Source organism: Macaca nemestrina, chromosome 15 (assembly GCF_043159975.1).
Source record: "Macaca nemestrina isolate mMacNem1 chromosome 15, mMacNem.hap1, whole genome shotgun sequence".
Taxonomy (NCBI): Eukaryota; Metazoa; Chordata; class Mammalia; order Primates; family Cercopithecidae; genus Macaca; species Macaca nemestrina.
In genome coordinates, this window is record NC_092139.1 from 102,068,282 (window position 1) to 102,212,460 (window position 144,179).

The 144,179-nt window shown below is 40.6% G+C and overlaps 1 long non-coding RNA gene and 1 pseudogene across 1 annotated transcript; both read right to left on the reverse strand.

The window, feature by feature from the left end:
- Positions 1-10,572: 10,572 nt before the first annotated feature.
- LOC105493987 (uncharacterized) lies at positions 10,573-64,953 on the reverse strand. Its single transcript, XR_011614447.1, has 3 exons — positions 64,697-64,953; positions 35,070-35,181; positions 10,573-10,766 (listed from the first exon to the last, which is right to left on the reverse strand). It is a non-coding gene; the product is annotated as an uncharacterized lncRNA (long non-coding RNA).
- Positions 64,954-66,877: 1,924 nt separating this feature from the next.
- On the reverse strand, positions 66,878-67,470 carry LOC112428493 (lysosomal enzyme trafficking factor-like; annotated as a pseudogene).
- Between the last annotated feature and the right edge of the window lie 76,709 nt (positions 67,471-144,179).

A 144,179-nucleotide genomic window follows, 5' to 3' on the forward strand; every position in this document is an offset into this window, starting at 1 on the left:
AAAACAGCGTATGTCTTGGCAGTCAGACTGGCCATTCTTTTGTCCTTTCAAATGATGCCTCCCAAAAGCTTACTGGTTCCAGGAGGGACACCCCATTTCTACAATCTGGTCCCTGCTCCATCTTGCTGTACTCAAGAACTCTCCTGTGGCTCCATTTTCCATCTTTAGAAAAACAGACAGTGAGGAGTCCCTGCTGTTCTGCTGCTGTGACGATAAATGAGTATGTATTTTTCCAGTGCTACTGCCTTCTATGGAAGGAGCTGAAAAAAAATGCAAAACGATTTCCTCCCTTAACACACATACTTTTTTTTTTTAAATCAAAAATGCTGTTTTGTCCTTTTCTGGTGTCTTCTTCCCGGGAAGAATAATTTATTATTAGATTAGCAACTCCCTCAAACACTGAATAAAAGAATAAAGGAGAAGTGCCTTTGCTGTATCATGTATCAGAGGCCTCTCAGCATAATGTGTGAGCTCTGGCATGTCACCATGTTTTACAGTAACTCTGATGTTTTCACCCAGCGCTTTTGAGTCAGGCAAACAGAACTCATATTTCAGCCCAAATGCAATTTGCATAACATAGATGATAACATCGCACTTTGAAAGCCACCCGCCCTCTTGGGATCACTCACATTGAGTTCACATCCTCGTTTCCCATACAAAAGGATGTTCTGTAATTAGTGTAAATGAGTCCTAAGGACCATTGAGATTGTGACTGTTGTGGGCTCAGCAGACAGAGTGATGTCACATCCAAATCCTAACAAAGCAGATTGGTCATGAATTGTCACCTCCCCACCACTTGGGCAGCAAAGACATTCCTCAAGTAAGGAGAGGACAGATGGTTCAACAATTTGGCTTGGAAATAGTATTTCCTGCTGCTAAGAAATGATGTTAGAAAAGTGAAGCTGTAGTTCCAGGGTAAGAAGCAAAGAAGAAAAATTTATATGCTAAAAGATCACTAAAGAGAAATCATGCATTTATTCATGAAACCACCATTTATTAAGCATTTACTGTGTACTAGGCACTGGGTCTGAAGCATCCTTTTGTATGGGAAATGAGGATTTGAACTAAATGATACAGACAGACACTGAGATTATTTTCGTATCTTGGCTATTGTGAAAAATGCTGCAATGAACATACCTGTATCTCATGAATGAACTCCATATCCCATGGAGTTATAGCTGTTAGGAAACAGACATTTAATTCAGTGATTTTAGCAGAAAATGTGATAGTGCTACAGTAGAACACACATGGTGCTACAGGGCAAATAGCCGAGGGCATCACACTTTGTCTTAGTCAATCCACTCGAGCTGATATGGCAAATATATTATACTGGGTAACTAATAAGAAACACAAACTTATTTCTCATGGCTCTGGAGGTTGGGAAGTCCAAGATCAAGATGCCCATTGATTTTTTGTCCATTGAGGGTCCGTTTCTTGGTTCATAGACCATATATTTTCACTGAGTCCTCACATGGTGGAAGGAGTGAGGGAGCTCTCTGGGTCCTGTATTATAACGGCACCAATCCAATCCACAGGAGCTCTGCTGTCATGAGACAATCACCTCCTCATAGGTCTCACCTCCTAACACCATCACATCTTGGGCGTTAAGTTTCCACCTCTGAATTTTGAGGGAACACAAATATTTAGATGGTAGCACACCTCCTTTGTAAGCCTCAGAAAAGACTTCCTGAAGTTAATGATACTTAAGACACAAGGATGAGGCCAGGCATGGTGGCTCATGCCTGTAATCCTAGCGCTTTGGGAGGCTGAGGCGGGTGGATCACCTGAGGTCAGGAGTTCATGACCAGCTTGGCCAACATGGTGAAACCCCATCTCTACTAAAAATACAAAAATTAGCCGGGCATGGTGACAGGCGATTGTAACCTCAGCTACTTGGGAGGCTGAGGCAGGAGAATTGCTGGAACCCAGGAGGCGGAGGTTGCATTGAGCCAAGATCATGTCATTGCACTCCAGCCGAGGTGACAACAGCAAGACTCCATCTCAAAAAAAAAAAGACACATGAATGAGTGTGAGTAGCAGGGTTCTAATCTTGACTCACTTCCTTATTTCAATTATTTCAGCCCTTTAAAAATGCGACAATGTTCCAAATCCTGTGCTAAACACCCAGAATATAGAGCCGAACAAGCCCTGACCACTGGCCTTCAGAAACATACAACTTAGCATATGGGATGGACTTGATGAAAGATGGTGTGAGTGAAGTGAGATGGTGAGAAGTCCAGAGAGGTGAGGAGTTGCTCTTCCTGGAGAAGCCTTCATTGAAAGGATTGTCTTGAAAGAAAAGTAGGAATTTTCCCAGTGAAGGAGTTTTTTAAAAGTTGATTTTAGGCCTTGCATATACAGAGGTATAAAGCTGTGAAAAGGCTAGGAGTGTCCAAAGAGTGTGAGAAGTGCGGTATGAGTGGGAGGGAAGTTCAGTAGGATGGAGAGGAGGAGGAAGCGGTAGGTAGGGGCTAGATTAAATAGGCCTGGTGAAAGAGCAGAGATGGACTCTTTCAGGCAAAGTGGAACTTACAAAGGATTTTATGCAAAAGAGTGCCACAATCAGATATGCAGTTTGAAAATACCACCAGAGGTCATTTCAAGGGGGAAGCACTGGACACAAACCAAGCAGTTCAGAGTTTGTGATGTCAGTTCATGTGATGGGTGACGAAGGCCTGAGTTAAGGCACTGGTAGTCTTGATAGATAGGAGGGAAAGGTTTAAATTTTTTCTATGGGCATATTTCTAGGTTTTGGTATCTGATTAAATGTGAAATAAGGAGAAAAGAGAAAACAAAAGTGGCATTTTATATTCAAAGGATCAATGGCTCTCCAACTTGATTAGAATTCCCTGAGGAATTCTGAACAAATATACATGCCTGGGTTTCAGCCCAAATGAATTAAAGGCAAAGTCTCTGGGGTAGACCCCAGACCTTCCCTCCACTCCCCTCCCCTCCACTCCCCTCCCCTCCACTCCCCTCCCCTTTTTTCAGATGGAGTCTCGCTCTGTCACCAGGTTGGAATGCAGTGGCATGATCCCTGCTCACTGCAACGTCCGCCTCCTGGGTTCAAGCGATTCTCCTGCCTCAGCCTCCCGAGTAGTTGGGACTACAGGTGCGCACAACCACACCCAATTTTTTTTTTTTTTTTGTATTTTTTAGTAGAGATGAGTTTTCACTATGTTGGTCAGGATGGTCTTGATCTCCTGACTTCGTGATCTGCCCACATCGGCCTCCCAAAGTGCTGGGATTACAGGCGTGAGTCACCGCGCCTGCCTGACATTTCTGTCTGTAAAATCTCCCCAGGTGATTTTTTTTTTTTTTTTTTTGCAGGGGGAGACAGGGTCTTGCTCTGTTGTCCAGGCTGGAGTGCAGTGGCATGATCCTGGCTTACTGTTACCTCCATTTCCCAGGTTTAAGTGATTCTCCTGCCTCCGCCTCTTGAGTAGCTGGGATTACAGGCACACACCACTACGCCTGGCTAATTTTGGTATTTTTGGTAGAGATGGGGTTTCACAATATTGGCCAGGCTGGTCTCGAACTCCTGACCTCAGGTGATCTACCTGCCTCAGCCTTCCAAAGTGCTGGGATTACAGGTGTGAGCCACCACACCTGGCCCGGGTGATTTTAATGTGCTTCCCTGGTTGGGAAATCATGTTCTAGATCAGGGCTGAAAACCATGGTGCACAGGGCAAATACAGCCTGCCATGCATTTTATTTTTAATTTTTTTGAAAAAAGTTGAAACTGATTGACATAATTATAGATTCACATGCAGTTGTAAGACATAATACAGAGAGATCCCTTGCACAGTATACCATTTTTCTCAGTGATGATATTTTGTGAAACTATAGTATAATGTTGCAACTAGGAAATTGACATCAATACAATACACTGATCATATTCAGATTTTTCCTGTTTTACTTTTGCCCATCTTCATGTGTTTACTGAGTGCTATGCAGTTTTATCATGTGACAACTTGTGTACTGACAACCACATTTGTCAAGATAACAAACAGCTCCAACCCCAGAAGTATCTCTCATGTTGCCCTTTTATCACCACGTTCACCTGTGTTCCCCCCGCATCCTGTGCCCCTAACCACTGAGAAACACTAATCTGGTCTCCATTTCTAAAATATTGTCATTTCAAAAATGTGACATAAATGGAATCATACTGTAGGTAACTTTTTGGAATTGGCTTTTTTCTATTAAGCATAATTGCTTGGAAATTCACCCAAGTTATCTCATGTATCAATAGTTTTATATTTATAGCTGAGTAGCATTCCATAGTAGGTATACACAACAGTTTAATGATTCATCTGTTGAAACACATCTGGAATGATTCCAATTTTTCACTATTACAAATAAAGTTGCTATAAACATTTGTGTGCAGGTTTTTGTGTGAACATGTTTTCTTTTTCTTAGGATAAATGCACAGGAGTGTAATTGCTGGGTGGTATAGTAATTGTATCTTCAATATTACAAGAAACAGAAAATGTTTCCAGAGTGGCTGTACCATTTAATGTTTCCACCAGCAACGTAGAGTGATTAGTTTCTCATCCTTATCAGCATTTGGTGGTGTCACTATTTTTAATTTAGCTATTCTGATAGGTGTACAGTGATATTTCACTGTGGCTCTAATTTGCATTTCTTGATGACTAATGATGAAGCTCATGTATTTTGCCCGTTTTCTAATTTGATTGTTTGGTTTGAGAGCTCTCTCTATATATTCTAAATACCAGTACTTTGTCAGGTATATAGTTTGCAAATATTTTCTCCCACTTTGTACCTTGTCTTTTTATCTTCTTCACAGGAGATTTCACAGAGTAAAAGTTTTAAATTTTGATGAGATTCAGTTTATCAATTTTTCCACTTATGGGTTCTGCTTTTGGTATTAAGTCTAATAACTCTTTGCCTAGTCCTAAATCCTGAAGATTTTTTCTACATCTTGTCTAAATGTTTTATCCATTTTACATTTAAGTGCATGATCCATTTTCAGTATTTTTTTACATAAGGTGACTTAGGTCAAGGTTCATTTTGTCTATGGAAGTCCAATTGCTTCGTACCATTTATTGAAAAGACCATGTTTCCTTCCTTGATACCAAAAGTCTGTTGGAAATATTTCCATGGGATATTTCTGGGGATTCTCTATTCTGTTCCATTGGTCTATATGTCTATACCTCTACCAAAACCACATTGTCTTGATTGCTGTAACTATAAAGTAAGCTTTTGTAACAGATTGATTCCTCTCACTTTATTCTTCTTTCTTAAGATTGCTTTAGTTATTCTAGGGCTTGTGGCATTTTTGATAAATTTTAGAATGAGCTTGTCTACATTTAGAAATAAAAACATTACTGGGACTTTGTGAGAATTAAAACGCTAGACCAGTTTGAGAAGAACCGACATCTTTCTTATGTTGAGTCTTCTGATCCATGTACACAGTATGTCTCTTCATTTATTTTAGTCTTTGATTTCTTTTGTCAGCATTTTGTTGTTTTCAGCATATTACATTCATGTTTTGTTTTATATTACAAACATGTATTTTATACATATTAAGTATATACCTAAGTATTTCATTGTCATTGGAAAATGGTATTGTGTTTTTAATTGTGATTCTACATGTTCATTGTGAGTGCATAGAAATGTGATTGACTTGTGTGTGTTGATCTTGTGTCCTGGAATCTTGTTGAAGTCACTTACTAGGCTTAGTCATTGGAGGAAGAAGGTTTGTTGTTGTTGTTATGTTTTGTTTTTGGTAGATTTTTTCTACACAGGCGATTATCAATCATGTCAACTGCAAACAGAGTAAATTTTCTTTCTTTCTGTGCCTCCTACTTATTTATTTCTTCTTGCCTTACTGTAGTGGCCAGAATTTTTCAGTGCTATGTTGAATAGTAACGGCGAGTGTACCACTTGCCTTGGTCATGATCTTAGGAGAAAAATATTAAGTCTTTCACCATTAAATATGATGTTGGCTGTAGGACTTTAGTAGGTACTACTTATTGAGTTTAAATAATTTCTCCCTATTCCTAATTACTGAGATTAGAAAAAAACCAAATGGCTGTTGAATTTTGTCAAATGTTTTATCTGCATCAATTGATACAAACGTGATTTTTCGTTTTTAGTTTGTTAATAGAGTACGTTATGTTGCCTGATTTTAAAAGCAGCCCTGCATCCCTGGAATACATTCCCCCTTTTGTATGATGTATAATTCTTTTTATAATTGCTGCATTTAGTTTACTAATATTATGTTGAAGATTTTGGTGTTTATGTTCATGAGACATACTGTGCAGTTTTCTTGGTGCTGTTTTTACGTGGTTTTCGTGTCATGGTAAAACTGGCGTTATTTAAAATGAGTTGGGAAGTGTTCTCTGTTCTTCTATATTTTTGAAGAAATTGTGTAAAACTGGTGTTAATTCTTATTTAACTCTTTGGTAAGACTCAGTAATGAGACTATCTGGTCCTGGATAATTTGCTTTTCCAGAGATTTTAAATTACCAATTTAGTTTCCTTAATGGATGTAGGGTTATTCAGATTGTTCATTTTAGGTGTACTTTGATAGTTTGTGGTGTCTGAGGAATTGATCTTTATTCTAAATTGTTAAATTTGTGAGCATAAGGTTGTCTGTATTTTTCTCCTTATCAGACTTTCAGTGGCTCAGGACCTGAAGTTATATTCCATTTCATTCCTGATCCTGGTGATTTGCGTCTTCTCTCTTTTCATCTTTGTCAGTCTTGCTAGAGGTTTATAAATTTTATTAATGGTTTTCAAAGAAACATATTTTTATTTTGTTGAATTTCTATTATTTCCCTATTTTAAATCTCATTGAATTCTGCTTTTATCACCATTTTCTTTGTTTTGCTTCCTTTGGGTTTATTTTGCCTTTTTCCCCTAATGTTTTGAAATAGAAACTGAAATCATTGATGTATCTCCTCCTTTTTAGTGTAAGCATTTAATGCTATTGATTTCCCTCTCAGTATGTTTAAGAAGCATCGTACACATATTGCTGTGTTATGCTCTTATTTCCATTCAGTTCTATGCATTTAAAAAAAATTTACTTGGAGACTTTCTCTTTGGCCTATTGATTATGCAGATGTATGTTATTTAATCAACCCCCCTTCCCCTCCTCCCCCTCCCCCTCCCCCTCCCCTCTCCCCTCCCCCTTTCCCCTTCCCCTCTCCCCTCCCCCTTTCCCCTTTCCCCTCTCACTCCCCCTCTTCCCCTCTCCCCTCCCCCTCCCCCTCCCCCTCCCCTGTCCCCCTCCCCCTGTCCCCCTCCCCCTATCCCCCTCCCCCTCTCCACCTCCTCTCCTCCCCCTCTCCCCCTGTCCCCCTACCCCTCTCCCCCTCCCCCTCTCCCATCCCCCTCTCCCCCTCTCCCCTATCCCCCTCCCCCTCTCCCCCTCTCCCCCTGTCCCCCTCCCCCTCTCCCCCTCCCCCTCTCCCCCTCCCCCTCTCCCATCCCCCTCTCCCCCTCTCCCCCTCCCATCCCCCTCTCCCCCTCCCATCCCCCTCTCCCCCTCTCCCCCTGTCCCCCTCCCCCTCTCCCCTTGTCCCCCTCCCCCATCCCTCTCCCTCTCCCTCTTCCCCTCCCCCTCTCCCTCATCCCCCCTCCCTCTCCCCCTCCCTCTCCCCCTCCCCCTCCCCCTCTCCCCCTCTCCCTCTCCCCCTCTCCCCCTCTCCCCCTCCCCCTCTCCCCCTCCCCTCTCCTTCCCTTCTTTTCAACAAGATTCACACTCTGTCACCTGGGCTGGAGTGCAGTGGCATGATCTCCGCTCACTGCAACCACTGCCTCCCAGATTCAAGTGATTCTCCTGCTTCAGCCTCCTGAGTAGCTGAGATTATAGGCACCTGTCATCACACCCAGCTAATTTTTGTATTTTCAGTAGAGACAGGGTTTCACCATGTTGGCCAGGCTGGTCTTGAACTCCTGACCTCAAGTGATCCTCCTTGGCCTCCCAAAGTGCTGGGATTACAGGCGTGAGCCACTGTTCCTGGTCTGTTATTTAATTTTCACATGTTTAGAGATTGTTCTGTTGCTCTTCTACTGATTTCTGGTTAGATACTGTAATGGTCAGAGAACACACTTCAATTCTTTTTTTTTTTTTTTTTTTTTTTTAGATTTGTTTTATGCTCCAGGTATGACATCTTCGTGAATATGCACTAGCTACTTGAAAAAAATGTGTTATCTTGCTGTTGTTGGGTGAAGTGCTCTATATATGTCAATTTTATCTTTGTGGTTGTGTTGTTCAGATGTTCTATGTCCTTACTGATTTTCTATCTAGTAATTCTGTTAGTTGCTGAGAAAGGCAGATTGGAGCCCCCAAGTATAATTGTGGACTTCACTATTACCACTTTCAATTCCATCAGTTTTTTTGGGTTCTGATGTTTGATGTGTACACATTTCAAATCATTATGTCTTTCTCATAGACTGATGCTGTTATAATTATCTGATATCCTTCTTTGTCTCTGGTAATTTCTTTTTCTGAAATCTACTTTATCAGATATTTAGCCATTCTGGCTTTTTATTTGAAAAATTAATTTTTGATGGTTTATCTCATTTCATTCATTTACTTTTAACCTTCCTCTGTTATTGAATTTTAAGTGAGATTATTATGAGAAGCATAAATTTGGGCATGATTTTTCTATCCACTCTATCAATCCACCTTTTGACCTGTGTATTTAGATTATTTACATACAAGATAATCATTAATATGTTAGTGCTTAAGTCTGCCATTGTTTTGTTTTCTGTTTCTCTTTTCTTCTTGAAAGTTACTTGACATGTTTTAGAATTTCATCTTGATTTATTTGTGGTGACTTTTTCTTTTTTTGGAGGGGTGGGACAGTGGAGTTTTGCTCTTATTGCCAAGGCTGGGGTGCAATACGCAATCTCAGCTCACTGCGTCCTCCATCTTCTGGGTTCAAGTGATTCTCCTGTCTCAGCCTCCTGAGTAGCTGGGATTACAGCTACTGTAATTTTACCTGCCACAACGCCTGGGTAATTTTTTTCTTTTTTTTTTTTTTAAGTAGAGACATGTTAGCCAGGCTGGTCTCGAACTCCTGACCTGAGGTGATCCACCCACCTTAGCCTCCCAGAGTGCTGGGATTACAGGTGTGAGCCACCGCACCTTGGCCAAGTACCTACTTCAGCAATATCTACTGATCCAGAAAGGGACCTGATTAAGGACTGAATACTTCTTGAAGTGCTTTCGCATTGGTTGCCCCTTTTGAGCCTCACAACAGCTCTATGAAATGAGACATTAATAGATTACTAGCACTCACATCATATAAATCTGAAAAATGAGATCCTGGGGTTCTTAATGACTCCCTTGGATTCCTTGGTATATAGGTGGAAAACCAGAGCTGTATCTCTGACCTCATGATCCCTAGTTTAGCATATTGCACTAACTTTCAAGACAAAGCGTAGTCTTTAATACCTGATGCCCTCAGAGAACTTATAATATATATGTGGATGTAAGATGAGACCCATCCAAAAGAAGTCACAATAATACTATGTGTGTGATATTAGCTCCACACCAAAACCCTAATCTTGCTGCCATGAAGACAAGGAAGGAGTTAACATAATACTTTTACTTTCTCTGCCACACTCGGCACTTCGCATGTATTTATTCACCACACTTCAACTTTTACAAACGTGGGAAATGAGTCACTGAGAGACACTTCTTCAAGTCAGCCAGCAACTAATACATTAAGATTGATTAGGTTTTGCAGGGCACTGCGGTCATTATTTCATTGAATTCTCCAGTAATCCTACAACTTGGGTGTTAATTCTCCATTTTACAGAAGAGACGTCTGAGGTTTACTGAAATTAACTGTTTTACTTAAGGTTGCCAGATGCTGGTGAGGTTGCAAAGAAAAGGAAGCACTTATACACTGTTGGTGGGAGTGTACATTTGTTCAACCATTGTGGAAAGCAGTGTGCTGATTCCTCAAAGAGCTAAAACCAAAACTACCATTTGAATCAGCAATCCCATTACTGGGTATATACCCAAAGGAATATAAATCATTCTACCGTAAAGACACATGCATGTGCATGTTCACTGAAGCACCATTTACAACAGTAGTCACAGAACCAACCTAAATGCTCATCAATGACAGATTGGATTTAAAAAAAAAAAAGTGGCACATATATATGATGGAATACTATGCAGCCATAAAAAAGAAACAGATCATATATTTTGAGGGAACATGGATAGAGTTGGAGGCCATTATCTTTGGCCAACTGTCACAGGAACAGAAAACCAAATTCCACATGTTCTTGCTTATAAGTGGGAGCTAAATGATGAGAACTCATGGACACAAAGAAGGGAACAACAGACACTGGGGCCTACTAAATGGTGGAAGGTGGGAGGAGGGAGAGGAACAGAAAAAAATAACTATTGGATACTAGGCTTAGTACCTGAGTGGAGAAATAATCTGTACAACAAACCCCTGTAACATGAGTTTACCTATGTTAACAAACTTGAGTAGGTACCCTTTACCTAAAATAAAGTTTAAAAAAAATAAAGTTTCCCTGTAAGCAGCATAGCTAGAATTTGAATCCAGGCCGTATGACGTTTAATGTGAAATGAAACTAGCTCACAAAGGACATTAGACATGGAATAGAGCCAAGAGATGTCTAGTATGTCCATTTCATTCCATTGATGGGGAACCTGAGACTTAGGGGGAAGAGGTGAGGAACGTCTCAAAGCTGAAATATCTGTGGCTACAACTTTGTCTTTCTCCTTCCATCACCAATTCCATTGGCACTTTCTGTGGAATAAAAAAAGTAAAAAAAAAAAAAGACATTATTCTTATGAAAGAAAATAGATTAGTAGACTTTCATTTGCTTCCTATCTCCTGCTTTTCTGCAAAAGGGGATTTAAAGAGAGGGTTTATTTTGTTCAAAGCAAAGAGCGAAGCCCTTTCATACCTTTCCCGCTGGACAGGATCACCTGATTTCCAATTCAGGAGATGTAATTGTTTATCTAGTGATTACTAACCCATGCTCCTAACTAATCCCTTGCCCTAGGGGACCAGGAAATGTGATGTTACATTTATTTATAGACGAGGTTGTGAGAAGGCAGACAGCACGTGATTCCTCTGATATGCGCAAGACGTTTTCCCATCTGCTCCCATGTGCAAGAATAGGGGAGGTAAGACAAGACTTTTGCTAACTCTGAATTGGGAGAAAAATCAGGCAGCCTGGGAATAATTTTCCAGTGGTGATGGTCAGTAGCAGGTGTGTTTACACTTAGAAGTATACCTATACCATGTGTGTGCATGCACATGTATGTATTGTGTGCATGTGTATTGAATACTTGTGATTGTGCAAGAGGTGGAGGTTTTTAGGTATGTAGCAAGGTATGTATGTGTATGGAGTGGGTGTGTCATGTGCGGTGATTTTCTGTATATATTTGCTCCTGTGTGGACTGTAGGTTGTATGGATATATTTGCTAATTTAGCACGTACTGTGACTCATGAGCCAGAGTAATGTAGTTTACCTGCATGAAGTATGGTCATGCTTATGGCAACCTATGTGTAGGGATTTTCCTCTTAATTTTAAATGAGTAGGTCTTCAAGAAGAGAGGAAAATTCCACTCTTGACCTTTGCCCTTCTGTGGAACTTAAGTCTAAAGTGAGATCAGTCTTGCCCCTGGGCCAGATGGATCTGTGAAATGGGTTTGGGTCTGGTCTGAAGAAGGGAGCATATGGTATATCTGGGCCATCATCTTGAGACCAGATTCTATCCAAGAGAGGAGCAGGACCAGGAGTCAAATCAGAGCTTATAGACTTGTTCCACTTGGCTTTCAATGATCTTGGGCAGAGCTATGGATGATGAGGCAATGGGAGGCTCATCTCCTTGAGCTGGTCAGGAAGAAAGGTGGTGAGTCCTATTATTTAGTCTCCTTTAATACCCTTTTTCAAAACCAATTGGCCATAGATACATAGGTTTATCTCTGGATCCTCAAGTTCATTTCATTGCTCTATATACCTCCCATAGTATTTTCAACATAGTAGTTATGCATACAAGGAAACCGTTCTAGAGACACAGCCAAATAATCTTGTCAATGCTGAAAGAGCCTTCAGAGCCCAAGTCCATCCTCCCTGCAACATGTGGGATCCCACTACAGTTTTTTCACAAAAGTTTGGCTTCAGGTCAAATACCTCCCGGGATGAGGCTGCACAACTCCGTTGTTATACAGCACACACGTTCCCAGAAAGTGCCTTCCATGGAGAACAGTTCTGGGTAATTTGTACCTCTCTTTGTCCTTTGGGCTCATAATGAGTAAGCAACTTTCTTTCACTTGAGGGTCGTGTGATGTAAGGGGAAGACCACCAGCTTAGTCCTGAGTTCTAATCCCACCTTGTCACTAATTAGTGATAAAATCTCAGATAAAGGCTTTTCCTGAGTGACAGTTCCTTTACGTGAAAGATGAAAATGGGGCAAACACTCCCTGCTTCACAGGGGTTATGGGACATATTCAACGAGATGCCCACTTTAAAGCACAATGTCTTTCTGGGCCTTCCTAAGTTCTCAAGTGATGTTGTTTTCTGCTACACGACAGCGCTTCAGACCCACAAAGGCAACACTCATACCCCCAAAGCCTGCTTTTCTTCAGTCCAGGGGGCCACGTTTTCCTCATTGGTTCTACACGTTATGTTTTTATGGACGCTTTGGGATTCTGTTTTCCATCTAGATGTGTTTGAGTTTGTGGATGCCATTTGAAAAATGTGCTGCTGTTGTCTGATTGCAGAGCCACAGGTGTCTCTGAGTATCACAAGAGGGACAGGATGCTCTCTTTATAGTGAATGAGGTCGCTCTATTGATACAGTGGCAGCCTACCTAGCTCTCCACAACCACATCCTGCCGCGGCCAGGCTGACTTATGGCTTACTCGAATCATTAAGTCATTACCAAAGTTCATGGGCTCTCTCAGTGCTCCCTCGCCAGTATTTGAGCAGGTAGTTTTTGAGCCCGAGGGGATTAGCACACATTTAGTCACAAGGAATAAAACGCCTTTTCTTTTTCTTGCCGAGGCCCTGTGCAATCTGGTTCCTGCTTACTTCTCATCTCCAGTCACTGTCCTCCTCACCTCTTCCACCCTTGTCCCTTGAGTCTCTAATTCCTGCAGCTCACCAAGGTCATTCTCAGCTCAGGAACCTGGCACAAGGCACGGCCTCAGCCAGAAAAGGTTTTCCCACTCTTATGGTTTCTCAAGTCTGTCTCCTTCCCATGATGCAAGTCCTTCCCGGACCACAAACCATAAACTTCTAAACAGTCTCTCCCCACCTGCCTATGCTGCACGTCATCCCACTTCATAGCACTTATCACAATTGGTAGTTATCTCATTGAGTAACTTGTGTAAGGTTGGTCTCCTAAACCAAACTGAGCTCTACAGAACAAGAACAGATACCTCGTTCATCTTTGAATCCCCAGCACCTAGCAGAATACATGATGTGTGATAGAAACCAAATAACTATTTCTGAGTGAAAGAATGCATGTATGCATGAATGACTTTCTTTCTGATGCATATAATCTAATTGGATTTGGTTACTTTGATGGAAGCTCTACATTTTATTTTTCTTTTTACTTTTTTGTTTGAGATGGAGTTTCACTCTGTCACCCAGGCTGGAGTGCAGTGGTGTGATCTCAGCTCACTGCAACCTCTGCCTCCTGGGTTCAAGCGATTCTCATACCTCAGCATCCAGAGTAGCTGAGATTATAGGTGTGCGCCACCACACCTGGCTAATTTTTGTAGTTTTAGTAGAGACAGGGTTTTGCCATGTTGGCCAGGCTGGTCTCAAACTCCTGCACTTAGGTGATTTGCTAGCCTGAGCCTCCCAAAGTGCTGGGATTACGAGTGTGGCCCATTTTATTTTTTGAATCATTCTTGCTCATCAAACTCTCAGCACTATGTCATCTACACATTTGCTCAGTATGCTAAATCTTCATCCAAGTTAGTGATAAAAAATATTGCTAAGGTGGGACCCAGGATGACCATAAACCAGCCACTAAAGGCTTTTCAGCTGGGCACAGTGGGTGGCTCAGTCTGTAATCCCAGCACTTTGGTAGGCCGAGGTGGGTGAATCACCTGGGATCAGGAGTTTGAGAGTAGCCTGATCAACATGGCGAAACCGTCTCTACTAAAAATACAAAAGTTAGCCAGGCATGATGGTGCAGGCCTGTAATCCCAGCTACTCAGGAGGCTGAGGTGGGAGGATCACTTGAGCCTGGGAGGCAGAGGTTGCAGTGAACCGTGATTGTGCCACTGCAGTCCAGCCTGGGTGACAGAGTGAGACCTTGTCTCAAAAACAAACAAGCAAAAAGAGCTTTTCAGCCTTTTGGAATATGCTCCAGGAGGACCGCTGTAGTATGGGGAAAAATGACCAGATACAAATTCAGCCTCATGAAAAGAAGAAGAAACAAGGACAGTATATCTGTCTTACCTTGCATTGTGGATTGGATGGGCTTCTTTAAGTTTAAAAATGGACAGTGATCATTGATGGAAAGAAGAGTAATAAAAATAATAATAACCAAAATTATTTTCCTATCTGTCAATTAGGGATCATATTAGCTTAAATAGTAAAATACTGGTGATTTTATGTGGCTCAATATAATAATGAAACCTTCCTTCCAGGATCATTGCGAAGACAAAATGAGAATCTACCCAGAAAGTGCCTAGTATCCTGTCTGGCACATATTGTACACTCGTTAATAATGGCAATTGCTGCTGTTATTTTTGGTATTATTATTATTATTGAGTGTCCACTATGGGCCAGACACTCTGCTGAGTGTTTTACATGGGTCATCTTAATATTTATAAGGACAGAGCATCTTCCTGTTGCTGCTGCTTCCTTCCATGGGGTCAGATATAAATTAGTGTAACACTTCTGGTCTCTCTCCTCTCACCCCCATTTTTGCCTCTGGGGAGGATTCATTTTTTTCTTTGATTGGTGAGTAGGGAAGAGGAACTACACATGAGTAGCTCAGTCCTTTCTCTTCCTCTCCTTCTTGAAGGAGATGTCCATTGGGTACATATGTGGTCTCTGCTCCCCCAAGCTTTGTCTTCAGTGTAACCCCCTTTCTATCTCCCCTGGCCACCCAATTAATAGAGCAGGCCCCCCTCTCTGCCACTTTCCCTATATTTTCTCCAAAGTGCTCATCACATAACATTGTATGTATTAATTTTTTTTGTTTTGTTTTGTTTTGTTTTGAGATGGAGTCTCGCTCTGTCACCCAGGCTGGAGTGCAGTGGTGTGATCTCGGCTCACTGCAACCTCCACCTCCCTGGTTCAAGCAATTCCCCTGACTCAGCCTCCCAAGTAGCTGGGATTACAGGCACGTACCACTAAACCTGGCTACTTTTTAAATATTTTTAATAGAGACGGGGTTTCATCATGTTGACCAGACTAGTCTCAAACTTCTGACCTCAGGCAATCCGCCCGCCTCGGCTGCCCAAAGTGCTGGAATTACAGGCATGAGCCACTGCACTCGGCCTTAATTTGTTATTTTTAAAAATTTTTTGGTGTGCCTCCATGTCAGTATATACACTTTTTTTGTTGTTTTTTTGTAATGTCATTCTATATTCTCAGAGACTAGAACAAAGCTTGGCAAATAGTAGGAACTTTATCAATGCTTTTTGAATAAAGGTGGCTTACATCATTTGTAATTTACCTCAATATAAGAGCAGCAACAAACAAAAATGAAAATAACCATTTTGAACTCCAAGATGCACAGCCTTGCTCACTCACTCGGTGGCCATCCTTCACGGAGCTGAGAAGCCCGTCCAGCTCTTATGCAACTTCTGAACTTCAAGCAGGGAAGCTGTTCCTGCTACGGTCACAGCACAGGCTCTGACATTGGCGGGGAACTGGCATTCAGAAGTGCAGACACATGGTAAATGACATGGTCCCAGATGGGTGTCAGACAGAGACACAGGGAGCCAGGAAGAAGAGTCGGAAGCCTTGTTTCTCCTTCTTTTGATGAAATGTTGCAAGAATGTGTCCTCCTAGGAATTTATAGATTAGGTCTAGAGAAATAAAGCAGTCATTCAAAGTGTATTTTTAAATTTAAATTCCACATTAGTTGGGATGCCACCTGATTTATGGCCTGTTCCTGCATGTACTTTTTATTCATTTGTTCAGAAAATAGTTATTGAGGATACATTAAGTGCCAGCACTTTGCAAGGCCCTCAGAAAATAATGATAAAAAAGAAAAAAGTGGCCGGGCGCGGTGGCTCACGCCTGTAATCCCAGCACTTTCGGAGGCCGAGACGGGCGGATCACGAGGTCAGGAGATCGAGACCATCCTGGCTAACACGGTGAAACCCCATCTCTACTAAAAAATACAAAAAAACTAGCCGGGCGTGGTGTCGGGCGCCTGTAGTCCCAGCTACTCGGGAGGCTGAGGCAGGAGAATGGCATAAACCCGGGAGGCGGAGTTGCAGTGAGCTGAGATCCGGCCATTGCACTCCAGCCTGGGTGACAGAGCGGCAAGACTCCGTCTCAAAAAAAAAAAAAAGAAAAAAGAAAAAAGAAAAAAGTGGTGGGGTGGGAAGTCCAGCCCTTTTCTCTCTTTCACCATCTCTGAGTACAAACTATTTGGTACCACTTCACTGCCTTGCCTCCAAAATTCCTCAAATCTCTCTCTACCTAGCACCTACAAGCTTCATTGCACAAAAATTTTGCTCAAGGATGCATGTGTTAATAGTCAAATCTTGCATGGGTCCTCTGACTATCAGTGGATCTGGTGGGTCAGGGCTCTCACAATAGCTGAAAAAGCCAAGCATGAGCTTTTCATGAGCCAAGTTAGAAGCTGAAGCAGAAAGAAGCTCCTTACTCAGGAGTTTCTGCCTAGGGGGAGTGTGCAAGGAACTGCCAAAAGAGTGGGTGGATAGGGGAAAAGTTTCGGGGGGATCCTGGAATGAGCTTATGACTTGGCCATAGAAAACCAGTATTTGTGAGAAGTCCAGCTTGCTAATGAAATAATTATTGGCATTTTTAGTCTCTCTCGCTCTCTCACACACACACCTGACTTTGATAACAGAGAAATAGTAAACCACTCTGAAGTGCAGTCGTACTTGTTGCATTTTCTAGTTTTATATTTTTAAAAAGGTATCATTTCTTTAAAAAAAATGCGGACAATATTTATTTTTACTTTTCTTGAATCAGTTTGAATGCAAATTAAGTTTGCTTGTCTCTGGTGCATTACTGCTCCAGCCAAGGCACATTTTCCAGGGTTGCAGTGATGGGAAGGGAGCTCTGGAGACCTGGAGCCTGGGGCAGGAAGTCCAGAAGTCCCAATTCAGCCCAAGTCCAATGATGTTGCCACATGTATTGAATTAATATGCTGAAAATCGCTCTGGATAGAATTACTGATGCAGGGTAGTAATGTTTGTAGGAGAGCTCCTTCTTTCCCTGGCAATTTCTGATAGAGAATTCTCATTTATTTGAGACTATGGAATAGAAGTGAGGATTTTTATGGCTCAGGAACAAATTTTATTATCCATTCCACATCTTGCCTCTGACTCATGGAACTGAACCTTCCCCAAATAGCAAAAACTATGCCTTGTGTTTAAACTTTTCACATGATTGTACTACCAGCATATCTCATTGAGTCATTAATATTTTCCATTGAGGTAGATATTATTCTTATCCTTATTTTGCAGATACGGGTACTTAGGTTCAGAGAATAACTTGCACAAGGTCACCCAGCTTAAAAGTGGCAGAAAGGACTTCTCACAAATACAGGTTTTCTGTTGCCAAACCATGAGCTCTTTCCAGGATCCCCTCCTCAATCTTTCCTCCATCCACCCACTTCTTTTGGCAGTTCCTTGTACATTCTCCCCAGGCAGAAACTCCTGAGTAAGGAGCTGCTGTCTGCTGAAGCTTCTAACTTGACTGTTGGAAACAAATGCTTGGTTTTCTCAGATATTGTGAGAGCTCCCACCTACCAGATCCACTGATGGAGTCTGAGGAGCCATTTTGCTGGCTTAACTAGATGCTATCATCATAACACACTCGCTAATTTGCCTCTGGAGTCCCCTAACAGCCAGTTTAGTGGAACACAGGGGCTGCCTTCCTTTTATCTTTTTAATTTTTATAAAGCAAAATGCATAAACAAAAGGAGAGAACGGAACTTAGATCTGCTTTTGAAATGCCTCCCAGTCTTCCCTGACTTGTTCCTGTACCTGGCAATTCTTGGCTAAGGCAGAGTCTTGATGTCTTACTCGAGATGGACAATTAAAATAATAGCTTGATGAGACTGGGCATGGTGGCTCACACCTGTAATCCCAGCACTTTGGGAGGCTGAGGCGGGTAGATCACAAGGTGAGGAGTTCGAGACCAGCCTGACCACCATGGTGAAACCCAATCTCTACTAAAAATACAAAAACTAGCTGGGCGTGGTGGTGGGTACCTGTAATCCCAGCTACTCAAGAGGCTGAGGCTGGAGAATTGCTTGAACCTGGCAGGTGGAGGCTGCAGTGAGCTGAGATTGTGCCATTGCACTCCAGCCTGGACGACACAGTGAGACTCCCTCTCAAAATAAATTTTTTTTAAAAAATGAAATATCAAAGGTGCAGTGTTGGGACCAGGTTTCAGCAGGCTGAGACCACGATGCATGTGTCCTCCTGCCTCTACCATCCTGTGCCCCAGATGACAACACCTGCATTTGACATTATGGCCTTCAACATCCCATCAGGCCACCTGCCTTGTCACGTAAGCACACTGCCCATGATTTTATTCTTCCTGGTTCCTCTACCCTCTCGCTGCTGTCAACCCTTCATTTCCTTCTGTTTCCTCTTACTCTCTTATTTCCTATAATAGTAGTCTGCAAAAATGGCCAAGATTCCTCACTCCTCCCTGTGCTTTCCAAGCTTTTCCATGGAAAGTTAGAATCTATTTCCCCTCCCCTTGAATCTTGGCTGTCCTGTGGCTTTCTCTGGTGATAGAATATGGCAAAAGTGATCTTGTGCCAGTTCTGAGCCCAGGCCTGAAGAGGCCTTGCATGTTTCTGTTCATTGTCTTGGAAACATTCTGAGCCTCTGTGTCAACAACCCTAGGCTATCCAGTTGGATGACAAGGACTATATGGCCCCGTTACCTTTGGCACCCTAGTTGAGCCAGTCGGTTCCTAAAAGCAGAGCTAGTAATTGACTGGCAGGCAACTACAGATTCAGGAATGTGCCCAGCCAAGACCAGAAAAACCATCCAACTGGGCCAATTCTGTCAACTTGTAGAATTGTGAGTTAATTGGTATTATCTTAAGCTACTAAGTTTGAATGTTGTTTCTTATGCAGCAATGGCTAAATTCATACACCTCCCTTTCAGACTTTTCCAAGTCTTCCTCTAGAACCATTTGTCACTGACACAAACTAGCTTGGTTTTCCAGCTCCAAGGATGCCCCCAGAAACCATAACTGTCATAGCCATGGGATCTGCTTCTCTTCCTAGTCTTTCTCCAGCCACATGGTCCAAAGGGAGAGCTGCCATCCTCTTATCCACTTCATCCCCAGCCGAGGCCAGAGATGAGCATATGGCTCCATCTGGACAAAATCCGAGTGCTTTATTCCCAAACAACAATTAGTTCAGTGTGAGGGAGGGCGCATGAATCAAACCAGAGCAATCAGAGTCCTTCCTGGGACTTTACAACTGGAGAAATGAAAGAAAGTAGAAAAGAGACAGCAAAGATGTCATCCTGAGCTACCATTGCCCAATTCCCTCGACGAATGGACAACCTGGGCTAGGCGAATAAAGCTGGAAGACAGAGGTCAAATCACAAAAGGATGACTCTGCCGCTGAGCTTTGAGTTCCTGGTGTCAACCATCCCTGATCCTGCTGTGGACTGAGCCCATGAACTAATAGTATCTTCTGTTTGCCTAAGCTAGTTTGAGTTGGGCATCTGTGACTTGCAGTCAGAGCCCTGAGTAAAACCTTGTTCCACAATGAACAATCTTCCCCGAGCCTTGAGACCCGAAGGGAGGTCTTACCTATTGAGTTTCCTCTGGTTTTAGCCAAGTGTAACCTAATTTGAATGAAACTGGCAGAACCTATCATCTAGACGTTTCTTTCCATGCCTGTTTTCTTTTTATTCCTCCAAAACATATCTGCTGTGGTGGATAAGAGCTGGGCTGTGCATTTGAGTTGCAGAGACAAACCACACAGGCTCTGCCCTTAGAAAGTTTATGGCTTAGTAGGGGCATAAGTGAGTAGCTAGCCAGTTCTCTCTGGCATGGTAAGCACTATAATAGAGGGTTACATAAGATGGTGTGATCACACAGGTTGGGAGAGAAGGGCCGTTTAGGGAAGATACCCTGATAGAATTGTTTTCTGTGCTAAGTATGAAAACTAATAATAGCTACCCAGGTGAAGGCAGAAAGTAAAGGGTGGAACACTCTTTTGAAGAGGGGATGTTATATGGAGATGTGTGGACAGAGTCTGGAGAACTGCAGTAGGTTGAGGTGGCAGATCAGAGGGTTGGGGATACAAAGAGAGGAACATAGAAAGGTATGTAGGGGCCAAGGCATAAATGGACTTTGGGATCATGCTATCATGATTGTGCTTTCTTTTTTGTTGTTGTTGTTTTTCCTGAAACCAGTAGCGAGTTGTGGCAAGATTTCAATTATAGAATCAGTGGATCAGATATCTGCTTTAGGAAGATAGGTTCAGCATCTGTGTAAAGAATAGCTTAGAGGGTCAGGCATGGTGGCTCACACCTGTAACCCCAGCACTTTGGGAGGCCAAGGTGGGCAGATCGAGGTCAGGAGTTTGAGACCATCCTGGCCAACATGGGATGAAATCCCATCTCTACTAAAAATACAAAAATTAGCCGGGCATGGTGGCGTGTGCCTGTAATCCCAGCTACTTGGGAGGCTGAGGCAGGAGAATTGCTTGAACTTGGCAGGCAGAGGTTGCAGTGAGCTGAGATTGCACCACTGTACTCCAGTCTGGGTGACAGAGCAAGACTCCATCTTGAAAACAAAATAGAGGAGGAAGAGTCTGGGTAGGGAGATGGCTAGTCATCTAGGAGAGGAATAATGAAGATCTGAGCAATTCAAGGCAGCAACCTTGGGTTTTAGAGATGGACAGGAAAGGTGGATTAGAGAAACATTAAAGAGGCAGGAGCAACAGGAATTTGAGATGGATAAACTGTGGGAAGGGAGGGGGAAAAGGAAAATGTCTCCCTAAAGTTGCTTTCATGTATGACAAATTAGCCCTGAACGGGAAGCACAAGTGGGCAGTGTTGAGATATTTGGGTCCAAATTCAACAAACTCCTTGACAAAAGAAATCTTTGAACAAGACTCTTGGTCCCTCATGTCCCAGATGACTTAGTAGCCATGAACGCCAATGTTTGTCTCTCCAGACCCATAAACCTGTCAAAAGCTAAGCCTATTACTCCCCTGTGGGAAACAAATCAACAAGCTCTTTTAGGGAAAAAGCAGCCAAGATTGTTGGGCTTCTCCCACTGCATTTCTTTTCTCTCCAGGACCTTGGCGCCTCACGCCTTGGCTGGCTTGGTAGCTCTCCAGTACCCTCAAACAGCTGCTGTTGTGGTGGTTATTGTCGTTGTTGTTGATTCAGCTTTTATAGTTGTTCTTGGCAAGAGAGTTGATCTGATGCAAGCTACTCCAACTTGGATGAAATTGGGAGTTCCAACCTCAACCGCATTTAATTCAACTACATATTAATTCAACTACATATTAAAGATCTACTTCAATGCTATCAATATTTTTGTGGAGGATACGAGTGAAAATATTAAATGAGCACCTAATCTTGCCAGGCAGTTTGACAGGTGCTTTTTTAGAGTATAAGGGATATTGTTTAGTCAGTGAGTACAGTGGCTCCCAAGAGAGACTGCTTGGGTTTAAATTCAGAACCTATTACTTAAACTTGGGCAACTTATTTAACTACTGTTTGCCTCAGGGTCTTCATTTATGAAATGAAGGCAAAAGATATCTGTCTTCTGGGACTACTGTGAGAAACAGATGGCATGGTACTGCCAAGCTCATGATGCAGTGTCTCCTTCATATTAGATATCTAATAATGATGGTATATGTTGTTATTGTCTCAGTTACATGGCACCAAAACACTGAGAGTTATTATTGACCCTGTTTTGCAAATGGTGAGACTGAGGCTAGAAGAAGAAAATGTGAAGGGAAGTGAAGGTATGTGTGAGTGTAAGTGTGTGTATGTGAGGGTGTAGGGTGAGGAGTGAGTGATATGACCAGAAAAATTACCACTTTAGTGCTGAACTAAATAAATCAAGGTAAGAGAAGAGAGATAGGGTAAAGTTCCAGTTAAGTTGTCACTGTAATGATGAGGAGAAAGGGAATGAGGGCCTGAAATAGGTTAATGGTACCAGAGATAGGAAAGAACAAAAGAATGGAGAGATGCTGTAGAAGGTAAGCGCAAGTGGCTTCAATGACACTTTAACTGTTGAATTTCAGATAAGAGTCCAAGGTGACTCTTAAGATTTTACACTGACCCAATGAAAAGGAAAAGGGTGTTGATGATGACCAAGTTTATCTTTGCAGAGACAAATTAACGCAGAGATGAGGGAGGCCAGGTGCGGTGGCTCAAGCCTGTAATCCCAACACTTTGGGAGACCGAGGCAGGCTGACCACCTGAGGTCAGGTGTTCAAGACCAGGCTGGCCAACATGGCAAAACCCCATCTCTACTAAAAGTACAAAATTAGCCAGTCGTGGTGGCGGGCCCCTGTAATCCCAGTTACTCAGGAGGCTGAGGCAGGAGAATCGCTTGAACCCGGGAGGCAAAGGTTGTGGTAAGCCGAGATCATGCCACTGTACTCCAGCCTGGGTGACAAGAGTGAGACTCTGTCTAAAAAAAAAAAAAAAAAAAAAGAGAGGTGAGGGAATGGAAGAAGATGGAAGACAGGGTAGATAAGCTTTGATGAAAAACAGGTGCTCACCAAGGATCCCGCATATAAGCAACAGGTGAAGAAAACAGGTCCCAGTGATACTGCATAGTGGGAAGTTTTCGATCATCTGTAAAGGTAAGAGGATATGATATGAGTGAGTTCTGTGTGATAGACATGCTGGCCAAGGTAAAATTAAGGTGTCATAAGTAAATTCATTGAATTTTGCAATCTTCTCTAGCTCAACTCTAGGCACTGCTTAGAACCTTTGAAAGCACTAAAGAAGTCCCAAAGACAAATCTCATTTTGAGAGGGAGATAGGAGAAAGCTTCTGCTTAAATCTACTCACCCACCCATCCATCCATTTATCTATACAACCATCCACCCATTTATTGCTCACTCAGTTGCAGTTACATGCCAAGTACTAGAATATGTGGACAAAAGAGGCATCTCTGACCTCTAGAAACTCTCATCTGAACAGAAATATATAATTTAAAACGTAACCATAATTTATAATTCTACAGAGGAGATAAGTATCACAGCTTCACATATAAATACTTCCTGGTAGAACTTAAAGGAATTTACTAGGGATTTTAACCTTGGGTCTCACAGTGTCTTACTAGGTGACTTTGAGCAAATCCCTCCCACACATCTACTGAAAGGTCATAGGAAAGTCCCTTCTTGCTGAGCCTCAGCTTCCACATCTGTAAATAGAGGGGTTTGGAACAGATGACCTTGGAGGTCTCTTCCAGCCATTTGACTCTAAGGATTGTTCTATGGGAGACACTTTAGTCACATGACTTGGATCTGACCAGCCTTTCTCACACCCTTTCCCTCCTAATTCTCCCACCTTTTTCTCCCTACTCTGAGCATTCACCGAAAGGATCAAAAGGGGATGACTTTCAGGGGAGCAGGCTGTGAATAAATCTCCAAAAGTGGCTAATATGTGAGTATAGACATGTTTGTAGTAGACCCCAGGTAGAAACTTTCTGGCAGCTCAAATGGCTTAAGCTTTGTGATTTATTTGAGTGTATGGCATGCCACTTGGCTTCCTGACTCAACCTCTGTAGCTCAATAAATCTCCTGGCTCTTTTCTTAAATGACACAGAAAGGAGGAAGGAAGAAATGAAAAAGAAGAGAGAGCTTTTACCAGAGAAGATGAGGGGGAAATTATTGCCCTGTCTTCCTCTCTTGGATCTCAATTTGTTCTTTTTCTCCTTTTCTTAGCTCCCTGCATTGGCCTCAAATGTTTAATGGAAGCAGTCATGGTGTACAGTCTAGTGAGGTTTACTTTACACTTTGTGGATTGTTTCCTTTGCTATACAGAAGCTTTTTAGTTTGTTGTAGCCCTGCTTGTCTAGTTTTGCTTTTGTTGTCTATGCTTTTGGTAACATATCCAAGAAAACCAATGTCATGAAGTTTCCTCCCATGTTTTCTTCTAGGAGTTTTATAGTTACATGCCTTACATTTAAATCTTTAATCCATTTTGAGTTGGTTTTTGCATATGATATAAGGGTCCAATTTCATTCTTTTGAATGTGAGTATCTAGTTTTCCCAGTACCGCTTATTGAAGAGACTGCTCTTTCCCCATTACGTATTCTTGGCACCCTTGTCAAAGATCAGTTCACTATACATGTATAGGTTTATTTCTGGGTTCTCTATTCCATTGGTCTATATATCTGTTTTTTAAAAAATTCTGTTAGTACAGCACTATTTTAATTACTGCAGCTTTGTAATGTATTTTTAAACAGTGAAATGTGATTCTCTAGCTTTGTTCTTTTTTCTCAAGTTGGCTTTGGCTATTCATCATCTTTCATAGTTTTATATGAATTTTAAGATTGTTTTTTTCTAGTTCTGTAAGTACAAATGCCATTGGGGTTTTGTAAGAGATTGCAGTGAATCTGTGGATCACAGAATGGGAAGAAACATTTGCAAATCACGTGTTCAATAAGGGGTAAATTTCCAAAATATATCTGGAATTCTTACAACTCAGTAGCCAAGCCAAACCAAAACAAAACCTAACAGTTATTTTAAAATGGGCAAAGAACTTGAACAGACATTTCTCCAAAGAAGACATACAAATGACCAACAGGCCTATGAAAAGATCTCAACATCATTAATGATTAGGAAAATGCAAATGAAAGCCACAATGACATATCACCTCACATATAAAAGGATATATAATATAATTAATAGAATGATGACTAATATAAAACAAAAGATAAATGTTACCTAGGATATGGAGAAATTGGAACCCTTATATAACATGGGTGGGAATGTAAAATGGTACAGCCTATATGAAGAACAATATGGAGCTTCCTCAAAACATTAAAAATATAACTGCCATATGATTCAGTAATATCACTCCTGGGTATCTGTCCAAAAGAATTAAAATCAGGATATTGAGGAGATACCTCTTCTCCCCTCCCACGTTCATTGGAGCATTATTCATAATAGCCAAGATATTGAACCAACCTAACTGTCCATCAATGGACAAAAGAATAAAGGAAATGAATAAAGAAATAAAGAAAATGAACATACAATGGAATACTATTCAACCTGAATAGGGAAGTAAATCCTCTCACAAGTAGCAACATGGATGAACCTGGAGGAAACTATGCTAAGTGAAATAAGCTAGTTATAGAAAGACAGATATTGTGTGATTCCACTTATATGAGTTATCTAAAAGAGTCAAACTCAGAAACAGAGAGTAGAATGAAGTTTGCCAGGGGCTATGGGTAAAGAGTTTGCCTGCCAGGGGCTGGGGGAAAGGGGAGATGTGGAGTTGTGGTTAACAAGAGTAAAGTTTCAGTTATGCAGGATAAGCAAGTTCTAGAAATCTGCTGCATAACATGATACATATAGTTAGCAACATTGTATTTTGCAAAATACATTTGTTAAAAGGGTATATTGTATGTTAAATGTTTTTCAAACTCACAGAGAGAGAGAGAGAGAGAGAGAGAATGTGGTGACGTTTTCTAGGCCACAGTCTTCGCAACTGCCTTTTTTTTTTTTTTTTTTTTTTTTTTTGGTGATGTTAGTGGCATCTACAGCCTCTACTCCAGGTATCCTGGCCTCAAGCTTGTGGGAATATGCCAGGCCTTTTCCTCTTTATTGCACAAACCACCTTCTTCTTTCCTGGAATGTGCTCTTATACGCTCTCCTTCTACCAGAATTCCATCTGCCCTTCAGTGAGTCTTTCCGGATTCTGTTCATTAAGCTCCATCTTTGCAGTCATCTCACATAACTCTTAAGAGGGTGAAGTCCAGGGTCCAGACACTGTTGGTTTAAACTCCAGAGGTGGGCAATAATGGTATCTGCTACTTAAGGTTATTGTGAGGATGAAATTATATAATTCATGTAACCTCTCATCTCCTTCCTGGGCCCTGCCTTCTGACTGGCTCACACACTCACATTTCACCCCCAGCAGTTCTCCACACTCCAGCCTCCCGACCCTCTGCCCTGTTAAGACTTTCAATGACTTCTCGTGGTTCTGTGGATAAAGACCTTGATCCTTACAAACATTACAAGGTGAACTTTTGTGTATCTAGTCACACTTCTATGCTCTGCTCTTTGGCTACACTGGCTTCCTTTGAGTTCCTGAAATCCACCCGTCTGCCTTCCAGCACAGGTTTCTTGAGCCATCTAGTTCCTCTGCCTGGAATTCCTCCTCAGTAACTTCTTCCCATTCTTCAGATTCCTGATGGCAGGGCATTCCCTCAGGAAAGTCCTTGTATTCATTTCCTGGGACTGCTGTATCAAACTGGGTAGCTTAAAACAGCAGGAGTTTCTTCTCTCACAGTTCTAGAGACTGGAAATCTAAAATTAAGGCATCAGCAGGGTTGGATTCCTCTGGAGGCTCTGAAGTTTGGTGGCTGCTGGCAATCCTTCATACTCCTCAGCTTGAGGCCTCCTAACTCCAATCTCTCCTTCCGTGTTTATGTGGCCTTATTCCCTGTGCCTCTGGGTTTCAAATTGCTCTCTCTCTTCTCTGATAAGGACAGTAGCCAGTGGACTCAGGGCATAACCTTAATCCAGAATGATCTCTCTTGAGGACTCTCATGGAGGACCTCTACTAGGGCAGTGCAGAAGAGAAATGTGGGGTCGGAGCCCCCACACAGGGTCCCTACTGGAGCATTGCTTAGTGGAGCTGTGAGAAGAGGGCCACCATCCTCCACACACCAGAATGGTAGATCCACTAACAGTTTGCGCCTTGTGTGCCTGGAAAAGCTGCAGACACTCAACACCAGCACGTGAAAGCCGCTAGGAGGGAGGCTGCATCCTGCAAAGCCACAGTGGTGGAGCTGCCCAAGACCATGGGAATCCACCTCTTGCATCAGCGTGACCTGGATGTGAGACATGGAGTCAAAGGAGATCATTTGAGATTTTGGATTTGCATGGGGTCTGTAGCCCCTTTGTTTTGGCCCAAATCTCCCATTTGGAATGGTTGTATTTATTTAATGCCTGTACCCCCATTGTGTCTAGGAAGTAGTTAACTTGCTTTTGATTTTACAGGCTCGTAGGTGGACGAGACTTGCCTTGTCTCAGATGAGACGTTGGACTGTGGACTTTTGAGCTAATGCTGAAATGAGTTAAGACTTTGGGGGACTGTTGGGAAGACATGATTGGTTTTGAAATGTAAGGACATGAGATTTGGGAGGGACCCGGGGCAGAATGATACGGTTTGGCTGTGTCCCCACCCAAATCTCATCGTGAATTGTAACTCCCACAATTCCCATGTGTCGTGGGAGGAACCCAGTGGGAGGTGTTTGAATTATGAGGGCGGGTCTTTCCTGTGTTGTTCTCGTCAGCACTGACGGCTTTAAAAATGGGAGTTTGCTGGCACAAACTCTCTCTTTGCCTGCCGCCGTCTGTGCAAGATGTGACTTGTTCCTCCTTCCACCATAATTGTGAGGCCTCCCCAGCCACGTGGAACTGTAAGTCCAATTAAACCTCTTTCTATTGTACATTGCTCAGTCTCAGGTATGTCTTTATCAGCAGCATGAAAATGGACTAATACAATGTCCCTAACTTTACATCTGCAAAGATCCTGTTTCTAAATAAGGTCACCTTCAAAGGTACTGGGGTTATGTCTTGGACATATCTTTATAGGGGACTCACTTCAACCCACCTTTGATGCTCCTTACCCATCATGCCTCCCAACACTCATATCCCTTGCCCTCTCCATCTGTGAGCTCATGGAGCCATAAATTTTAGCATCACAGCTTTTATTGTAGTTGTCTCCTTACATTTATCCATGTGATCCTGTGGTTACTGCCCCTACTAGATGCTAAGTTTCATGAGGACAAGAACTATGTCTGTTGTTGTCTCACCTTCAGATCCCCAGAGCCAAACCTAGTGTTAGGTACATAACTGGCACATACATTTAAATACTTATTGATGTAGATGATTTTAAAATATTTAATAATAGAGGAAATTACTTAGAGTGTTAAATTAAAAATACAGGTCATAGAATATACAGACACACACACACAGAGAAAGGAAGTTACATACAGCAACATTTTAACAATACCTGTAGTAAATATTAGAATTAAGGGTAATTTTCTGTTATTCTATACTGTCTACATTGTCTGTATTTTACACAATGCATTCGTTTGACATCCTACTTTTTTTCTAACTTATTTTCTACTGAAAAAAATCTGATGTTAATAGCTTTTAAGAACTTTTGGGAAAACGACTCTAGAAATATCACCACATAGCCTTTGTGATGTAAAATATGCAAGGACATAGAATAAATTGCGTTTAGTTCTCATTCTAAAGTCTGGATTCAATGATTCTCAACAGAACCTAATTGTTAGTAAAATAATGATTGTTTTTCCCTAATAGGCCATAGTTGACCAGAATTCGATTAGTCATAATCTTCTGTTCGAGATACATCATCATCATTGCCATGCATGGTTATATACCTTTACTTTTATAATATATAACTGTCCATGAACCTCCACTGGAACACCAGTTGTTTCATCTACTCCTATCCCCCACCCCACATGTGACATCTAAAATTCAAACTCCCTGAGTACTCTCACTTGTCAATACTTGGATGTCTACACCTTGGGTGTCTACACGTAGCATTAGAGCTAGGATTACATTGTCCAGAGTGAGCAGGACTTATGCAGAGGGCTCTTGTAGATGTCTTCTCAGCAAGAACTATTATCCTTTGATGAACTGTTACCCAAAAATATCATCTGACTCATGATAGGTCCTTAATAATCAGCTGTGAGCAAGTGAATGCTAGAAAAGAAAAAGGCATTGGATTTTGTGATGGGATCATTCCACCAGGCCCTAACTTTCATCCGTGGGAGGCCTTGGTTGATAAACCAGAAATTTCTCAGGTTGCAGGATATCTTGGCAGGATTGCTAATTGGTTGGAACAGTGGTTTCCAAACTTGGCTAAACATTAGAATTACCTGAATAATAAAAATCACAAAAGTTGCCAATCCCTGGGTCCCACTTCTGACTAGGAGAATCCAACTCCCTTCAGGTGATATTAATGTCCAGCAGGCTTGGTAGCCATGGCATTAGGAAAAGGCAGAGGGAGCTCAGAATGTTGAGCCTCAGCCCACTCTGTGTCATGATGATTTTTCATGGAGAGATCTTGATACTCTGGCCACAGAAGGCTTCCTTCCCCTCAGCTGGTGTCTTGGCAACGTGGACCACTGTTCCCATGGGAACTGGTCAGGAAAGGGCTCACTAAATGGGGAGAGGAAGCCCAGAGACCCTTGTTAAAAGGAAATGCCTGGGCTTGGCTCAACCAGCAGTCTAGTAGAACAGCACGGCAGCAGTTAGAACCCCCAGAAATGCAGAGGTGAGGTGGGCAGGCTCTGGCTTGATGAAAACTACAGCTCTCCTGAAGGAAGAGAATGACCCCAAACTTTGGAGAAAAGGTTGAAATAAATTAACATTAGAAAAGTTAGATGGAACAGCTTGGATTAGCACACATATAGAAATGGGCTTGCCGTGTCCCTGAACAGATTTAAGCAACTGGCCTTTTTTTTTTTTTTTTTTTTTTTTTTTTTAATGTGACTCACATTTGAGGATAAATAATGTGAAGAAAAGAAATGTTAATACAGTGAAACACAAGGCACAGAGGAGAGGCCGACATCTTTTTAGCTATTTATTTTATATAATATGGCTTTAAGAGGAGTGTTAGGCACGGTTGTGGGAAATCACATGTGGGTATATCTATGTATAAGTGTATGTGAGGTGTCAGAAGAGGTTAGATGTAATGGGGAGCACGTGTCTGTGTGACAGTGAATCTGGTCTGTTGGTATATAAACAGTTAAGGGTGTGAGTGGGGGATGAGTTGCAGGGTATGGTAGAGAAGGAGTTAAGTGTGTAGTTATTTGTCTGCAGGAGAGAGTAGGGTTGATAACCATAGTTGTTGATAACATGCCATTGTGTAGCCAAGTATATCCGCGTATGTGTGTACAGAGCATGTATGTGAGGCTGTTTGCTGTGGAGGGGTCTGGGGTGTGATGCATATGAGTAATAGGGGTAGAGTTGGTGTATCCTGCTCAGTACTTCTCTCTTCCTCTCTTTCTTTGACATTACCCTGTTTAAATTTCTTCTTTGCACTTATAACACTCTAAATCTATCTCCCTTATGTAATTGTTTATTTGCTTGCTATCTGGTCCACTGGAATATAAGCTCCATGAGAGCAAGACCTATCTTATATGCTGGTATACTTTCAATTTTTAGAACAGTACACATGGCATATGAATCAATGAATGTGGAGGATGATGTGATGGAGAGTGTCTGTGCATGTGAGTATATGTAAAACCATGGTGGGAAATCTACCATGATGGTGCAAATGAGATTAGGTGTCTCGTGATCTGTAAGTTAATACAGGAGTGATACGCTTTGTGTGTGATTGTGTACTGTGTGTGTATGAGTGTGTGGTGAGATGTAAATATGTGCCTGAAGGGTGTGTGGTAATGAGTGGTAGAGGAAGAGGGAGGGAATGTGTCTATGAATGAGTGAATGTCATTTGCTTTTAGCAATCTCCCTTGACTCCCTGGGATGTAGGTTGTCAGGTGCCAACTCACCTGGGGACCTGAAACTGTACTATGTCGTCTTAATGAGGAATCCTGTCTTGACAGTCAGGTCTTGGAAGCCAAACTAGGCCAATAAGACACAGCTGAGGTTAAAGGAAAATAGAATTCTGTCTTGTTAAGTGGTGTCTCAAATCAGAAGCAGATCTTCTTCGGAACCTGTAAGATACTTTATGAGTATGAGAGCCTAAAATATAGGTGGCCTTGTTTATTTGTAGCAGAGCCATGTGTTATAGCAACACGTGTGTGTTTATTATTTCAGAGCTTGGACTTTATCTCTCAGATCCTGGAGACACTTTTTAAGACCTAGGCAATTACATTCTGAAGGCCGAAATGTCCCTATAATTTCAATTCCTTGTTTCTTCAACTAGGGAGGCTCATCTGATTATTCTTAAATGGTTATTCTTTTGCTTGTGTTTCTAGTTTTGCTAATAGAAGTTTTAAGTGCCTGCTAATTCTCGTGCCCAACGCTAGAATCAGAGAAGCTTTGGGTATCTTCCCTCTCATTGAAATGACCTCAATGCCCTTAATTTGAATTCACCTTGAGTTCTATCTGTTTTCGTTTTTTTGGAAAATATATTCTGGGCACTTCTAGACTTCTAGATTTAGAATCCATCTTTCTTTTACCTTTTCCTGTGTTTCTTATGTAGCTGGAGGATGTTTGATTAGTTACACGAATTCTTGCATTTCAAGAGTGGTATAATGTTGACATATGTTACCTGGATAATTTTTAAAACAGTTTTTTTTCCTGGAAATATTTGATTAGATGCTTTGCCCTAAAATTTACTTAGTCCAGACACTATAGAAAACACCTTCCCTGTCTTCATTTTTAACCTTCTATGTGAAAGGGATTGTCCTGAATGTGGAATGAGAGGTGGCAGAGAGGAATACTAAGGAGAAAGAAGACCAAAAAAATGCCTGGCTTAGGGAAAATGATTCTGGGATGAGAAGCACCCAAAAGACAAAATTGGCCCATCACTACCATCAATGTCATCATGACCATCACCCTCATCTTTATCAGTAACCAGTTAAAGATACAGAATGTGAACCATCTCTCCTCTTCTTTTGATATTAAATCCATATTAAGAGGGCATAAGTCATTGGCTCACTCTAAGTCTTGGCTGCTTTGATATGACCTTCACAGAACACAAATGTTATGGGGCCACTTCTCTACCCAAGATCATTCAGCCTCCCTGTCTATGTTCAGATCAAACCCAAACTTTTCTGATGGCCAGCCAGGCATCACCATATCCCAGTCTCATTTGGCATAAATATTGCCTCTGGTTTAAGTTCATCTAGTGCTTACTCCATTGTGCCAGGCTCTGTGACATGGGGATATAGAGATGGGAAAGAGATACAGAGTCCCTTCTCTGTCCCCAACGAACTGACAGTTCAGCAGGAGCAGCAAGGTATTACAGAGATGATGGCAGCCAAATCTGTGTTGGGTGAATAGGGATGAAATAAAGAGAAGGAGTTAAAAAAAATGAAAAGTTGAAAAATAGATGATTCTGGACCTGAACCTTCAACGATGGTAGTTTCCAAGAGAATGAATGGTTATAAGACAGGGAAAGGGTGGCCAGACATGCTCTCTGGCTTGGACACCGTATACATCCTAACCTCTAGGTCTTTGGTGATGTATATTCGTTACTAGAAATAGCTGCCTCCTCTTCCTTCCTTTATCCAAGTCTTGCCTACCCTTCAGAGACGAGTCTAATCTCAGCTTTGTCGTGAAACCTTTTGACACCACTGGAGACTTTCCTGGTCCACCCTCTCTTGCTCTTCCCTGAACTCCTAAAGTCTGTTTCAGGCCATCGTGCACAATGTTAAATTTTTGGTGATGGTCTTTTGTATATAATAAAGCAGAAGGGCCGGGTGCGATGGCTCACACCTGTAATCCCAGCACTTGGGGAGGCCTAGGCAGGTGGATCACCTGAGGTCAGGAGTTCACCATGGCCAACATGGTGAAACTCTGTCTCTACTAAAAAATACAAAAAAAAAAAAAAAAAAAAGCCAGGTGTGGTGGCGGGCGCCTGTAGTCCCAGCTACTTGGGAGGCAGAGGCAGAATGGCATGAACCCAGGAGGCGGAGCTTGCAGTGAGCCGAGATGGCGCCATTGCACACCAGCCTAGGTGACAGAGCAAGACTCCATCTCAAAAAAAATTAAGTAAAAATACGAAAAGCAGCTGGGTGTGGTGACGGGCACCTGTAATCCCAGCTACTCAGGAGGCTGAAGTAGGAGAATAGCTTGAACCTGGGATGCGGAGGTTTCAGTGAGCTGAGATCGCGCCACTGCACTCCACAGTAAGAAAATTCTGAGAATAGGAGATCCAGCTCTTCTCCTTGGAACCATAGCCTGGTCAAGTCAGGCAGTCTGGAGACCCAGAATAGTGCAGTGTTTACAAACACGTTCTTGGAAGCCAGAATGTAACAGTTGAGAATATGAGGGCTCTTGTGCTTGTTCAATGTGTACCTTCCAGAAAGTGATTAAATTTCCTATACCTCAGTTTACTCATCTGTAAAATGGGAATGATGGAATAAGCTGCTGTCAGAAGTAAGTCCATAACTGTAAGGCCTATACCCAAGTCCAGGAAAATGTGGTAAGCACTAAATAAATGTTGCCTATTATTATTATCTGATCCATTCATCCCCAAGCCTTTCTATCATTTTATAGATGAAGAGAGATGGAGAGAGGAAGTGACCATTCTAAGGCTCCACAGCTAGTAAGTGGCAGAGTTGGGACCAGAACTGAAATGTTCTAACCCCCAGCCCAGAACCCTCTGGGGAGCACCACAGTATGCCTTGGCCACCCCACCAGTCCCAGTGCAACCCTTAACTCATAGCTCTATATGTGTTTTTGTCAAATAACTGACCGCTAAACCCAGCCAGAAGGCCCCCAGAGAAGATCCTGGATGTGGAAAGAGAACAGCCAAACCATTCCAAATCCCAGTGGTCTGAGCTCTCCCCCTGTATAACTACAAACTTGCCCTTTAGAAAAGACATTGCCTGTAGGCCGAAAGGAAGAGTTAGGGTGGTTTAAAATTAACGCTCTTGGATTGGGCTTAAAAGCTTTACCTTCCTCTCTCTCTATCTTCTATTACAACCTGAAGGCAACTTGGCTTTTGCCAGCTGAAGAAGCAGCTCCATTTAAAATCCATTAGTATTTTAATTGCAGAGAGATTGCACTCCCGCTGCCTGGCTGCAGGCTCTCACTTAGTACCGGGTACCTGAGAACCAATGTGCCAGGCAGCTAGCCAGCCTTGTCCCAGAGCCCTGTAGAGCAGGGCTGGCCTGATGCTCTCTTAACCATGCCCTAGTCTCTTTCTCACCTGAAGGTTCTGCTCCTGGCTCAACTAACAGACTGGCAGCTAGGGAGGCAGAAGCAATCCTGCCTTCTATGCTCTCCATAAGCACAAACTTGCTGTGTGATTTCAAGCACGTTAGTGTGATTCTCTGGACTGCAGTCTCTTTATGATAGACGAGCAATTATTGAGTGCTTTTAATGCGGCAGGCCTATCCTAATTTTCCCAACAACCTAGCCGAGGTGGTTTTGTTATCCATTTTATATTTCAGGATGCAGGCTCAGAGAGGTGAGTGACTTGTCCAAGGCCACACAGCTGATAAGTGATGGAGTCTGGACTCAACGCCATATGGCAGAATGGGAAGAACTAGAAAATTCCATAGCATTAATCCAGATCCTGGCAATACCAATGAAAGTATCCTCGAGCAAATCCCTGGAACAAGCCAAGTGGCCAACCTTTTATATGAAGAAAAACTTCCTATTTAATACTCTGCAATATCATCGTTCCCTAATATGCTTGCACACCTGACTGGCCACTAAAGGTTTGATAAAAACACAGATTCCTAGATCTTAGCCTAGGCTAGAGAACCTCAGATCTCTGTAGGAGGGGTCTGGGAATCTGTCGTTGAGCAAACTCATGTCTGACATGCAGGAGGGTGTGCACATGATGGTTATCTTGCTAGTTCTCACATTCTGTGAGACGATGCCTGCATTAGTCAAGTGCAGCAGGTTAGAGCAGCAGCAAACAAATCTTAAATTTTGTCATATGCCTTAACACAACAAAAGAGTATTTGCCGCTTCTGTAATGTCTGTTGTCAGTTTGGGCACCTCTCCAGAGCAGCTGTCCTCCATGCGGCGGCTCCCCATCCCAGGCTGGCTTGATCTGTGGTACCTCCATGGCAACATGTGGTTCTATGATGCTGTCTGGCAGAAGTGAAGCCTGGCAATAAAATACTTCTATTATGGAGGGACCCACACCACTTCCGCTTCTGTTTCATTGTTCAAAGTAAGCCCTACTGACCAGTTCTAGCATGAAGGGAGCAGAGAACGACCATCATCCCTGTGTGACTGGGCCAAGGTAGAGATGAACTGGGTATTGATAAACAGTAGAAAGGTCTATTGTTACAATGACCTATTGGAACTGCTTGGAGAAACCTTTCATCTTCTCCTGGTTGCATGGATGAGGAATAAGAGGGAAGGCCAAAGTCCCAGGAATGATTCTTGGGAGTGATTATAGCCATGTATTCATTTATTTGTTCATTTACTCATTCCAAAAATACTCTCTGAGCTTTCATTATGTGTTTGGTAATGGGCCAGGGGGTGAAGAAACAAAGATGCGTCATACACAGGATCCTGAACTTAAGGCATTCGGTTAAGTGGGGAGGGCAGACATGTAAATGGATAATGAAAACAAACAGCCACAAATGCTAATTGCAGACAAGACTAGAAAGGATTTTCCAGATGGGGGAATAGTATGTGTAAAGCCAAGGAGACAGAAAACAGCTTGGGATGGTCACATGTCTGGGAGAAATGTTTATGGCTGGGGATTAGGACAAGAGAAAGGAAAGGCTGAAAGACAGGGCTGAGTAGGGCTGTGAGGATAAAGAACATGGGAGAATGAAAGTACTGAGGAAATTAGGGAGAGACCCCAGATGTGCGGTACCTTTTTATCTATGTTGCTTTCTTTTGTGTCCTGGTATTATGGTAGAAAACATTTTGGTTTGGGGTAGACTTGGGTTAGAATAATAAGTCTCTCCATTATTGAGTGCCTTGGAGTGAGATACATAGCTTACTCTCTTTTGTGCATCTATGAAAGAATATCTGAGACTGAGTGATTTATTTTAAAAAGAGGTTTATTCATCTTGTGGTTCCTCAGGCTGGGAAGTTCAAGGGCTTGGCCCTGGGTTCTGATGAGGGCATTTGTGCTGCCTCACAACATGGCTGAGAAGGTCAATGGGAAGCTGACACGTGTGAAGAAGGGAAAAACCTGAGGGATGTTTTGGCTTTATAACAACTCACTCTCACAGAAACTAATAAATTGCCATGAGAACAAATCCAATCACTCATTACCTCCTGGGAGAATGGCAGCAAGCCATTTCTGAGGGACCTGCTCCCATCACCCAAACACCCCCACTAGGTCCCATCTCACAGCGCTGCCACCTTGAAGATCACATTTAAGTATAAGTTTTAGTGGGGACAAACAAACCATATTTAAACCATAGCAGTACCCTGCATCCCTGGACCTGGGAAGAGAGGAGTGAAGTTGGCTGACAGCCCCCAGTTGTCACAACTTTAGGATCCAATGCAGGATTTGCGTTGTGGCCACACTCTTTCCCTGCTGTTCTCTGCCAGCCAAGGATTGAGCAGAAGGAGAACTAGGGTTGTACCATATCTGCCCATGGTGGGACTCTTTTAATAGGACATCTTTGTTTTGGGACACCCAATAGCTCTCCTGAGACTTTCCCAGAGCCGCACCACATCCCAGGCCTTTCCTACTGAGATCCCCTTTCTTCCCACTCTCCCTTCAAAGCTGTCAGACCTGCATGTGGTCTGAGACCTTCACATCTTTGCATCTGTTCCTGCTTTCACTTCCTTTTATCCTCCTTAGGCACTTATCCCAATAAGAATCCTGGGCTGCTTTTGGCAACTGCTGCCTAGAGAAGCCTAGGTAAGACAGTGTTATAATGCCAATATTGTGATTTTTGAAGGAAAGTTTGAGGACATAAAATAATGGGTATACAGGAGGTTAACCCTATGTGAGTCCATTTTCTCATGAGCTCATTTTTCCTTGTACCTTAAAGCTGTACATGACAGTTAAAAATGACATAGGACTTGGAGTCCTCCAGTCTTCATTTGAAATTCTGTCTTTTCACATTTTAGCTATACAGTATTCAGCAGTAACTCATCCTTATTGAGTCTCAGTTTTCTTATGATAGGAAATGGGTAGCATCTACTTTCCAAAGCAGTTCTGAGTGATTGAGGGAGAAGGTCTATATTAACATGGAGAGTCAAAAGTTATTGTTGGCCGAGTGCAGTGGCTCATGCCTGTAATCCCAGAACTTTGGGAGGCCACAAGCAGATCACTTGAGGTCAGGAGTTCAAGACCAGCCTGGCCAACATGGCAAAAACCTGCCTCTACTAAAAAAAAAAAACAAAAATTAGCCTGGCGTGGTGGTGTGTGCCTGTAGCCCCAGCTACTCAGGAGGCTGAGGCAGGAGAATCACTTGAACCCAGGAGGTGGAGGTTGTAGCGAGTGGAGATTGTGCCACTGCACTCCAGCCTGGGTGACAGAGTGAGACTCCCTCTCAAGAAAAAAAAGTTATTGTTGATCATGCTTCTGAGTCCCTTTATTCCTTTATGTCCCTTTGTCTTACTTCATCTCCTCTTTGTGCCACTTTCCTTTGTACTTAAAGGTCACATACTCATTCACAGCCAGAAGAACATGGGCTTTGAGTAAGGGGTTGGGCTTGCACTAATCTGCACATCTTCTTACCATCCAAATTCTGTCTAGTGTAAAAATTCCTCATGAGTTAGATTGGATTTGAAGCCTTGGCAGGGTTTCCTCAAACAGAACTAAACGAGGTTCATTCAGTATAACTGAATCGTGCACCTATGTTGTGCCAATCTGGGGACTGGGGAAACTGACGTGAAGGGGGAAATGATTCAGCCTTCCTGCAGGTCATGGTCAAAGGGAAGAGCTTGATTATTGCCATTGGTATCTATCTTCTTTCTGTCCTTCACACCTGCCTGGTGCCTTTGCTCTTACTATTCCCTCTGCCTGGGAGAATCTTTATGATTCAATTATTATTATTACTGAATAGTTGATTCCTTCTTCCTTCCCATCTCAGTTTACAGGTCACCTTCTAGACAGACCTTCCCTGATCACCACATACCAGATAATCTTTGTCAGAATGCACCACTTGTTTTCTTCATAGCATATATTACACCTTGGAATGAGCTTGTATTTGTTTATTTATAGTTTTGCTTCCCGGTGGTCTCCTACCTTCTAAATCCCCGGAAAGAATATAAAGAGAACACTTTATATTCTTCTTCACCTTAGTCTTCACTTTAGTATATATTGTTCTTCACTTCAGTATATATTCTTGGGACCTAAAACAGTGTACTGTCTCAATCAGTATTTACCAATCAATTTATTAAAGAATCACTATTGCAAAAGACATTAGCTCATGAATATAACCAGGCTTTATTTTTTTCCAACAGGAAAATATATCATACATGTTTCCCATTAAATGGAATGAACTGGACTTGACAGGGGGCAATTGTAATACAGCTTAATTTTTTTCTCCCACTGGCCTCCAAGTCTCCTCTGTGGGCTAATTCTTACTGTGACCCTGGAGGAAACTCTCATGCAGGTACCATAGCCCTTTGAGTTCTTTTTGTTCTCAAGAGTAAGTTTATTTTGCTAAGTGAACTATCCAGTCCAATCTAGTGTCTTAAGTAGAACCATAAGAAATTGCCAATATTTCTGATATTTTTGATCTGTGTAAATGATGGCTTTACATGGTTCAAACTAATAATGCAGTACAAAGCCAAACATATAAGCACATTCCCTCCCTCAGCTTGGAAGCTGTCCCTCAGTGGAGGTGAAAGGTGTGGTTGGCTCCTTGTCTCTCTTGATAACCTTCTACCCCACTGGGAACCTGCTTCTTGTTTCTCCTTTAGGGTCAGCCGAAACGAAGAGGGCATCAGAGGAGAAGGGCTTCCTTTCCTCCTCTCCCCTCCTCTCCCCTCCTCTCCCCTCCCCTCCCCTCCCCTCCCCTCTCCTCCCCTCTCCTCTCCTCTCCTCTCCTCTTCTCTCCTCTCCTCTCCTCCCCTCTCCTTTCTTTTGGAGTTTCACTCTTGTTGCCCAGGCTGGAGTGCAATGGTATCGTCTCAGATCACTGTAGCCTCTGCCCCCCAGATTCAAGTGATTCTCCTGCCTCAGCTTCCTGAGTAGCTGAGATTACAGGCGCATGCCACCACACCTGGCTAGTTTTGTATTTTTAGTAGAGACAGGGTGTCTTCATGTTGGTCAGGCTGGTCTTGAAATCCTGATCTCAGGTGATCTGTGAGAAGGGCATCTTTTTTTGTGACTGGCACTGTTGGAAGTTGGCGTTGGGGTGACTTCTATCTTGGACCATTTTTGTATGTTTTTCTTGGGAGTTTCCAACAGGCAAATTCCCTTTCTGATATTAGTGCATTCCCTGAGGGATAGCCTCTTGTTTCCGCATCAGCCACTGGACCTCTGGTGGTCTGTCCGCTGATTGTGTGCCTCCAGGCATCCGCAAGCACAGAAACTTCCAAGATGCTTCAGGCAAGCTCTCTTAGTTGTAGCTGATATCTGGGCTAAGAAAATACACACCTCTGATCCACCAACAGTGAAAGGATGGCTTCTACCCAGCGGAAGTTACAGTTCAATGATAGCCTCTCACACCAGTCCTAATGATCCCTCAACCCACCGGGTCACAGGACAAATTCTCCGTGTGGCCCCATTAACCCTCTCTTACCTAATTTAATATTAAGAGGTGAGCCCTTCTCTCTACCTTGAGAGGAGAGGAGAGACCCTACAGCACTCTCAAAAATCTCTCCAAAGGACTTTGGAGAGTCCTTTCCCAAAATACTTCCAATGCAGTATCTTTATAGGCTGGATATAAGTGATTTTGCTGGTAGAACCACTTTTATTGTGTCCTGATATTCAGTCCTGAATAGGGGCTCTGGCACTTCCTTTTGGGATGTTAGGATACCCATCATCTATTATAATATTATGGGACTTTGGGGCCCCTGTTGAAATTCTGAGATGACAGGAAGGAGCTACCTTTGACATCAGTTTCACTTATTTACAAGTGTTTATCAAGTCTTCCCTTCCCAGGCATTTCATTTAGTAACTGACAGCATCTGAGTACAAGCTACTAAGTACAACTGCTTTTGAGCCTACTAGATGGAAATTCAGGAGGCAACTTAGCTGTCTGTTAGGAGGTTTTAATCAGCTTGGCCTTTGAAAAAGATGGATTATAAGAGCATGTGATCACTGCCGTGAGGGAGACCTTCACAGTCAGTTTTCTGCTAGGAAAAGTGGCTCAAAAATATATTGACAAACTGACCAACCACTCACAGTACTGGGTCATTTAAACGTGGCAGTTGTTGACAGAGTCTGACAAAGATCAAATCTCATATCTATTTTTTTATGATGCTGCACAAAGTGTCTGACATCCAGATGCTATGAGGAACCATGAAAGGCATTGGATAGAGTTCTAGGGTCTCTGTCTTTTCCAATAGCAGATACATAAGCTATAGGTTGGTGCAAACGTAATTGCAAATTTTGCCATTACTTTCAATGTCAAAAACTGCGATTACTTTTGGACCAACCGAATAGTATGGTACCTTAAAACACAGGCTTTGGGGTCAAATAGGCCCAGGTTTGAATTCCCACTTCTTCCCTTATTAACTGGGTGTCATTCGTCAGGTTTTCCTCATCCAAAAACCCTAATTGATAGAACTTATGTAAACATTAAACAAGGTAAGTTACATAGTGCTGTGCCTTGGACATAGCAAATATTTGATAAGTGTTAACTACTATTAACAAAATAATTATTACCAGTAAAGTAATTATGAACCCAGAAATCAAATTGCCCGGGCTTGAAACCTTGGCTCTGCTACCTACCAGCAATGTAGCCTTGTCCATAAAATATGCATATTAATAAAACCTGTCCCATAGGGTTTTAGAAAGTATTAACCCAGAGTTAATAAATATAGAATAACACCTAGAACATAGAAGGCTCTTTGCAATTGTTAGCTGTTGCTATCACTAAAGCCCTCTTTTCCCCCAGGAATTCCATAGATTGGAAACTGATCTATCCAACTGTGTAAGGAATGCCTAATTTATTCCTTCACCCCAACCCAACCCTTTTATTAAGATAGATCAAAGACATTCATTGGTACAAATTTGGATGTCTGATTATTAGGGAGGAACCTAGAAGTGCTGTCAGTCAAAAAGCAAAGACTGGCCGGGCGCGGTGGCTCAGGCCTGTAATCCCAGCACTTTAGGAGGCCGAGGCAGGTGGATCACGAGGTCAGGAGATGGAGACCATCCTGGCTAACACAGTGAAACCCCATCTCTACTAAAAATACACACACACACACACACACACACACACACACACACACACAATAGCTGGGTGTGGTGGCAGGCGCCTGTAGTCCCAGCGACTTGGGAGGCTGAGGCAGGAGAATGGCGTGAACCCAGGAGGCGGAGCTTGCAGTGAGCCGAGGAGATTGCGCCACTGCACTCCACCCTGGGCAACAGAGCAAGACTCGGTCTCAGGAAAAAAAAAAAAAAAAAAAAAAAAAAAAAGCCATTTTTGTTAGCTAATGAAACATTATCCCTCCAATTTTCTTTTAACAAATTTCGAAACAATTCCAAACTTACCAAATAAATTGCAAACACAGTACAGTGTTTCTTTTCCCCCCCAAACAATTTGGGAGTAAGTTGCCAACCTGATGCCCTATCACCCCAGAATACTTAGTATTTCCTGGAAACAATGACATTCTCCTACATAACCACAACACATCCCTTGAATTGGAAAGTTGGCATTTACATATCATCACCATCCACTCCACAGATGCATTCAAGTTTCTATAATTGTCCCAATAATTTCCCTCATGGCTAAAGGATTCAGTTATAAATGATGCATTGCACCTAGTTTTATGTAATCTTTGTCTTTTTTAGTCTAGAACATCCTCAGTCTTTCTTTGACTTCATGACGTTGGCACTTTTGAAAACTGTAGGTCAGTTACTTTGCAAAATGTCTGTCAGTTTGCTTTTATCTTATATTTCCTTATGCTTAGATTTATGTTACGCATCCTTGGCAGAAATGTAGAAGTAATGCTGTGTTTTTGTTACTATATCCCACCAAGTGGTGAATGATTCCATTTCTTTACTTTTTTAAAAAAGTTCTTTTTATTTTTTTAAGACGAAGTCTCACTCTGTCACCCAGGCCCGGAGTGCGATGCACGATCTCAGCTCACTGCAACCTCTGCCTCCTGGGTTCAAGCGATTCTCCTATCTCAGCCTCCTGAGTAGCTGGGATTGCAGGCATGCACCACCATGTCGGGCTAATTTTTTATATTTTTAGTAGAGATGGGGTTTCACCATATTGTCCAGGCTGGTCTCACACTCCTGACCTCAAGTGAGCCACCTGCCTCAGCCTCCCAAAGTGCTGGGATTACAGGCGTGAGCCACTGCACCCGGCCTCATTTCTTTACCTTAGTGTCTTGATCAAGGTGGTGTCTTCCAGACTTCTCCAATGTAAAGTCACCCTTCCTCCTTGTGTAACTAAGTATTGTATGGCAAAGTACTTTGACACTTGTAAACATGTCATTGGCATCAAATTTTCAAGTTATTCTCATCCATACAGATTTGTGGTTTTCTATTTCAGTCTATAATAATAAAGTTATACAATAAAATAATAAAGTTATAATGTGTCACTGTCACTACTTATCTTGATACTCAGGTTTTCCCTGATTGGGCCAGCAGGGCTCCATTCTAACTGGTTTTCGTTCCCCTTTAACAAGCCCACATTATTTCTCTCTGTCACAAGATAACCCAGGCTCATCTTACACTTTGCCCCTGTCCCTGCCCCTGAAATCATCCATTTCCCAAGGAGCTCTGGTTTCTTCTACTGGAAAATAGTATTAGGAAACCAAGATGTGAGCTCTAGGTATGTTCACTGTTCTTGGGATGCCACTAGTCCCAGATCTTCTCTGTGTACAGAGCCAGGGAATGCATGTATTCAGAGTCATACATTTACATTTATATCTATTGTCAACTAATAAATAAAACAAACACTGCAGAGCAGGAAACAGAAGGAAAAATGTTTTGATGGGGGAGGGGGTCTTAGGAATTGCAGTTCAGGAGACACAGGTCTAGCAAGCAGCTGAACTGTGTTTTGTCCAGGCAAGATTACGAAGTTATGAAGTGCTACTGTGCGACTACACGTCCGGAAAGTTTTAGCGCAGCCCATGATTGATGATGGCTGGTTAATAACTTAGGACATCTCTGATGATCCATCTAGTTCGGCATAGCTCTCTTCAGGAGGTTGGTGATCAGGTCCGGTATAAATAGTTAAAATCAAATGCAGCTGGTTTTACAAGTTGGCCCAGTCCAATAGGTCAAAATACATCTGGGAATGTACATGACTGGGGTTCAGTCCTCACACCCTCCCAGTTCCTTTTTAGATAACTGCTGATACGATCTGTTCCATTTTGGATTTTCTTTTCACACCATTTTACTGTTTATAGGAAAAACCAGGAGTTCACTCCCATTGTAATTACAAAACTGTGGTTTTCATTCTCGCTTTCTGCCTTTCCATATTTGTTTCTCCCTCCTTTAGTGGTTCCCACTATCTCTACATTATTTACTAATTAGATCAATCCCCTTGTATGGAACCAATCTTCTGCTTCTGCTGCCATCCACTCCCCTGGACCAATGACTGCTTCATTCCATCACTCATGTGGGGACACTACACCGCGTAGATACCCTTTCACCCTGTTGGTTGGACATCCCTGCATTGGGATGCCCCCACGCATTGGTATCTTACGCACCCCCTTCCAAGCCACACCTCCTCCCTTTTCTCCTGCCCTGACTCCCCACTATAAGCTGATTCCTCTCCAGGGTGCCCTTCCCCTTCTTAGGCCTCCATACCCTCCATAGATTGTCCTTCATGGACATGTTCTTCTTCCTCCTGCTCAGGCTCCAGCTGCCCATGCTTGGCAAGCCCCCTACCACCCACATAGACATAAATCCCCCACTTGGGCTCTGAGACCTCTTTGTATGGATGACTCCACACCCACTTGGGATGACTCTCCCCTGACATAATAACTTCCCCACATGCTTCAGACCCTGACATTTCACACATTCCTCTTCATGGAAGCCCCCTCCTCCATCACCCTGGAAAGACTCAGGACCCTGCTCCAGGCAGCCTTCACCTGTGGCCCTCCGTATGCTGCATGTGTTTGACCCTGGACTCAAGGTTACTGTAGCTTCCTCCTCCATAGGTGCAGATGCCTACCCTTTCTGCACCACCTAATAGACTTAGGACTGAATTATTCAGCAAAAAAAAAAAGAAAGAAAGGAGAGTGTGGAGTAAAGAGAAGATGAGGCAGAATGGAAAAAAATATTTGGGAAAAAGATTTATCTTTATAACAAGCAAACTCAATGTTTTCACAAATATGTGCATAAATTAAAAAGCTAGCTCCTCATACCTTTTGGAAGTATCATTTGAAAGAAAATCATAGTTTTAAAAACTGAGTTATTTCAAAATAGATTCATGCAGACAATGTTTTTAAATATGCAAAGTCGACCTAAGCCTATTGCCTACATTGCCGAGGTGCTTTAAGGATCAAAGGAGATATTAAATGTGAAGTTACTCTTCAGACTTTAAAGTGTTAGGTCTAAGAGGAGAGAATAAAATGCTCAAGATGGCGCTTCCATTTTTCATGCACACAGGAGTTTCATATTCCAATAGCTGCCATTATTGATCTCTAGGAAAAGGAGTTCAAGGCTCCAATTCATCCCTTTTACTGTTCCTATCATTCATCCTCCCCCAAAATGTAGCAGAATCAAGATCAGAGATGATTCCATCAAAAAGGAGGAGGAGTTGGAAGGAGGAGGCTGACCTGGTTAGCCTGATTTCAGGCTGTTTTATAAGGACCATGATCCCAATGGATAGAGCTGTCAAGGGCATAAAAACATGGTACCCATGACCTCTTGTCTTTCTTCCTTCTACAAGTCAATAATGGTACAGCCTCACCTATCTCTTTGTTTTCTTTTTGGCTGCTCTCTTTTCCCCCAAGAGACAGCCTGGCCTATAGATGTTGCCTTAGACTAAGCCAGCCTCTAGGCAGCCTACACAAACTTGGCCCTCAGCAATGGGGCAATATTCTTCTTCATCAAAGAATGGGAAGAAATAGGCATGGCAGACCTTTAGCTTAATTGATTCAAGGCTGTTTTTAGAGATAGCAAGTATAATAAAGATGTTCTACATGTAGCTCAGGGTTTCTTGTTATTAGAAGTTGGTTATTCAAATCTAACATAAGTTCCCTGCCTTGTTCTTCTTTCTTTGTGTATATAATTCTTCTAAGATCTATAAGATGGAGGTGTGACTGGTCAAGCTAGGGTTTCAGTACTCTTGGGTTCCCTTCATTTACTCAAACTATTTGTCAAGCTCCTATGTGCTAGGCACGTACTAAAGATACTGATACATAGTGGTAAGCATGAGATACGGTTCTCCTCTGAAACATAGAGTCGAATGAATGAGATAGGCTTTCAACAGTAAAGCCATGTGTATAATTACAAATTACATCACTTGAAGATACGGCATTTGAACTAAGTAGAAATTATTCTGATAGGAGTTCAAAGAAGCATGTACCTGATACAAGCATGTACAAAGGCCCTGGGGCAAGAAATACTTTGACAAGTTCAAGGGACTGAAAGGAGATGACTGTGGTTAGAGAACAGTAGTCAAGCAGTATTAGAAGGGTGAAACAAGGCTGGAGAGAGAGGCAGCTGTCAGATTACGCTAGTCTTGTTGGCTGGAAAGATCTTTAGGCTTTATCCTGAGTGCATGAGAACCATTGAAACATGTTAAGCCAAAGCATAGCATAATTATTTTAAAATATCCTTGCTATTTTATGCAAAATGAGTTGAAAGAGGCAATATTGAAAGGCAATAGGCCATTAAGGAGCTATTGTAATCATCTAGGTGTGAAACAATGACAGCCTGTACTGAGAATGCAGAAGAAATTTTCCTATCCTTCATCTTCAGCAGTCCCATGCCAGGCTGAAGGTGGCAGGTGCTCAAGAAGTTCAAAGTCATGACTTCAAGCTCATGATTTATCTCCTAACTTTTGGTCAAACCAGCCATAGTAAAATATGATTTTTCCCCTCATCTGAGAATGAAACTCATTATTCTTTGCAAAAGTTGGGAATGTACACTGATTCATCATTCTACATATTATCGAGGGCAACTGAGATGTGTGGCCCCTGATTAGCCATACCTCTTGGTATTCATACCTTTGTGTCATCCCCTCCCACTGATTGTGAGCTGGACTTAGAAATTCTCTCCTGATGAATAAAATGCAGGAGATGGATTAGATGTCACTTCAGATATCAGATCTCATAAAGATTGTGGCTTGCTCACTTGAAGGGAAGCAAGTTACCCTGTTGTGAGCTGCTCTATGAAAATGCCATGTGGCTCAAAACTAGTATCCAGCCAGGTGCCAGGAAGGACCTGAAGCCCACCAGCAGTCACATGAGCGAAACCGGAAACAGATTCTCCCCCCAGTCAAGTCTTGCTGTGACTGCTGTCCTGACTGACACTTTGATAGTAACCTTGAGAGAGACTCTGAACAAGAGGCACCCAACAAAACCATGCCTAGAGTTTCCCAGGAACTGTGGAATAATGTGTGTTGCTTTGACCTGATGAGTTTTAGGGCAATTTGTTGCACAGCAATAAATACCATAGTGCTGCAACATTCTGGAATGCCTCGTGTATTTGTCCACTGTCTCTAAAGGCAGTCTTGGGGTTTGTCCCCTAGTCTTCCACAGCTGCATGAGAGGTTCCATTCCTATCGGGAATAGTCACCAGTCACAGAGGCAAAACGTTCCTGGAGGTTTTGGTTATATATCTATAAGGACCCTAGAGACCAATGTTCAACCCTCAGAGATGAGTGAATGGAGGTTCGGAGAGGAATCTTTGATCTTTCAGCTCACCAGTTTTAGGGTAGGGATAGTATTTTTTGTTTTCTAACTTCCAGATTGATTTATCACCTTAGTCTTATAGCTTTTAGGGCAATGAGCCAGACTCTCTGATCAGAAACTTCTAGATGACATTCAGAATTGTGGCACTGTATTCTTTTTCTATTCCTCCTGTAATAAATACCACCAACGTACTGGCTTAAACAACACATTTATTCTCTTACAGTTTTGGAGGTCAGAAGTCTGAATTGAATCTCACTGAATAAAATCTAGATTTGGCAGGGCTGAATTTCTTTCTGGAGGCTCTAGGGGAGAATCCATTTCTAGCTTGCTTGCTTTGCTTTTCTTTCCTTCTTTCTTTCTTTTTTTCTTTCCTGAGACAGAGTCTCATTCTGTCAACCAGGCTGGAGTACAGTGGCGTGATCTTGGCTCACTGCAACCTTCACCTTCTCCTGCCTCAGCCTCCCGAGTAGCTGGGATTACAGGTGCCTGCCACCACACCTGGCTAATTTTTGTATTTTTAGTAGAGACCGGGTTTCACTATGTTGGCGAGGCTGGTCTTGAACTCCTGACCTTGTGATCTACCTGCGTCGGCCTCCCCAAGTGCTGGGATTACAGGCATGAACCACCACGCTCGTCCCATTTCTAGTTTTTTAAGGCTGTCTGCATTTCTTGGCTTTTGGCCACTTCCTCATCTTCAAAGTAGCAATGGCTGTTTGAATCTTTTCTACATCACGAGACTCTGACACTGTCTTTGTCAGAGTCTCTCTTTTTTTCCTCCCTCCCTCTCTGCCCTTTAGGAGCTGTTTTGATTGCATTGTACCCACCTGAGTAATTTAGGATAACTAATCCATTTCAAAGTCAGCTGATCACAAACCTTAATTCTGTTTGCAATCTTAAGTCTGCCCTATGCATAAGGTAATGCATTAACAGGTTCATGGTATTAGGTTGTGTGTCTTTGGCAAGGGACATAGGGGAATTATTTTGCCCACACAGGAACTTGCCTCTACTTCTCATCTTGTTGCTTGCTGAAGAAATGTGGTAGTAACATCATTGTATTTACCAGGAAAACATACTCTTTCCTTTCTTTTTGCTTTGGAGTAACATCTTCAATGTGCTTCCTCAAGGCCCATTACCTTGTGAACAAACTGTTGACCAAGTGTGTAACGAAGCTTCCACCAGAGGGGTTTCCAACCTCAGGCACTGAATCAATGAGTGGTGAATGATGCAATGGGGTTTTTGTGAAGACTGAGATCCACACTTGGAAATTAAATGCATACTAGCATATGCATGCATGTAGTCTGTCTTCTGGCAGTGGATGGTGCCTGGTGGGGGATACCCACATGTTCTGCCATCCTAAGGATGCATCTTGTCTTCATTTTCTACAGGGCCTTTGTTAGTGGCTGAGGCTCATTGAGCCTGTGCGATGAAGTATGAGATGGGAAAGGTAGAAGAAAAATGTCTTCGTTCAGGTGCATAATTCATGAAGCCCGGATATTAATATTAATTATCCTGCCCACCAAAGTCAGGCAAATGAAATATGCAGAGAAAGATAAATGTGGAAGCCCAGAAACTTCAGGCCTTTTAGACTTAGTTCCCCTAAGGGTATAGTTATAAAAGTATAGCCAGAATTTGTATAGAACTATTGTATAGAGCCAAATTAGAGCTTGCTGAGAACTTTTACATTTATTAACTTCATTATGTTCATGAAGTTGGTGTGAGACAAGGGGAAGAGCTCCCACATTAAGGATGAGGAAAGTGGACTCCACCAAAGTCACAGAGCTTGACAGAAGCAGAACAGGAGCTGGAATTCAGGGGACCTGATTTCATATCCCATGTTCTCTCCATGACTTCACTCTGCTATGATAGTTTTTATATAATGTAATTAAGATAGCATGCACAAATTCCTCTTAATACTATGTGTATAGTATTATACTATATATACACTATATATACTGTATATAATGTATATATAGACACATATATATACATATAGTGTGTATATATGCACACATATATACACATATAGTGTATAGTGTGTATATGTGCGTATATACACACTATATGTGTATATGTGTATATATGTGTGTATACACATATAGTGTATATAGTGTACATATACACGTATAGTGTGTATATATAGTGTACATATACACGTATAGTGTGTTATATAGTGTACATATACCCGTATAGTGTGTTGTATAGTGTACATATACACGTATAGTGTGTATATATAGTGTACATATACATGTATAGTGTGTATATAGTGTGTATATATACGCGTATAGTGTGTATATATATAGTGTATATATACAGAGAGAGTAAAAGCCACTATGTTAATGTTTAAATTCTTTTTTTTTTTTTTTTTTTTTTTGAGACGGAGTCTGGCTCTGTCACCCCGGCTGGAGTGCAGTGGCCGGATCTCAGCTCACTGCACTCCCGGGTTTATGCCATTCTCCTGCCTCAGCCTCCCGAGTAGCTGGGACTACAGGCGCCCGCCACCTCGCCCAGCTAGTTTTTTGTATTTTTTAGTAGAGACAGGGTTTCACCATGTTAGCCAGGATGGTCTCGATCTTCTGACCTCGTGATCCGCCCGTCTCGCCCTCTAAGAGTGCTGGGATTACAGGCTTGAGCCACCGCGCCTGGCCTACTTAAATTCTTTTGTCTTGCAAAATTTCTGTGTCTGTAAAATGGGATGTAAGTGGAGCTTATCACATATGTTTCTTGATGATTAAAAGAGTTAGTGAACAAAGAAAAATCAACACAATGCCTTTTCATTAAGATGATGTTGCAGGGAAAATAGTCTTTATTTACTATTGGTTTAACAAATATTTGTTGAGCTTCCACTATATCCTACATATTTGTTCTGAACACTGGGGTTACAAAAGTGAGCAGACACAAATATCTTTCTCTTTGATCTTTCAGTGTATAAGGCTGAAAATACACAAGGAATATAGTAGTAAGATGGGGATGAGTAAGGGAGGGTGTGGAGTATATAGACAACCAAGAGGGCCAAGAAAATTCTTTTTGAGAAGGCAATATTTGATCTACTTGTAGTAAGAGAATGAGGCATAAGGGGGTCCCCATAAGTGGGAAAGAGTGATCCAGACATGAAAAAGAAGGACAGTAGCTGATAACAAGTAGTGCTTTTTAGCAACTCAGAATATTGGCTTCCATTTTGAGGATTTTCAGTTAAGACTCAAATTCATATTTTACCTCATTGATGTTCAGATGGCTCTTTTATGCTAATTATCTCATTGGGAATTAGAATACATAAAAATGTTTATTCACTTCAGCAATTGTAATTTTAGGACATTATTCCAAGTAAATAAAAATAACAGAGTCAAATATTTGAGTGTAAAGGTGTTCTTTTCAGCCATATGTATATTAATCAAAATTGGTTACACTCTTATGTCCAGCAGTAGAGCAGCAGTCATATAAATTGTTTCTTTCTGTATTCTTCATTTTAATCCTCCTCTTCTCTCTCCTGCTCCTCTCCCTCCTTCTCCACTCCTTCTTATTCTTACCCTTCTACTCTATTTTCTCCCTCCAAAGAAAGCTACATTATTTTGCACTCAGAGGACAGCCTAACATTTTGAAAGATGATAACTATAGGGAAGTGAGAGGAAACAATCCTACACAAAGCTACAAAGCTAGTGTTTTGCTTTACTGAGATATGCACTTTTTTTCCAACTTTACCTCTGGAAATAATTTGAGATGGGTTTTTCCTGAAAAGACTTACCTAAGTTTCTCCCAAATGCCTAGGGACAGGATCTATAAGAGTAGGACCCTTTTAAAAGAAATTCATAGCTAGATGGTCAACAGAGTGAATTGTGACTGCAACTTGCATGATGGCTGGTTTCTGTTTATAACCTCTTGTGGGAAACTTTTCCTCCCCATTTAAGCAGAAGTTTCTGAGATGGGAAAACTTCTTTGGAGTCCTACAGGAGATGGGTATTTATTAATAATTCAACCATATACTGAAAATGTAAGCTTTATAGGTTTTGGTTTTATTGGGAAATCCTATGCTAGGCACTCCTTACCTTGGGCAGAGTCTGGAGTTTGTTTTTTGTCTCTGAGCCCTGTAAAACTGTAAACACTGACACCTAAGTTTCACAAAGATCAGAAAATGCCCTCCAGGCACTCAGCAGCTTCAGTGCTATACTTGTGGTTCTAGGTCCTTGTTACAAGTATCACTGACCTTTCCAGGTCAAAGCAGCATTCAAAAAGATACCAAAGTTTTTCTCCAACAATTGATAGTTGTTTCAGCAGAAAGATTTTGTGTGTTGGTGGGGAGGAGCTGGGAGAAGGAACCACGTTTATAATGTTTACAGAAACAAAAGTCTCTCACTCAATAGAAAAATAATTTGGACACCGACCTAAATTTGCCTGCCCCCAAGAACGCTTAACCTATCGGAAACATATTACATTTGATACCAGGGTAGTGGTGGTTCCACTCTATTTCAGTTTAGTCAGACTAGAACATTGGTGCTACGTTTAGTACTAAGAACTTGTATGATGTTTCTGGATGACTTAGCTCCAGAGTTCGGCTTTGCTACTGCTCATTCCAAAGCAGAGGAAGCAGCTGAGCCCAGGGGCAGGTGTGCAAGCAGACAGCGGGTTAAAGGAAATGAGCAGGATTTGCATCTTGGAGTGACGTTCTGCCTCATGAGTGAAAGTGATTAACCAGTTCATCTTCCCACTCTATTCATCCCCAACTTCTTTCTTCCATCCCTAGTAAAGTAGGTAGAATCACTCTCCGAATCTCAGGATCAAGTCAAAATTAATGGACTGTCACAGATTTATATAAAATCTATTTTTTTTTCCTCTTCAGTGAGATACTTGAACACATTACAATGTGTAATATAAAAACCACAATAGGTGAACCCTTTCCTTGCATTTCTTCATACTTCATCTAAAGAAGATATAGCAACTTTCTCCTGATATCTTCTAAGAGTATCACCACGAAAAAATAGAACTAAGGAAAATTGTTCCAGTTGCGTATTTTATTTATATAAGAGGAAAGTAGATTTCTACACATACTTGAAAGAGAAAGCTGTCTGTCAAATACAGAGGTTGAATCACTCATCTCCTCATCTCTGCCCATCTATCCAATCAACCATATTTCCGCCAATTCCAAAAATCGTGCGTCAATCTATCATCTATAAAATTATGCTTCCTTTTACCCATTAATCTGCCCATCCTTCAACCCATTCATCAAACCACAGTTCCATCTATCAATATGTTTATTATCTATCTACTCACCTATCATCTGTCTATTCACCCATCTATCCATTTAGTTCTATTTTTAACTTACATCCACCTATTTAACCACGTACTTGGCAATCTATTTCTTGGTTTATCTATTAACCTATTTGAAAATATTTTTGGCACCCAATATGTTCAGGATACTGAGCTGGCCTATATGTGAATACAAAGATAGGTACCACTACAATATAAGGCAAAATGTAGCAAAATGTATGAACAAAGTATTCAGGGGAATTTGAGGATAGAACAGTCAGTATTTCATAGGAAGGAAAATGAAAAAGAGAAGGAAGAGAAATAGCATTTGATTTGGCACTTGAATTATGTGCAGATTTTAACAGATGGAAATTGGGTGGGTAGAGTTGGGGCTTCTGGAGAACATAGGGTTTTTAGAGTTCTTTCAATTTCCAGAGAGTTATATATTCTTCCACACTATATGAACCAAAAGTTCCCCTTTGGCTTAAGCTAGTTTTAAGTGCCTTTCCATCACTTGGACAAACAGCATGTTGACTCTCAACAAAAACTGAATTCCCCCACCTGATGAGTGGTGATACCATGGAGCTGCAAGAAGCTTGAATCTAAGTTGGAGCTTTGTTGAGGGTAATAATGATTGCTGCATAGGGCTATTAGATACCGTTGTAAAATATTTACATTTAGGAGGTGCTCCCTACACGGCTCTTACAATTATTGTGCTTGAATTTTCCTGTAAGATCTTCAGTAAGTGGTCATGTAGTCTTTGATTTTTCCCCCAAGACTTTCCATTTTTTTATTTTTGTGGGTACATGGTAGGTATATACATTTATGGGATACTTGAGATGTTTTGACGCAGGCATGCAATGCGTAATAATCACATCATGGAGAATGAGGTATCCATCCTTTCAAGCATTTACCCTTTGTGTTGCAAACAATCCAATTATGATCTTATAGTTGTTTTAAAAGGTACAATTAAATTATTGACTATAGTCACCCTGTTGTGCTATCAAATACTAGGTCTTACTCATTCTTTCTAATTACTTTTAGTACCTATTAACCATTCCCATCTCTTTCCAGCCTCTGACTGTCCTTCCCAGCCTCTGGTAACCATTCTTCTACTCTCTATCCCCATGATTTCAATTGTTTTGATTTTTAGATCCCCAAAATAAGTGAGGACATGCGGTGTTTGTCTTTCTGTGCCTGGCTTATTTCACTTAACATAATGACCTCCAATTCCATCCATGTTGTTGCAAGTGATAGGATCTCATTCCTTTTATGGCTGCATAGTATTCCATTGTGTACAAGTACCCCATTTTCTATATCCATTCATCTGTTTTTTGTTGTTGCTGTTTTTTACATTTTATTTTTCCGTAAGTTATTGGGGTGCAGGTGGTATTTGGTTACTTGAGTAAGTCTTTGAATACGCCAAAATTATCTCTGATTTGTTCTGTTCTGTGTCCCTAGCCCTAACCATGACTGTGTCCATTTATTAATTTAGCAACGTGTTCACTAAACTTTTAATAAATGCTGACATCTCCTGTTGGGAATTGTGCTATGCTTTTTACGTATGACGTCTTTTAATCCCAATCCTATATGAGAAGTGTTGTTATCCCTTTTCTAAGGATAAATAATCTGAGGCTCAAGAAGATAACCTAAAGTCAAATGATTAGTAAGAGGTTGAGCTGGGATTCAAACTTATGTTTATTTAGTTACAAAGATAATGATATCTGCTATTTGCTAGCTGCTTATGTGACAGACGCTGTAAAGTCTTTCCATGCCTCATCTTATTGTAGCACCCGTATTACCCATGATGGAGATATTATTACCTTAATGTTAGAGATGAAGGAGCTGAGGCTTGGATAGTTAAAATAACTTGTCTAGGGTCACAGAGCTAGCCAGTGGAAGAACCAGCATATGAACCCAATTCTCTCTGCCTCCAAAGCCCGTGTAATTACAATAATGCCTATTTCTCTGTCAAACCCTGCTAGGGGCAATAAGCAGCATGTGTTACCATTGTAACACAAGGTTGAAAGGGGCTAATTGGACAACAAGTGGCAGGTATAGAAAGAGATTGGGTCTTTCTAAGCAGGATCAGGGAAGACTTACAGCATGGGGTGACATGTAAGGTGGACCTGGGAGATGAAGTAGATGAGGATATACCAGAGGAGGTGACACTGGGTATCTCAGGCTTTGAGACAAAAGATGAAGGGTTATATCAGCAAAAATGCAACATGCATGATAAAGAGTGGCCAAGCCAGTTGTGGCTGAAGGTGGGCATTCAGGATGCAAGAGGCCAGGAAGGTGGTGGTGGCACTACTGGGGCCTTAAGTGCCTCTCTCCTTCTGGAGCCTGTTGCCTTCAGGACGGCCCTTAGACTGCTGATGGCCCTGATTCAGCACAGTGAACAGAAGCACACAGTAAACAGCATTTTAATAAGCCCTCTCTTTTGCTTATGCAGTTCACAAGTTGCTGGGCACAATAGACAAAATCCTGAATATGGAGATAGGAAATTAACTAAAAAAATGACAAGAAATATTTTTACAAAAGATAATTTAAGAGGAAAATAAAAGCTACTTCCCTCTTTGTCTTGTAGCTTCTTTTTCTATGAAGCATGAAGCCCAGGGCTTCTTGGACTAAGTGAGAGGGTGAAGAAAACGTAGGTATTAAAATTAACAGCCGGAGATGGTGTTAGCAAAATGAGAAATGGCATGGTGGAGTTAAGTGATAGAATTAGCATTGCCACTGGATTCAGACTGCCTAGAGTTTTTTGAGGTCCAGTTCTTTTGTTTTCTGGCTGTGTGACATCCAGCAGATACACATTCTGAGCCTCGGTTTCTTCATCTTCCAAATGGGGATGATGGTATCTACCTCAGGGGAATGTCGTAATGATGATAGACATGTATCCAGCAGTAACTATTTAGCAAATATTAGCTTTGTTCCTTCAGCACTAGGGGAAATAAGAAAAAGCAAAGAAAGAGAGGTGCTGGTATAAGGGGAAGGAAGGAAACCAAGGGCATCAATGTGGATGTGGAAGGCGGAAAATGCTCTCCTGGGGGATTGAAACCTTTGTATTGTCAAGTACATTTTTTTTTTTAGTTCAACCCATGCTATTTCTTGCAGCTCTGACTGTGTTTCAAGTTGGAATATCAAGCATCTCTGAGCCTTCACTACAGCAATTAAGGGCTCATAAAGCCATTCTTGGGAGTACATAATAAACTGAGATACATTTTGGGTTGCCAGAAGGTTGCCATGTGAAGAACTCAGTGCTAACTACTGGAAAGGTGACATTAAAGATAGCAGGTGTGCAGAATGCTGTGGCACAATTCTCTCCAACTGAGGGGTAGAGGGGAGGCTGCCGAGGAGCTCCACACTCTGCCAAGAGGAGCCTGATTTCTGGCGCCATCAGCAACTGCCTTGTCTCTCTGACTCATAACATCTTCTCACATAAAATGAGTAGTTGAATGAGCTGATTTTGAATGTTCATTTTGTTATAATATCGTGTGATCCAATATGAATTCAACTAAAGCCTGCAAATTCTTCCACTGCCCCTCATGGTGGCCATCTGTTGAGGTGGGAGGGAAACATGCTGGCCCTCCCCATCTCCTACCCTAAAGAAGACATTGTGCTGGATTAACTCCACTTCCAGCTTCCACTAAGGCTATTATTCTTCCCACTCACCATCCACTCCTATAGCATTATGTCTGCCAGGACACTCTGTAAGTGTTCCTTGGAAAAAAAAAAAAAGAATGGAAGGAGAGAAGAAAGAAGACAAGGAGGAAAGGAGGAACAGAGAAAAGAAATAAAAGAGAGAAGGAGGGAAGATAATGCACGGTCCTTTTCTTTAATGCATGAATACTCCTTCTCCCGTGTCCCTGTGTCTGTAAGTGCAGGATTCTAAGTTAGCAGAGCCATGTGACACAAGGAAACTGGATTTCCAAGTAAATGCTCAATGCAGAGCTGCCCACCTGAGCCATCTGACATTTCCAGGACCATGAAGGAGAGAGAAAATTCTGTGGTGTGGAACCACTGAGATTTATTTTGGGGTTGTTTTAGCAACTAGTATTAAATATCCTGATTGATTAAGGCACTGGGCTGGACACCGTGGCTCACACATGTAATCCCAGCACTTTAGGAAACTGAGGTGGGTGGATCACTTGAGGTCAGGAGTTCGAGACCAGCCTGGTCAACATGGTGAAACCCTGTCTCTACTATAAATACAAAAATTATCTGGGCGTGTTGATGGACACCTGTAATCCTGCAACTCAGGAGGTTGAGGAAGGAGAATTGCTTGGACCCAGGAGGTGGAGGTTGCAGTGAGCCAATATCATGCCACTGCACTCCAGCCTGGGCAACAGAGCGAGAGCCCATCTCGAAAAAAAAATTAAAGCACCTACAACATGCCAGTTTGCACCCAGCATATTTTGAAGAGTCAGAGAACTTATGAGGTTGTTTATATACTGCCAGTAATGAGCCGTAAAATATCCATTTTCTCTCCCTCTTTTTTCTTCCTCTCCCACCTGTTCTTCCTCCTTATTTCTGCATTTCTGAGAGTCTAGATCTGGCTATGATTCTCTTAAGTCAATAGTCCTGACAGCTGAAGTTTCTGAGAATATTTTTCCTCTATAGTGTGATTATACCTAGTGGTCATTTGGTTATAATGATACACTGTCTCCCTGTTTTCAGGGTGGACACCTTGCAAAATGGTATCACATCACAATTCGTAAATACATTACTGGGTATATTCTAAGTACTTGACAACTCCTGCATAGCTTAGAAATATAACCTTTTTCATTCTGGCCAACCCTGTCCGGGACCTTAAATTTGTCGGGAGCTTTATAACTCATATATTTCTAAACTCATGCCTCCCAACACCCTGGTGAGGCAGGCCTAGCAAATACTGACTGATACACCAGTCAAATGATAGAAGTCTATACAACTTGATGTAGCTTTTCTCCATGAAGCCCCCTTTGCTCTAATCTTCACCAAAGTCTTCTGAAGCCATAAATGCTTGGTGTGTAGATTCTTTGTGGTAGAAACTCTAGACGGTGACTTTTCTATTTGCTGTTGATAGGTGGATAGATAAGAAAATCAGGGGCCAAGGGGCACAACAGACAAAAAGAACATAACTCCTAACCTGCCGATACCACCTTCAATACTGGCAGGAACTGGGGACTCCTACGGATGATAGGATTAGAAGTCATCGAGACAAAATTAACTTAGATCTCAACCACTATGGAGGGGCCTCACTGAGGCCTGTATTTCATAAATAATTTGTTCTTAATTAAACAACGAAAACACAATGTTGAAAAATTCACTTTTCTGAAACATTAGATTAGTTTTAATGTAACGTCTATGATATGATATAGCTCTCACTCCTTTTCAGTCGAATATGCTTTCTCAAAGTGGGTGAGACAAGCGAGAGGCTGTAGTCTGTAAAATTGCTCAGAATGCCCAGCCTATTTTATCTATGCTGCAGCCTAAGGGAGGATGCTGGATTTGGGAGTCTTTACGCCAGCAGTGTCCGATAGAAATGTAATGTGAGCCATACATATAATTGTAATTTTTCTATTAGTCACAACAAAATACTGATATGGTTTAGCTGAACCCAAATCTCATCTTGAATTGTAGTTCCCGTCATCCCCACATGTCAAGGGAGGGACCCAGTAATTGAATCATGGGGGCGGTTACCCCCATGCTGTTCTTATAAGAGTGAGTGAGTTCTCATGAGATCTGACGGTTTTATAAGGGGCTTTTTCCCCTTTGCTCAGCACCTCATCCTGTCGCCCTGTGTAAAAGATCCCTTGCTTCCCCTTCACCTTCCACCATCATTGTAAGTTTCCTGAGGCCTCATCAGCCATCTTGAACTGTGAGTCAATTAAACCTCTTTTCTTTATAAATTACCCAGTCTCAGGCAGTTCTTCATAGCGGTATGAAAATGGACACATACAAATACAAACAGGTGAAGTTAATTTTAATAATAATGTTATTTAACCAGACATATTCAAAATATCACTTGAACATGGAATCAATATAAAATATTAATGAAATATCTTGTATTCTTGTATCACACTAAACCCTCAGAATCAGGTTTATGTTTCAGTTCAGCTACATTTCAGGTGCTCATTAGCTACGTGTGTCTGGTGTCTACTGAACTGGAGATCATAGCTCTGAGAGCTGCCTCTATAAGCAGCAGCCAGGACGAGATGGTATGAAGCTTTCCAGTGGGCTCTGTCGTGTCCCTGGGTAGTGAGTCTAATCTCTGACCTCTCCTACTTTTCCCTTATGAAGGCATTTTCCTTGTCCACAGAAATGGGTCAGATCTCATCCAGTGCCTGCCTGACCAGGCCTCACAGGAGACCTGCTGGTTGGAGGAGAAGTTTAGAAGATTCCAGATGTTTACTCCACCTGTCATCTGCCAAGACTGCAGGTAGCCTGAAGGCATTTTTTCAGCACTGCTTCTCTCATCTGCACACTCACCTCTGTACTTGATTGCTCATGGTCTCTGGGAAGCTTCCCCTGCTTCTTCCTCCTCCCTCCACTCATCCCTACTTTGAGCAGATGCAAGAGAAAGGAAGGCACTTGTTATTTCAAATGGGGCTTGACACAGCCTCACAAAGAGTACAAAACCAAACCATTTTCACAGGCAATCAGACCCAGGCAGTTAAAACAAACTGAGAACTCAATTACAGCCCATTACTGTCTGATCCAGGGCTCCCCCCTCTGCACATCCCTTGGCTTCTAGAAAAAGGAGTGGGAAAGGGCAAAGGGAACCCTTTCTGTAGCCTGCTAATAGGCTGGGATCACACAAAAGGCCCTTACTTCTCCCATCAATCCAAGTGGGAAAGGCAAGTGAAAAATTCTCCTGTGATTTAAACAGATTAAAAAGTAAATGATAGTGTTGACAAAGCCCTAAGCAAAGATTCTTTTGGCATTTGATTAGTAGCATGGACCAAAAATGTCATGTGTGTGTGTGCACATGCAGACGTGTGGTCTCTTCCTCATAACCACATAATACATATGTCACATCTAATGGTACTGGCAGTCAGGATGAAATAGGGTTCCACTTTCATATGGGCTTTCTGAACACGTCAAATTGGTACCTCTTCTGCAAAATGAGAATAATAATGCCATCAACCACATAGGGATGTTATGAAGACCAAACAAAGTAAGATTTGTATAGTTACTTTCTGATTATCTGCCTTTGTATCTATCAATCAATCAATGGAGGAGCGTGGTAAGAACCATACAGGCATGGTTAATGGAATCATACAAAGATTCCCCCAGGTCCATTTGGAGACATGAGCATGTTCTGAACCATTGTTCTATGTTGCAAATGCATAGAAATTACAGATAAAATATTTTACATAATAAGAACATGGTTCTCTTCAAAGCATTAAAAAAATAGATGATGGGGGAATCTAGAGTGTTAATCCTGACACTGAAGTACTATGATCTGTGAACATCAGGACCTGCTATGGGTAGTTGGGGCTGGGGACCTGTTTCCCAGGTGGGGATGAGGACCAAATGCATCCCATGCATGGGAAGAGCTGTACCTTTGTTGCCCATTTGAAGCCAGGCCCTGGACAGCCCATGAATTGATACCTTAATAGCTCTGCCTTCCCACCTTATACCATGACCAGGAAGATGCTAGAAGGATGTACCTTGTGGAGACTGGGTCCCTAGTGAGCCTGGCAGGTGGACGCAGGATTATACCATGTGTGGGAGGCAGGCATCCTCTTACAAGGCCAAGTTTATATGCATTCCAGTGTGGATATTTTCAGTCTATTAAATTTCTCTGTTTAAAGAAAACTATCATATCTTCTCCATCTCTGTGTCATTCCTGTGAGCTTTAACAGTGAATTCATAATTACAATAATAGTTTTTCATTAATTTGTCATTGATGATCTATCATGACCATATAGTGTTCTAGGTAAACATAGTCTAAAAAGACCCAATCCTTCTGGCCAATAATAACAATAGTACAACAAACCATTTATAGTTCACAGCCTACTTGAGTCTCACACCAACCCTGTGAGAAAGGGCTAATCCTCGGATAGTAAACAAATGAGGAAACTGAAGCTATGCAAGATAAATTAGCTTCCTCCAAGTTATGCAGCTAGCAAGTTGTGGGCAGAGGCTAGAACTCAAATCTTCTGATGTCTTGTAAAAACCCAGAAGGCAACCCCTGAAAATATACAGCTGGAGTGTGTAAAAACTCAGGGTTTCCTAGAGATGGCAAGACCCATGTTGGCATAAAGGAAGCAAAAATTCTGAAGAATAAGCCTGAGAATGTAATATAGGAAAAATATTGGTAAGGGATGAGATACTACGTCGCACCCACCACGATAACTACTATTAAAGAAAAATTAGCTGAGCATTTTTTCATGTGTCTGTTGGCTGTATGAATGTCTTCTTTTGAGAAATGTCTGTTCATATCCTTTGCCCACTTTTTGATGGGGTTGTTTGTTTTTTTCTTGTAAATTTGTTTGAGTTCTTTGTAGGTTCTGGATATTAGCCCTTTGTCAGATGAGTAGATTGCAAAAATCTGGCCATCAGAGAAATGCAAATCAAAACCACAATGAGATACCATCTCACACCAGTTAGAATGGCAATCATTAAAAAGTCAGGAAACAACAGGTGCTGGAGAGGATGTGGAGAAATAGGAACACTTTTACACTGTTGGTGGGATTGTAAACTAGTTCAACCATTATGGAAAACAGTATGGCGATTCCTCAAGGATCTAGAACTAGATGTACCATATGACCCAGCCATCCCATTACTGGGTATATACCCAAAGGATTATAAATAATGCTGCTATAAAGACACATGCACACGTATGTTTATTGCGGCACTATTCACAATAGCAAAGACTTGGAATCAACCCAAATGTCCATCAGTGACAGATTGGATTAAGAAATGTGGCACATATACACCATGGAATACTATGCAGCCATAAAAAAGGATGAGTTTGTGTCCTTTGTAGGGACATGGATGCAGCTGGAAACCATCATTCTTAGCAAACTATCACAAGAACAGAAAACCAAACACCGCATGTTCTCACTCATAGGTGGGAACTGAACAATGAGATCACTTGGACTCAGGAAGGGGAACATCACACACTGGGGCCTATCATGGGGAGGGGGGAGGGGGGAGGGGGGAGGGATTGCATTGGGAGTTATACCTGATGTAAATGACGAGTTGATGGGTGCAGCACACCAACAAGGCACAAGTATACATATGTAACAAACCTGCACGTTATGCACATGTACCCTACAACTTAAAGTATAATAATAATAAATAAATTTAAAAAAAAATTAGCTAATGTTGGCAAGAATGTGAAGAATTTAGAACCCTGGTGTGTTGCTGGTATAAACATCAAATGTTATAACCACTGTGGAAAAGAGTTTGGTGGTTTCTCAAAAAGTTAAACATAGCATTACTGTATGACCCAGCAATTCCACTCCTACATATATACCCCAAGTAATTGAAAACAGGGACTTAAACAAATACATGTGCATGCATGGTTAGAGTAGCATAATTTACAATAGCCAAAAGGTAGAAATAACCCAAACATCTATCAATGTATAAATAAATTGTGGTATATCCATACAGTGGAATATTATTCAGCCATGAAAAGGAATGAGGTACTGATACATGCTACAATGTGTATGTATGCACCTCAAAATATTATGCTAAGAGAAAAAACACAGAAATAAAATGCCACATGTCATATGACTGATATGGTTTGGAAATTTGTCCCCTACAAATCCCATGTTGAAATGTGATCCCCAATGTTTGAAGTAGGGCCTAGTGGGAGGCATTTGGGTCATGGGGGCACTTCCCTCATGAATGGCTTGGTGCCCTCCCCATGGCAATTAACAAGTTCTCATTTTATTAGTTCCCATGACAGTTGGTTGGTATTATAGTCAATACAAAGGGCCTGGAGGCCAGGAAGCATGGCTCATGCCTGTATCCCCAGCACTTTGGGAGGCTAAGGCTGGAGTCTTAATCACTTGAGTCCAGGAGTTTGAGACCAGCCTGGGTCACATAGTGAGACCTCACCTCTACAAAAAATCAGAAAATGATTAGCTGGGCATGGTGGCATGCAGCAGCTACCGAGGAGGCTGAGATGGGAGGATCACTTGAACCCGGAAGGTTGAGGTTGCAGTGAGCCATGATTGCACCACTGTGCTCCAGCCTGGGCTACAGAGTGAGACCCAGTCTCAGAATTAAAAAAAAAAAAAAAAAAGGAGAGGGCCTGGCATCTCATCTTCTCTCTCCTGTTCTTACTCTAGCCATGTGATATGCAGTCTCCCTCTTCACCTTCTGCCATGAGTAAAATCTTCCTGAGGTCTTACCAGAAGCAGATGCTGGCACCATGCTTCTTGCACAGCCTGCAGAAGCGTGAACTAAGTAAGCTCATTTTCTTTATAAATTGCCCAGCCTGAGGTATTCCTTTCTAGCAACACAAAACTGACTAATACAGACTCTTATTTTTATGAGCGATCCAATGTAGGAAGAGCCACAGAGACAGAAAGCAAACTGGTGGTTGTCAGAGGCTTTGGAGACAGGCCATGGTAGTGACTGCTTAAGGGATATCAGGTTTCCTTTAGGGAAATTAAAATGTTTTAGAACGAGATAGAGGTGGAGGTTACACAACATTGTGAATTATACTAAATGCCACTGTATTCTTCACTTGAAAATGGTTAAATTTTTGTTATTTGAATTTTGCCTCAGTAGAAAGAAAAGAAACAATAACAAAACCCCAGCCACTCTGGCCCCAAAGCTCACAGTCATCTTATTTGGCCACAGATATGGTGTCTCTCTCATTGGTTCTGATTGTGGAACCAGCACCCAAATTGGGCTATCTATGCCAGAAAGAATGGGAGTCAAGTGCAAATGACCTAAAGAGTAACCACTATACGACCAAAATGACAAAATTCTTTAAAATTATGTTAATGACGAGTTGATGGGCGCTGATGAGTTGATGAGTGCAACACACCAACATGTCACAAGTATACATATGTAACAAACCTGCATGTTGTGCACATGTACCCTAGAACTTATAATAATAAATAAAATAAAATAAAAATTGTGTTATCTTTCTTGTCAACAAAGACATTTAGCCAGCTCCCCAAACCTTCCTAATACACAGTTTCTAAAGCATAACCCTAGGGAAACTTCTTTCTTTCCAGAATGATTGGCACAGATTGAGGGGCTGGGAGTTATTTAGGAAGGAGAGGCAGAATGGTAGAAATAAAGATAGTGTAGGTGAGGAAGGGATGGCTCCAAAGACATGAGGCAGAGAAACTGAAACAACTGTGTACATAGCCACACTCCACTCCCTGATGGAAAACAGACTTCTCTCAGGTCAAGGAGCATGTCTTATTTATCACCAGAAGAACCTATTATAGAACCTAATTTATAGTAGGCACTCAGCAAATATTTGTTTAATAAATAAACTATAAAGGAAAATACATTTGGGTTTCACCCTGTTGGCCTGACTCATGAATCATCACACTAAGGAAAGGGCAATGCTAATAACTAATTGAGCTCTTTTGTTCACTCAGTTCACTTATTCATCCACCCACGCATCGACCCATCCGCCCATCCATCCATCCATCCTGTCCAACCATCCATCCACGTATCCATTCATTCATCTTCTTTCCTTTCAAAATTCAACAAGTTTGTATTGATTGCTTACCCTATGCTGCCGCTGTTTTAGAATCTGTGGCTATAGATATGAATAAGATGGTCTCTTTCCTGCAGGGGAATTAGTGGCAGAGCAAGAAGGAGCTGGAGAAGTAGGCAGAGGCTGGGCAGTGTGGGTCTTGGAGAAGTACAGGGGAGGTCAGGCAAGTGGAGAAGTTCCGTGACCAACCACAGAGGCAGTCTTGTTGTGCTGGGTGACATGGGGGAAAACCAGGGAAGCCCCGTTCTTCAATGAGCCCAAGGGACAAGGACAGAGTTAGAAAGGGGAGATAAAAACAGGAAGATCAAAATCCAGAGGATTTCAAGTATAAAGTAGAGAGTAGATATTAAAGGGTGGGGGGAGATACAAATTAACAGCTATAGTGGAATTGTGGTACCCACCCCTATCATTATTGGGTGCTGGTTATATGGATGAGGGGGTGGATCTGCCTGCATTAAAGACAAAACTTAGAGTCACCATTCACTATGATGACACAACGGGAGTGCCTCTTGCCTTGAGCTGCCCATGGTTGTAAGGATGGTTCCCTAAAGATGTCCACACCTTCCTCCTTGGAACCTATGAATATGTTATAGTACATGACAAAAGGGACTTTTGCAATTGCAACTGAGTTTATGGAACTTAAGATATTATCCTGAATTATGAGTGGGCCTCATCTTATCACATGAGCTCTTAAAAGCAGAGAAAGCATTGGGGTAAGAAATATGAGACAAGAAGAGAATTCAGAAAGCTTCGAAGCACAAGAGGGACTCACCTGCTGTTGCTGGGGGGAGGAACAATTGGAAAGCGTGAGAAGAAATGTGAGTGCCTTGTAGGTGCAAAGACTGCCACTCAGACGCTAGCCTGCTAGAATGTAGAGACGTCGATTTGATAAGCACAGGGAACTGACTTCAGCCAGTCACCTGATGGAGCTTGGAAGTGGATTCATTCCCCAGAGGTTCCAGGAAAGAACAAAGCCTTTCTGACACCTTTGCTTCAGCATTGTGAGACTCCAAGCAGAAACCCCAGCTGAGTCACACTGTACCAGACTTGGCCTACAGAACTGTGAGATGAGTGGGCGTGGTCTCAAGCTGGTAAATCTGTAGTAATTTGTTATGGGAGCACTAGAAAATGAATACACGTCCTGTAACAAGACTCTGTCTCACATCAGGTAAAACAGGGAGTGCCTCCAGAGCAGAGATTATTTTTTATTGTCCTACACACCCTGGAGTTAGACCATCTGGGTTCAAATCCTGCCTCTGACATGCACTGCTGGGTGACATAAGGTCAATCTTTTAATATTTCTGAGTGTCCTCAGCAATGAGACTTCTGCACCTATTTTATAGGACTGTTTTAAGGAGTGAATGAGTTAACATTTTAACTTGGAACTGTGGCTGGAACAGAAGAAATTCGGAAAGTATTTTATTTCTTTGTGATGATGTGTCTGGAACACAGTAGAAGTGTTTCATCAGTGGCAGATTTTCTTCTTGCAAGGAACACAGTGGTTTGACAACTAGCTCCCCTCTTTGGGGCCAACGTACTCATTCTTCCTGATGTTGGAGGAGTTGGCTGAGGGCAGCTGCCTCACCTGGGGTTGTAGCTCCCTGTCATTGCTTGGGAGCTGAGCCTGGCTCCCTGGCCTCAATTCAACCTGACTCTGAAGGGCTATCCCAAGGTCTCTGTTGCAATATCAGGCAGTTCAACTTCTCAGAGGTGTTGCTCCTGAGATCATTCTTCAAGAAATCTTCTGCATATGCATATCTGTCCCAGAGTTTGTTTCGTTTCCCAGCATACCTGATGTAATACAGTTCTCCTTCTTCTCTTGCTCTTTTCTTGCTTCTATTCTTGCCACTGTGATTTGCAGACTATGCACTATGTGCCACAACACTGTTCTATTTGATAAAGCACTTCTAATCCTACATGTATAAGTCAAGGCAGATATTGTTTGCTCTGTCTTAAAATGAGAAGGTTGAGACATTGAGTAGTGAGATACTTGGCCAAGATCAAAGAGCTGGCAACAGGCAATGCCAGGATTAGAATGTGGGGATGTAGGAGAATCAAAAGCCAGTGGCTTGCTGTTTATCACATTGAATTGACCAGGTTGCCCTTGGATCAGACTTTTGGGACATGAATCCCATCTTTGCCTGGGCTTGAGTGAGTGTTCCCCTTGGGTATAGGGCTCTGAGCTACTTTTGCTGCTTTCCCAAGCAGCATCTGCTTGGCTTCTGGGGAGACCTCGGGAAACTTATCATTATGGCAGAAGGGAAAAGAGGGAAACAGGCACATCTTTTATTATTATTATTTTTTTTAGTGTTTGTCTTCTCTTTCTTTTTTTATTATACTTTAAGTTCCAGGGTACGTGTGCACAACATGCAGGTTTGTTACATATGTATACATGTGCCATGTTGGTGTGCTGCACCTATTAACTCGTCATTTACATTAGGTATATCTCCTAATGCTATCCCTTCTCCCTCCCCCCACCCCACAACAGGCCCCAGTGTGTGATGTTTCCCTTCCTGTGTCCAAGTGATCTCATTGTTCAGTTCCCACCTATGAGTGAGAACATGCGGTGTTTGGTTTTTCATCTTTGCGATAGTTTGCTGAGAATGATGGTTTCCAGCTTCATCCATGTCCCTACAAAGGACATGAGCTCATCCTTTTTTATGGCTGCATAGTATTCCATGGTATATGTGTGCCACATTTTCTTTCTTTTTTTTTTTTTGTATAAATTTTAAATTTTATGATCATGTCTGGACCTTTTTACACTTAACACAATGGAAATGTTCATATTCATTTTTTTTTCCCCAAAGGAAAAATTTCTGAATCATCACTATGTTGCACAGTAGAATAGAAATATGAATTCAGGTACTCAGTCAAGTTTCTAAAGAATGCAAATAACAGACACGATTTAACTTCCAAAATCTGAAGTCATCAACGTGATTTTGTAGTAACTCTATCTCAGGTTTTACCTAAAAATTCATTATTATTCAGATAAAGATAGCCCCCTGATCACATGTTTTTAAACAGCCTCTGCCCCACCACAACTTCCTGAGATCTGTGAAGAAACTGCAGTCTTGTGATCAGACTCCATATAGGACTGCCAGTTTTGTAATCGTAGGGAAAAAACGGTGACTGATTTTATGTGTCAATCAGTTGTAGTCTGCTGATCTGATTAGAAGCCTTGACAAATGCCTGGTGGCGATTGCAAATAACTGCCAAGCATATAGGGATGATACAGTAGCCCACTGTTTTGGGATCAGCTCTTGTACAAGAGTATAGGAACAAAAACATCTGTAAGTAAGGTACCAGAAAAATAATTGTCCACAACCAAAAAGGCAAGGAGAGTAATCAAGCTTTCAAGGAGTGTGTCCATGTGGTTCCTTCAAGGGGCTTCTCAGGGTGCTGTTGAATGTGTTCCAAGGCCAGCCTATTGTAAGTCTCATTGATTTCAAAAACATAGTAAAATGCTGCCGCACTTGCTAACAGATACAATCCCACACCAATCCATCCCATCCGCTGACAGAAATTCATCATTTGCCATGCTCTGTGCCTTCCTGTCCCGGGTGGCCAGCCCACCTGCCGTCCTGGATGCTGCGGTGCCACATTTTCTTAATCCAGTCTATCATTGATGGACATTTGGGTTGGTTCCAAGTCTTTGCTATTGTGAATAGTACCGCAATAAACATACGTGTGCATGTGTCTTTATAGCAGCATGATTTATAATCCTTTGGGTATACACCCAGTAATGGGATGGCTGGGTCAAATGGTATTTCTAGTTTTAGATCCTTGAGGAATCGCCATACTGTTTTCCACAATGGTTGAACTAGTTTACAGTCCCACCAACAGTGTAAAAGTGTTCCTATTTCTCCACATCCTCTCCAGCACCTATTGTTTCCTGACTTTTTAATGATCACCATTCTAACTGGTGTGAGATGGTATCTCATTGTGGTTTTGATTTGCATTTCTCTGATGGCCAGTGATGAGTAACCAAAACAGCATGGTACTGGTATCAAAACAGGCACATCTTACATGGCCAGAGCAGAAGGAAGAGAGAGAAGGGGGAGGTGCTACACACTTTTAAACAGCCTAGATCTCGTGAGAACTCTACTAGGAGAAGAGAGCAAGGGGGATGGTGCTAAACTATTAGAAACCACCCCCATGATCCAATAACCTCCACAAGGCCCCACCTCCAGCATTAGAGATTACATTTCAACATGAGAATTGGGTGGGGACACAGATTCAAACTATATCAGAGGGTAAAGCTTCTTTGTAACCAGGTGGCATTTTCTCTAGGAAATGATATTCTTCTAGGACCAAAGCTCTTCTCAGGACCAAGGGTCCCTGTCACATATATCCTGAGGGCTACCCTTTGGTCAGACAGGTCTGAAAATAGCCAATGATCAGGTTCATCCTTGTCCGTAGGTCTAAGCTCCTCCCAACTGAGTCTGGAGAATACACACAGTCCATAAATTTATACCCACATAATCTTTGGGCAGGAGAGTTATAACCTTGAAGACCTTATCCTGCTATGTCATGCAAGCTAATGTTGGAGAAAGCTTTATGTTCAAGCATGTACATCACAACATTATTTATAGAAGCAAGAGAACAACAAGGACACCATCTAAATATGCAGCAAGTAGAATACTGCTAAATAAATGTGAGCAGATAGTATTCTGTCATAAAAAATCATGTTTTCAAGTAATATTTAATGGCCCGGAAAATAGCTCAAAATATATTATTAAGTGAAAGGATTAGACTGGTAAACACTTTTCATTGAATTCTGTCATACCAATAGGAAATAAAAAGACTGGAGAAATACACCAAAATATTCATAGCCATTATTTTAAAGAATGTAGAATGTATTGTCTTAATTTTTTAAATAAATTAATATATTTTTCAATTTTGTGCAAATTGTGGGAACCACTTCTATTATCAAGAAAGCCATTTAAAAAGATCCTGTAAAAAATCTACATTTTTAAAAGGACTTATTTTAGCTTGCAATAGAATACATTTTGGGTCTTATACTCTAATTCAGTAGAAGCCAGGGGGTTTGAGCATTTCCTTTTCAGGTTTTTACAATTTAAAATCTGCTCAGTGTATCTGGCATGTTTTGTGCTTGGTTTTCAGTCAGTAGTTCACGGCATTAGATGGCTACATATCTAAAGCATCCAGATTGCTTCTGATTACTGAGCATGCTGTTAGGATATTTTATGTGCCATTCTTTACCAGCTTGGTTTTTTTTTTTTTTTTTTTTTTTTTGAGAAGATTGGAGCTCTGCAATCATTCACAAAAATAAACTTCATAAATACATAGCTCATACCACGTACTGGTTTAGATATTCATGATACAGGAATGAATATGTTTCTTTTTTTAAGAACTAATACATTATAATATGTACTGTCATTACATTACGTACTAGAATTATGGGTACGCAGAGTGGAAGAACTAGCTTTAGGGTTTCCAATAAATACTGTATGGAGAAAGGGATTTCTGAACTGGGTTTTGAAGGATAAGTAGGTGTTACTGAGGCTGAGAAAAAAATGAGAGATGGTCATTCTAGGAAAAGGCTCTACTCCGAGCAGAAGGACAAGATTGTGAAGATACAGGACGTCTCAGGAAAATTTGTGAAACTGACGAAATATGTGGCGGGGAGACTAAGGTGGGCCAGATTAGGAGGACTGGAATGTTGTGTTAAGGAATTCATGATTTGGTTTTTGAATAAAATGGGAAGTATTGAATAATTTCAGTGGCAGTACAGAGAATAAATAGGTTAGTTGATTCAGGGATCTAGCATAAATATATTTACTTTCGAACAGGCTTATGAACTGAATTGACAGAAATATCCTAATGGGTCACAGTACAATTATTTATTAGCATATATCCCATGTACTCAGTCATGGTTTAGACACTGTGAATAATACATAAAAGTTAAAAAATATTCCTATTAAGTATATTTATAGCTTTTCAAATACAGGGCACCGAATAGGAATGAACATTTTAAAAAAATGAATATTATTGTGAGACAAGACCGAAATATGTGTTTTAACTATGAAATACTAAAAGAACCGAGAGTTCTAAGATCCTTCCACAACGTCAGTACAGTTTATAGTATAATTATATGGGTGGATTCCTGTTTCCAGCAGTGGTAGACTAGGCAATACAGACTGCCCAGCAACCATGGAGGCTTTCTATTTTGGGTTTTCAGAGCAGTAGCAAGTTCTTGCATCAATCTGTGTGGACTTGGGGTAACTCGGCATAAAGGAATGTCTCCGAGAAGCTGGACCTGCTTTACCTTGAAAGGAGGAAAAAACAAGTGACTTTGTAGGGTGTGTGTGTGTGTGTGTGTGTGTGTGTGTGTGTGTGTGTGTGAATAATGCAGTAATTAAAAGAGCAGACATTGCATCCAGACTGCCTAAGCTCAAGTCCAAGTTTTGCCACATACCAGTTCTGTAAGCTTGCAAATTTCATATCTCTCTGTGCCTCAGTTTCTTTATAAAGTAGGGATGCTAACATTGGCCTCATAGGATTGCTATGAGGATTTACTCTAAAGCATTTAGAATAGTGCTGGGCTCATGTGAAATAACTGACAAGTATTAGTAATTACTGATACTAAGGTTTGTGATCATTTGCTGAGGAGCCAGGGAGTCAGAACAGGGAGATGTGGCCATGAGGAAAATACTGGGAAGAAAAGGGTCAGGGGGCAGGGGCCCTGGGTCTCAGCATCATTGTTCCCTCCTTTCCTCATTTCCTTCCTTCCTCTTTACCTTCCTTTCTTCCTCTGTTCCTCCCTTCCTCCAACTCCCCCCCCTTACCCCACCTCCTTCCCCCTTTCCCTCCCCCTTTCCCTCCCTCCCTCCCTCCTTCCTTCCTTCCTTCCTTCTTCCCTTCCCTTCCCTCCCCTCCTTCTTCCCTTCTTCCCTTTTTCCCTCCCTTCCACAATAATTCACTGAGTGACAACCTGTTCCAGATACTCATCTAGCTATTATAAAATTGCAGCAAACAAAACAGTTACAGAACTGCCCTCAGAGTCTTTATCTTCTAGTGAAGGAGACAGACAAACACATCAATTTAATGCCAGGTGGCATTGCCTGTTATGAAGAAAAATTGGATGGATTGGATGTGAGATTTGTTTCTTAAGAATGATCTCAATCTTGGCATGGAGTAAAGAAAGTGCTAGGCCAGTGGGGAGACAGGTGTACCGTGAGGGACAACACAGGAGTGTCTGGGAGCTGTCCTGGATTGGAGAGCCAGCCCTGCACTGCAGCCTGAGGATGCTTCCCCCGTGTAATCTCATCATCCACAGCAGCATCACCCTTTGCTTTCAGATCTTGTACATCAGGCATCTTAGAATCTCAGGACGGGGGATATCACCATGGGTTTTGAGACCTTATCTGCCGACCATCTCCCAAGAGTGAGTAATCAACATCCTGCATACTTGGAGTCTTCGCACCCCAGAGGACCAACTGCCATGTGCAGATGTGTCCCAGCAACACCCAGGGCATTTGTGAGCTAATGTACAAGACCACCAGATACCAAGTGGAATGGGGCAGAATATACCATTATTTATTTTGAGAGTAAAATCCAAACATGTGAGAACACTCTCTATCCCCTAGCACACTAGGAACAGAGAGCATGATGGTTAATTTTTTGTGTCAACTTGGCTAGGTCACAGTACTCAGATACCTGGTAAACATACTGTGAAGGTACTTTTTTTTAGATGAGATTAAGTCAGCAGACTTTGAACAAAGCAGATTGCCTCCACAATGTGGGTGGGCTTCATCCAATCCGTTGGATAAGCCTTAAGAGAAAAAAGACCTCCTTCGGAAAGAGAGGATTCTTCCTGTGTCTGACTTTAAACTCGAACCGCAGCATCAACTCTTCCCTGGGTCTCCAGGCCTCCGGCAACTAATTAAAAGGAGGACAAACACCTCTGTCCTCTGTCACTTCTGGCTAACTCCCATTCATATCCTTCAGGATTCAGCTCAGGTGTCACCTCCAAAACGATGTTGTCGCTGGAGTCTCAACCTGGGTTAGATGCATTTTCACACTCTGTAATAATTGTTTCTATGTATTTCTTGGACAGTTAGGATCACCTCATATTCATAATCATATGCCTAATGCCTAGGAGAGATCCTGCCCTCTAGGGAGAAGCTCACTAAACAAGATGACAACATGAATGCAATGACTGCTCAGGGCAGCACCTTTGTCTCAGTCATCTCAAAATATGCCTAGTACCCTAGTATTGCTAGCCTTTCACTACATTTTAGCTGAACTGGACGAAACTACCCAAGCCATCCCTAAAGGTGGCTGGTTGTACATGAGAAAGGATGTATTATGGGTTGAACTATGTTCAGCCAAATTCATGTGTTAAAATCCTAACCCCCAGGACCTATGAATGTAACTTTATTTGAAGATACTGTCTTGACAGAAATAACCAAGTGAAAATGAGGTCATCAGCGTGGGTGCTAATGCAGTGTGACAGGTGTTCTTATAGAAAGGGGAAAATTGGACACGGAGAGATGCACAGAGGGAAGATGATGTGAAGAGATACAGGGAGATGCCAGTTGTATGAGTCAGCGTTCTCTAAAGGGACAGAACTAATAGGATAGATGTATATTTGAAGAGGAGCTTATTAGGAGTATTGACTCACGTGATCACAAGGTGAAGTTCCACAATAGTCCATCTGCAAGCTGAGGAGCCAGGAAATCAGTTCAAATCGCCAGACCTCAAAAGTAGGGAAGCTGATCGTGCAGCCTTTAGTCTGTGGCTGAAGGCCCAAGAACCCCTGGCAAACCACTGGTATAGGTCCAAGAGTCCAAAAGCTGAAGAACCTGGAGTCTGATGTTCAAGGGCAGGGAGCATCCAACATGGGAGAAAGATGGAGACCAGAGACTCAGCAAGTCTGCTTTTTCCATGCCTGCTTTTATGCTGGCAGCTGATTAGATGGTGCCCACCCAGACTGAGGGTGGGTCTGCCTCTCCCAATCCACAAACTCAAATGTTAATCTCCTTTGTCACACTCTCACAAACTCACCCAGGAGCAATAGCTTGCATCCTTGTAATAGTTGACACTCAATATTAACCATCACATCAGCCAACAAGGAGAAAAGCCTGAAACAGCTACTTCCTTCACACATTCAGAAGGAACCCACCCTGCTGACACTTTGATTTTGGAGTTTTAGTCTCCAGAACTGAAACAATAAGCTTGTTGTTTAAACCACTCATTGTGGTATTTCATAACCACAGTCCTAGTAACCCAAGACAGGGTATACCCCCACCACCAAATGCTCTTTTTCAATTTACCCAGGTATCCAGCCACCCATGTAGCTCTTTCCAGTTCTTTAATATTTAAGGAAGAAGTGAATCTTTAAGCCACTGAGATATCACAAAATCTTGACTATCTTGTTTCCTGGGCTTCCTTACTTCCTAACACAACTGGAAAGTGAACTTTCTCTGAGCATGATGCCTGGCACATAGTAGGCATCCCATAAGCACTGGATGACTGAGTGAATAAAACATGTTGTGTTCATGATTTATTCACTCATTCAGTCAGCGCTTATGGGATGCCTACTATGTGCCTACCTACTCCTCATAGCGCAATAAAGCCAACCTTCTGTGTCCTGTTTGACTCCCTTAGATCAGCCTCTGCATTCCCCTTTAACTTCAACCGCCTTTGAGGTTGTTATTTATTTCTTACCAGGTGCTTTGATTCATTAGCGGTTTCCATTAAAGCTATGGTTGAAAAGACACTTTCATTTGAAATCCTTGAGCATGGTGTTTTTGTTAGCTGGCTTTTCCTACTCTGAAATAATTACTTTTTTTCTGAGGTGCTGAACTTTCTCTTGTTTGTCTCTTTTCTCTGACAGCCCTTTCTTTGATCCTTTCTGGAAAGACTTGTCCAGGCCCATTTAGTAATGCCAGAGGATCTTAAAGGAAAATAAATCATTGACTATTCACACTGAAAAAGACTCTAGGAGACGCTTTTGTCCAAACTCTTCATTTCCAGATGAGGTCACAGTTTTCAAAATATGCCATGTGAATGGTAGCACAGCAGTCATAAAAATAATAATAAAAGCATTTGCCTTATCTTTTATCATTGGCAAAGAATTTTCACTTATATGATTTTACTTCATCCTGCCTTAAGTAGAGTGAGATAACTTGGAGAATTTTAAAAAGATTATTGGCCCTGGTGTCAGGATTAGAATTCGAATCAGTTAGAATTCTAGCATTGCTACTTCTATTCTGTTATGACTCTGGGCAAGTCATGTCACCTTTCTAAGCCTGTGTTTCTCCATCTATAAATGGTGAGGACCCAAGTTTCCCAATAAAGTTGCTAAAAGACAAAAAATATGAAAGATCTTTGGAAACCATAAAGTGTCACAGAAATATAAAATATGGTAATTTTTATTTCAGCTTTTTCTTGATTTTTATTGTTATCAGTAGAACAGGGACAGAATTTTTAAAAAGAATTTTATTTTTAAGTGAGAAATGAGTAAATGTGCCAACTATACAGGGTGCCAATTGAATTCATAGTGAGAAGCTTAATATATCAGAGATGCCACTCACATCACGGCATTCATTAACGTGAACTTAAAATTTGAGATGTGTTTGTGTGTGAATATCTGTCTCCATCACCACTAAGCTGCTTTTTAAAAGAAATGCATTCTTCTATGTCCTTTTTTAATTTTTTGTATTCTTTCTGGTTATAAAAAGTTCAGTTTCATTCATTCATTCAGCAAATATTTATTGACCCATGTGCTAGATACAAGTCAAAACACTAGGTAATGTAGCTTTTAACAAAACAAGGTTTTGCCCTCATGACACTTACATTTTAGATGGAGGAAATGGATGGTAAATGTAAAGTAAATGTATAGTATGTCAGATGATAATACAAATTATGGAGAAAAATTTAAAATGGTAGCAGGAGAAGGAGTACTTGAAGGTAAATGGTAAGACTCAGGAACACAGCACAGACCAGAAGAAGATAATAGAAAAGCCATGGATGTAGCTGAGGGAAAAGCAATTAGGCAAGGGAACAGAAAGTGCAAAGGTTTAGGGCATGATCACATGGTCATACTTGGCATGGCTGGGGAACAGCAAGGAGAATATTGTGACTAAAGTTCATTGGATGTGAGGACAGGAGTGGAATTTGAGATCTCAAAACTGGTGGTGCTGGGTGTGAGAGTGGCAGTGTCACATAGGGCCTTGTAAACAGTTGTATAAGGATGTTGTTCTTTACTCTGAATAAGAAGAGAAGCCATTGGAAGATTTTGAGTAAAGAAGTGACATCCAATTTATGATTTTAAAGGATCCCTTCAGCCATGGGGTTGAGAATACACTATAGCAGGAAAAGGTAGAAATAGGGAGAATGTGGCAATACTACCAGAAGATGTGGGAGGCTTTCACTAGTGTGGTCACAGTAGAGGTGATGGGAAGTTGTTTGTATCAGTCAGGACAGGCTATGCCATAGCCTACTAACAAAAGATCCCTGTTATCTATGTGGCATAGAATAACAAATGTTTATTACTTGCTGAGGGATATGTGCTTCATGGAATGTCTGTGGCTCTAATCCATATTATGTTTACTGTAAGACTCAGGCTGGCAAAGTAGCTTCTATCTGGAACATGGCCAGCTGCAAAAGAGGCATTGGCCAAAACAAGTAACAGGACTGCTCCTGAGTGCAGGAGAGCAAGGATTAACAGTCTTCAAAGGGAGGAGCATCACAGAAAGAGAAGTCAGGACAGTTAGAGAACAGTTACATCATCTCCCACATGGTCAAATTCACGTTCTACTTTGAAGGTAGACACAACAGATTTGGTATGGGTTTGGACCTAGGCTGGTGACAAAAAGAAATAAATGAAGAATGACGTTGAGGATTTTGCCTGACCAACTGTAAAGACAGAGTTGTAATTTTCCAAGATGAAGATGATTATGGGAGGAGCAGGTGTGGGGCATGCCAAGCTTGAGCTGATCACTAGACATCCAAGTACAAATGGCAAGGGCACAGTTGGATAGATGAGTCTGAAGCTCAAAGAAGAGGTTCAAGTTGGTGATACCAATTTGGGAATCGTGTTGAATGCAGAAAGAATGGAAAGTACAGAAAAGCATTAAAAAAAGGGAAACTATACAAAACTAGATGTGAGCTTTAAAATCTACCTTTATGGTCACTAAGCCATGAATGACAAGGAAGATATCATTTGGGAATTTCCAAATTGTGACCGTAGCCTTGTCTCACAAGTTAATATAACATCTAAACAGTTGTTTCTGGCATGAATATAACTCAGCCATAGCCTCCCCCTTAGCCTCCCACTTGTACTCTCTGCCAGTTTAAGGTACCAACCTGTGCAATTTTTCATGACAATATATCTCTTATTATTTCATGTAATTATTAACCACAATCTGAACTCCCTGACTCCCAGTCCAAACTCTTTCTACCATTCCAACAATGTCAATTTTTCCGATCGCTAAAAGCTACAACTCTGTCCTTAGAAGATTAGTTTTATGGTTTAACCATTAGAAGTGTTTGCAATATGCCCGATCCATTCTGAAATAAGCCCCAGACTTCAAGTCACGGCCTTTTAGATATGGATGATTTAGAGGTTGTATAGTGTAATGATCAATTTCATGCAAGAAACTTCTGGAGCCTTCTCAACAGTCTTCTGCCCTCTGAGTTCTTTTGTAATGATGTGCTCAGCCCTAATTCAACAAACAGTTTTCCAACATTTGCTGTGCCACCAGTTCTGTGCTAGGCATCCTGGAGGATATAGACATAATAAATAGTTTGTCCCTGCTGTAAGAGAAGTTGTGCTATAATAGGCAGCCTGCTATATTTTGGAGCAGCTTTGTTAGAAATTGTTTCTAATGTTGATCCAAAATTCAGCTCACCGTGGTTTCTGCTCATTGGCTTCTCCATGGTCTAATACCTTAGTAAGTACCAGAGGGGGAAGATCCAAGTGGGAAGGGAAGTTTCCTCTCCCCCATCCCTGCTAGTTTCTCTACAAGGCAAGGGAGATACCAGTATAATGGTGACCACTGACAGTCAAGATCATAAATCCTACCACATACGACAGTGCACAGAGTCACCATACATTGAAACATTGCATAAATGCACCTGGGCCTTCCATCCATATTTCCTCCATGCATCTGGAACCCACTCAATATTCAGCTATTGTGATTTCCTCTCCTTTTTTTCTTGTATCCATATCTGACAAGCATGTCATTTTGTTTTCATGATTGATGTAACAGGCCAAGGAGCTTGCTATCTTAGAATCCAATGAGACTTCAGGGAAGATAGAAACCTTAATAGATGTATAGGTGGATTTTGCTGCAACCCAGCTATATATTTTCCTTCGGGGTAAAACACACTGGCCCAATGAATAATAAAATATTGGTTTTGTTTCTTATTTTCATTGCTTTTAGTAGGTATAATTTTATCAAGGATTTCACAGAGAAGGGGTCACTGGGATGAGGCAAAGATTTGGGTATTTTTGACTTTGTTGGATATAATGCCAGCAGAATTTTGTCCTAATATTTAAGAGAAGATATTTCTTATCTTGACACAATCAGTCATCTGTTGCTTGACTGTCATGTTCAGTATCCCCTAAAAACATTCATGCAGCCTGTATTTATACACCTTCAGTGAAAGAGATCACATTACCTTCCAAAGCCGCCCTTTCCATCTTGGCCCATTTCTGATGAAGAAAAATTTCTTTTGTATGTCAAGGCAAATCTGACCCCCCTGTGACTTCCATCTCATGGCCCCATTTCTATCCCTCGGGATGAAAAGGGAATAGATTTCACAAGCTGATTCCGTTTTTATGTAAAAGTTCTTCAACTTGACTACAAACCCCTCTAGTTATGTCAAGGTCTACTAACCCGCAGGAGATATTCCCAAATGTTGGTTATTTCTCTGTAATTGACTTTTCTGCTCAGCGTTCAGGTCAGACGAGCCTCTATTGATCTACGGATCTGAAATCCCCTCTATGTACACAGTCAAATGGAGTGCAACAGCTTGGGTATGGGTATTGGCTATGAATAAAAGTCAGGGCTCCTGGTACATGCCCCTTTCATTTGTAATGAAATAACTTACAAAGCCCCTTCTCAGGGCTCTAAAGAAGACCTCACTTTAATGCCTAAAGATCTTACCATTCACTAAATGTACATGCAAATGACAACTTTGGTTAGGAGCCAGATAGCCAAGTGGTCACTGGTATATGTGATCATCAATGTATACACACAATGTTTGTACATAACAAGTAAGAGTACTTGCGTAAGAGTAAGAGGTAGAGTGGTAAATACACAAGAGCAAGACTGACCCAGTTCTAATCCTGCCTCTACCATTTTCTATATTTTGTGCCCTTAGGCCAGCTACTCTTTCTCTCTCTCTGGACCTAATTTTTCTCCCATATTTGCAAACCAGAGAAATAATATCTCCCCACAGGGATGCTGTTAGGATAAAACAAGTGAAGTCTATAAATATAGTTCCTGATACATAAAAGATGCTCCAAAAAGTAAGTTACATTCTTCAATTTTTTAGTTTACAAGGTGTTTTTAAATATATTATTCAATGACATCTAGGATTCATTTGATCTAATTTTCAGCCCTTAGGCAGGGTCATTGCATGTATAAATACATTATATTCCAGGAGGAAAGAAAAAGAAAAACATAGAAGGGATTGTGCATATGCCTACTTGAGAAGTTTTTCATTATACCCAACTTTCATTATACATACTTCTGTCTCTCCGTCTGTAAAATGTTTAGGTTGAACTAGGTGATCTCCAAGGTCTTAGACTCTATTCTATTCTTATTCTCATCTATTATTCTTGTAACAGTCTAAAACTATTTTTATTCGGTTCTTAAAGGAGAAGGTGAGGAGAGAACTAACATTCTTTGAGTACCTCCTCTATTCTAGGGCTTCTGTTAAATATTCTATCTAGTATCATTTTATGCTCACTACCACTTTATCAGATAGGCGTTACTACTCCTTTTTCACACATAGATGGAGAAGGTTATAGAGATTAATAGATTGGCCAAACCATTTAGTAAGTAGCAGAACTTCCAAAGCTCTGTTTGCCTCCAAAGCCCTTATTCTATCCAGGATACTACTCTGAAAGTTGCCAAATACCACTCTAGGTACCCAAACATTTAATTACTATTAATCCATATGTTGGTTCTACTTTCTGCAAGCATCTTGTATTTGCTTTCAAATAAACCATTCCATACTTTCAATTGACCCATCAGTGTTTCAGTAACTATAATTGCTCAGTCTATCACATTTGGGGTAATGTCAGAGTAAATGTAGACCCTGGTGAGGATACTCTCTGGATTGAAGGGTGACTCTGAGGTCAATACCTGGGCACCCTGAATAGAAGATCCAAGATGAACTAGCATTTGCACAGGTAACCTCTTGCCACCACCCAGGGACAATGGGCAGTTGTGAATAAATTCCCTGTCACGAAAGCTGTTCCATCCAAAGTTGTGAATGTTACAAACAGGATTCAGAGGTCCAGTGAGTGATTATACTAGATGGCATTTGAAGAGCCTTTGGAACTTCTATTCATGCTGATGTTGAAAATCTTTGTTTCTTGACTCCAAGATTGGCTACATATCAGGTTACAGGGCAAAATAAATGTAGGGTCCCATGTTTCAAAATTATTAAGATTTTTAAGATGCTGATGGTAGAGCATTAAACCAAATATAGGGATCTTCTGAGCATACAGCTCTGTGCAACTGCATAGGTCACATACTGTTATGAACTGAACATCTGTGTTCCCCCGAGATTCATATTTTGAAGGATTAACCTCCAAATGTGATGGCATTTGGAGATAGGGCCTATGGGAGATAATGAGGATTAGATGAAGTCACAAAAATGGAGCCCTCATGATGAGATTAGTGGTCTTTTAAGAAGAGGAAGAGATCAGTTCATGCATGCACTCTCTTTCTCTGTCTTTTTCTCCCTCTGTTGTGTGAGGACACAATGAGGAGGAGCTACTTGAAAACCGGGAAGAGGGCCCTCACTAGGAACCAATTCTGTATGCACCTTGATCTTGGACATCCAGCCTCTAGAATTGTGAGAAATAAATGCCTGCTCTTTAAGCCACTCAGTCTATGGAATTTTGTTATAGCAGCTTGAACACAATAAAACACATACCTATGAATTCATACTTACCTTACTCCATAGTATAATGCCTTATTATCTATTTCATACCCAGAATACCTGACTTAGACATGTGTTCAATAAATATCAAATAAGCAAAGAAGTGAAAACAATACAAATGGGTGTGGTTCGAATCTGAGCTTCCAAACCTACCACCCAGAGAACCTTGAGTGTGGTATCCAGTCCCTCAGAGGGACATCAATGAAAGAAATTGAAGAAAACACAAATAAATGTAAAGATATCCCACGTTCATGGATTAGGAGAATTAATATTGTTAAAATGTCCACACTATGCAAAGTGATCTACAGATTCAACGCAATCCTTATCAAAATTCCAAGGACGTTTTTCAGAGAAATAGGAAAAATTCCTAAAACTTGTATGGAACCACAAAAGGCCCTGAATAGTAAAAGCAATCTTGAACAAAAAGAACAAACATGGAGGCATCAAACTGCCTTCAAATATGCTACAAAGCTATAGTAATTGGCTTGGTGTGGTGGCTCACATCTGTAATCCTAGTACTTTGGGAGGCCCATGCAGACGGATCACCTGAGGTCAGGGGTTCGAGACCAGCCTGGCCAACATGGCAAAACCCCATCTCCATTAAAAATACAAAAAATTTCTGGGTGTGGTGGTGCACGCCTGTAATCCCAGCTACTCAGGAGGATGAGGCAGGAGAAATGCTTGAACCCAGGAGGTGGAGGTTGCAGTGAGCTGAGATCATGCCACTGTACTCCAGCCTGGGTGAGAGTGAAACTCCATCTCAAAACAAACCAACAAACAAAGCTATAGTAATCAAGACAGCATGCTACTGGCATAAAAACAGACATATAGGCCAATGGAACACAATAGCTTATAAATAAATCCATGCATTTATTGTCCATTGGTTTTCAACAAGGGTGCCAAGAACGCACTATGGGGGAAGGACAGTATCTTTAATAAATGGTATTGGGGTAACTAGATATCCTATATCTCATACCATATTCAAAAATCAGAGGGGATTAAAGGCTTAATATAATACCTAAAAGTATAAAACTACCAGGAGAAAACAGGAAAAAGTCCATGACATTGGCCTGAGCAATGAAATTTTGGATATGACCCCAAAAGCACAGGCAACAAAAGCAAAAATAGACCACTGAAATTATGTCGAACTGAAAAGCTTTGGCACAATGAAGAAAACAAGCAACAGAATGAAGTTACAACCTACAAAATGGGAGAAAATATTTGCAAGCATACATCTGATGAGGAATCAATCTCCAAATTATATAAGGAGCACAACAACTCAACAGCAATGTAAATAACCAAATTTAAAAACAGGCAAAGGATCTGAATACATGTATCTCAAAACAATACATACAACTGGCCCACAGGTAGATGAAAAAAATTCTCAACATCACAAATCATTACGGAAATGCGAATTTAAATCCCACTGAATATCACTTCATACCTGTTACAATGACTATCATGAAAAAGACAAAAAATAAGTAGTGTTGGAGAGGATGTAGTAAAAAGGGAACCCCTGTACACTGTTGGTAAGGGTGCAAATTAGAATACTAATTGTGGAAAACAGTATGTAGGTTCTTGAAAAAAATTAAAAATAAAACTACCATATGATCCAGCAATCCCACTGCTGGTTATATATTCCAAAGGAAATAAAATCAGTAAGTAAAAGATATCTCTACACTCCCATGTTCCTTGCAGTATTATTCACAATAGCGAAGATATGGAATCAACCTAAGTGTCTATTAATGGATGAGTGGATAAAGAAAATGTGGTGTATTTACATAATGGATGACTACTCAGTATTGATGAAGAAGGAAATTCTGTCATTTGCAATAACACAGATTAATCTGAAATGACATTTGTTCAGTGAAATAAGCCAGACACAGAAAGACTAATACGATTTCACTTATATGTGGAATCTTAAAAAGTTGAACTCGTAAAAGTAGAAAGTAGAATGGTGGTTGCCAGAGGCTGGCAGGGAAGGAGTGGCTAGGGGAGATGTTGGTTAAAGGATGCAAAATTCCAGTTAGAGAAGATGAGTACTTTCAAGAGAATATTGTAAAACATGGTGACTGTAGTTAATAAAATTGTATTGTATTCTTGAAAAGCACAGAGAGTAGATTTTAAGTGTTCTTACCACAAAAAGTTAGTTTGTGAGATAATGCATGTTAATTAGCGCTACTTAGCCATTCCACAATGTACACATATTTCAAAACATCATATTATAGACCACAAATATATGCATATATAAAATCAATTAAAAATATTGATGTTTTTTCTTTGAGACAGAGTCTCGCTCTGTCGCCCAGGCTGGAGTGCAATGGCATGATCTCGGCTCACTGCAACCTCCGCCTCCAGGGTTCAAGCAATTCTCCTGCCTCAACCTCCCGAGTCGCTGGGATTACAGGCACCTGCCACCATGCCTGGCTAATTTTTGTATTTTTAGTAGAGACAGGGTTTTGCCATGTTGGCCAGGCTGGTCTCGAACTCCTGATCTCAGGTGATCTGCCTGCCTCAGCCTCCCAAAGTGCTAGCATTACCAAGTGTGAGCCACCATGCCCGGCCAATATTGACTATATTTTTAATTGAATATTGTGTGTGTGTGTGTGTGTGTGTGTATATATATATAAATACACACACATATATTCAACTGAATGTGTATATATATACACACATATATTCAACTGAATTATATTCAATTAAAAATAAATTTGAAACCAGGAAAAAATTAGGAGATCTTAAAAACAATGGGTTTGTATTTCTATATGGCAATAATTTCATGGAGTTATGTAGCTACTGCCCTTATAAGACTGGATATCCATTCTCTAATCCAAATTACATTGTCTGGCTCCTGCAGGCATTTCAGTCTACAATACTGTCTAAAATGCCATTCAAAACATATTTATTTAAGAATTCAGTAATTAAATTCTCCCTATGTAGGAAGCCATCTATACCACAAAATCAAAATCAGAACCATTGTTACTGAGAGAAGCATGCCTTGTTTAGTGTGCCGAGGTTCATTAGCTTGCTTTTCTCATCAAGTGTTGTCTAGACAACCAAAGTGACAGCCACACTGTGCTACCATGGTCAGAGGCAGAGCAGGTAAGGGCCTGACTGCCTGGGTTTGAATTCTGGCCTTTACCACTTACCAGCTGTGTATATCCTTGCACAACTTATTTAGCCTTTGTGCCTTGGTTTTCACATCCATAAAATGAGCTTAAAGTAGCTTCATAGGTTGTTCTCAGCATAAAGTCCTTAGATAAGACTTGAGCAAGTAAGCACTCCATAAATGCTGGCTGTTGTCATTGGCATCATAACCTTCATACTCATCTGGGGATGGCCTAAGAACAGGTGCCTCCTGCCGTAGGAATGGACCGCCCTCTGGAGGACCATCCTGATTCTAGGACTCTGTGATCATATGGAAGTTCAGAGTAACAACTCAGGAGCATTTTCTAAAAGTGCTGCTAAGTGAGTTAAAATTTAAGTCATCACCCAGATTGTCCCTGGGAAAAGCTCCAATTTCATTTTTGGTCTCAGATATCGGAAAGAAGTGCAATTGCTGCTGTATAGCCAAGTAGAAAGGGGTTTGAGCATATAAGCATAAGAACAGTATTTCTCAAGCTCCATCCCTTCATTGCCTGAGTCAGAATTTCCAAGAGATGAATTTTTTTTTTAAAAAACAGGAAGGACCTCACTTCTTACAGAAGGGCTCTAGGTAATGAATAACTTTTTCTTTTTAATTTTTTTCTAGGGTTAGTGAAAGTACCAAGACATATCAGACATTCCCCATCGCTTTAGCATTCTGAATCATTCTTTCCTAGAGGAACTGAAAAATTGCCTTCCAGGCCTATGCTTACCTTCAGGATCACCCTGAAAGGCACAGAAGCAGAGTGGAGTTAAAGACAGAGTGCCAGGGCCTGCAGGTCCAGGCTATAAGGTTTCTTTCCTCACTGTGTGGCTTTGGCAAGTTCACATGGACCTGCTGAACCTCAGTATCTTATTCTGTCAAGTGAAGGAAGGCATTAACCCAAATTCTTAAAGTATTATCCCAGAACATCAGCATCAGCATCACCTGGGAGCTTGGGAGAAGTGCAATCCTCTGTCACCACCCCAGACCTTCCGCATTAGACAATTTGGTAGTGGAGCCAACTGTTTGTGTTTGAGTAAGTCCTCCAGGTGGCTCTGACCACGCTAAAGCTGAAGAACCACTGGTATGCCAAGGACTCTGCACCAGGCAGGAATTCTGGCAGGTGTGGACATCAGGGTGGTACCAGCCCTAAAGAACTGGCTGGAGCTGAAAACCAAGAAAATAATCAAGTCAGTTCCTCAAGGCAGGAGGCTTGTCAGTGAGTCAAAGGCCTGTGCATAGAATGTCCCGCCTCTGAGTTTAGCCTGTACCACGTATTTGTTGTTTTAGCTTCATATTTCTTGATCTCTTCTGACCTCATTTTCACATATGCAAAAGGCAGGGTAGGTAAAGATATTAACCTGAGTTTTCTGGGAATTGAGTAATGAAAATTGTGGGAAGTGGCTGACACATAGTAGGTCCTTGATAAATGGTAGTCATTTATTTCATTTATTTGCCATTTAACCTCTCTGGTCTCTATCATGATGATAAAATATATATGTGTATGTGTGTATTTTCTTTTTTGTTATAGTGAACTCTCCGTTTGTCTGGGTGACATGGTGGTTTCTTTTTTTTTTTTTTTTTTTTTTTTTTTTTTTTTTTTTGAGCCGCCTCATGCAGGTCAGACATAAAAGAAACCATGCTCGTCAGGGTGTCATGACCCGCAGGAGAGATTATGAATCTGCTTTCAGCTTTGAACTTCTGAATGTGTCTCTTGAAACCCTCTTTCTTCATAGTAGACTGGAACCTCCTCAAGGTGTGAGACTGGTAAGGGCATTTAGAAAAGTAACAGGAACCGATGTATGCTTTAAGCAAAATAAAAGTAGAAACAGGATATGGCTCATAATCCCAGGGCAGGCAGGTGGACAAGTCCGTGCAGGAGCTGTTTCTAACAGAGACCAAATTACTGCTCTTCGTGGTCCCATTGCTCCATTCTCAAGCCCACAGCGTGCAGAATAGCCACCCATGGCTCCAGCATTGTCTGGCCTCGTGGTTTTGCACCCTCAGCCTCTTTCTTTACCTTTACCTTCAACAATCTCCCAGTCCTACATCTAAATTCCTGGGAAAGGAACTCTAATTGGCTAGCTTGAGTGAGGTGCCTCCCATCCCCAGCAAATCACCTGTGGCCAGAGACCCAGGATCACCTGACAAGTGAGGGGGTGAGAAGGAGAATTGAAGAAGACTCACCAGCATCTGGGCAGACCATCAGGATGTTCATTTTGACAGTAATGAGTGGGAAAGCTCTTGAATCCTCCTCAAGAACCACGACTGCTCCTTACAAGCAGGTGCGGGGTGTAAGCAGAATCCTCCTACTTTGTCTCCCTAGCAAGTGGTTAGTGTTTATAATGTTAGATGCCCTTTTAAGCCTCACAGACAAAAAAGGCTGGCTGAACAGGCGTAGAATATGAAAAAGGAATTTTCTATTCTATAAACACACCAAACTCCAGTGTAAACAAGAAAATATGGCACAACATAAATTACGATTATCTTCAGTGCATGTAATGCTTAATAACAGCTTATTGAATCTCTTGGCTACGTAAGGAAGTTGTGCTATGATGAAAATTTTTTTAGTTTTCAGGAGGTAATTGAATACAGAAAAACTATTACTTTTACTTAAGGCAAAAAATAGTGTGATGTGGAAAATACTCTGGAATAAAAATCTTATTTAGCCACAAGTCAGCAGTGATACAGGCTTCTTTCATCTGGGTTCTTGTTCCCTCACATGCAAAGTGAGGAGGTTACATAGAGGGATGCAAGTCTGAGGTCCTGTTCACTGCTGATACGATCTGGGTTTTTTTGTGGTATCCTGTGGATGGAAATACTGTGACTATGTATGTATCCTAGGGATGTGGAATTAGTCATGGTCCTGTCTGGAAACAAATGGCATACTCAAAGGACTTTTTGTGAAAGTTTAACCCAAGGACTGGTTATGGAGGTTTGGGTGGAGTGGAGAGGACCCGTATGTAAGGGGTGGTGAAGCATCCAGAGACTAGCAGTAATGGGAAGCTATCATCCTAGGCTGGATGTGCTGTCACCTTAGGGTGAGGAGCCACCTGAGGCTGGTAGGGAGGGAGCAGGGGCAAAAATATCTGCATCTCTTTCGTTTCTGCCCTCTGGTGCCTCCCATAGGTTGAACCCTAATTCTGAAGGGGGTTTTGCCAATTCTGTAGCACAGCATTCTACCTCAATGTCATCAAACATCCCTTCCCTTAACCCATCTAGCCTCAGCCTATATCCCCTGCTGCCTGAGGAGGTGAGTCCAGCCAACACCACCAGGAGTGGAGGTTCCTATCAGTCCCTAAAATTGAACCTTTGTCCATTGTGGCAAGTAGCTGATGGAGGGAGAGGGCAATCAGAGTACATGTGCCTTTTTCTATTTAGGATTTGGCTTTCTGCAAGAAGAAATGTGGCCAGTTTTTGGAAGATCCAGCAAAGTTTGTAGGGGAGTTTATTAAGTTTACCATGTCCTTTGATTTAACTTTGCATGACTTCCAAATATTATTGTCCACATGCTGTATGATAGAGGAAAAACAAAGGATTCTGCGTGCTGCCCATGAATATGCAGGTAAAGTGGCTGCTTTTAACCGAGGCTGTGTTGATGAAGTGAAGTTCCAGATCAAGGCCCTAAATGGGGTTGCCAGAGAGATTCCCAAGATCATGAATGCAGAAATCAAATGGTTACTTGTTTAATAGAAGGTATGAAAAAGTGTGGTTAACCCAGTTAATTATGACAACATTAGAGAAATAACTCAGGGAAAGGGTGAAAATCCCACTGTTTCAGGGCCATTTTTGAGGCACCCAGGAAATATATTAATGCAGACCCAGACTCCCCAGAAGCTCTTGTGGGTATCCATTTTATTACTTAATCTGCCCCTGACATTAGGAGGAAACTACAAAAGGCAGAAACCCCCATGATCCAACTTTTAAACATGGCCTTTGGAGTTTACAACAATAGGGACAGGGCAGAGGAGACAGATAAAAAGAAAAAGCCCAAAAATGCAACTGTTAGCAGCTACCTTAAGCCCCCTGCTACCTCAGGGTTACCCATCCTGGGGAAGTGTCACCAGAACGGTGTCTAGGATGCCCAGGTTCTTACCTGCACAAGATACTTGTACACACATGTTCATAGCAGCATAATTCACAATTGCAACAATTGCTCCCAACTCAACAGCCCCTGGGGCAGAACCTGTGTCCCTTCTGTAAGCAAGAGGGCCATTGGAAATGGAACTGCCCCAAGCTCCAAAGGAAGCCTTGGCCACCCTCATCTGTAATGGCTGAGAGGACAAAGGACTGATGGGGCCTGAGGTCCTCTATAGCTCCCACTGGAGACCTTATTATCTCCACAGAGGAGCCTTGAGTATCCCTTGACAGATGAACCCAGAGGAAAAGAAGTCATTATTCGAAAAAGATACTTACACACACATGTTTATAGCAGCACAATTCACAATTGCAAGATCATGGAACCAACCCAAATGTCCATTAGTCAACAAGTGGATAAAGAAACTGTGGTATATACATGTGATGGAATACTACTCAGCCATAAAAAGGAATGAATTAACAGCATTTGCAATGGCCTGGATGAGACTGGAGACTATTACTCTAAGTGAAGTAACGCAGGACTGGAAAACCAAATATTGTGTGTTCTCACTGATATGTGGGAGCTAAGCTAGGAGGATGCAAATGCATAAGAATGATACAATGCACTTTGGGGACTTGGGGGGAAGAGTGGGAGGAGGGTGAGGGATAAAAGACAACAAATGTGGTACAGTGTATATTGCTCGAGTGATGGGTGCAACAGGATCTCACAAATCACCACTAAAGCACTTATGTAACCAAATGCCACCTGTACCCCAATAACTTATGGAAAGATAAGATTTAAAAAATTTTTTTAAAACCATTATTTTGGAGAAGAAAAAAGATACGGAAAGACCTCCCTTCCATTGCATGTTACTTCTCAAGTAGACTCCTCTGCTTGAGACACGGAAGTTCCTGGTGGAGCTGTGAATGCAACCCCCAGTCCAGGTTACTTTGAAACCCAGTGTTGGTTACCCATGGAAAAAAAAATGATATCCTTTGAGACCTGAAGCACAATGGGGCATACAGGCCCTGATAGCGAAGTTTCTAAAGTGCAGCTTACTACAACCCTGTCAGTCCCCAACCCCCATCCTGCCGGTAAATAAACCAAATGGGGAATACAGATTTGTTCAGGAGCTGAGGATGGTTAACGCAGCAGCAGTCCCAGTCTACCCAAATAGTTCCTAATCCTTACACAGTATTCACCCAAGTTTCTGAAGATGCTAATTGGTTCCTGGTAATAGATTTAAAGGAAACTTTCTTCTGTGTACCTTTACACCTGGATCCCAGTATATTTTTGCATTTGAATAGACTGACTAATCCAGATGCTCATGCTGTATCTCTTGTTTACCTGGACTATCCTCCCCGAAGGTTTTAGGGATAGTCCCCATCCCACTGGGAATGCATTGGCAAAATAATTAAGGGAACTACAGCTAACAAATGGATCTCTCCTACAATATGTGGATGGCTTATTAATTTCCAGCCCTATTAGGGAAGATTCTGGAAAAAAAATACAATTCAGGCCCTTAACTTTTGGGGAAAATAAGGGTATAAGGTATCTCCCCATGAGGCCCAGATTTCTGTTCAAAAGGTTAAATAGTTGGGATACACGCTCACTCTTGGAACAAGAACCCTAGCCCAGAAATGAAAATAGACCATCCTGGAATTCCAGCCCCCTCAGACTAAGAAACAGTTAAGAACATTTTTGGGAATGGCTGGATTTTGCCAGATTTTCATTCCCCCGTTTGAGATCATAGCAAAATCACTCTATGAAGCTCTAAAAGGAAATGATTATGAGCTTTTGAATTGGGATGGAACTTGGCAAAGGGATTTCTAACCCTAAAAGAAAAACTTAGAAAAGTCCCTGCTTTGGGACTCCCAAACTTAGAAAAACATTTTACCCTCTATGTGGCTGAAAAATAAAGGACAGCCTTGGGTGTTCTAACTCAAAGGCTCAAGCATAATTCTAGACCAGGTGGTAGCTGGGTGGACAGGATGCTTGTTACTGTGGCCATCACTCCTCCGTTTGTAGAAAAAGCCAGTAAGTTTACTTTGGGACAACAATTAGATGTCATGACCACCACCCCCGCATGAAGTACAAGGGATCCTAGAGGGAAAACAGCATCAGTGGTTAACAGGGGGCCACATACTTAAGTATCAGCCCTTCGGCGTGACACTTCAAATGTTACCCTTAAAGTATATTGAGTTTTAAACCCTGTTACCCTGTTGCCAGACCTCACATCCCAAGAAACAGACCTCCAACTCATCCACTTCGGTGTGGAAACCATGGAACAGACCTACTCTGGCAGGCCTGAACTTAAAGATGAGCCCCTGCCTAACCCTGATGTTCAGTGGTTTGTAGGCATAAGTAGCTTTATTTTGAGGCAGTAAAGAAGATAGGTGGGCGCCTGTAGTCGCAGGTACTCGGGAGGCTGAGGCAGAAAAATGGCATGAACCCGGGAGGCAGAGCTTACAGTGAGCCGAGATTGCGCCACTGCACTCTAGCCTGGGCCTGGGTGACAGAGTGAGACTCCATTTCAAAAAAAAAAAAAAAAAAAAAAGACAGGTTATGCTGTGGTTAGCCAACAAGAAGTGATTGAGATCAAAGCTTTGCTTCCCCAGACTTCTACTCAAAAAGTGGAATTAATCACTCTAAGTAGGTCTCTCCATCTGGAAAAAGACTTAACAATATATTTACAGATTTCTGAATATGAATTCCTAGTACTCCATACTTATGTTGTCATATGGAAGGAAAGAAAGGATTATTAAGAGCCGAGGGATCCCCACATACATCACTGTGAGATTTTGGAACTTTTAGATGCCATCAAACTCCTGAAAGAAGTAGAAGTTATTCATTGCAGGTGACACCAAAAGGGAGGCATCTCTATCATTAGGGAAATGCTCTGGCAGCCAAGGCCACTGCTAAGGACAGGTCAGTACTGTTAGCTGCTGCACTAATACCTGATATTCCACTCGTGTTAGTGACAACACACTATACACCTGAGGAAATGAAATGGGTAGAAAAAGAAAAGACTTAAAAAGAATGATTCCTCAGGGTGGTTGCTAGAAAGTAGCAAACTCTCCCTGAGGCTGAGCAATGAAAAATAAGCATTTCCACAGCCCCTCACACTTGAGATGGGATTCTCTCTTCAAACTGGTTTCCCAGATATTACTGGGGAAGGGACTATTTCACACTGTAAAAAGGGTCACTAGGGCCTGTGAACTTTGTGCCCATAACAACTCAGGAAGGCACCCCATACCCATATCCCTATTTAAAACTGTACAACACCAAGAAACATACCCTGGGGAAGACTGGTAAATAGATTTCACCCAGATGCCACCTTACAGGCGACTAAAATATTTGTTAATACCTATAGACACTTTCACTGGTTAGATAGCTTTCCCCACAAGGACAGAAAAAGCATTAGAAGTGTTCAGATTCTTACTTAAAGAAATAACCCCAAGGTCTGGATTGCCAAAATGTTTGCAAAGTGATAACAGACTTTCCCTTACAGCTAAGGTGACCCAGCAGGTTTATTCAGCCTTAGGCAATACCTGTCATCTTCACTCCTCCTGGAGGCCTCAATCCTCGGGTAAGGTAGAAAAGGCCAACCATGTTTTTAAAAGGATATCAGGAAAACTGTCAGGAGATTTGAGAGGCCTGAGTTTCTCTCCTACCCATAGCCCTCTTATGCATTAGGATGGCTCCAAAGGGAAACTTAAAGCTTAGTCCACTGAAATGATTTATGGAAAGCCCTTGATATGGTTTGGCTGTGTCCCCACCCAAATCTCATCTTCAATGTCCACATGTGGGAGGCATGCTGTCGGAGGTAATTGAGTCATGGGGGCAAGTCTTTCCTGTGCTGTTCTTGTGATAATGAATAAGTCTCATGAGATGTGATGGTTTTATAAGACAGAGTTTCCATGCATAAGCTCTCTTTTTACTTGCTGCCACCCGTGTAAGATGTGACTTGCTCCTCCTTGCCTTCCACCATGAGCCTTCCACCATGATTGTGAGGCTTCCCCAACCATGTGGAACTGTAAGTCCATTAAACCTCTTTAAATTGCCCAGTCTTGGGTATGTCTTTATCAGTAGTGTGAAAACAGACTAATACATCCCCACAGGATGGAACAGCTAAGTTTCAGTTTGTCTCCACTAAGATCAACATGACATTAAATCTTACTCAGGGTTTTGTAACAACACCATTACCATTTACCACACCAACTGAAGAAATAACCAAAAGACTTGAATGTGTATACCTCATAGACATCCATAATTGATCCACCCAGAAGGAGACTCACATGCTTAATTGTCCACCTTTGACCATCCCCTGTTGTCTCTGTAGAACCAGTCCTTGTGAGAATACAACCTATGTAGGCAGTTGGCATCTGCCCTTGGTTTACCCAATGGTATTCTCTCCCAAACATCAACCCAATACAACCCATTGGTGTCCCACCTCTCATTTGGTAGTAGAGTCTAACAAAAATGAGCCCCCTTAAAACTGATGGGCATTCTGGGCAGGTATCAAGACAGTCAAGGGGAGGCTTCTTTACTTACCCCCTAAGGGGGAAAATCATTCAGCACTACTAAAGGATTATTCACTGGGCCAATACACCAAACTTTCAGGGGAGGGCCTCTTTTACCCCAATGCAACAGCAGTATTCTTGCCTGGGAACCTACTTTGATTAAGTGGTTTAACTCCACAGCCCTCCATCAGGTATGTACACCTTCTGGATATGTATCCCTTTGCACTAGTCAATAGAATAAACTTTCCTCTGAAGGCAAGACTGTTCCTGTCTTTACATCCCCCTTACATACCATAGCCTATCCTTATGTAGACAACTCTCATTTCCAAGGAAAATGTACTGCAGTACAGTTGGGCCCTAGTAGAGTAATGGTTCATAGCCTTACCTCCAAAATTAGACATAATAGAGCAATTGGGCTAATCCTGCTGGGAATAGCAGTGGCTATAGGAATAGCAACCCCTTGGGGAGGCTTCATTTACCATGAAGCCACCTTAAGAAACCTCACCCAGGCTGTAGAACACTTGGCTACAAGCACAGGAGAGGGCTTACAGGGTCTCCAGGCTTCCCTAGACTCATTGGCCAACATTTCCCTCAAAAATAGACTAGCAGTAGACTCTCTTCTAGCCTAACAAGTCGGGGAGGCCTGTGTAGTAGTCAACAAGACTTGCTGCACTTGTATCAACAGCTTTAGAAAGGTTGAGACCAACATGTGAAAGATATATAAACAGGTTACCTGGTTACATAGATATAACCAGGGAACTGACCCCAACTATTTCTGGTCAACTATCAGACATGGTCTACCAAGCTTCATATGGCTTTTATTCTTCCTGAGATTTTTAATAGCTATCTCGTTATTACTAATCTTTGACCTTTGCATGTTTAACCTCCTTGTAAAGTTTGTATCTTCTAAATTACAACAATTTCATATGAAGATAATGCTGGCACAAGGTTTCCTACCCATCCTGTCTTGTGAACTGGAAAGAAAATAAAGACTTTCTGCCTTTGAGCCCCTTAAATCAGGCATCCAGAGATTTTTATTCCTCTAATGGTAGGCAGGGCTTACACCCATAAAATCAGCAGGCATCTGCTGCAGAAGATAGATCTCCATCCTTCTACAATCCCTTAAAATTAAGAATGAGTATATAATTGCTGAGTGGGGAATGACGTAGGAGATCAAGCAGATAGTTACACCATCTCAGCCCGTGAAGAGAGGAAAGGCATAGGGCTCAGCTTGTTCTTGGCTTCACTCAGGAAGGAACTCAAGAGCAAGCCAAGAGTGAAAGAAAGCAAGTTTATTAGAGTAACAGTGTCCAGCAAAATGGCTGCTCCATAGACGGAGCAGAGCTACCCCATAGGCAGAGGAGCACTCATGGATTGCTGGCTCGCTATATTTATAGTTAATTCTAATGATATGCTAAAAGCAAGGGTTGGGTTATTTCTGAATTTTCCAAAGGGTGAGGAGTTCTCAGAACCATATAAGTTAACTTCTGGGCATTGCCATGGCATTTGTAAACTGTCATGGTGCTGGTGGGAGTGTCTTATAGTGTCCAAATGCATCATAATTCCTGGTCCAAGTTGAACCCCAATTTGGGAGTTTGCCTGTATCGTTTTGTACCTCTCTGTAAATGTATGTGTGTCATGTTAATTGGGTCCTCTTTTAAGATCTCTTTCTGTTTCATCACTGCCACCTTAGCTGACTTCTTGTTTATTCTCAAACTACTCCAAGGTTATCTCCAGTTCTGCTTGTCTCCACAGGGAATGACACTCCCCAGAGGCCTATGCCCTTTGGCTCCCCAGTAGTTTCACCCAAAGGGAGGCACTGGCAGAAGACAAGATAGAAAAAAGCTGGGGTATTTCCCTCCCACTCTCCCTGGGTATCCCCAGCTGCAGTACAATCTTCTGAGATTCAGCTCTTACAGGGATGTCCTCACTGATTCTAGCTCCCACTGGAGGTCTCCACTTATGAACTCTGGTAGTGCCATCATTTGCTGGTGACTCTAAGGCTCTAACTAAGGGTTGTAGCAGCTTTTCCTACTAGAACTTCTGAGTTGCCTGCTGCTCTTTACTATTGGAACCCTGTTTGGGATTTCAGCCCATCTGTTACCTGTGTAATCAATTCCCTGTATTATATTTTCTCTGCTTTAAATGCCTAGAGTAGTTTCTATGTTCCTGACTGGGTCAGATAGCTGCACCATCTCAGCCCCTGAGGAGATGGGCAACCTGGGGTGATGGAAAGAACATTCGCCTGAGTCACAAAAGATGCCCAGGGTCAGTTTCTAGTCCTGCCTTTTGCATCTGTGTGACTTCAGACAAGGTCTGCAATCCCTTATCCATGGCAAGGATACCTGTTTCTCACACTTACTGGGAGGATTGTAAGTGAATTTACATATATGAAAATGGTGTAAGAATGACTTGGCACATGGTAACTACTCCATAACTTAGGATTAGATTCCTTGATATCAACAAGAAATAGATTGATCTCTCTTCCTTTTTGTCCCAGTTGCAAGTTGTTGGGACTTCAGCCATTTGTGGATAAGCTCTATAGCCTTTAGATTAATGAAATAATTAGAAGTGGATAGAAAACAATAAAGGAAAGCAAAGAAGAGAAAACACATTGCTTGAATGGTTACTTCATTTTAGGAGTTGTGCTAGGTCCTGTAAGTGTGTCTCCTGATTTAATTTCCCCTAAAAGAGGGGACCTAATTCTCCTTGCTTTTACAGAAGAAGAAACTGGGCCTCAGAGAGGTATGGTAGCTTGACATGTCCAAGACCACACAACTAGTGCAATGGTTGGAATCCAGAATTTTGCATCCCTGGAAAGACGAAAGGTACTGAACTTCCTTAAAAAGAAAGAAGGAACTTAACACATCAGGTTTTAATACTACAAACTCACTTCCTATTAATCTTGCAAAGCAAACCCAAGAGATGGGGGCAGGTGGAGAAAAAAAAAAGAAGAAGAAAGAAATTAAGAGAAATGTGATAAGCTGGAGAACTGAGAGTCAGGAGTGATAAGGAGTTGGAAGTGGCAGAGACTGAACTGAGATAAACAGCTACATGTCTCTAATAGAGATTCTTCCCCCATTCTAAGAAAAAAAAAATCAATCTCCAGAACCTGTCAGGGGAGACATAATCCACCTCTGAGAAATAAGTGAGAAGGAAAAAAGAAATGGAGGTAGAGGAGGTGCAAGAAGGGAGCTGTCATCTCAAGGACATTCTTAACTGTGAAGGTCACCTTATGAATGACTTCTGTTTGCCCTCCTTTTCACAGGAACTGTAAGAAGTGGACAAGTAAGTGCAAGATTCAGTACTTTACTTTTTAAGAAAAATACTTCTATGTACAGCAAAGATGATGGTCATAGGCCATTGGTTTCTAAAACTGCTACTTCCTCTCCAAAGCTTCTCAAATGGAGGAAACTGCTCACAGTTGACCCCTCTCAGAGAATGACAAGGACACAACCTGTCTTTGAGAATTTCAGGTTCAGCTGGGCTTTTCTGTACACCTGTCCAGTGCCAGGTAGGAAGGCTTGATGCTTTCCCATTCACTCTCATCTACTATCTCTACTATCTCATCCACACCCAGAGATGTACCATTTCTTTGCTTATCAGAAGAGGAAACTAAGACTCAGAAGGAAGAAATGACAGGCTAAGGACACACAGAAAATAAGTTGACTCTCAGTCTTCTGGGTCTAGGTCAAGAATTATTTCCTGAAATAATGTAAACACTGCTAATGTACAAGATGGCTGTAGGCATGTTACATGTATAAGCCTTTGAAAAAACATTTTAGGACTTAAGAGTTTATTATTATATTAGACTCTCTTAGAAAATAAATATTAACCAATATGCTAAACTTCGTATATTACCATCAATGCCATTGCCTTAGAGGAAGTTAGATATACATTTTATATAGTAAAAATATTGAGTTTCTAATAATACTGGTTTACTAATAGCAAACATTTTTATAGCACTTACTATAAATGAACTATATTCTAAGGTAGACAGACATAGCTATAGATATGTGTGTGTATAATTAGCCCGTATGAGTTAGATACTAAGTGTTCTTTCTGTGTTTTACAAATGAGAAAACTGAGGCACAGAGAGCTCAAGGAACATACCAAAGCTCACACAGCCGATGACTGTCAAGCTTAGGGTTTGCACTGAGGCAGTCTGGCTCCAGTCTCTTACCTGTCTATCTTAGTCCCTATGTTAAGCTTCATTTGTCTAAAATTTGCAAGTGGATATTCTATGATGAACTCTGGAAGTGTGGCAGAAACTGTCCCCCAAACCCATTCTGCCCTTCTTTCAGAATAATAGAATTTGGGGTCAGGCACAGGGCCACAGAGAATTAGCACCACAGACTAGGTCCTGACCAACAGAGAGTGAGCAGAGTTGATGAACACAATGTCCAGTTCCCGGCTCTCACTGCCTTCTCCCTACTGCTCTGTGGTGGGATGTGAAGGGGTAGTGAACACCTCAGGCCATGCCAACGCGGGATACACCACAGGGAAGCCAGAACAGAGAGAAAGAAATGGACTGCCTGCTGACTTTGTGGAGAACCTATATCAGCTGCAAAATTTATGTGAGAAAGAATAAACCTTCATCTTGCTCAAGCTATTCTTATTTTTGGTGTTTCTTAAATGCAGCCAAACCTCTATCTTAACTCTTACAAAAAAAGACCTGTTGCTATATTGCAAATTTGAAAGTACAGCCTAATTTTTTAAGGTTGTCCAATAGGATGTGTGGAAGCAATCTAAACCTGAAGCTATCCTTACACAGAATAATAATAACAACAATATGAATACAGACTCTGTACCAGACACTTTTCTAAGCACTTTACGTATTTTAACCCATTTTAATCTTTACTATGAGAAAGATACTATTTTTATCCTCGTTTTCCAGGTGAAGAAACTGAGCTACAGGGAATGAAAGGAGCTTGTACCGAAGCATGCATTCATACGAAGCAGAGATTCCATTGTATGACCACTTTGAAACTCAAAACTGAACAGAAGTTTAATAAATAATGGAGATAACCCTCCCCTGACATTGCAGAGGGCTGGAGGGAATATAGGGTTTTCTTTCTTTGTTCTGAGTTTCCATAGGGCAGTTTCCGTGTCACACATTAGGTAAAGCATGCTCTGCATGAACTTGGCCTGTTCTTTTTCTTCCCTGGGGTGTTAGCCTTGACCGTGTGGTCCCAGATAGCTCCCTATTGCCTTGGCATTGCAGCCAGGAAGCAATAGGAAAGAGAAAGGAGCAGATGTGAACTGAAGTCCTCCTCCTGTAAGGAAGCCCCTCCTTTGCCTGCTGAGGTTTTGTACCTAACTGACTCAGGCCCTGCAGAATTGAGGGAGGGAGGAGGCAGCAGCTTTGAAGAGCTGGGAGATGAGGATGAAATCAATAAATCAAATGGCACTTGAACAGGCTGAGAGTCCGGAAGCCAAATTCAAACTGTAAATGCACTGTGGGACGCTCGGGTTTTGGGAGAAGGAAGGGGCACCCTGCGCTGAGGGCAGCTTTGGCCTCTCTTCTCTTCTAGTTCTAACAATGTACTTTAAAATTCAGTGGTTTATTTAGCACCTACAAAGCAAGACACTGAAGAAGCGAGACTCAGTTGATGAACTGAAATGAAAGAGAAAATTGAGTCTCAACTTCTGCTCCTGAGAGTCACAGTTTGGGGTGAAGGTGAGGAATAGGCAAGTAAAATAATGAGGCTCTGGGGGTGGACAAAGGTCAATTCATACTGGCCTTTTTGTACGAAGTTAAAGACTTTGGATTCTGCCTCAAAGATACGTAAGGCACATAACATGATCAGACTGGCATCTTGTAAAAGTGATTGATGTACAGGTTTCCCTCTTTGAAGGACAAATTTATCTCATGTTGGGAGTGAGAAATGGTTCGGAGGCAAAGAGCAGGGAGTCAGGTTCCTGTGCTTGAATTCTGGCTCTGTGCTGTCTAGCTAAAAGACCCTAACCTCGCTGTGTTCCACTGGTAATAGAATAAAGCAGTGCTGTCTTAGGGAGCATTATGAAAGCAAAGTAAGTTAATCCATGGGAATGCTTCAAACGATGCCCTGCACATGCAGTCTACCATCAGTATCTTGAGCTGTGCAACTTCTTTTCAGTGATGGGTTTTTCTTTGGCACTATTTCCGGTTCCATCTTAGACCACTCACCCTCCCTTCATGGCAGGATATGTCATAGTGCCCTTCACTGCCCTGTTCCTTTATTTTCCCAAGGCTGCATGAGCGTGTCACACTTTACAGAGGAATTAGATACACAGTTTTTAAAGCAGAGTTCTCAGAATGATTAATCAGGAGTATATGCCAAAACTTTCTGGCTTGCAACAGAGGAATCATCAAAAAGATAAAGGCTGGGCGCGGTGGCTCACGCCTGTCATCCCAGCGCTTTTGGATGCCAAGGCAGGCAGATCACCTGAGGTCAGGAGTTTGAGACCAGGCTGGCCAACATAGAGAAACCCCGTCTCTACTGAAAATGCAAAAGTAGCCAGGCATGGTGGTACCTGCCTGTAATCCCAGTTACTCAGGAGGCTGAGGCAGGAGAATCGCTTGAAACTGGGAGGCAGAGGTTGTGGTGAGCTGAGATCGCACTATTGTACTCCAGCCTGGGCAACAAGAATGAAACTCCATCTCAAAAACCCACACACACACAGAACAATGATTCTGATATTCTTTTAGTGAATGAGTCAATATAGGAGGAAAAAGGGGGTAGTCAGGTATTATGATTGTCAGCCTGGATAGAACTCACTGGAGATTGCTAGGTTAGTCACAAACCTGGTTAAAACTGCTGCAATTTTTCCAGCTATACCAGGTTAAAGCCCAATTTCACATCAGCCCTACTGTTGATTGAAAGAAACATCAAATATCAAAGCTCTGCTTCAAACTAGCCATTCAAAAACTGCTCAGAAATGCCAGACAATATTTTCTTTCCTTTTCTTTCTCAGAGTATGGAAGAGGAAAAAGTAATCTCAAGATTACACAAAATAGGAGTTGGTCCAGAGCCTAAGGAAAAACCATCCAAGCAGCCAATACCTTCACGGGGGTTGTAACAAGATAGTCTGTGCTGGCCACTTGGCCCATCCAAGTTCTGCACAAGAGTCTGTGGTGGGTATAGGGCTGTAGGAGTTGGAGCTGGAGCTGGCACTCTATGTCTTGCCAAGGACAGGTGTTGGCCAACCATTAACAATGATTCCTGTAGAGAGGGTTGGGTTCATAATCAGGAATCACATCACCATTTTCAAGGACTCTTTTCCCCAAAGAAGTTACATATTATGCAGATAGGCAAGTGCTTTTCTTTCCACTATCTTATTATGCTTTACAGATATGTCTTGGAATAAAAAGGAGACCCATTGCTGGACCATATATCTCTTACTGGCTACTACTTGAACTACAATCAACTCACAGGGTAGAAGTTTTGAAATGCAAGTCCTCAACTCTTAACTAAAGGCCATTTGCTAATACACGATGATAACTAAGAGGAAAAAAAGAAGAGTAGATTTCAAAACACAATTCTGTTTATGCTCAATACCTAAAATAATTCTGAACAACAATTGTTGAAAGGGTATTAAACAATATTCCATTATCAGAACAACCCTTTGGTAGAAGATTATTATTTGTATCTGAAAGATGTGAAGAGGATATATAACTCGCTCAGTCATGCAGTGTACAAAAGACATCGTCTGGTTTGGTAACCAGGTAATGCAGCCCTGGCCTGGTGTTCAACTGAGTTCTCATGCAGATAGATTTAGACTTTGGATATATCAGTGCTTTCTATTAGTGTCAGAGATGTTTGAACCAGAGCAATTCCATCTTGAACAGGGGCTGGGTAAAATAAGGCTGAGACCTACCAGGCTGCATTCCCAGAAGGTTAGGCACAGGATGAAATAGGTGGTCAGCACAAAGTACAGGTCACAAAGACCTTCCTGATAAAACAGGTTGCAGTAAAGAAGCTGGCCCAAACCTGCCAAAACTAAGATGGCAACAAAAGTGACCTCTGGTCATCCTCACTGCCCATTATAGGCTAATTATAATGCATTGGCATGCTAAAAGACACTCCTACCAGCACCATGACAGTTTACAAATGTCATGGCAACATCAGGAAGTTACCATATACAGTCTAAAAAGGGTAGGAGCCCTCAATCCCAGGAATGGCCTAACCCTTTCCTGGAAAACTCATGAATAATCCATCCCTTGTTTAGCATATAATCAAGAAGTAACAATAAGCATAAGCAGCTGAGTGGCCCCTGCCACTGCTCTGCCTATGAAGTAGCCATTCTTTATTCCTTTACTTTCTTAATTGACTAACTTTCAACTTATGGACTCTCCCTGAATTGTTTCTTGTGTGAGGTTCAAGAGAACCTCTCTTGGGGCCTGGATCAGGACTCCTGGTAACATTAGGACCCCCAGATCACCCCTGTTCTGATTCTGTGATCCTTTCTGACAGTACAAGGACCTTCATATTTTCTTGGCCCACTCCTGATAAAACACACTAATGTCAAATCATTCTGTGATGGTTAGTGAGTGTCTACTTGATTGGACTGAAGGATGAAAAGTATTGATCCTGGGTGTGTCTGTGAGGGTGTTGCTAAAGGAGATTGACATTTGAGTCAGTGGACTGGGAAGGCAGGCCCACCCTTAAAACAGATTGTGGTACCAGGAGTGGGGCTCTTCCCTAAGGGGACCTGGCCTCCACTTCATTCAAGGGGTTTTAGGTCTGTAAGTTGGCTCAAGTCTGGAAATTGATTGAGGGGCAGTGATTCTCTGTTTTTATATTTCACGTTAGCTTTTTGTCCACTGGACCTGGAAGTTTTCTGCTTATATAAATTAAGTAGGAATGCAATAGACTTCCTATCAATTTCACCTCTGGGAACACCATGATTAATTAGCCAGTGCCAGAGCTCTACACAAGTCAGACTCTTCTGATTGCTACTTTTGCTTCTGCTGTCCATTACAGCAGCTATGCCCACCTTGCCTTTGATGGTTGCGTGTTGCCACTTGGTGCCTGTCACCTCAGGATCCAATTATTCCCATTGAATTTAAATTTTGTAGTTGAGTGACTGAGGTTCCCACTATTAGCTCTGACATACAGAGAAGAGCAATTACAGGGCTCTTCAAAGATGCAATTGCTGCCTTCACAAATCTTTTTTGCAAAGCATTGGTCAAGGCTATATCTTCTGGACCCTCCCAGCTGGGATGAGTAGATCTAAAGTGACTAATCCATTCCACTATCCCAATCTCCCTAAGCCTTTGAATCCCTTCCTCTACATTAAACCACAGGAGATCAGGCATTTCCAGCACCAGTCACAGAGAGATCCCTGAGATTAAGGTCAATGGGAAACTACGCAGCCCAATCCAGGAAGGACTACAAATGGCCCAGACCCTTCAGGAATGAAGGTTTGGGTCACTCTACCAGGAAAAAAACCATGACCTGCTGAGGTGCTTGCTGAAGGCAAAGGGAATACAAAATGGTAGTAGAAGAAGGTAGTCATCAATACCAGCTATGACTATGTGACCAGTTGCAGAAGTGAGGACTGTGATTGTCATGAGTATTACTTCTTCTTTTGTTAAAAACATGTTTGTGTATGTATAAGAAAATTCCTTCGTTTTATGTCTTTTTTCCTTTGTCATGTGACATGAGATATATTGACTTTATTTCAGCATTTAAGTGTTGTTAACTTTAATACCATTTGGGTTGGGAACTGATGCATTTCTGGTTGTACAAAGGATAGTTGTATTATGTTAGGCATAATTATGACCTTATTATCTTCATTTGAAGATTACGTATGATCTCAGGAGATATATATGCGTTCATATTGACAAGGGGTGAACTTATGTTAGTTAATACTGAGCGTCAACTTGATTGGATTGAAGGATGTAAAGTATTGATCTTGGGTGTGTCTGTGAGGGTGTTGCCAAAGGAGATTAACATTTGAGTCAGTGGGCTGGGAAAGGCAGAAACCCACCATTAATCTGGGTGGGCACAATCTAATTAGCTGCCAGCGTGGCTAGGATAAAAGCAGGCAGAAGAACATGAAAAGACTAGACTGGCTTAGCCTCCCAGCCTACATCTTTCTCCCATGCTGGATGCTTCCTGCCCTCGAACATCGGACTTTAAGTTCTTCAGCTTTGGGACTCGGACTGGCTTCCTTGCTCCTCAGCTTTCAGATGGCCTATTGTGGGACCTTGTGATTGTGTGAGTTTAATACTCCTTATTAAACTCCTCTGCATATACAACCTGTTAGTTCTGTCCCTCTAGAGAACCCTAATACACCATCATTTACAATAAAGACAACCTGAGTGATGAAAACTCAAATGCTTGAGAATCAGTAGGAATTTATAATCTAGAAGAATTCAAATGCTTGCCTTGAATAATTAAATTCCAAAAAGACAATTTCAAGTGTCATGGGGAGAATATTTTAAAGATTCTTGTGGGGGACACCTGGGCCCAGTAATCTCACCACTTATGAGAAGGTGAAGTAAGACCCTGAAGTCATAAGCCCTCAAGGTTATGCTACCCTGGCTTGCTAAGGGAGTTGGCCAAGTCATAGTGCTCTTTTTGGGCCTTTGTTCTCCTCTATAGAGAGGATGGACTTGGAGATCTTGAGCTCTTGCGGTTAGGATCCACTATACGGTGCCTTTCTTTCCTTACCACATGCTGGCTAACTCTGAAAATGAAATTGTAAAGTCCCTTTTTTCAAAGTCAGCCCATGGAGAATGTTATTATGTTTGTCTTCCCCAAAGGCAATTGCTTCCACAGCTCTGTCTTATTTTGTAACCAAGGATGAGCTACCACTCCATATCCTACTCAACCAGTAAGCGACATTGCCATCAGAGCTGTTCTTGCTACCTTATGGCTCTTTCCAACATAAACTGAGATGAGCCTGTCCCGGATCCCAAAGCCCATCAACCAGCATATTGCATCTCTTAATCCTGCTCCAATCAAGATGCCATCCCCACCTCTGCATAGACTGCACAAGTCAAAGTTACTAATAACTTCCAAATTGCCAAATCTAAGGGTCAATTCTCAGCCTTCACCTAACTAATTTATTGGCAGCATCTGACATGTGCCTCCCTTCTCAATGAAATATTTTTATTGGGGTTCTAGGAAAGCAGAATCAAATGGTTTTTCTGCTATCTTTCTAGTTATAACTTCCCATTTTCTTTCGTGGAAACTTTTGCCACTTCCTGAACTCTGAATGTTGGGGCACCTCTCTTCCTGTCCCCGTGGACTCAGTTATAGGTGCTCTCCACATGTTTCTATTCAGTCTCAAAGCCTTAAATATCATACATAGGATGATAATTATTGCAGTTTTGGTTCCAACTCAGAGCTCATTTTCAAATTCCAGACTCATGTAGTGCTTACTTAGGAAGCGCCGCTAAGGAATCGAACAGGCAAGCTCAAACTTACCATGTCCAGTGACTTATTCTTGACTTCATCCCTGATTCTTTCTGTCTCCCTCCCTATCATTGTAAGTGGTGCCTTCATCCTTGCAATTGTTAAAGCCAGGAACTTTTGACTTCTCCTTTTTCCTTTCTTTTTCTCACACCACATCTTCACGTCCTGTCTGATCTACCTTTAGAAAGTGTCTATAATCTGACAACTTCTCACAGTGACCCCTGTCACTGACTTTGGCTATAGACTCCTACTGATCCAGTTTCCCTGCTTCTATTCTTGCTTTTTTAGAATATGAACTGTATAGCAAGCAGAAAAAGAATCCTTTTAAAACACATGCCGTTTTACGGCATTTCTCTGATAAAACTCTCATCTAAATTCTCACTGTTTCAAAGTATCCCAGGTCTTTATTGTAACCTTAAGGCCACATTTGCTATGACTCTTGATCCTTCTTATAATTTCATCTCCTCCCACTCCCTTCCATTGTTCCAGCTACACTGGCCTTCTTCTTTCTTGCAAGCCTACCAAATGCCTTTCTCCCTCAGAGGCACTTGCTCTCCCTTTGCCCAGAACACTTTTTGCCCAGCTAGCTCATGGTTTGCTCCATCAGCCCAAACCAGTCTCCAGTTGGATGTGTCCTCCTTATAGAGGTCTTCCTGGATCATCTTATGTAAGAGTGCCTTCCATCACTCTCGGTCCCTCTTACCTGCTTTATTCTTCTTTTTAGTACTTCTTAGCACTGACATGTTACATGTCAGTTTATTAAGTTATGGTCAGTCACTTTTTACTAGAATAGAAGCTTCAGGAGAGCAGAGTCTATGACTGTTCTGTTTATTATTGTGTTCTGGCACCTGGAACAATGATTGCCACAAAGAATTTGCCTTATAAATGCTTACCGAAAGAAAGTGGAGCTCTGTCCCTTTTCTCTCAAAGCACTGTCAGCTCTCACATACAAATTATATGCAGACACAAACATACATACCTACCACTGTCTCACACACTCTCTGATGTGCACTCGCTCATTTTCACTCTCACATTTACACCCTTGCAGGGTTCCCATGCAGTCCCTATGCATGGGATTCCTGCTGACCCCAGATGAACCTAAGATCAGCTTTTAGGGATTATGGACATAAAAGAAGATAGCTTGAGTAAAATATAAAATTTGTTCAGATAATGAAAGTGAGAATAATACAGACATTTTTAACTAGACTGCATAGGCTACTTATATATGCTCTGATACATACCCAGGCCTGTACACTCAGACCCATATACATACTCTCATATCTCCATGTGCACAAATCCACACACGTTTACCATCACACATATATACACACAGAGAGGCATTTTCCTACTCACTTGCTCACACACACTCAGAACTCATGCACCTGTAGGCTATTCTCTGCAGAAACTCACATGCATGCCCAATACACCACACCTCTCTTTATGTATGCACCAGTGTAGTAATATATTCACACACACTCATACCTCAAGGGGGTACTCACACTCACTTGCTGTCTCTCCTTCTCCACACACTGGAGCACAAAAATAACTCATATACTCTCATCAACTTAGTTATCTACACATGCAATCACATAAACACCTACTATAGATACTCTTACATATTCCAGCCCATAATCACACTGCGTTTACCAGAACGTTCAACTCCATACACACACACATACACACACACTTTAAAAATTGGCCTAAAATGCTGCAGCCTGTTGTTATGGAAACAGAAATCCTCCAAATGATGGGGAAATGACAAGGGCACCTGAAGACAAAAGCCCATAGCATCTCTGGAGGTGTGTGCTGTGCAGCTGTGAACACAGTGCTCTAAGTGGTAGCCCTTTCTTCCTTCTGCTTAGAGAGAGTTAATGGTGTCAGATGGACCCTCCCTACACTTCCTGGTGAGCTACCTAAATGTATATCTTTATCTGCACTTTTGCCTTCTTTCTCCTAGTCTCAGAGGCAGTGGTCTTCTGTCTTCGGCATGTGACATTCTCCACCTGTGCTGCCTTCCCATCTCAACCTAGCCACTGTTCAATCTGTTTTTACAGACTCTCCCTTACTCTTGGCTACTTCCCGCACCCACCCCCCGCGAAGGGAAATCTGTTCAGGTGTTACCAATAGTGAGAAAACTCATCCTCAATTATTCATGTCCCTTGAATCACTTTCCTCTTTCCTCTTCAGAGCCAAGTTCCTCATTTCCACTCCTTCACTTTTCATCATCTCTATTAGTTTGTTCTCATGCTGCTAATAAAGACATACCTGAGACTGAGTAATTTATAAAGGGAAGAGATTTAATTGACTCACAGTTCAGCATGGCTGTGGAGGCTTCAGGAATCTTACAATCATGGCAGAAGAGGAAGCAAACACGTCTTTCTTCACATGGCAGCAGGAGGGAGAAGTGCTGAGTGAATGGGGTAAAAGCTCCTTATAAAACCACCAGATCTTGTGAGAACTTATTACCACAAGAACAGCATGGGGGAACCACCTCCGTGATCTGATCACCTCCTATGAGATCCTTCCCCCAACACGTGAGGATTACAATCTGGATTACAATTCAAGATGAGATTTGGTGGGGACACAGACCCAGACCATATCATCATCCAACCACTAGATTCAGGATCTTCTTCAATGCCTATTGACTATCATCGCCTAGCAAAGGTCACTGTTAACCACTCTATTGATAAATTGATACATGCAGTGGGTACTTTGGCATCTTCAGTGGTGTTGGCTTGGGTTCTCTCTGTCATGACTCTTCTTTTATCTCTCACCATACTTTTGTTCAGCTGCTTTTGGAGGCATATCTTTCTCTTCTTGCTCCTTGTGTCTTCTTGTTTCCCTAGGGTCCTGTGCTGGACCCCACAGTTTCCTTCTGTATTTACTCTGCACCCACTTGAAATCATCTGCTCTCATTAATTCAACTACTGCCCAGAGATGTTCTTTGAGTGTCAGATCTATGTGTTAAAACCTTCTTACTAGGAATCTCCACCGAGTTCCTTCTCAAGAACCTCAAATTCTACTGAACTTAGTGTGTGTTCCACCAAATCATTCTATTCCAACCATGCTCTCTGTATCTGGGCATAACATTCCTATGTATCTACCATCCAAGCGAAGAATCTGGACATCCCTGTAGATTCCTCCTCTATCTTCTGGACCCAATTGGTTCACAAGTGCTTGAAATGTTTTCCATCTCTACAGTCTGTCTCTCATTATTTCCTTTCCCATTCAGAAAAATCCAAAGGTATCTTGCCTCCTACCCACCCACTTAAATCATCTTGTACCTATCTTTCCTGTCCGTGTGGCCCATTATCTCAAAAACCCTTTAGTAGTTTCTTTGGCCCACAGTGTAAATTTCATGTTCAGACAAAAACCCTTGCCTTGTCTTTTGATTTGCTGCCTATCCCTTGTCCCTATAGGTCCCTAGTTCTGGTCATATGAATATTCCCGAATTTCCCTGATAATCAAGCCTTCATGATATTCATCCTGCCTGGAATGCCTTTGTCTCCTGGTCCCTCTGTTTCTTCATCTGGTGGGTACTCATCTGTTCAACTGTAAAGACTCAACACCTACGACTCCTTGAGGCCTTTACTGATCATTTTCACCTCTCTCTTTTTTGTTCCCCTACTCAACTCTGAACATGTTCTATCACTGTAACTGTAATACTTGATTACCATTAGTGTATGTCTGCCTTCCTAGTAAGCTGAAGTTTCCAGAGGCCAGTGTGCTTGATTCTCTTAGGCACCTTCATATTGCAGGTGCCTGACACATGCAGGTGCTCAGTCAGCTGTGTGTCCACAACCTACTCAGTGCTATCACAGATGAGACACTAAGTACATGAAGGCTATGGGAACTCCAAAGAGGGAGTGGCTAACATTGATTGGGCAATATAACATCTGAAATATATCCAAAGCAGCACTGCTAATTCCAAACCTACAGACTGAATCCAGCAGAAACACATTTTTCTTAACTCACACAGTGTTGTAAGAAAAGTAGACAAGTCTCTGATATACAAGAGGTCAACCACTCCCTTTCATTTCAACTAACACCTTCACATATTTTTGTTATCTGTCTGCTTCCTGAATGCATCTGAGTTCATAACCTATGATTTATATGCCCCTTTATATGCCCCTAAGACAATATTTGGGGCACATAAAGACAAAAAAGGGCACTTGCTATATTACTCTGTTCTCATGCTGCTAATACAGACATAACAAAGACTGGGCAATTTATAAAGGAAAGAATTTTAATGGACTCACAGTTCCACATGGCTGGGGATCCTCACAATCATGGCAGAAGGTGAAGGAAGAGCAAAGGCACATCTTACATGGCAGCAGGCAAGATGGCATGTGCAGGGGAACTCTTCCTTATAAAACCATCAGATCTTGTGTGACTTATTCACTCTTGTGAGAATAGCATGGGGAAAAACCACCCCCATGATTCAATTACCTCCCACCAGGTCCCTCCCATGACACGTGGGGATTATCACAGTTCAAGAGATTTGGTTGGGGACACAGAGCCAAACCATATCACTTCTTTATTGTACATTGGTTATAAGAGGGAATATTTTAGGATCAAATGGCCCATGTTTTAATCAGAAATGCCTCACTTACTAGTTACATAACATTAGGCAATTTAATTCACCATTCTAGGCCTCAAATTCTTCCAGTTTAGACATGGGGACACTAATAGTACCTAATTCATTGCCTTGCTACAAAGATTATATGAGTAAATGCACCTAAAACACTTAGAATAGTGGACTCAATAAGTGTTAGCTATTATTCACTATTATTTATTGTTTAGGCAAAGGCAATCATAGGTACAAAGTCTTCAGAGTTTGAAAGAACATTGCATATTGGACAAAATTAAGATGCTAAGTGAGGAAGAAATATGAAATTAATGAGAAGTGGGAAGAGGTAGAGATGAGATCTCATTGGTTGTTTTGCCTAATCGAGAGCCCAAAACATAATGGGCATTCATTACATCTTAGTAGAGTAGGTGGATAATTGAATGAATGAATGAATAAATATTTCTGTCTCAGTATGTTCCTGCTCCTTTAACAAAATAACTTACACTGGGTAATTTGTAAACAATGGAGATTTTATTTCTCACTGTTCTGGAAGATGAGATCAAGATCATGGCACCAGAAGATTCAATGTCGGGTGAGTGCCTGTCTCACTGATGGTGTCTATTTGCAGCATCCTTGCACAGTGAAAAAGGCAAAAGGGTAAAGGGGCCCAGCTAGTTCCCTCTGGTTCTTTTACAAGGGTATTAGTTCCACTCATGACAGTGGGGCCATCATGACCTGTTAATCCCCCAAAAGTCCCACCTTCTAATACTGGAGGAACACAAACATTCAAACCATAGCAACTCCCAAGGCTCTCATTGGCTAGGGGGTCTAGCTACCATGTGGCCTGGAAAAGAATCAAAGATATTGGTTCATGGTTCATGTGTTGAAGATCTCCTGTGTGTGCCAAGCACTGTATTAGGGGCTTATATCATTGCAACAATCAAAAATCTCTTCCTTCCTGCACATTCTAGCAGGGGAAGATAGGCAATAAACAATATGCATAGAATTAAGCTAATTATGTAGTATACTGGCAAACCATAAGTGATCCACATTCTGGTTCCTATGAGAAATATAATGGGTGGCAAGGGTACAAGTAGGGATCCTGTTAGGAGGCTGTAGTGTGATTCAGGTGAGGGGTAATGGTGGTCACAGTAATGTTGGGCTAGGGGAATCAAGAGGGCCAAGAGATTTGATTGGCAGAGGCAGGTAGCTTTATTAAATAGGGTGTTTGGTGTAGGTTTCATTGAGAAGAGCTATTTGAGCAAAGACATGAAGTAGTTAAGTGGGTTACTAAAGTGGGTAAACATGGAAAGGGCATCCTAGGCAGAGGAAATAGCTAAAGTAAAAGTCCTGAGGCAGGAGCATGTCTAGTGGGTTTGAGAAGCAGCAAGTAAGTCAGAGGGGCTGGCGCTGAGTGAGGGAGGGCAGAGCACCAGGAAAATAGAGAGGTAACATGGGCTGGAGGGCCTGGAGGTTCATTGTAAGGGCATTGTCTGTCATTCTAGAGAAACTGGGCATAACCACAGTGTCTGGAGCCAAGGAGTGCATGGTCTAACTTTATTAAAAGAATCCCTATAGCTTCTATGTACGAACTGCACCATGAGTGGCAAGGATGAAAGCAGAGCCTTATTAAGAGGCAGGTGAGAGACGATGGTGGTAGAGATAAAGCACGTTCTTTAGGAGTGGATATTAAGCTCAGAAAGAAAATAAAGCTGAGAAGACCACTAGTTCATGAAGATGCATGGGTCCAAGCAAATGAAAATTCATTTTCATCTGTGGTCATACACAATCCTGGTCCTTTGATTTGCCTTCTTTCTTTCTATAATGACCACAACTCTGGAAACATTTACCTGCTTGTAAAAAAAATACCTATAAAAACAGCAACAATAATATCATAGCACTTAATGTTGATGAAACATATAGTAAAAGCTAAGCCCTATACTGAATACTTTACTTATATTAACTATTTAAAAGTATGAGGCACGCTGATGAGTATCTCAATCACTTTGGTTTGATTATATGAATGAATCAAATTGTCATATATACCATGAAAATGTGCATAGCTGTTATGTATCAATGGAAAACAAAAAATAAATCAGCATCTGAAAAAAAATTGATGAAAAGAGTTCCATTCTTATCCCATTTAAAGAGGTGCACAAGAAGGCACAGACAGGTTCAATGACTTGCCTAAGGTCATACAATTAATAAGTGGCAGAGCCAAGATATGATCCTGGACTGTGTAAATCCAAGGCCTGTATTCTTTGCTCTCCACTATTCCCCAAGTAGTGGGAATGCAAACTCAATGAGTGAATTAGGCACAGGAGTAGAAAATTGAGGGTTTGGGATGATTTTGCAGAGCCCATTTAGATATAGTCATTATGCATGCATGTCATTAATGAATAGATTTTTGTATCTATTTGGTTTTTAATTGTATCACTATTTTATCGATTTTATTTCTTTTTTTTTTTTTACTATTTTTACATTTCTCTTAGATCATCTCAGTTTTTAGGACATGAAGCTAGGGTTGGATTATTCTTGTTATTTATTATAAAATAAGCAAAATAGTTTTGTTCTTTGTTCTGAACAAGAGTGCCCTGATAGCTTGTTGGATTTCTGTAGCAAAGTGTTTTTTCCAAATTCTCAGAGAATCTTAAGAGCCCACCTTTTCGTTACTCATTTCTTACAGTAATTGTGGTCTTTAACTTCGTAATGTGATTGTTAATAGCAGGGAGAAACTTTAATTGGGGTTAACTGCTTAGAGAAACTTTAATTGGGGTTACATTAATAAAATCAATATCATCTCTTAAATTCCAGCTTTTATCTACTTGTAATGTGTTTATCAATCATAACATGAAGCTATGCATCAGCTCAATGATTTCAATAAAATTTTATTTTCTCAATGTAGAGTTAATATGCTTTAGTTTGGAAATATTTATAGAGAAATAGTAGGCAGGAGGATTTTTGCTGATGGTGGTGATGAAGTGTGTGCATGTGTGTGTTTGGGGTAGGGAGTGGGGCAGAGGTAAGGTGTCTGTCTGTCTGTCTTAGTGGAAAGAATCAAACAGAATTGTTTTCCATCCACAACATTTTTCTCTTGGTTTTCCTCTGACATCTCTGGAACCACACTCTTTGCTTCCTTTGATAGCTTCTTTTTTCAGTGTTCCTCCAATGAGTGGGCTTCTCAAGGCTCTTTTCTAGATGTTTGTCTCTTCTTTTTCAAGTGGAATTTTTTACTTGAGTGTTTCATGGGCCCATCAGAGCCAAAATTATTATCTTTCTCCCACTACTCACCACAACCCCGATCCTGCCTGTCCTCCAGTATTAACCATCTTGATCAAGAACACCAGCATCCCAGTTGTTGGAGTCAGACTACATCCTCAGCATCAGTTCGTCCAAAAATTGGTCACACAATTCTGGCTTCCGTCAAGACTTAAGGGATATATCAACCAAGGTTTAGCTCTACTGACCCCGTTTGGATCTTGCTTCAAACAAACTGCATAAAAACCGATGTAAAAATAAAAAGGTGACATGATTGAGAAAATGTTAATGCTGAGTGTGCAGCAGTGTTAGAGAAATTACTGCTATTATTTTAAGTGTTATAATGATGAGATTGTGTTTTTAGAAGTTTTCAGTTTTCAGAAATGCATACTTAAAAATTTTAGAGGCCATGTTATGTTTAGAATTTACTACAAAATAATCTAGTAATAGAGAGGGAAGGGGAAAGAGAGATTAATAAATATAATCCCTGACCCTGGGTTAATAATTATTGAAGCTGGGTGATGAGTACACTGGGGTTAATTATGTCATGTTATTGGCTGTATTTATGTATGATTGAGATATACATACATATCTTACATATCTACACGTGCGTGTGTGTGTTTGTGTGTTAGGGTGTCTTAACCTCAGCACTATTAACATTTGGGGCTGGATAATTCTGTTTTTTTGTGTGGGGTAAGGGTGCTGGTCCTGCATACTACATGATGTTAAGCAGCATCCCTGGCCTCTACCTACTAGATACTAGCACCACCTCCTTCAGTTGTGACAACCCAAAATATCTTCAGACATTGCCAGATGTCCTCCAGGGAAGCAAAATAATTCCTGGTTGAGAACCACTGCTCCATCTCATTACCCTGCTTAGCAATTACCACTACTTGACTTTACATTACATATTTCTTTCTTTGGTTTGTCTTCTAGACACATAAGCTGTAAGTGCTGTGATTCCATTAGCTCCATTCCACTAGAATGAAGCCTCATTAGGGCAGACGCTATGTCTCTTGTGTTTGCTGCTGTATCCTGAGTACCTGGCACAGAGTAGAAAATCAATCAATATTAGTAGCATCAGTGAAAGGAAAATGTTTCAAAGGAGGCAGATCTGAAATGTCCCTTCTCAGAGATGCATGCTTACTGTGCCTTTGGGTAAGCTACTTACCAGCCCTAAGCTTCTGTTTCCTCATCTACAAAATAGAGATAATAATAGTACCTACATCATGGGTTTGTTACAGGGGTCAAACCTAGGGTCGACAATACTTGCTTGGAACAGTCCCAGTTTTTTCTTTGTGTCCCAGCATAGTTATTAATAATGCCATCTTATAAGAATTGTCCTGGCTGGGCACGGTGGCTCATGCTTTTACTCTCAGCATTTTGGGAGGCCAAGGCGGATAGATCACTTGAGGTCAGGAGTTCAAGACCAGCCTGGCCCACGTGGCAAAGCCTCGTCTCTACTAAAAATAAAAAAATTTAGCCAGGTGTGGTGGTGCATGCCTGTAATCCCAGCTGCTTAGGAGGCTGAGGCAGGAGAATTGCTTGAAGCCAAAAGGCTGAGGCTGCAGTGAGTCAAGATCAGGCCACTGTACTGCAGCCTGGGTGATGGAATGAGACTCCGTCTCAAAGAAAAAAAAGAAGTGTCCTTATTTGGATGATCAGTCGTATGGTGACACGTGCCAACATGTCAGTGTCTGTGCACTGGTTTGGAGGTACCTAGGACATGGCAAGTGGGCCATGGTCATAGTTATTATTTTCCAGTATTCTCCCCAGATGGACACTCAGTGGCCTTCCATGTGGGCAGCATGACATCCAGCTCTGTCCTGTGGCTGATAAGCCCTTTGGCTCTTGCTGATCTTTTATCCTCGATTCTCAAAACCCTCTCTCGCTATAGTCCCCCTGCCCATCCTCCAGCAAGTCATGCTTTCTTGCTTTCTTTCCTTCTTTCCTTCTTTCTTGCTTTCCTTCCTTCCTTCCTTCCTTTCTTTCTTTGTCTTTCTCTTTCTTTCCTTCCTTTTCTTTTCTTTCCTTTCTTTTCCTCTCTTTCTTCCTTTCCTTTCCTTTCTTCTTTCTTTCCTTCTTTCTTTCTCTTTCTCTCTCTCTTCCTCTTTCTTTCTCTCTCTTTCTTTCTCTTTCTTTCTTTTCCTTCTTTCTTTTCTTTCTCTCCTTCTGTTACCCAGGCTGGAGTACAATGGCACAATCTCAGCTCAGTGCAACCTCCACCTCCTGGGTTCAAGTGATTCTCCTGCCTCAGCCGCCTAGCTGGGATTACAGGTGCCTTCCATCACGCCTGGCTAATTTTTGTATTTTTAGTAGAGACGGAGTCTTACCATGTTGGCCAAACTGGTCTTGAACTCCTGACCTCAAATGATCCACCTGCCTCGGCCTCCCAAAGTGCTGGGGTTACAGGTGTGAGGCACCATGCCCATTCCAAGTCATGCCCTTTCTTCCTCAACTCCAGGACTTTCTCCTTTTCTACCTGGGAAAGCCCTTCCCCCACTATCACCTGTCTTACTTCCACCTGTCCTGTGGGAACTGCCTTAAATGTTAATTCTTCCAAAAAGCCAACCTTGAGCCCGCAGACTAACATCCTTGGTTCTATGTGATGGCAGCATCCAGTATCCCAATTCATCATAATTAATGCTTTACTGGACTGGAGGTTGTATGATACTATGGGTCATGATTACATGATTGCATTTTTCCCAATTCAGTATCCCTGGGATATAAATTACATGATTCAGCCAATAATTGGTTATTTGTTGCATGCATATGCTAATTAATTAAAATCAGATCCTGGCTCTAATCCTCCTTCTGTGTCATTTGAGATCCATTTTCCTCATTTCAATGGTAACTACTTCATTGTGTTAAGAATAAATATAACACCTCTAATCCCAGCACTTTGGGAGGCCGAGGCGGGCAGATCACCTGAGGTCGGGAGTTGCAGACCTGACCAATATGGAGAAACCCTGTCTCTACTAAAAATACAAAATTAGCCAGGCATCATGGCATATGCCTGTAATCCCAGCATCTCAGGAGGGTGAGGCAAGAGAATCACTTGAACCCAGAAGGTGGAGGTTGCTGTGAGCCAAGATCGTGCCATTGCACTCCAGCCTGGGCAACAAGAATGAAACTCTGTCTCAGAAAAAAAAAAAGAAAAAGAATAAATATAACAGTGTATGTAATGTTTTCTGCATATAGTAAGAGCTCAATCTACATACATAGATAGGCACCACCTATTCTAAGCCTAATTCTCATCCCCTCTCGAATAGAATCACTATTTTATTCATTCTGGCTAACTCAAGGATTGGAAGACAATCTTAAACTCTCCCTGATCACACTTGAAGGATGAGATTCTGATAACCAATAAAAGATGACTTTGTCATAATGGGGTTTCATTTTCATATTACTAGGTTAGAAAGAAATTTCAAGAAAAAAAAACTATGGTGTGTCCTAAATGGTTAATGATCCTCAGCAAACACTCTGTCCAGTGTGAGAACGATTTCTTTTGCAGTCTGACAGCTGCTCTGTAATCAGGTTCTGCTTGGCTGCTATCCTGAGCCCCTCGCTACAGTTCTCCATGGGGCTCAGTGAACACCCTGTGAAAGAAAAAAATCCCAAACCTTTTATTACATGCATTTCTGATTTCCCAGAAGTTTCTCAACAGAGGGGGACTTGCAGATGCCTGCCAGATGTTGCTTTATCTTGCGGGAGAGGAATTCCTTCTTCAAGTGTTTTGAGGTTTACGCTTGGTCAAATTATAGAGCGAGTACTTTCTTGCCATTCCTTTTTATTTTTTCTTTTATTCCTTCAATAAACATTAATTTAGCAACCACTGTCTCAGGAACTGTGATTACAAAGATAAGTAGCATAGTTTCAGCCACCTTAAGCTCTCAATTTAAAAAACATATATAGAGCAATTAAGTAGACTATTGCAATAAAGGGTAGCTACTGCTCTGATAGGAAGCGCAGAGGCTGATGCAGGAATCCAGAGGATGGGTACCTAATGCATTCTGTGCTGGAATCAGGGAGGGCTTCCTGAAAGAGGTGTCGTCTAGGATAACCACAAATTAGACAGGGGGGTAAAAGGTCTTTTAGGCAGAGGAAACAGCATGTGAGATGACACAGGGATGAAGTAGCCTAGTGTGCAGAGGAAATAGCAAGTTATTCATGAAAGAAGTTTAATGTTCTGTGTTTGTTCGTTTGTGTTGCTGCAAAGGGATACCTGAGGCTGGGTCATTTTATAAAGTGTTTATTTGACTGATTGTTCTGCAGGGTGTACAAGAAGCATAGCATCAGCACCTGCTTCTAATGAGGAAGCAGGAAGTTTTTACTCATGGCAGAAGGCGAAAGAAAGCAGGTGTCAGAAGGGGAGAGAGGAAGAAAGAGGGAAAGGGGCAAGGGAGGTGCCAGGCTCTTTTGACTAATCCATTCTCATGGGAATTAATAAAGTGAGAACTCACTCATTCTTGTGAGGATATCACAAAGCCATTCACGAGGGATCTGCTCCCATGACCAGAACACCTCCCTTTAGGTCCTACCTTCAACATGGGCCATCAAATTTTTACATGATATTTGGAGGGGTTATGTATCTGAGCTACATCTTTTCACCCCTGGCACCCCAAATCTCATGTCCTTCTCACATGCAAAACACAATCATTCCATCTCAATATTCCCCCAGAGTCTTGACTCATTCCAGCACCAACTCAGAAGTCCAAAGGCCAAAGTCTCATCTGAAACTCTAAGATAAAACTCTTAGATATTTCTAAGATGCAGTGGTGGTACAGGCATTGGGTAAACACTTCCATTCCAAAAGGGAGAAATGGGCCAAAAGAAATGCGTAACATACCCTAAACATGTCAGAAACCCAGCAGGGCAGACATTAAAAGTTAAATCTCCAAAATAGTCTTTGACTCCACGTTCCATGTCCCATCTAGGGCATACTGGTACAAGTGTTGGACCACCGAAGCCTCAAGCAGCTCTGTCCTGGTGGCTTTGCAGGGTCCAGCTCACATGGCTGCTCTCACGGGTTGGAGTTCAATGTCTGTGGGTTTCCAGACTAAGGGTGCATGCTGCCAGTGGCTCTCCCATTCCGGGAGGCTCAAGGGAAGTGGTCTTATTTTCACATCGCCACTAGGCCGTGCCCCAGTGGGTACTCTCTGAGGGGGCTCCAACTCCACATTTCCCCTTGGCATTGCCTTAGTATGGTCTCTCTGTAGGAGTTCTAATCCAATATTTCCCCCTTGCTACTGCCTTAGTAGAGTCTCTCTGTATGGGCTCTGCCCCTGTGGCAGGCTTCTGCCTGGGGACCCAGGCTTTCTGATACATTCTGTGAAATCTAGATGGAAGCTGTCAAGTCTCCATGGTTTTTACATTCTGTGCACCTCCAGACTTAACATCACATGGAAGCTGTCAAGGTAGTACCTGTGGCCATGTGAGCCATAGCTGGAGCTGGAGTAGCTGGGATGCAGGGAGCAGCGTCCCAAGACAGCACAGGGCCTGGCCCCTGAAACCATTCTTTCTTACTAGGCCTCTGTGCCTGTGATGAAAGGGGCTGCCTGGAAGATTTCTGAAATACCTTTGGGGACTTGCCCCCCTTGTCTTGACTATTAGCACCTGGCTTCCCTTTAGTCATACTATCTTTCCAATGAGCTGTTACTCTCAGGTCATGCTTTTTTTTTGCATATAAAATGATACTTTGTTAATATTTTTATAGCAAAGTGCCTGATACACATAATGCAAAATATCATAAAACATGAGGATACTATACTGCCAATATGACTTCAGTTTTAACCTGTCTAGTGAGGGTAGACTGTGAACTGCTCCAGGAAAAGCTTATCTGCTTATTTTTGTTCATTTGCATCCCCCATGCCAGCATAGTGTCTAGCATACAGCTTAGTAAAGAACTGTTAAATGAACACAATAGAATTCAACACCATACAGTTATGATTTCTTTTTCTTCTGCAGGGGGCTACCTTTAAGGTTATCCTTATAAATAGTTTTGTTTATCCTGGATTTATCACCCCTTTCTTTTCCTCCCTTAGAAAGGGTAAGAGAAGGCAGAGATCTTAGCAACTGATAAGGAAAAGGGGGCAGAAGCAGGGGAAAAACAAAGATGAGCAATAGAACAAGAGTTCCATATTAAAGAATGGGCATTTTTATGTTCAGCATATGGAAATGGCTTACATATCAGTTGAAGTATTTGTTTGACAGCAATGGAAACCAATTCTGGGTAACTTAACAAAACAGGGATTCAATGTAAGGTTCATGGGGCCTCCCTGGATTAGAATGAGGCTGAGAGGCTAGTCTTGGGGACAGGAACAAAGGGGGCTAACATGGAGCAGGAAGCAGGGCAGGCTAGCCAGGGTGCTCCTCACAGCCAGGCCACACTTTTGAATTCCTATACTGAAAATGCTGTTTCCTTCTTTACCATATGACCAGGCTGAAAATTTTCCAAATGTTTTTGCTCTGCTTCCTTTTTTTTTTTTTTTTTTTTGAGACAGACTCTCACTCTGTCGCCCAGACTGGAGTGCAGTGGCACATCTCAGCTCACTGCAAGCTCCGCCTCCCGGGTTCACGCCATTCTCCTGTCTCAGCCTCCCAAGTAGCTGGGACTACAGGTGCCCGCCACCACGCCTGGCTAATTTTTTGTATTTTTAGTAGAAACGGGGTTTCACTGTGTTAACCAGGATGGTCTCGATCTTCTGACCTCGTGATCCGCCCACCTCAGCCTCCCAAAGTGCTGGGATTACAGGCGTGAGCCACGGCGCCCGGCTGCTCTGCTTCCTTTTTAATTGTATGTTCAAACTTTACATCATCCCTGTGCTCTCACATCTGATTACAGACTATTAGAAGCAGCCAGATCACTTCCTCAATACTTTGCTGGTTAGAAATGTCTTCCACCAGATGCCCCAGATCATCACTCTTAAGTTTAGCTTTCCACAAAGTCTTAGGAGATGGACACAACGCAGCCACGTTCTTTGCTATGGTGTAACAAGGGTGACCTTTGTTTCAGTTCCCAATGAGTTCCCCATTTTCGTCTAAGGCCTCATCAGCATGGCTTTTACTGTCCATATTTCTATTGGATTTTGGTCACAAGCACTTAATCATTCTCTAACAAGTTTCAAACATTCTCTCGTCTTCTTGTCGTCTTCTGAGTCCTCCAAATTCTTCGAATTGCTGCTCATTACCCAGTTCCAAAGCCACTTCCACATCTTCAGGTATCTTTATGACAAAACTGCACTCCTTCTTACAAATTTTCTGTTTTAGGCCATTTGTATGACTAGAAAGGCATACATGAGGTTGAGTAATTTGTAAATAAAAGAGGTTTATTTGGCTCATAGTTTCTTCAGGTTGTATGAGAAGCATGGCATCACACTTCTGATGAGGGCTTCAGAAAGCTTCTACTCATGGTGGAAGGTGAAAAGAAGAGGCATCACGTGGGGAGAGAAGAAGGAAGAGAGAGAAGGGTGAGGGAGGGGCCAGGTTCTTTTTAGCAATCATTTCTTACAGGAACTAATACAGTGATATTTCACGCATTACTATGATGCACCAAGCCATCCATGAGGGATCTGCTCCCATGACCTAAACATCTCCCACTAAGTCCTCCCTCCAACATTGGGAATTAAATTTCAGCATGAGATTCAGAGGATACATATATTCAAACTGTAACATGTATCAATCAGAGGGTAGTAGAACATGAGGACAAAGAGGAAAATAGGATCCAGATTATCAAAGACTTAGATGTCATATTGAAGAGATTAAGCTTTAAGCAAGGATGAATTCCAGTCCAAAAGACCAGACACAGGCTCAAACCAACCAATTAGGTGTAGTATTCAATGCAGTGGCAGACTGTACGTTAATTGACTCAATCCTATGCAGCATCTGCATCTCTGTGGTTATCATGCAGCTATATGTGGCTATGTGACAAAGTTCTAGCCACACCCAAGTCACAGGAAGAGCCTCCAGACAACCATTTAAAGGGGAGATACCTGACCAAAATATAGACTTCGAATCCTTTGTCTTTCTCTCTTCTTCCTCTGTGGATGTTGGACATGAATTCCTAAGTTACAGATGCCTTCTTGAAACCACAAGACAATTCGAAGATGCTGAGAGCCATGAGAACCCAGAAACACAATCCAGACATCCTTGTATTTTTGACTCTACACCAGCAACCACCCACTGCAGATTTCTTGCTTTGCAAGAAAAATTAACTTTTCAGTGTGTAAGCAATGTTTTAACTCAGGAATTTCTACTTTGTACAGATTTCCTTGATACCTATCAACTTTCTCACTCTCAGACCCTAACATGAATCCCTGCTCTTTTCACAGAGTCTTCTCCTTGGTGTCCTTTTGAGAAATCATGTGGTCTGTGTTCAGTCATCTTTAGGAGTAGACAAAGATCTCTTTTCCTTCCCCCTAGCCTCCTTCCTTTCTTCCCTTTCTTTCATTTGTGTTTTAGTTTTGCAACTTTCAGATTTTTTAAACTTCATTTGTTTTTCAAAGCCTTGAAAATTATCTCTCCCAACTCTGTCTTTTATCCATTCACTACTCATTTCCTATTCCTCACTCCACCCTCACAGGGTTTTCTTATTTATTCTTTCTGAGACTTTGAGACTTTGTATTCATTTATAAGGTAACAATGACATAGATTATTCTTTCCCTCTATGCAATTCTTCTTTCATGTTTATTTTCATATAAAACAACTCAGAAATATATTAACATAAGTTTCTTATTCCTTTAAAAATAGATTACACTGAAGGATAATATGCACACAGAAATGTACACATAGCATAAATTCAGTAATTTTCACAATGTAAATACGTCTTTGTGATTCCACTAAAATTAAAAAATAGAACCTTACCAGCACCCAAGAAGCCTGCCTGTGCCACAGCCTCTCACTAGTTGCCCCCAAACAAGGAAACCACAGTCTGATTCAGGGGACCTCAGATTCGTTTTGCTTTTATCTTTGGTTTTAGGTAAATGGTACTCTTCCAAATATACTCTGTAGTGCCTGGCTTTTGTTTTTCTCAGCATTATGTTTGTGAGATTCATCTGTATTCCTGCATGCAATAATAGTGTGTTCTTTTTCATGACTTTATAATATACCACTGTATAGATACATTACAATTTATACAGTTTATTTTTGATACATATTTAGTTTTTTTCCAGCATTTGTTCTTGACTTTATAAATGTATTTCTATTGAGTGGAATTGCTTGGTCACGGGGATTACTTATATTCAGTTTTAGCAGAGGTTGAGCTGCTTGTCAACCTTTGGTATTTTCAGACTTTTCATTTTAGTCATTCTTGTGAGTATGTATGTATTTTAGTCATTCTGATAGGTATCTTACTGTGCTTTTAATGCCTATTTCCTTAACCACTAACATGATTGTGCATCTTTTATTCATAGTTTAATGGCCATTTTTATAACCTATTTTGTGAAGTGCCGTTAAAAATAATTTTCCCATTTTTAAATTGTGGTATTTATCTTTTTCTTAGTACTTTGTAGGAGTTTTTCCTATATTTGGGACATAAGTCCTTTATTTGGATTTATCTACCTATCCATTCTCACTCTGTGCCTTGCCTTTTTACTTTTTAAATATTGTCTTTTAATTAACATAAGTTAATTTTAACTTAATCAAATTTGCCAACTTTATCCAGTACAATTTCTTTGTATCAAAAGAGCTTAACAAAATGTTGTCTTTCCCAATGTCATAAAGATATTTTCTATGTTTTTCTCTAGAAATTTTATGGTTTTGTCTTACATATTTAGATTTACTATTTATTTATAATTAATTTTTAAGAAAAAATTATATTCAATAGGCTATAATTCATGGTGATTATTATTTTTAAGTTCTCTTATTTAAACAGTTTCACTATGGTACAACTGACATACAATAAAACGTATTTAAAGTGCACATTTTGATAAGTTTTAACCTATGTGTACAACCATGAAATCATCATAACAATCAAGAAAATAAACACAGACTATCTCCAAAAGTTCATTAATGCCCCATTGGTAACTCCCCACTCCTATACTTCATCTCCAGGCAGCCACTGATCCACTTTCTCTCACTATACATTAATTTGCATTTCTAGAGTTTTATATAAATGGAATCATACAACATGTACCATCATTTTTTCAGCCTTTTTTTTCACTCAGCACAATTATTTTGAAATTTATCCATGTTGTTGCATGTATCAATAGTTTAATCCTTATGTTGAGCTGTATTAATTTGTATGGGTAAACAATTTTATATCCACCTATTGATGGATATTTAGGTTGTTATTAGTTTGAGAGGATTACAAATAAAGCTGCTACTAACATTAGTGTACAAATCTTTGTATGGTCATATGCTTTTATTTCTACTGGGTAAATGCCTAGGAATATGTATTAGTCTGTTATCACACTGCTAATAAAGACATACCTGAGACTGGGTCATTTAGTCATTTATAAAGGAAAGAGGTTTAATTAACTCACAGTTCAGCATGGCTGGTGAGGCCTCAGGAAACTTACAGTCATGACAGAAGAGGAAGCAAACACACCCTTCTGCACATGGTGGCAGCAAGGACAAGTGCTGAGAAAAGGGGGGAAAGTCCCTTGTAAAACCATCAGATCTCGTGAGAACTCACTCTCATGAGAACAGCATGAGGGTAACTGCCTCCATTATTAAACTACTTCCCACTGGGTCCCTCCTGTGACATGTGGGTATTATGGGAACTAAAATTCAAGATGAGGTTTGAGTGGGGACACAGTCAAACCATATCAGAATTGAATGCTTTGTTCATATGGATAGTGTATGTATAGATTTTTGAGAGACTGCCAATCTGTTTTCCAAAATTGTTGTACCATTTTATATTGCCACCAGCAGTGTAAGAGGGTTTGAGATGCTCTATATCATTACCAACACTTGGTATGGTCAGTCTTCTTAATTTTTAATATTCTAATACATATGTAGTGGTATCTCATTGCTCATATTTTAACTTGCACTTCCTTCATAACCACTGATACGTATCATTTTATGTATTTACACACCATTTTATATGTAACGCTCATTTGCATTATGTATCTTCTTTGATCAAATGCCTGGTAAATCTTTTGCTGTTAATTTACTGAGTTTTTAAAAAATTACTAATAAGTATTGAGAGTTCTTTATATGTTCTAAATACAAGTCGTTTTATCAGATATGTAGTTTGCTAATATTTACTTCCAGTAAGTTACTTGTCTTTTTCTTGTCTTAAAAAGTGTCTTTTAAAGAGAAGAACTTAATTTTAATTAGGTTCAACTTATCAATATTTTATTTCTTGAATCATTATTTAGGTTTCTATCTAAGAAATATTTGCCTCACTCAGTATCACAAATAATTTTTTAATATTGTCTTCTATAAATGTTACAGTGTTAGGTTTTTTATTTATGTCTATTCTTCTAGAGAAAATTTTGTAGATGGTTCAAAATATGATTAGAAACTTTTTAGATTGATAGATAATTCAATTGCTCTTGTACCATTTGTTGAAAAATCTTCACTTTGTACACTTAATTGCTTTCTGTACCTTTGTTGAAAATCAGTTGATCATGTAAGTGTAGGTCTATTTCTGGAAAATGTATTTCGATCCATTAATCTATTTGTTCATCTTATGCCATCACCATACCATCCTGATTTCTGTAGACTTACGGTAAGTCATGATATCAGATAGTTTAAATCCTTCACACATTTTTTTCAAACTGATTTTGACTACTTGTTTCTTTGCATTTCTATACGAAGGTTAGAATCAACCAATGAATTTATACCGAAAGAATAATCATTTTTACTGGGATTTGTTGCATTTCTACATCAATTTGGGGGCAATCTGACAAGTTTTGAGTTACTGGGTTTTCCAACCTATGACTCTAACACATCTCTATAATTATTTAGCTCCTCTATTTTTTCTTCACAAGGTTTCAGTTTTCCACATATATATTTTGAACACCTTTTGCTAGTTTTATTTTTAAGTATTTTATATTTTTATGCCCTTGAAAATTGGATTATTTCTGTAAATTTACATTTTGATTGTTTATTACTGGTATATAGAAATATAATTGATTTTGTATATTGATGTTGTATCCTGAAACGTTGCTAAAATTACGTATTTGTCCAGGTAGTTTTTTGTACAGTTCATGTGATTTTTAAAAATGTACATGATTATGTCATCTGTGAATTCAGACAGTTTTACTTTTTTCTCTCTGAGCAGGATTCCTTTTAATTCCTTTTTCCTCTTCTCGCCTCATTACACTGACTAGAAATTCCAATGCAATGATGAGTAGAAGTGTTGAGAATGGACAGCTTTATCTTATTGTTTTATTTTGGAGGAAAATTACTTAATCTTTCACCATTACTTGTAGATTTTTTTGTAGATACACATTATCAGACTAAAAGAGGTTCATTCTTATTTCTAGTTTGCTGAGTGAGATTTTTAATCAGGAATGGATACAGGATTTTGCAATGTTTTTTTCTTATTCTTTTGAGATTATCATATGATTTTTCATTTTCAGACAGTTAATATGGTGAATCAAATTAGTTTTCAAATGTTTAAGATCAGCTGATTAGCAACTGTAATTCCACCTGTAAATTTAATTCACCTGTGCCATGTGCATTGGTTTCCTATTACTGCTGGGCAAATTACTGCAAATTTGGTGGCTTAACACAACACAGTTTATTCTGTTACAGTTATGGAGGTCAGAAAGCCAAAAAGAATCTTAAAGGGCTAAAATCAAGATGTCCTCAGGGCTGGTTCTTTCTGGGGGCACCAGAGGAAAATCTGTTCTTTGCCTCTTTCAGCTTCTGAAGCTTCCAGCATTCCTTGGCTCCTGGCCACATCACTCTAATCTCTGCTTCCTTAGTCAGATCACCTCCTTTGCTTCTGACTCCTGCATTCCTATTGTAAGAACCACTGAAAATACATCCAGCTCACCTAGATAATCTCCTCACCTCAAGATCCTTAACTCAATCACATCTGCAAATACCCTCTTGATAAGGAAACATTTCACAGGTTCTAAGGATTATACTGTGGGCATATTTTGGAGACCATTATTCAGCCTGTCATATTGTGTAGGCTAATATAGTAACAGGTTTGGGGGATATGGACATAAACATATTTGGTAGCCCATTATTCTCCCTACCACACCCCCTTTTGCATGACTGTTTTTTCTGGAAATGTTAAGGGGCAAATTGGAATTTTTCCATCCATTCTTCACAATTCTTAGCTCTTCTCTCATACTTTTCATCTATTTGTCTTATTACATTACATTCCTAAGCTAATTACTTTGTTCAATCTTTCAGTTCATTAATTGACTCTTCAGTTATTTTCATTCTGCTATTTATCTATTCATTTATTTTTCCTAATTATCCTATCAGTTCCAGAAATATGATTCTGATTCATAGCAGCCAGTTTTTAAATCTGCCTGAAGATATTTATTCTGAAGTAGTTTTTTCTGTATCGTAAGTTAAATTTATTTTGGGGAGGGCACTAACTTTTCTGAATATTTAGTCTAATGTGTCTTTCAAGGTGCCTGGTTTTCCAAATATTTGATGATTATTGGCTGCTCCTATCTGTAATTAAAAGCTAGACTGAACAATATCGGAAGCTGGAACACACTTTATTAGTTGGAATGCATATCTCTGTTTACTTGTCATGAATCCAAATCCAGTGTACCTAGATATTACCAGAGCATGTTACTAGTAATTACAAACGAGAGGAAGGATGCACATCCAAAGATTTTGTGTTTATCTTCAGTGTTCTATCTTGTTTCTCTGGACATGAGACATATTCCTTAAATCTCACAAGTTAAGTACACTTCTGACTACTTTGTTGGAGATTGACTGCAGCTGTTTCAAAAATAAAACCTTCTATATGTACAGAAGTAATCTTTATATTCTTACAAATTTACCAGCTCTGTAATGTCTGTTTCCTCAGTGTCAACACTCATGCTAAGAGCCTTTCCAAGTAAAGTTACTCACTTTGTTTATATATTTGTTCTTAGGGCTTTTTCTCAAGGGCAAATGCAGTTGCCACCAGATGTTAAATATGGAGAAGGGAGAGAAGTTCAATGCAGCAGCTGCTTCAAATTTAGTCCTTTAATTAATTTCTCTCATGATTTCCCCATATTATTCTCCAGCTCTTTGTATTTTGTGACTCTTAGCTTGGTTGTTTTTCTGGAGATCCGTGAGAATGCTAACTTTAACTTCAGTAGTCGCTTCTCCCCAAAGTGAATTTTCTGTGTCCTTGATTTCCCTTTACAATAATCCATTCCGCTTTATTTTTCTTTCTCTAATTTTTTTTTTGTTTTCCTATGATTTATAACCATAAGCTGAATTGCTGGGTCATCCAGTATGTTCATCTTAAGCTATAATAGATATTACTACATTGTTACAAAGAGATTGAAACAATGACAACAGTCCTACCACAGTTAACATTTTTCTACATTCTCACAATATTTAGTGTAATCATACTTTCTAAATTTTGCTTGACTGGCAAGTATAAAATGGTATCTCGTTGCAGTTTTAATTTCCATTCTCCTGAGCCTTGGTAAGATACAGTATCTTTTTTTGTTTTTGTTGAATATTCTATCTCTTCTATGAATTAGCATTTTATTGGTTAACTTTTTTCTTTTATTTTCTTTCTTCTTTCTCTTTCTCTTTCTCTTTCTTTTCCCCTTTTCTTTTTTCTTTTTCTTTTCTTTAGATGGAGTTTCACTCTCGTAGCCCAGGCTGGAGTACAATGGCACTGCAACTTCCGCCTCCCAGGTTCAAGCAATTCTCCTGCCTCAGCCTCCCGAGTAGCTGAGATTACAGGCACCTGCCACCATGCCCAGTTAATTTTTGTATTTTTAGTAGAGATGGGGTTTCTCCATGTTGGCCAGGCTGGTCTTGAACTCCTGACCTCAGGTGATCCACACCCAAGGTGGTGTGATTACAGGTGTGAGCCACCGTGCCACTGCGCAGGACAACTTTTCTTTTTTTTAGAATGAAGAGTTTCTCTCTCCATATGTGCATGTGTGCTTGTGTGTGTGTGTGTGTGTGTGTGTGTGTGTGTGTGTGTGTGTGTGTGTGTGTGTGTTTGGTAGTTTTGACTCATTTCAACTTTGTTGTTGTTTTACATAACTTATATTTTAAGTTCAGGGGTACAGAACTCTTCATCCCAAACAACAGAACATACATTTTTCTCACTGTGATATGGCACTTACTCAAAAATTGATCACAAAATCAGAAGTAAAATCATAACAAACACTCTCTGGGACCACAGCTCAATCAAATTAGAAATGAAGATTAAGAAAGTCACTCAAAACCACACAATTACATGGAAATTGAACAACCTGCTCCTGAATGACTTTGGGGTAAATAATTAAATTGAAGCAGAAATCAAGAAGTTTTTTGATATTAGTCCTTTGTCAGATGTATAGAGTGTGAAGATTTTCTCCCACCTTGTGGGTTATCTGTTTACTCTGCTGACTGTTCCTTTTGCTGCGCAGAAGCTCTTTAGTTTAAGTCCCACCTATTTGTCTTTGTTTTTTATTGCATTTGCTTTTGGGTTCTTGGTTATGAAATCTTTGCCTGAGCCACTGTCTAGAAAGGTTTTTCCCATGTTATCTTTTAGAATTTTTATAGTTTAAGGTCTTAGATTTAAGTCCTTGATACATCTTGAGTCTATTTTTGTATGAAGTGAAAGATGAGGATCCAGTTTCATTCTCCTACATGTGTCTTGCCCATTATCCCAGCAGTATTTGTTGAATAGAGTGTCCTTTCCCCACTTTATGTTTCTGTTTGTTTTGTCAAAGATCAGTTGGCTGTAAGTATTTGGTTTATTTCTGGGTTCTCTATTCTGTTCCATTGGTCTATGTGCCTATTTTTATACCAGTACTATGCTGTTTTGCTGACTATGGCCTTATAGCATAGTTTGAAGTTGGGTAATGTGATGCCCCTAGAATTGTTCTTTTTGCTCAATCTTGCTTTGGCTAGGTGGACTCTTTTTTGGTTCCATATAGAATTTTAGTATTGTTTTTTCTAGTTCTGTGAAGAATGATGGTGGTATTTTGATGAGAATTTCACTGAATGTGTACATTACTTTTAGCAGTATGGTCATTTTCACAATATTGATTCTTCCCAACCTTGAGCATGGGATGTGTTTCCATTTGTGTCATCTATAATTTCTTTCAGCAGCATTTTGTAGTTTTCCTTGTAGAGGTCTTTCACCTCCTTGGTTAGGTGTATTCCTAAGTATTTTAATTTTTTGCAGCTATTGTAAAAGGTGCTGAGTTCTTGATTTGATTCTCAGCTTGGTCACTATTGACATGTAGCAGAGCTACTGATTTGTGTACACTAATTTTGTAACCTGAAACTTTGCTGAAATTATTTATCAGTTCTAGGAGCGTTTTGGAGGAGTCTTTAGGGTTTTTTAGGTATACAATCATATCATCAGCAAACAGTGACAGATTGATTTCCTCTTTACCAATTTGGGTGCCTTTTATTTCTTTCTCTTGTCTGATTATTCTGGCTGGGACTTCCAGTAATATGTTGAATCTAACAATGAACTGAAACAAATTAGCAAGAAAAAACAAACAGCCCTATCAAAAAATGGGCTAAGGACATGAATAGGCAGTTCTCAAAAGAAGATATACAAATGGCCAAAAAGCGTGGAAAAATGTTCAACATTACTAATGATCAGGGAGGTACAAATCAAAACCACAGCATGATACCATGTTACTCCCACAAGAATGGCCATAATCAAAAAATAATAGATGTTGTTATGGATGTGGTGAAAAGGGAACACTTCTATACCACTGGTAGGAACGTAAACTAGTACAACCACTATGGAAAACAGTGTGGGGACTCCTTAACGAGCTAAAAGTAGAACTACCATTTGATCCAGCAATCCCACTACTGGATATCTACCCAGAGGAAAATAAGCCATTATAAGAAAAAGATACTTGCACACACACATTTATAGCAGCACAATTCACAACTGCAAAAATGTAGAACCAGCCCAAATGCCCATCAATCAAGGAGCAGATAAAGAAATTGTGAGAGAGAGAGAGAGAGAGAGAACAGTTTATTGATATATATGTATATGTATCACAGTTTATTCATATATATACATACATATATACATACATTTAATATATATTTATATATAATATATAATATATTTACATATAATATATTATATTATTATATATAATATATAAATATAATATATTTATATGATAGAATACTACTCAGCCATAAAAAGGAAATGAAATAATGGCATTTGCAGCAACCTGGATGAGATTGGAGACTATTATTCTATGTGAAGTAACTCAGGAATGGAAAACCAAGCATGGTATGTTCTCACTTATAAGTGGGAGCTAAGCTATGATGATGCAAAGGCATAAGAATGATACAATGGACTTTGGGGACTTGCAGGGAAAGGGTAGGAAGGAGATGAGGGATAAAAGACAAATTGGGTTCAGTGTATGCTGCTTGGGGGATGGGTGCCCCAAAATCTCATGAATCACCACTAAAGAACTTACTCATGTAACCAAATACCACCTGTTCCCCCAAACCTATGGAATTAAAAAATTAGAAAAAAATAATACAATTTGTAAGTTAAACATTTGAAATTATATAAAAAATAAGTTCTTTGAAACTAATGAGAACAAAGATACAACATACCGGTTTTTCTGGAACACAGCTAAGGCAGTGTTGTGAGGGAAACTTTTAGCACTAAAATGCCCATATCAAAAAGTTAGAAAGATCTCAAGTTAAGAACCTAACATCACAGCTACAAGAACTAAGGAACTAAGAGAAAACAAACCCCAAAGCTAGCAGAAGACAAGAAAGAACAAGAGTGGAACAAGGAGTTTCTAATATATTCTGGTTAGTAATTCTTGATCACATGGAATTGCAGATATCTTTTGCCAAGTTGTGGCCTATCTTTTTATTTTATTTATATTAGTTTTTTATTTATAAAAATTATTGGTTTTGATGTAATATAATCTGTCTTTTCTTTCTGCTCCGTGCTTTGGTTTTTTATTACAATACAGTTCTGTTACCACAAGATCATAAATAGCTTCTTCTATTTTTTTAACAAAATTAAAATATTGCCTTTTTATATTTAGGTCTTTATTTTACCTGGAGATACACACACACACATGCGCACACACACACATGCACACACACACATATATATGTGTGTATACATATACATACATACACATATGTGTGTATACATATATATTTATGTGTATATGTAGGTGTGTGCACACATATACATATACATGCATACATATATGTATACATGTGTCCCCTTTGTGTGTGTGAGAGAGAGTTAGGAATTCATTTTTCTCCTATATATATTCAAATATCCCCACATCTTTCATTCAGTAGACTATCATAATTTTTCATTAGTCTTCAATGCCTTTTATTTCATTTTAAAAGTCTTTATATTTTTTCTTGGATCTTTATTTTATTCCATTGTTTTATTTGTCTATTTCTTTTTCGATACTATACTTTGTTATGTACAATGTATTTATAGAAATTATCCAATAGGGCACAAATACTCACATGTTGTTGTTGTTTTTTTTCCACAAAGGAATTGGCTACTTTTGGCCCTTTAATTTTCCAAATAAACTTTAGAATCAGCTTGTTAAGGTTCAGAAGTAGCAATGTTGGGATTTTTTACTAGAATTATTCTTACTATTTGGATATATCTAATGATATGTGGCAGCTTCACCATCGTAATTCTATCAATGTATACAGGCCATTTATTCTTTATTGTATGACACGCATAATAAAGTTTTAGATCATTCACCATAAAAATCTTGCATCTCTTTCTTTAGATTTTTTCCTCCATGTACCTAATTATTTTTCTGCCTTATAAATGACCATTATTCAATTAGTGATTCATTGCTGGCATATAGAAATGCAAATGCATTTGTATAATAATCTGATTTCCTGACTCATTAGCAAATATTCTTATTAATTTTAATAATTTGTTTATAAATTCTGTTGCATTTTCTAAATAGGCGAGTATAGCAGATGGAAATCAGGAAAGTTTTCAACACTTACATCTTTGCTTTCTTCTCTAGTTTTGCTCATAATACTGTATTCTGCACAACTCTAGGGAATACCATTTATATAGAATGCATGATGCAAAATGCAGAAATACTGTGCACCTGCAAGGACCTCCAGAAGAAGCAGTGCTAGCAGATAGCCTTGTCATATTTCTGACTCGTTAAGAAAGGGATTCTAATGTGTTGCTATGGTATTTTCTGCAGGTTTTTTGGTAGATACACTTTATAAAGTTAAGTATGCTTCTTTCTCATTTAACTGCTAAGAATCTTTTTTCCTAATTGGTATTGAACTTTATCAATTTTAAAAATTCCCTAATAAGACAGTCACATATTTGTTCCTCTGTAATCTCTTAATTTGGTAAATTGCAATAATAGACTGTCCAAAGTTAAACTCTTATATTTGTGAGGCAAAACCAATTTCATCATAATTATGTGTATATGGAAAGAAAGAGAGCACGCACAATATTTGATTTACTGAGCTATTTTGATAATTTTTAGCCTCTATGTTCATAAGCCCTAGAGTTTTCTTTTTGAAGAATCATGGTCTGATATTGGTATAAAGGTCATAGTATTCTCATAAAGTAAGAGTGATAGTATTGCTTTAATATCTTTGAATTTTCTATGAGGGTTTCTATAATATTAGAATTTTCTATTTCTTGATTGTTTTGGTGAAACCCATCTGTAAAGCTGTTTGTGGTAGAATGCTGTTAAATTATATTTAATTTCTTTAATGATATTGGCCTATTCTGCCTTTTGTATTCTCTGTGTTAGTTTTAGAAAGGTGGATTTTGTTTGTTTAAGAAGTTGCTCATTTAATACAAGTTTCAAATCCACTTACCTAACTTTGTAAGAATATCATTCTTTCATTTATCTTTTAAATCTTCCCTTCATCTATATGTGTCCCTCTTTTTCAATGAATTCTCGTATTTACTTAGAACTTGTCTTTTTTTCTTGACAGATAATGCCAGTTTATTGATAGGATTAGCTTATCTATTAGTTTTTTAAAATAACAATTTGCTTTGGTTTTCTATTTAATTTTTTTATATTTTATTGTTGTATGATTTTATATTTGTGTTCCTTATTCAATTATCTTTTTCATTATTCTATTTTATTTTACTCTCGATTCTTACATGAATATTCATCTCATCATTTTCATTTTAGCATAATTTTTAAGAACATCAGTTTTGTACTAATTAAGCGTTTAGCTTTATCCTATAAAATGAGACATGTATATAGCATTTACATTATTCTATTTATTTTTCTTCCTTGAAAAATATTTTTTAATTTTATTTTTCCATAAGTTATGGGGGTACAGATGGTATTTGGTTACATGAGTAAGTTCTTACAGGAGATTTGAGAGATCCTGCACCCATCATCCGAGCAGTATACACTGCACCATATTTTTTATCTTTTATTCCTCGCCCTCCCTCCCTCCCTTCCCCTCAAGTCCCCAAGGTCTTATTGTATCATTCTTATGCCTTTGCATCCTCATAGCTTAGCTCCCACATATCAGTGAGAACATACAATGTTTGGTTTTCCATTTCTGAGTTACTTCACTTAGAGTAATAGTCTCTAATCTCATCCAAATCACTGCATATTTTTTAAGTGTTCTAATTTAAATTGTATTGTGTTAAGAAATGTGATACGTGTAGTAATAATTTTTGAAAATTTGTTGAGACTGGTTTTATGACCTGGTAGGCATTAATTTTCATTAATGTTTATTATATGCTTGAGAAAAATGTAAAATAATTTAGCCCCAGGGTTCTAAGGCTCTTAGATCAAGCTTGCTAATTATGTTGCTCAACCCACTTGTCAATTGTGCTATTCTGTTGTTTTAAATCCTTAGATTTTTGTTTTTTTGTCTGCTTTTTCCATTGAATACTGAGAGTGGTGTACTAAATAATCTTACTGCTGTCTACAATCATTTTGAATTTTTCAATGTGATGTTGTCATTCTGTTTATTTCTATTGAATACTGAGAGGAGTTAACTAAATTATCTTACTGCTATCCACAATAATTCTAAATTTTTCAATTTAATGTTGTCATTCTGTTTATTTTTCTATTATAAGTTATATATAGATGTATGTGCCTATATGTAGTGTGCACATAGCCATGTAATACACATGCAGGTTCAGGACTACCATATTTTCCTGGTAAAGTTCATTTTTTTAATGATAATATAATGCTGTATTTTATCACTACAAAGCTTTGGTTTTGAGGTTAACATTTTATTTCTGATATGATTATATGCGCCAGGTTTCCTTTTTCCAGAATCTATCTCATAAATCTTTATTCCAATTATTTTACTTTCAACATTTTTTATCTTTATCTTTTAAATATTTGTAAAACACATGTAACTGAGTTCATTGATTTTTTGAAGGGTTTTTTGTGTCTGTCTCCTTCAGTTCTGCTCTGATCTTAGTTATTTCTTGTCTTCTGCTAGATTTTGAATTTGTTTGCTGTTGCTTCTCTAGTTCTTTTAATTTTGATGTTAGAGTGTCAATTTTAGATCTTTCCTGCTTTCTCTTGTGGGCATTTAGTGCTATAAATTTCCCTTTACAAACTGCTTTAAATGTGTCCCAGAGATTCCGGTACATTATGTCTTCTTTGTCATTGGTTTCAAAGAACATCTTTATTTTTTGCCTTCGTTTTGTTATTTACCAAATATATTATTTTGCTAGGGCTGCCATAGCACAGTACCAAAAACTGCATGCATGACATAAACACAGAAATTTATTGTCTCACACTTTTAGAGGCTGGAAGTCTGAGATCAAGGTGTCAGTAGCATCGGTTCCTTTAGATGTCTGTGAGGAAATGTCTTCTCTACGCCAGTTGTCTAGTTCCTGGGGCGTTTCTGGCAATCTTTGGAGTTCTTTTGTTTATGGAGGCATCAGCCTGATCTCCACCTTCATCTTTTCGTGGTGTTCTCCCTGTGTGTATGTCTCTCCGTGCCCACATTTATCCTTTTCCTAAGGCCATTAGTCATGTTGGATTAGGGGCCTACCCTACACTGGTATGACCTCATCTTAACTTATTACCTCTACAATAACCCTGTTTCCAAGTAAGTTTAGATTCTGAGACACTGGGGCTTAGGACTTCAACATATGAATTTTGGGAGGCATAATATATAACACTGAGTTTTAAAAATCTGTATTTATGTGAATATGTATTTAATTATATACAATATTGTAAACATTTGCATGCAGATATGTGTTTATATGTGTGTACAAACATCATACATATGAACATATATTTGAATTTATGTCTACTTTTTTGCTTTCTAATTTACCTATTATATACTTACTTTTCTCTTTTCCTGGCTTATTTTTAACTGAGCAAATAGTTTTCTTTTTTCACTTTTATATGTTATACACTACATTTCTACGTTTTGGGGATTAATCTTTAAAATTTAATTAATCTCTATCAGAACTCTACAAGAAACTTAGAAAAATGTCATGATCATATACTCATATGATTCAAATTATTACCTAGTAGGTTTTTATTTCTAACTTGTTATGAACACCCTTATAAGGTAGTCATTGTTATTACCATTGTTTCATATAAATAATATTTATAAAAATCTGTACATTTATTTTTTGCTTTGCTGAGTATCTTTTCTTGTCTCCATGTTCTCCCTCTGGACCCAAGTTTCTTCTTCTTGATGTGTGTGTCTTAGATACTAATTCAGTAAGGGGCTTTTTAAAAATTTAGTTCTGTTTTTCTGAAAAACAGTCTTATAAGTTTTAATTTGAAAGCTGTTTCCTCTCTTTTCTTCTTACCTGCTACACTAAATTCTCTCTATTTTTGGGCTTTCCAGTATTACAGCAATGTGTTCAAATGTAGATTTTGAAAATATCAAAATACAAACATTTTAAATACCCAGATTTTATTTAGTATTTATTGTGCTTTCTAAATCTGAAAGCATGATTCCTTCATTGCCTGTAGAAAATCATTACCCATCATGTCTTTAATTGCCAAATCCCCTTTCTCTCGATTTCTTTCCCAGGCATTTTAATGCAGGTCCATTGTAAATTCCCCCTAGAAGTTGTCAGTGTTCTGGATTTTGTCCATTCGAATAGCCGTGTAGTGGCATCTCATTGTTGTTTTAATTTGCATTTATATGATGGCATGCAATATGGAGAATCTTTTCACATTTTATATATATATATATATATTCATTCTTTGGTGAGATGTCTGTTAAAGTCTTTGGCCCATTTTTTAATCAGTCTCCTTGGTTTCTTTTTGTTGAGGTCCTACTTTATATTTTTTATTGCATATGGTTGATTTCTTACGGCTTTACTTCTGCTTTTTTTTTTTTTTTTTTTTTTTTTTTTTTTACTTATTTATATTTTGAATCCAGTAATTTTATTAGCCAGTGTTATTGAGGGTCTAATTCTGGTGTTTGTTCTTTCTGCTGACTCTTGTTCTCTGGCTTGATTTATTCTGTTTTTATGCTTTTCTTTTTGAACTTAGATCCCCTTTTCAGTGCTTCTTCGGCTTTGAAAGCCCTGTGAAGAATGCATGGAAGGTCTTTCTCTCCAGAGAGTATTTTCCCTTCCTATTCAATGGGGCCCTGATGCGCTTAGGGTTTCTTAGACCCCAATTCCTCATAATAGAGAGCTGTGGTTATAAATATGCAGGGAAGATTTTTTTCCCCCAAAGCCCATCCTGGGACAGACAATTTTTCTTTTAGTCTCCTTTGTTGACAGAGCGATATTACTCTAGCACATCGTTTTACCTGCAGTGTAGCCCCTTGAGGGTTCCAGGTTTATGCAGGGTCTCAGTTCCAACTTCCATTTTTAAAAGACAAAAGGCCTTGTTTTCTTCCCTGGCAGGCATTAAAACTCAAACCTCTTGGCTAGTAAGCATAGCAAATGCTCCCAGGATAGTCGCTGCATGGGTGGCAGCTTACAAATTTAATTTTCACACGTCCCTCTGTTTAGGTCCCTGAAGATATATCTTTCTTTCTCAGAAGCTCAGCTATGCATCTGAAAGAATGTTTGTTACATTTTACCTATCATTTCTATGTATGTTTTTTTTTTCCTTCAGAAGGTTTTCAAAAAGTTCCCCAGATAGTCAGAAGTAGAGATATTCTGACTGCTTTCTCTATTTTAAATATACATCAAAATTACTGTCCATTGATGACCTTCTCCTGCGTTTTCCAGCACTGTTAACTGTTTACTGGTTTTGGTTTTCTTAAGCAATATATTGTCCATTATTCAAAGAGATTTTTGTGAAGAAGGTATAAAATGTAGGTGAACTCAGTCTACCATCTTAACTCGATTTTTAAACTGGGTCTTGAAGGTTGAATAGAAACTTGCCAGGTGGAAATGGAGGTGAAGGCCAGGCTATGCCAAGGAAAGGCAATCATGAAAAATATACTTTCCTTAGGTAGTTGTGAAAACTATAGCTAGCAAGCGCTATCCATTAGGACAGATATGCCAGATGAATCTGAAAGTGAGATAGGTTTAAATGATATTAAAACGGATCTTGCATGATACTACCAAGAGTCTGCTGTCCTGTTATATAATTCAGCAATTATAGTTGTCATTTTTTATTACTTACTAGGCAGTAGGTACTGTACTAGAGATTTTACATAAGGTGTTATGCTTATTCATATTTTATTACAAAAGTGAGCCAAAGAGAGATGTAATTAGTAAAGTGAGCCAAAGAGGTCTGTGTGTTAAGGTCACAGAGATCCCAGGAGGTGAAGTCAAGATTTCGTCTGACTGAAGAGCTTATGAACTAAATCACTTTCTGCAGCATTCCCCAATAAATAAAAATAAATCAGTAAAAGTGTTTAAGAAAAGAGTGAAGTAGTGAGACTGATTATTTAGGAAGATTATTCTGTCGATCTGGTAGTGAAATGAATGACGGAATTACATACCACTCATAGCAGCTACTTATCAACCCAGAGAAAAAAGTGGCAGCCTGGGAAACAGAGCGAAGAACAAGAGAGGACCTTGCCAGGGGAGCTTAACTTATTTATGCCTAGTGTTCCATTATTGGAACACTAAGCTTGTGGGAGTTATTTATATCCTACTGCTCAAGGTCATTGCCAAGGTCTGATTTTTCACACACACACACACACAGAGAGAGAGAGAGAGAGAGAGAGAGAGAGAGAGAGATTATAACCTCCATAAATGGGTTAAAGGTCTTTGCTTCTATTCTTCGTGGGAGTGGAGGTCATTGGAATATTGTAGCAGAGGAGTGAGATCTTTACAAACTTTAAAAGAAGCATTTTTTTCAACCTTTATTTTAGATTCAGGGAGTACATGTGCAGACTTTTATATGGGCATATTGTGTGATGCTGAGGTTTGGGGTACAACTGATCTCACCACCCAGGTACTAAGTATAGTACCCAACAGGTTGTTCTTTAACCCCTTGCTCACCGCCCTCCTTCTCCCCTCTGATAGCCCTAAGTGTCTTTTGCTCCTGTCTTTGTGTCCCTGGGTACCCAATGTTTAGCTCCCACCTATAAGTGAGAACGTGTGGTATTTGGTTTTCTGTTCCTGACTTAATTTGCTTAGGGCAATGACCTCCACAAATAAAAGGAAACTCTTATACCCCATTGGTGGGAATATAAATTAGTTCAACCCCTGCAGAGGGGAGTTTGGAAATTTCTCAAATAACTCAAAACAGAACTACCCCTTGACTCAGCAATTCCATTGCTGAGTATATACCATAAGGAAAATAAATCGTTCTACCAAAAAGAAAGATGCACTTGTATGTATATTGCGGCACCATTCACAATAGCAAAGACATGGAATCGACCTAGGCACCCATCCATGGTGTCATGGATAAAGAAAATGTGGTAAATATATGCTATGAACTCCTATGCAGCCACAAAAAAAGGAGTGTTTTTATGGCTATATAGAGAATGGAGGTTAGGAGGGCAAGGGTTAAAGCAAAGAATTATGCATTACTCACGTACTCTGTTGTCTTTATTTACAAGTATATAATATTTGGGTCTCCTTGGTTAGCAAGCAGGGGTGAGCGATATGAGAGTATTCAGGGTCCAGTTCTTGGAGGACCAGCAGAGTAGAGTGGTCCGAGGATGGCCATGTTGTCTTCTGAAGAGGAAAGGTAAGTCAGAGAGATCAACATTGGAGAAATAATAGGGGAGGTACAGTGTAGTGTCAGTGACAGAAACACAAATCACATTTCCTTTGGTCAACAAGGGAATCCTAGGCTTCAGAAATTCTTCCAAAAACTGGAAAAGATAAAGAGGTTTTGTGACGTGGGTGTATCCTATATAGATGAGAAATGACTGACAAATGCAGGCTCATGTTACACATGTGCTTTCTCATTTAATATTTTAGATTTTGTGAAACGGGTATTATTCTCAATTTATAGATAGGAAACAGTCTCAGAGATGTTAGCTAATTTTCCTAAAACTAACCAGCATTAACTGGCAGAGGTGGAATTCAGACATAGATTTTTTTTTTTTTTTTTTTTTTTGGCTCTAAAAGGTGTATACCTTTTGAGGACACCATCCTGGAAGGAAGGCTTTGTTTTAATTCAGATGAAAATTGCTCCGCAATGGATTGGAACTCAGAGGGAAGCTGAAGAAAATTGCAGTAGCCGCCCAGACGGAGGCATCTGGAGGGAGCTTTCACTTTCTCTAATGTTGTCAAGTGCATCACTCTGGGATAATGCTCACTGGTCTTGGAGACAGTCCCTTCTCTCCGAATTTAAGTTCAGTCCTAATTCTGGAGCCTCTTTTTCCCTCCTGTGGGTCAGAAGCCAGAGCTCCTGAGGGTGGCCATGTGCATTCTCATCAAGGCCATGCCAAGCACCAAGTGCCCCGAGAGCCCAGGCAATTTGAAACCCTTGCCTGCCCTTACTGCTTCCTGATGGGGAACCTGCTGACATCATACAATGAGAGATACATTTACAGGGCTTCCCAGGGGCTCTGTGAAGCAGCTCTGCTTTTGTAGTGAACAATGCTGGGGCAGGGATTTTAAAACTACCTCCTTTCCATTTTCACTCCTTTCTATCTCCATGGGCCCTAAGTGTGTGTGTGTGTGTGTGTGTGTGTGTGTGTGTGTGTGTGTGTGTGTGTGTATGTGAAAGAGAGAGAGTATATAAATATATACAAATTGGTGCCTCCAATTCTCAGGATAAAAATATCCAACCGGCCGGGCACAGTGGCTCATGCCTGTAATCCCAGCACTTTGGGAGGCCGAGACAGGTGGGTCACCTGAGGTCAGGAGTTTGAGACCAGCCTGGCCAACAAGGTACTAAAACCCCATCTACTAAAATACAAAAATTAGCCAGGTGTGGAGGTGGGCGCCTGTAATCCTAGCTACTTGGGTGACTGAGGCATGAGAATTGCTTGAATCCGGGAGGCAGAGGTTGCAGCGAGCCGAGATCGTGCCACTGCACTCCAGTCCGGGTGACAGACTGAGACTTTGTCAAAAAAACAAACAAAAAACCTAACCATCTTCACTTTCGCTCCTGTGTGTTCTAAAAGTGGAAGTTTAGCATCTTGCAGATAAAGAGAAAAAGCAGATTGACACAAGGATTCCATGGGTCCATAGAATCAGACAAGAGGACATTCAAGGAAGGAAGGAGTGGAAAAAGAGTCTAAAAGAAAGGCATAACGGATGAGACTAATTCCAGCAGCTGATGCTACAAATAAATAAAGCAAGAAGGATGTAACATCATATATCAAGAGTCTGTCAGTTCCTGCCGACAGAATAGGTTTAATTTACATTTACTGAATAACTGTTGTGTGTTGTGTTGGGATATTAAGGGATATTAAGGGTTTTTTTCACATTTATTTCTTTATTTCTTTTTTGATACAGAGTTTCGCTCTCGTTGCCCAGGCTGGAATGCAATGACATTTATTTCTTAATACTCTTGCAAACCCAGAGAGGGAGACATTCCCAAAGATTAAATGACTTATCCAAGTTCGTTCAGCTCTGAGTATCAGAGCCAGCATTCTAACCCAGGTCTTTCTGATTTCCAAGTCCAGGACTTTTTCCACCATGTGATCCTGCTACTTTTAGATGGAAATTGGAAATGAATAAAATGAAACTGAGAGCCTGTGGAAGTAAAACACCACAGAAAAAAAAAAAAAAAAGTTGAATTATGGTTATCTCTGCATCAGCCTCGTCTGAGTTTATTAGTGGTGCTATAACAAAATACTATAAACTGGGTAGTAAACAACATACATTTATTTTTCATAGTCCTGGAGGCTGAGAAGTCCAAGATCAAGGTGCATGGAGATTTGCATCTGGTGAGGGCCTGCTTTTTGGTTCACAGGTGGTACCTTCTCACTGTGTGTCCTCACATAGTGGAAGGGGTAAAGTATCTTTTTTATTTTTTTTTTTCTGAGATAAAGTCTCGCTCTGTCACCAGGCTGGAGTGCAGTGGTGTGATCTTGGCTCACTGCAACCTCCGCCTCCCGGGTTCAGGTGATTCTCCTGCCTCAGCCTCCTGAGTAGCTGGGACTACAGGCGCGTGCCACCATGCCCAGCTAATTTCTGTATTTTTAGCAGAGATGGGGTTTCACCATGTTGGCCAGGATGGTCTTGATCTCTTGTCCTCATGATCTGCCCGCCTTGGCCTCCCAAATTGCTGGAATTACAGGTGTGCACCACCGCGCCCAGCCAGGGTAAAGTATCTTATAAGGATACTAACGTCATTCATGGAGACATTTCCCTCATTACCTATTCCCCTGCCAAAGTGCCCACCTCCTAAAATCATCACGCTGGTGACTAGTTTCAATATACAAATTTTGGATGCACAAACATTCAGTTCATAGCACACCTTGACACTAGATCTGGCTCAGTGCCACTCTCCAGCCATCTCTCCTTTGTGCTTCTGTTATTCTCCCCAGTGGCATATTTTCATCTTGCTCCCAGAGTCTCCGTTCTGGTCTTTTGGGCCACCCTCCAGTTTGCCAAGGCCCTTGGAATTTAATTCTGTTTACCAAGAAAGCAATAAATGCCTACACTGTGCTCATCAGTGAGGCACCAGGGGATGCAAATAAGGACATGGCTTAGGAGGGAAAACAGGTAAGAGATGGGATCAGATCTATAGTTTTGTGTCTATCGCAGGTTTGGTTGTCAGACACATAATGAAATGTATTCACCTATGCAACATATATTTATTGAGTATATACTAAGTTTTAGATATTGTTCTATTTGGTCAGGTGTAGTGGTTCACGCCTGTAATCCCAGGACTTTGGGAGGCCAGGGCAGGTGGATCACCTGAGGTCAGGAGTTCAAGACCAGCCTGGCAAACATGGTGAAACCCCGACTCTACTAAAAATACAAAAATTAGCTGGACATGCTGGCAGGCACCTGTAATCCCAGCTATTCGGGAGGCTGAGGCGGGAGAATCACTTGAACTTGGGAGGCGATGGTTGCAATGAGTCGAGATCGTGCCACTGCACTCCAGCCTGGGTGACAAGAGTGAAACTCCATTAAAAAAAAAAAAAAAGAGAAATAGACATTGTTCTTTTTGCTAGAGATAGAGCCATGAATATAATAAAATCTATCTTCTACATAGAGTTTGTATGCCGGTAGAAGCAGCTAGACAATAAACAAGTATAGCATGTCAGTTGGCAACAAGGCAGTGGTGAAAAATAAAGCAGAGAGTGCTAGGGGAGTTACTGTTTTAGATAGGGTGTCTGGAGGAGACCTCTATGAGGAAATGTCATACAAGCAGAGAACCAAATGAAAAGAGAGTGACACATGTGCTTATCTGGGAAAAGAGCATTCCAGTCGAGGAAACAGTGACTGCCAAGGCTCTAAGGATACCTTCTTAGTGTGTTCAAAAAATGGAAAACAAACAAACAAACAAACAAAAAAACGCTCATGGTTGGAGCTCAGTGAGTGAGTAGGGTGTATTGGAGATGAAGTCAGCAAAATAGCAGAGGGATGAAGTAATGTAGGGCTTAAAGGCCAATTGTGAAGGTATGAGGTTTTAATGAGTAATATGGGAAGCCATGTGAGAATTTTGAGCAGAGAAGTGAAATATTCTGACATGTTTTAAAAGAATCTATCTGGGGAATATATAGAGATAAGATTGTAGGGCCAAAGGGCATATGTAGGAAGGTCGGTCAGGGGCTTGAGCAGAATTCCAGAAGAAAGAGGACAGGGCAAGATGGTGTCTTGGACCAGGTTCATATCAGTAGGAGTATTGAAAACTGTTTGGGTTATGAATATATATTGAAGTTAGAGCTAGATGAATTTCCAGACAGATTGGATATGGGGTGTGATGTGAACTACAGGGAATGACTCCCACATTTTTGGACTGAGCCGATGAAATATGGATTTATCAGTTACTGAGGGCTGAAGACTTGGGAGTGAAGATAAGGAGTCAATTTTGGACATGTTAATCATGAGCTGTCTATTAGATAAACAAGTGGAAATACTTAACTGGCCCTTGGATATATAAATCTAAAGAAGGAGATAGGTCCAGGATACAATTATACCTGAGACTACATAGCAGGGAAGCATTAGCTTGTTGCCATAAAATTGACTGAGATCACTAAAGAAGTGAATCCTGTTAGACAAAGAAGCAATTAGTACCTGATTCCTGATGGATAAATATAGTAGTGAATCAACAGGAAGTTAGGAGAAACCAGCAAAGGATATTAAGAATAACTGGTGATTTGCCAGGCGTATATAGAAACTATACTGCAGAGTATAGTTGTATACTCTGCATTACAATCTAAGGCTACTTGAAAAAGGTACTTTAAAAAGAGAGACATTTGTGCCACTACACTGAACCAACCAAACCTATTCTGACATCCTGAAGACTGGCATCTGAGATCATATAAGGACAACATTCTTCTTACTCATGAGTGTTGGTGTCTCTAGGATAGACATAAGCACCTGCCTCCACATACCTTTCAGAAAACAAGTGGCATGGCAGGAGAAGAAGAAGACCAAAGCCCAGAAAGAATTTGAGCTGACAGTGGAGTTGTGAACCCATTTACAACACCCTTTCAAGAACACCTGAAATTATTAGGCACTAGCCGAAAGGGATCCATACACAGTAATTAAGCCGCTGATGACTTAATTTGGGAATAAAATAGAAGCGTGATTAAACCCTGAAATTGTAAAAAAGAGTAGAGATTTCATTATATAAAGCAGTTATTGGGTTGGTGCAAAAGTAATTGCAGTTTTTGCCATTAATTTTAATACATTTTCTGCACTTAAAATAATTTAGAGAATGTCAAAAGAAAATAGTCTAAAATATTTTCAAATCTATGAAAGAAAAGGAAATATCTTTAACCATGCCAAAAGTTCTACACAGAAAAAAACATCAATGACCAGATTGAAAAATTAGCAGAGGATGGCCACATCTAGCTATAGAGAAAGAAATGTAAATGACCAGTCAATAAGAAAAAAGATGCTAAATCTCACTTGTAATTTCAAATTGCAAATTTAAAAAATGAGATATCATTTGTCACCTCTGGCCAATGTACAAATACTAAGAGGATTGATAATGCTCAACTTTGGCAATGGTGCAGAGAAACCCTCATACATAGTTGGCTGAAGGGTACACTGACACATTTTTATGGAGTCGTGTCAATATCAATAAACATTTAATAAATTTTAAATTTTATAATAGTTTTAGATTTACAGAAAAATTAAGAAGATACTACAGAGAATTTCTATACACCCCACACCCAGTTTCCCCTATTAAGATATTACATTATTATGGTATATTTGTCACAACTAATGAACTAACATTGATACATTATGACTAAGTCATCACTTCACTCAGGTTTCCTTAGTTTTTACCCAATGTCCCTTTTTTGTTCTAGGATTCATCTAGAACACCATATTACATTTAGTCCTCATATCTTCCTAGGCTCCTCTTTGCTATGACAGCTTCTCAGTCTTTTCTTTCTGATGATGTTGACAGTTTCAAAGAGTGCTGGTTAGGTATTTTATAGAATATTCCTCAACTGTGATTGTTTGATTTTTTTTTTTTCATATCTCGACTGGGATAATACGTTCTTGGGAGAAAGATCAAAGAGGTAAAATGCCATTATCATATCATATCTAAACAGCGTAAATTCTCAGTGTGACTTCTTATTGATGTTAATCTTGATCACCTGGTAAAGGAAGTGCTTCTCAGGTTTCTCCTCTGTATTCTATTATTTTCCAAAGTACAGGGTACTCTTTGGAAAGAAGTCACTATGTATAGTCCATACTTAAAGAATGGAGAGGTTTGCTCCAATTCCTTGATGGTGGATTATCTACATAAATTATTTGAAATTCTTCTGCGTGGGAGATTTTTATCTTTTCCGCTATTTATTCAATAATTTATATCAGTTTTGATTTGTAGATTTTTATTTGATGCTCTGCATTACAGTCTAAGGCTACTTTATTTTGTTGCTCAAATTGTTTCCAATTGAAAAAAAAAAAACTTTTCTATTTTCTAGCACTACAAGACACTCTAGGCTTATCTTGTATATTTACTTCTCCAGCCTTAGGATCAGCCATTTCTCGAAGAAGCCCTAGTTCTTTTTATTAGAAAATGATAATAGAAACTGAGATTGGGGTACAAGCCATGCTTATTGCTAATAGGTGTCTGCTTTCAGGTCTTTTCAGCAGACAAGATGAGAAAATATGTGTGTGTATACTAAACCCTTTGTGTATATGTATTTATAAATACTTCTGTATGTTTCTATGTGTAAACAGCCTTATCTATATCAACCAGAACATGAATTCTTACTGAGGTCTCCAATTCTAATTCACTACCTCATGGATTATTCTAGCTTTTTTCCCAAGCTTATTTGTAACCTCCCACTCCAGCAGTGAGCAGCTTGTCTCCCACCATCCACCATCCATTTACTTAATTGTTCAATTGCAGTTCAGTTTACATGTATAGTGGTTTTAGAATTGTTAACCCATACCTCCTGGGGAAACAACTTTATCAACTAGAGTAGAAAGCTTATGTGCAGTTCATTTTGCCTTTAGTCTTCCAGAGTCTGTTCATTTCCAAACTTACTTAGGTCAGCACTTCTTTCCCCTACTTCCTTCAGTGAGATTGCTTCATACACGTAATACATTAGACCGTTT